Here is a 144,179-nt window from a genome sequence, read left to right on the forward strand (position 1 = left end):
AGATTTTTAGAGTTTGTTCCAGAAACCATGGGCTAAGAGTAAATTCATCATTATTTAAAATAATTATCTTGAACTTCTACATGTTCTACGAGCAATTGTTTTGTCATACGAAACTTGCTTTCTGCTTGTTTCACCCAAACAAAAATGGGTTCCACAAAAAAAAAATTCAAAACTTTTTATTAGCGCGTATCGACTACTATTATTGTTTACGTCATAGTCACGTGCGTGCTGTAGTAAAGCGCATGTGTGTGATACGGGTCACTACCAACGATACGAGTATCGATGAAGTACATTTAAAACTTTTTTTGTGCTATAAAGTAGCTATTTGCTAAGTATTATTTAGCGATTTGGGAATATATTTTCGAAATTTTTCGGATCGTCCGCAAATATGGGTTCGTCGAATTCCAATGTTGTGCCTGAGACATCCGACTATGAATTTGAGGAGCAAACTAGCAGCAGGTCTGTGACAGGCCGCTGGGGTGGAATCAAACAGCTTTTCCTGATGAAAACCGTTAAGGTAGATCTAAGCTAGATTGAACGATGAGCTAATGGTTTTTGAAGTTGAATAAAGTATGAAATTGAATATGAGACTCATGTAAACCATTTTACTTTTACAAGTAGACATATTCTATGTCTACTTGTAAAAGCATCGCGTGTAGATCTATAAATCTTCTTGGAAGAATTTTTGTTCATGATGAATGTCACTGTATCAACTATGATTCGTATTTTGTTTGGATAAAAACGTTGGAGAAAATGTAGAGAGTGGTGGAATGAGAACAAAGAAGAAAAATAAATTGAAGAGGGAGAACACGAGGAAGGAGGAGAGTTAGCAGAAGAACAAAAAGAAGATGGCGGAGATGATACTGTGATGGAAATGGGAAACATTGATTTACAATTATGATAATGATAAGCCTATCCCATTACAGTTAGTTATCAATACCGAGTAGTTAGCAAGGTGGTTTTCTCCTTGAACTGCAACCGGGTATTAATATGATTATATTTGGATGTAAATATATGATAATCTAAATTAGGTGGTTTCTTTGGCATCGGAAATTGAAGCAGACAATGACGACAATGAGCAGACTTCCAGCACTTCTCAAAAAGCTCCCGGAGCGAGCAGCCAAAGTCGTCGATTCCACGGAGACCCACCGTCGAGCTACCACCGTGGTGTGCAAAAACCCGATTGGTTAGAAGGATCGGCCAATCAGAAGACAGGAAGGAAACCACAGCCCTGTTATTGGCCAAAAGGATGCGCGACGAGTGAGGAGGGCCCGCCCATCAACCTCCTACTCACCAGACATCCGAGTTTCATCCGGTTACTTCTTTTACTATCGTAAGCATAACTATTGTCCCACTTGTCGATTTTAAGGGGAAAATACTTCACACCTTATGATTAAATGATTTCCTAATCTTAATCTTTTTTTATTTATTCATTTATACAGTTATTTATTCTATTCATTTTTTTATTGTATCTTATTACTTATTGTATGGCGAGGGTAACTTCATGTTGAGTTGTTGCCTGAATTAATAATTGTTTTTAAAGGGAGGCGGGGTTCATCCTGACGATAAGTTAGTTCTGACGAAAAGAAAAACATATAGAACAATGAAAATCCATCAAACAATAACAGAATTGTTAATTTATGACGTCACATACGAGGAACTCCTCCACAATTATAATATCATGCAATTCCAACACCAGCATTTGATTTATAATTTTTGCTGATTTTTATTTCGCATTATTATGAATGATCATTCATAGAAATCAGCCGTAAATTAATCGTTGAGCGATATGTTATCAGCAGTCATCAAATTAAATTCGATTATACTATCACTTTTTTAATAGGCATAAAAGCTTACGAGCAAATCTTTTTTTAAAGCATAAAGATAGACCTTCATAATAGAGTTCAATTTTCAATTTTATGCTTCTTTAATTAAATTTATCACCATTAATGACAGATCGTCTGGTCAACGATGATAGCGAGAACGAGTCCGCCGACAATGAATCATCTGGCGATGATGATTACGTGGAGGAAGCCGACATCGAATCCGATGTCGATGAGATCGACACCAGTATCAGAGTCCGTAGGTTTCCTCACAAAGCGACTCGCAAGTCTAAGGGTACGTCGTCGATGATCAAATGGGTTAATCCAGTCTGACAATAAATGATTTGAACAGATTAACTAAAACGCGAAAAACGAAGCACTGAAAAAATAATTATATCATAATCTGACAAGGAACTTATTGAAGTAAAGACAGTAATTTTTAAAGCTATGCATGATTCAGTGAAACAGTTCTTTGTGTGCCCTCGTGAATAGGCAATGAGCAATTCATTACATTACATGTAATATTGTATGATATGACAATCGAAGGGATAGATAGTACTGACAAAGACAAATAATATTTTATATATAAAGCATGTGAAATAGTAAGTTATGTAAAGTACAGGGGCCAGCTATTACAAACAGAAATCTGTTTTAAGCAGTTGCTTCAAGCAGTTTGTTAGCTAGTTGGGTTTCATTTTTGTTTTCTATGACATTAAAAGGTTGACATTTATTGATTTATCTCTAGTTTTAATTTTCATATAATATTGCCATCAATTCATTCATCAAAGTCCAATTGTTATTTTTTTCCAAATTACTTGCAACTAGTAAAACATTTGTCTACAGGTAAATGCAAGGGCAAGGGAGTCCTGTCCAAGCGCTCTAAAGCTAAGGACAAGGCTGATGAGGGCAATGAGACACGCCCTGTCATTGTACATTTGACGACGGACGAGGTTGACGATGACGTCATCGATCGGACAGGTGAGGTACTTTACTAGTTATTAGCCATGAGTAGCGACATTATGATATCAAATTGAATGTGATGCACAAGGCTTGCAAAGGGAGTGATATTCAGAAACAGGGAGGGACAGACTAAGAAAGTGAGCGTGGCGAGAGTGTGTGTAAAATACACAGGGATGCCAGTTTTCAGGCAAAAGCCTGAATTCAGGCTCTGGCAGTTTATTTTCAGGTTATAGTTTTAGCATTTTTGTGTACAAAATATTGTATTCTAGGTGATTTTCAGGCCCTGATCAATTCCAACTGGCATCCTTCCCTCTCTGTAGAGAGAGAGAGCTGGAGAGCAAAACAGACACGGAGAGGGAGACAGACAGTTAAATTTAGCCAGCGTATTGATGGTTAACGATGTTTTTTTCATCGTGATGAAAATAATGATTGCAAAAGCTATGAAGATAATAATTAATTATATCGATAATGATAAACGGTAGTCAGTGACAATGATTCATGTTGTAAAAAGGATGGAAAAGATAAAATTGAGGAATGTTTATCAAAATGGACCGTGTCATGTTATAATTGTGATTATAAACAGATTTATAAGATGGTTTGAAGTAGTCTACTTTTCTTCCAGGCCTGTTTTACAAAAAAAAAATGTTTATTGATTCATTGTTATCTGATTTGAAAATGTTAGATTTGGCAGATAATAAAAGGTACAACAGACTTTCCTGCACTGAACTGTTACAATGTTTTGTTGATTAATGTTTTCAATGGCTCTTTCCAAGCACTATTTCATAACCTGTTTATATCAAACGAAACTTAATAGCCTTTAAATGAATACCCCGTGTTATTTAAATACGACGGTTTAAACCAAGCCTGGCTGCACACGTAAATTGGACCTTCTCCACTTCCTGGGGAGTATCCAAGCAAGCCATCCTGTTAGACACCAGCAAACATGACCAGACATTTGTCTTGTTATAATTCATTTAACAAATGATAGTAGTAGCTGCTATCCCTCTAGCAAATCAATCGCCAGTGACGTCATGAGTGATCATGATGACACTGACGAAGCATCCTCCGAGGTCTACGACCTGTTCGTCGACGAGAACGAGGCCATTTTCATGGTCTCTATGTCCTGGTTCATGCACTGTATCATTGGCTTTCATCTCGTCAGCTTCTTCGTTGACTTCGCCAATGTGTTGGAAAATAAGCCTGATGATGATATCAATGATGACGATGTCAACGATGAGAAGGAAGCACTGGCGGTCGATGGAAAATTTAATCAAAATCGGATGTAAAATAAGGTTATAATGTTTTAAAGTTTCGCTTAATTTCACAAAACAGTTATTTGCACATCCTGTTCGGTATGCAAATGAGGGGACCGATGACATCACCCACTCACTATTTTTTGTATTTTATTATAATTATGAAATATGAATTATTTTGATTTTCTCGTCATTGTCATGTGAAACGGAGGCATTCCTTCCTGAACGCGTGGAATTCCATTATTTTTAACATTTTGTGGTTCAGGCAAGGAGGTCCTAATCGTCAAATTCGTAAAAATTGAAATATTGTATAACAATAAAAACAAGAGAAATAGTGAGTGAATAACATCATCAACTCTGTCATTTGCATTTCACAACATCGAACTATTTGTGAAAAATAAGCGAAACTTTAAGATGTCATAATTTCCTTATTTTACATCCGATTTTGATGAAGTTTTTAACGTTATTCATGTTTTTTAATTATTTTATATATATAAACCGTTTTCTGGAGTGGACTTGACCTTTAACATTCCATAATACATCTTCTTTTATTTGTTTTCAGTACTTATTATTACGGCAATTTATACTACATTATACATGTATATTGCCCATGTATATTTTGAAATACTGATACTGACGTGAATGCAGAAATAGAATCAAATTAAATCAAATAACGATAAATATATAAGTTTATTTTGTATAATTATTTTGTGTATAAAGAATGCAAATAGCTAATCAAGAGTAGATTCAATTAATTCGATGTAAGTATATGATTACTTTTTTTTAGGGACAAGCATAAGGTAAAACGTTATCGAAGATGATACTGAAACAGAAAAATAAATATGAAAAGAAAAAAGGGGAAATGCATACAAAAAAGCTTGTGGGGTGCTATGAAATGATTTAAAAAAAAGACAAGACAAACTATTGTCTTTGTCTTATTAGCCAATCATAATATAAACTCTTGTTTGTTTATTTGTTATGAACCGTTATTTGTTATTTGCAGAGCGCTTTATGGATATGTCAAGTGATGAGTACATATGGTAGAGCGGCACCCACGGCTGGCCGGGACAATAAGGAGCTTCCGAACCATAGGGAACGCTCTACAGGGTGGACAAAATTGGGCAAAAATATGGCGAGGGAAGGTGGCTTCGAACTAGAGGACACTCTACAGAGACAACTCATTGGTCGTAGAAAATCTAAAGATCTCCATTGATCTCAATCGATGGGTACCGTCAGGACTGGCCAACATGGAGAGGATAGGTGCCACCGAACTAGAGGACAATCTACAGAGACAACTCATTGGTCGTAGAAAATCTAAAGATCTCCATTGATCTCAATCGATGGGTGCCGTCAGGACTGGCCAACATGGAGAGGATAGGTGCCACCGAACTAGAGGACAATCTACAGAGACAACTCATTAGTCGTAGACCATCTAAAGATCTCCATTGATCTCAATCGATGGGTGCTATCAGGACTGGCCAACATGGAGAGGATAGGTGCCATCGAAATAGAGGACACTCTACAGAGACAACTCTTTGCAGGGGCATAGAACTTATAGGGATCTCCACTGATATCATTCGATGGGTGCTATCAGGACCGAACAACATGAAAAGCGGAGGTGCCTTAGAATAGAGGACAGTTTAGAAACGTCATATTGGCCATGGGCCATTTGATGATATCATCGATCCGATCTCAATCGATGGGATCTATCAGGGCAGATCAACATAGAGAGGTAAGGTGCCTTCGAACTAGAGGACTCTACAGATACAATTCATTGGTCATAGACGTACTAGGGATCTCCACTGATATCAAACGATGGGTGCTATCACTAAGTATCAGGACTGGTCAACATGAAAAATGGAGGTGGCTTCGAATTAGAGGACACTTCAGAAACTACTTATTGGTCATGGCCCATTTAAGGATATCCATCGATCTCAATCGATGGGTTCTGCCAGGACTGGCTAACATGGAGAGGGGAGGTGCCTTCGAACTAGAGGACACTTCATAAATCACGTATTGGTCATAGGCCATCTAAGGTCTCCATCGATGGCGAACTGACCAGTTTGGCGAGGAGGTGTTTTAGATTTAGAGGTCAGGGCTGACCAACATGGCAATGGAAGTTACCACTGCCTACGAACTAGAGAACACTCTACAGAGGCCTCTCATCTGCTAGAGAATGATCGTGAGACCTCCTCCGATGGATGTTATCAGGGCTGACCAACATGAAAAGGGGAGATGCCTTCAAACTAGAGGACACTCTACAGAGACCACTCATTGATCATGTAGCGATCTAAAGATCCCTTCGATCGATTGGTGTTATCAGAGCTGACCAACATGTCGAGTGGAGGTGGCTTCGAAGTGTGCCATATGACTCTCCACCGAGACCACTCACTGGTGAGCATTTTAGCATGGACATGGTGGGTAGGCCAGTTATAATTAATTGAGTAATCGTCTAGAAACATCGTTACAGTATAATAGCGTCTATATTAAACACTGTTAAAAGCGAAATGTAAATATTATTTCTATTGTTTTTTACCATCATTATTGATAAAATCATAGACAAAATCAGTATTAATATCATTGTATGGTCATTATCATTCCATTCGATGGAATCAACAGTCATTAACCAAGCATTTGTGATATATTGAATCATTTATTAGACTGTTGAATGAACATGTCAATAATTCATTTAACAAATCTATAATGAATGAATGAATGAACGAAGAAATAAAAAACTTTTGAATGGCGTGCATTCGGAATCAGTAACTGTGTTGAAAGAATCTATCGAAATATACTTATTTATATGTTTATTTATTCAATTGTTTGATTATCTTTTATTTTCATTATCTTGCATCTTGGTCCTGGTATTCATGTTGCAACTATGTAGTGATAATTTATGCTATGGTGGTATTTTTATCTAAATACCTGTTTGTATGATCATCTTGACTGTATAAATTCTCTGCATACATATTCGTGATATGTTTTATTGCTTATATCAAGATGTACAGAACCCATATTGTAATCATTGGAAATGGAAATAAACGAAATTAAAATAAATGCATTATTGGGTGAAGGTGATTGAAAATTCTTGAATCTTGAAAGGCTTTCATAAAACCAGGTATTAAAAAACACAGATATTGTAAAATCTTACGTGTGTACAAATGGATTTTTTAATGCATTTTTTTTGTTTTTCAGATTCGGATACAGATTAGATCTATCAGAAAGAAAGAGATGTTAGAAGAAAATGCATTGAAAGCCAGCACACCAGAAATGTATTCAGAATGATCCAATTGGAGAGGAATACGATGACAACCAAAATGCATTCATAGTTGGCCCATCGGTTAGAATTCATGACGTCAGAAACAATGTATTCAGATTCAGCCAATCAAAGAGGAACAAGCATACATGATCACCACTACGGAAATGCATTCAGAGACAGTTTATAGGAGATGAATAAGATAATACACGACGTCAGTAAAAGGCATTCAGAATTATCCAATGGGTACATGATTGATAACACTGAAAATGCACTCATAGTCAGCATACTCATCCTTGAGGGTTCATACATGAGTCATGTATTGTGAAAACGAATCGGCCTACATACACTTTGCCCTTCTTTCAACGGAATTTAATGAAACTATGATTAATGAAATATTTGATTACTTGAGATGAACAATGACGGAGCAAAATCTCATCAAATTAAAGTTGGAATTGATAACAATCTCACACAATCAGATCAAGAGAAAAGGGAAGAGGGACAGTGAGAGAGAGGGAGGGGGAGGGGGGGGGAGTATGTGTGAGTGGGTGTGTGTGAGAAAGGCGCAGGCGCACGTGAGGGTGTGTGTTAAGTCTCTCTTTTTCTCTATCTCTGGCTGTGTGAGGGTGTAAATGTGGGTGTGTGTATTATGATTCTCTATTTCTTATAATGTAAAGCTTCTATTGCAAATTGATTTTCGTTTCCTCTAGAAAGGGATTTAGGAACAAATATACTTTCTTTCAATTCACCTGAATGTATGGGCATTTTCATTACTATTCATTTTTCCTCCTTTTTTTTATTTTTTCAACTCTCACTTCTTGAAAAATATCTTTTCAACTTTATTCAATTTCATAAAAGGGAGAGAGAAAAAAGGAATCCACAAGTACACGGCCACAAGTCACCCGTGGTTTGTAACTCCCTATCATTTGGATTGCCATGTCTATAACCGACTGAGAAATCTGTATCTACAAGACCTCTTCCCCTACCCCATGCCAAACCCTACAACAATTGGTATTCAGCAGCTGCATTACAGTGAACTTTTGCGATGGTAAAATTGACACTATGAAGAGAAGAGCCTATGAAGGAGGAGTACAGTTTAATCTACAATCGTGACAGGGTCTTCTAACATTCCAAAATAGCAATTAGCCACGACTGTGATTTCAAGTAACCCGTGCAACTTATTACAAGAGCAGTGAATGTGTTGTCAGCCACAACTATCTTGCGAGTTGTGAATAAGAGTAGCGACCAAGCAAGGCAATTTGCAAATTCAAACAAATCTTAGCGTTGTGGCGCTTTTGCAATGCTTCTAAAGATTTAAGAGGAATGCATAGGCCGATGCATTATGAACTCATGACGTACTTTACAAAATATTTGACATACTATTACAATTCTGACAAATTTATCTATAGGGCTTGCGATTCTGAAAAAGATATGCCGTTCGATTCAATTATTCATTTAAAAACAAAATGAAACGAAAATTATCAGAATACATTGTTGTTAGTTTCTCACCCCATTTCTCTCTTTTAGTCGTTCTGACATTTTTCGAACCTAGAATTTGTTCTTTACGATTAGGTTTTTTTATTGGTTCGTCTCCGCATTGCGTCGAAGAACAAATTCAGGTTGGTTGCCCAAATGGCAACTTTGATCAATTTTGATAATTTGCATAAATCCAAAATGGCCGCCTGATGCCATATCGAACACTTAAATTTGAACCCTTTGCAGGGGCGGATCCAGCTTTCGCCAATGGGGGGGGGCCGAAAATAATTTCATCAAAAATATTCTCGATTAGCCGCTATAATCTGATTTTTTTTTGGTTTTTCAGGGGGTAGTCCTAAGTTTTAAATATATGTTAGTTTTTATTGTTATAAACAAGATAAGGTGTCTCATGTGGTCTTAATATATAATGCGAGCGCGAAGCGCGAGCTAAAATTCTTTGATATTTTATGTCCTTAGAACTGAAGAGCAGTTTTTATAATCATGAAAAACAGATAAGTATCCAACTCAATGCAAGCGCGAAGCGCGAGTCGAAATTTGATTATAGTAACGTGAAAAGGGACTCAATTAGGACTGTTTTTAGTGATTAATGAAGAGGATATCAGCAATAAATAATGAGAGTGCGAAGCTCGAGCTCAAAATTTTTGATATTCCGACCTGAAAACTGGACTGTCTAAGCGCGTTTTTATTTAAATAAAGAACAAGCTGTGTGTCTTAAGCAATTAAATGCGAGCGCGAAGCATCTGAGCTTAATGTTTTTATACACTGACATGATAAAAGAGCAGTTTGACAAATTTTGGAAAGAATTTTCAAAGAAGATAGGTATCTCACAAATTAAACAATGCGAGCGCGCAGCGCGAGCTGAGAATGTTGATATAACAATTTGTGTATATCAAACAAAATAATGAAAGCTTGATGTGCGAATATTGTGTGCAAATATTGATTTCAGAAGTGGATATAATAGGAAGTGTCATGTAATCCTCTTGAATGGGATTCATTACACAGGCATTGCGAGCGCGAAGCGCGAGCGAAATTTTTCATATAAAGCCTATTTTTACAATTGTTTCCCTAACCTTTTTCTTGTTTCCTTTCGGGGTCGGGCCGGCCGTTACGAGACTGTAAGTTACACATCATGGGTATAATACCTCTTTCTTACTTTTCTTTATGTTTTTCGTAGTTTCTATCAAGATAAAGTGTACACTTTTTCTGCAGGTTGTCAAAAAATAGGGGGGGGGGCCGGGGCCGGCTCGGCCCCGTCCTGGATCCGCGCCTGCTTTGCCCCAGAATGATGAAGAATGCCTTTTTAAAAGGGGTTTTGGGGTGTGTAGAATCCACTTCTATTATCCATTTTGAAATATTAGGTCATATTCAAAATCCGCCAGACGTACGCCATCTTGAAAAAATCCTTTACCCTAGAATTATGAATGATACCTGTTTTTATGAATTATTCAGTATGTTGATTCCATTTCTGTTATTAATTTTGTAATATGGGTTTGCTAGGGTTAAATGGCCGCCAAACGCCATCTTGAACAATTTAATTTCCGAGACCTATTATGTAGGAGCTCATAAGTAAGGGGATTTCAGTAAGAATGATTACGGTTGCCAGATTTTGTCATTAACCGCTTATATTCGAATGTAACCTCTAAAGGTCCTGGGTTATGGTCCATTCTGGTGTTATTATCAATGTTTAATGTTTTTATGTCCGTCTTCTTTACTGAAGAGACTTTAAATAATTAAAAAGTGTTTTCTCCACACTTTTCAGAAATCAAAGTGTCCAATGATAGATAGGCATCCGCTCGTCTCCAAAGGCTATGGTGTAGTGCTAGGTCTTACATTTTCGAGATGGCTTTAGAGCCCCACTCTAGCGCGGCAGTCTCTGGCAGATGAATGAGGATGGCTCTAAGACAGCTTAAGATAGAGATGCTGCTCTCGCCTTCCTCCTAGCTCTTCCGTTCAGTTTCTGCCGTCTTGACACCTATAGTAACAGCTACATCTTTTCAAGTTTTAATTTCTATGGCGGCTGGTTTCATGTCGCGTTTGCAGGCGAGACCAATCACACATCTCACCTTAACCATGTTAACAGGATGTCTTCCGGGATACGCCCAATGATCATGCGGCGAACATGCCCCAACCACTTGATCTTAACGGCCTTTGACTAAGGAGCGAGAATAAGCTGGGGATGCCAGCATGCTAAATAACCGCTGTATTCGTCACTCTGTCTTATCATCGTGCAGGATAAGTCTGCGGCAGCTGATATGGAAGGTGTTTAGCTGCTTTTCCTGACTGGCATATGTTGTCTAGGGGATCATTTCATCAGCATTTTCGTCCGACAAGTTGTCAGGTCTGACATCTTTCCTTGATTATGATTGGCTGAGATCCACTGTTACTATAACTGTCGGATAAAACGCCTCCGTGGACACTTCAATACAGGATGATCAATGCTGAGGACACGTACAGACCCGGTAAACGCATAGCTTGGTATTGTAGGTCAGCTGGATGGTGCTCCAAACGCGCTTATTAAGCTTGGCCAGGACTGTGGCAAATTTCCCTATTTTTTGTGCTTATCTCCTTGTCCAGTGAAAGAAAACTGGAGACAGATGGTTGATCCAAAGTAGGTGAAGGAGTCCATAAAAAAACTGCGGGAGAATCAGTGCATTGAGTCAGGATTTCTGTCTTCTTCAGGTTAATGGTTAATCCAAACACCTTACATGCATAAGACAGGCGCTTGACTAAGTCTTGCAGTCCCGCTTCTGTGTGAGAGGCAAGAGCGATGTCGTTGGCGTACATCTCACGAATGTGAACCTTGAAAGAGTTTCCAATCTACTATGGTAAGATATAGATCGATGCCTTCTTTTTAATCGCCAAATGCATAGAGGAGAAGCATAGAGAGGAAAAGAGTGTCAGGGCAAGGACGCAGCCTTGCTTCACGCCACTGCTCACAGGGTATTAAGGCATCGGATGTTCCAGCGTTGTAGCCAACAGAGCTGTGCATGTCCTCATTTAACGATACAGCCATTTGTAACAGTCTTGGGGCAGCCTATCTTCTGCAGGAGGCTGAATAGTCCACTCCTGCTGACCAAATCACAGACTTTTGTCAGGTCTAACTGTCCAATGATATAAAGGAAGGTAATTAAGACATTAAAACACACCCTATTCCTATCGTATTTTAGTTTTCGTATTTCTAGAAAGTTATTAATTTCAACATTTCTTTAAAATACAACCATGGATTCTATGTAACTGGTCGAAACGATCTCCAGTAGAAGCCACATCAGCCACTGAACTAAGACACGCTAGGAGCACAACAAAGTTCATTTAGTCAGATATATGAACCTCAACTAAGAAATGTTCACAATCCATCTCGAAGCACTCATTGGACACTTTAATTGCTGGAAAAAAAAGTATAGAGAACCCTTCATAATTCAAATAATACTTTGAAAAACTCTTCAGTATAAAAGGATGAATGGACATCGTGGATTTGACCTGAAGATTACCTCGTTTTGCTAAATGAATCACAGAAATCGATTCTACATCATTCTGGAGCAAGGGGTTCAAATTTAATTTCAATATGGCATCTGGCGGCCATTTTGAATGTATGCAAATTATCACTGAAAATCGCCCAAAGTTGCCGTTTGGGCAACCAAGCTGATTTTTTTCTAGTACTCCATAGGAACATGAAACAAGAAAAAAAATCATCGAAAAAAAACACTTCTTGGTTGGTGCATTAAGCCTTTGGGACTGTCACATTGAGTATTTCTTCCTCATTTTTATCTTTGTTATTCAGAATAAAATGCATTTTTTGCCCCCCCCCCCCCTCCCGAAAGCGAAGCCGGGGACTTCTTCGTCCTTCCTTATATTGCCATTGTACCTTACCACCCCTCCTATCTCTGACCGATTATCAGTTCAAGGGCTCCGGCGGGGTGTAATTTTGATGCGTACATTTTGATGATTAACATTTTAAAACGCCTTCTAAATTAACGAGCAATGCCGTATATGCCTAATTAATAATTTTCATGAAGATTTGATTTAACGTACGACCTAATTAGACAAATTGGTATAGCACAATAATAGCAGACCGATCAAAAATTGTTGCCTATTGTCTGCGAAATATTCTGACAACTATAACAACGAGCCAATATCCATTGTGCTGAGAACTTTTAATATTAAAAATTGCTTGCGGAAATCTATTCGATGAAGGCAGGATCATGTAGCATATGCTTCAAATGGGTGAATATAACCATCTATAGTGAAAAGTCAATACATGCTTCAGAAAAAGTCTATCGTCGGAGTGACACCCACCCTGTACACCGTAATTGTGTTCAAACATTTTCTTCATTAGCCAGGAAACTGGCAGACATACTGTGTTTTTCGAAATCACATTTCTCCGTTGTATTCCTGTCAACAAATAGTGACTACCAGTCGCGGTCTTGCCAGCAGTAGATTTCCATTTTTGTAATATTCATCTAATTATTGTCAAACTAGCTGTGTGTTCAACATGTTTATGTGGAATAATCACATTTATTAAAATCGTCAAACTATACGAATTTTTCGTAAACGGACTCGATTAATCATTTTTTCAACTTCATACATCAATATTTTGTTCAGGCAAATATTTCGTTGAAAAATAAAGAATCATCGGTTATATTATCAATACACGATGTGAAATAATTCTGAAGAAACTCTTGTGATTATAGAAAGACATTCGTATATATATCAATATCTTTCCTTCAAAATAATTGCACAATGATCGTGATTATATAAACCAGTGCACGATCCTTGAGAGTGTTCAATCAAAATTTGTCGTCTGAAAAATTGTCAAGTCTGACAAGTTCCCTCAATTTTGATCGACTGAGAACGCCATGTTTATAGAGGAAGTATCCGACAGGTCCTTTTGTGAAAAGGTCCCCTGGTTTTTAAACGGGTGCTTTTAGAACATACATGTTAATGATCGAATCTCTTTGTAGGTGTGTCAATGCATGAATTAAGGTATTGATGTACGTGCATTTGTGAACAACAAGAGAAATTGCTATTGACATCATTCTCTTTGATTGACATTAACAGGCTGTTTTAGCAGAGGTGCCATCCTCTGAATGTTCAAACAATATCGATCATCACGTACACCTCCTTTGTGGAGAATATGGCAAACCTCATTTCGGCTCGAGATTTGGAAAATATGCGAGTTTCTGAAGAAAGAACAAATAGGGAGCGATCCTTATGAACGGTCCTGAATAATAATATAAGGACGTTCGGGTTTGAAAAAAGTTATAAAAATTTGGATCTGCCGAGGTTAATCTTCAAAATTACGCATCGTCATTTCTTTTAGTCTTTTTACGACTTTCATGATAAGATCGAAAAGATCTAACGGGTGAAATGACATAGGCATCATTCTGATGAAGACACTAAATTCATGTTATTTGCCCTTATGGATGCTTCTGATTGAAGATAAATCTCCGTATTGATACGCAAAGTCTAAATCTTCTTCGGCTCGGCTGTATCAGCTTGTGGTGGGTCAGCGTCTAGCTTGCATTTCACTAGTTCACATCTCCAATACTTATCCATCAATTCTCGAAGCTGTGGACACTCATTTTTCGTATGTCAGCAGAGAACAATGGAATTAAACGCAAATTCCACCTTTTCGAATGATGATTCTCATGATGCTAATTACGGAAGACCAGCTCACCCAACAGCATGGCTCGCTACCATTCCACTGCTTACATCTGTAATAAGTGCTGTGACCACGGTTGGCAACTTCATGGTAATTGTGGCATACTGTCGAGACCACCGCATCCGGTCAAGTGCGGCTAACCTGCTCATTTTAAATCTTGCATTCACGGACTTGACAGTGGGTGCCCTCTTGTGGCCCATCAATATCGTGTGGCTAATCAAATACTACTGGCCATTCGGTGAGATCCTCTGTAAAGTGTGGTTGGTCACTGACTACACTATGACAGCGATGTCCGTTTTAACCATGGTCCTGATAAGTTGGGATCGGTACTGTCTGTTAGCGATGGGAGTGAAATATCGGACAGTCCAGACTAAGAAGCGAATTGGGATCATCATCTGCTTTACATGGGCCGTTGAACTGCTTTGGTACATTTCCATGGCATTCGTGTGGAGTCCAATCACAGGACATTACGGGGTGGATTATGCAGTCGAGTGCGACTTGGAAACGAAGACTAGTCTTGCCATGACACTGATCCATAACACGATTCAGATCTATTTACCATTTGTAATCCTGATAGCATTGAACCTTGCTGTTTATTCCAATATCAAACGGAGATCTAGAGGGATCGTTGGGCAGAGTCCTGGGAATGAACTATCCACACTTCAGGCAGCTGAAGGAGATGGGTATCAAACAGCAGCAACCGCTCTAGATGGACAACGTAGGTCTACTCGTTCTGATTCACCAAGCACATCGGCAAATGCTGCTGACGCAAAGGCCAGCAAGGAAAAACCGAACGGAAGCTTATCAAACCATGAACCACACGCCAAGGATAAGAAAGAGTCGATATCGAAGGAACATACATTTGCCCGACATCGCAAAGCCGCCGTGGTTCTTGGTATCCTCGTAAGTTGTTTCCTCATCTGTTGGGTGCCTGTCCAGGTTACGAGTATAATGTACGCCATATGTGGCAACAACTGCGTTTCCTCGCTCAGCATTGATATCACAGCCACACTCGTTTGGGGAAACTCAATGTTAAATCCATTTATCTACGCTGCCACCAATAAGCAGTTTTGGCGGAACTTTCGGCGTTTTCTGCTCCGTGATTGCCGGCCCTGTGGATGGAAGCTATGTGGAGCTTAAAGTTTGGATATTAAATCAATTTTTATGAAAAAAGAATGAAACTTTCCCTTCTTCGTGTGAAATTTGCTTTAATCAGAGCAATTTTGCTTCTGAGACATTATTCTATCACTGAAAACTCAATACATTGTTAGAAGTGAAAGATTGTCTTGAATAGCGACAACATGAAAAATGCCTACATGTATAATATCATGACTGCATTTGGCGTAAACATCGTATGCCTTGGGTGTAAAAATGGGGCTTGAGAAATCATCTAAAAAAATACACTTTTAATCTTGATGTATTCTGATCTAAGAAAATTAAAATCATTTATTTTCCTTTAAAAGATTTTTTTTTTCATTTCGCATTTTTTCCATTTTTTTGAAACAAGATGTTTAAAGATTTCAAAGAATTTCAACAGATGTTTAAAATTTTAAATATGTTGTTGTTGTGGTAACGGGCTTAAAAACGAGCACTTTGTGTGTGAGGGTGGGTATGTGTGCATGATTGTTTCTTTTCTTATGTTTACCTTTTACATGTTTTATTTAATCAGGCAATCCTACAAGAGTTGATTTTACTTTCTTTTGAAAAGAGAGCTGATCTGATAATTAATTTCATTAATGTAGGTTATTTTGACCCACTAGTCTTTTTTTTATATGCGCAGGCCTATATTTGCATGTACATGTAACTATCTCTTGGAAAGCTAAATGACGTCCAAAGATACAAATGTTTCATGCCCATAGTTTGATTTCATACCAAAATACAAAATCCTTTCTGAATGTCGATCACGCATTGTGTTGTCAATTAATAATCTTTTAACGATTTCTCTCACATATTCATTTTGTTTGATTAATGGCTTCTACATAATTTGATTCATGCTTATATTTCTGGTCTATTCAAGCATATACTTTCATTTCGTTTGCCAAACACGCATGTGAGCAAGTTTGTAACGTACCTATATATCACTGTAAAAAACCCTGAATTTACAGAAAAAAGGAAGATTTTGCAGAAAGCAATAACGAAATCATTCTGTAAATTCATAAAACAGGAATTTTTTCTGCAATTTAACAGAACGGGTTTGTTTAAAAAGGGGAAAAGGTGTTTTATTAAAGGAAATTTGTAAGGTTCCATACACAAAATAGAAATTTCCTGTAATGTTACATGATATCCCATGATATAACGTAAGATTACGCAATCTGGTAAGATTATAGGTGTTCTCGAGACTCTGCTGCAGGAACTTCTTTTATTTTAAGGATCAATTGTCTAAAAGTGTATTACATGAAAAATCATATTCAGGCAGGAACCTGGGAACGATTTTTGTTGAAAAGCAATAAAAGAAAGGGAGTTTAAAAAAAATGAAGGTATATGGGTTACTATAAAGTGTATATTTTGACTGTATTTCTCCATTTTGCCACAACTAACAGAATTCCTGGGTTGCTGTTAATGGAGAAACCCCGATTCCCAGGACCATTGTATTCAAGTTCAGTAGTAAACAGTACAATGGAAATACATACATGTCAAAAGAAATGAACAGAAGTGAATCACAAAATTGAAAGATTTATCTTTATTGTGTGCGTTAAGTGTATGCAGATGAAAGCAACGAGGTGGTAGTGGACTTTGAAACGATGTAAAATACGGATGGCTGGAATAAACGCAATTCAGCAGCAATCCATGACGAACCTGGCTGACCTCGTCACGCAAGCCGCTATTTTGAGGGAAATAAATGATAAATGAAGGGTCTTTTATCAAAATTTATGGACTCGAATGTGTACACGCATTTGTTGACCGTGCTGTTGTTGTGACCTTTGGAAATTTGGAAATGTGGTATCATTTAAAAATGGCATAATAAAACTTGGATGTGTACTTCACTGGAGGGGGCCCGCGGGGGGCCCGTAATTTAGCGATGGTGGGGGGGGGTTAGAGGGCCATGGTGTAAGTTATATAGGGCCATATGCTGGGGGCATTAACAATCCTCCCTTGTCATACTTGTTAATACCATGAATAACCTTGGTTGTAACTTGTAACTCGTTGTTTCAGCAGATGATAATTCAATTTGAACATGTTGAATAGGCGTAGTTAATAGGTGATCAGATTATGGTACCATTGCTGTTGAAATCATATATATCGTCACTCTCTGTGACGGTAAAGTTATTTTTATTAGTCAATACCCCCGCTGCCCGACTGACAATAGACCCGATGAACAACACCCGGTCGCCTCGTCATAAGGCCTTTAATTTCTCTTTATAACGAAAACGACCTTCACCGTTTAGCAATGGAGTCGTCTGAAGAGCTGGATACATGGCGCTACGTTATAATGTTAGCCAAGTTTATGATGCATTTCCTTCACATTGGACTAATAAGATCACTATCAGTTCTCATTCCCTATCTCGCCTTTCAACTGGACATGGAATACTCAACTTCTGGATTCCTGGTTACACTGCAGGCTGGCATATACTACATCGCGTGTAAGATTCTTCTCCTGATTATTATTTTTAATCGAGCCCCTCTATATCTTAGCTCCAAGTCGTGTATTCGGAATTACGAAAACGAAACTAGGGCGAGTCTCACCTGCAAAGAAGAAGTGAGACATAACTAGGCGCCGTTTTTCCGACGGCAGCGGCGGGGTTGTGACGGTGTCGTCCACATTGAAATCTTGACCAAGATTAGGTTTGTGAAATATCATCATAACTTTCCAAATATATGGATCTATTTTACGAAACTTGGAAAAAAAACAGCCATCAAACATCACTGATCAACATAAAACAGATCCATACACTTGCAAATTCATGATGGTATGTTCAAGATTTCAATCGGTTGACGACACTGTCGCTTTCCTGCCGCCGCCGTCGGAAAGCGGCGCTTATGTCTCACTTCTTCTATGCAGGTGAGACGAAAATCGCCCCAGTCTCATTTTTTAATCGTAATCTGGAATACACGACTTGGAGCTATATGCTCTTGAGGGGGAGATCCATCGATTTGCTCTGGATTACCACTGAGAGGCAGCACTATATCCTGTAGCCATTCGCTTGTTACAGCGGCCCATTTTGTTTATGTATATGTATGTTTATATATATATGTGTGTGTGTGTGAGCAAAAAATCTTGACACCTCAGAAATCCCCAATTAAAGAAAATAATGTCATGAACGCATCCTCCTTATATATGGATGGAAAGGGTATCTTCTCCCAAATAATTTTATACCATATCTATGTGGTATCTCTTCACACTTTGACAATCAGTGGGTAATTCTTTGTAATGATGTGAATTTTGATCTGCGCCAAAGTATTACTGCCTTAAAAATTAACGTTGACCCGAAAATGACCCTTGACCTTAACATGTGAGCCTCGACTGCAGAATAATATGCAGGTCCACTAATGAAAAAGTTTGGTTGAAAAGTGATTTATCATTGCGGAGTTATGTGTCATAAGAGAGTCTTGCAAATAAATGTTAACGATGACCTAAAGAATGACGTTTGACCTTCCCATGTGACCTCTAACTGCAGCATAATCTGCAGGTCCCCTAAGTACATCTACCATCCAAGTTTAGTTAAAAAGTTACTAACGGAGTGTCATATTATGGACGGACGACATTTGAATGCCTTCTTCTCGCCATCACCTCTGGTGGGCGAGACAAAAACGGAAAGTGTAAAGAGAAAACGAGCCAACCTTCCGAATAGGAACTCATTATATATGCTATAAATATTAATGTTGACCATTAAACTTTGGGTGCTGTTTTGTCGTGTTTTTTCCCTCGGGTGGGGATATTGACTGAAGAAATGACTATCAACTGACTTACCAAACGGACTGGGGATGGACAAGACTAGCTCACTGAATATTTATCTTTTTTATAGAATAGCTAGCCCCCTCACCTTTCATGTTATGTCGGACATATTATCAGTTACATTTTAAAATCTTGTGATCCACTTGAAACCATCTGTCTGTGACAGTGTGGGTTAGATTTTTCCGTCAGTTCTTATCAAATGCAAGCAATATGCCTATAACAATACAAATGCCCGAATACGGCCCCAGGATATTTTTATTGGCGATATTAGACCTTGAATATTGACAACAAACTTCTCAATGCTGCGTCAAGATTTTGCAAGTTCCAGGTCTATCACTTCTCTTTTGGTTAATCCCATTCTTGTAAGTACTCTTTATCTAGATTTCTGATGTATTTCGAAGGCCTGTTTTGAATTTAACGTTTTTTTTTCTTTATCTAGGTCCAGCAAGTTGTTATTTGGCTCATAAGTTTGGTTGTCGCCGTGTAACCGTCATCAGTTGTTTCCTATCTACAATATCCCTCTTAGCAGGATCATTCAGTCAATCAGCAACCTTTCTTGGTTGTTCATATTTCTTAACAGGTAAGTAATTCACGATTAACTAAACCTCGTGCACTCTAAAAGCAAGAGCTATCATGCTCCTCTCGAAGTGAAATGAGGGACTAGTCCTTTTCGAGTGAGTTGTATGCATCTTTAGAGAATTGATATTACCTTTATTTCGAGTGAAAGTGTCTGAAAGAGTCGACCGTTCACTCCAGGAGCTATAACGCACTGTGTACGGATGTACAATTAATCCGGACAGTTAATTTCAAAGGGATTGGTCCCTGGTGTCACTCCGTTATTGAGTGTGATTATAAAGTGGATTCTTTTTTGCGATCTGACCCCTTATTAGTTTTAATGAAACAAAAGTAGCAGGTATGTATTCGAGACTGACACTTCCGTGTCACAAGGCCGTTCGAGAAAGCCTTCTTCCGTAGACTTTACACAATAGTTGGGCCAAGCCCGAGGCAAAGGCTGACGAAATCTGGCCTCGAGGCCATCCTCGACTATATAGCTACATTCCTACAAAAAAGTTAACGAAATATTCAACGATTTTTTTTTCGATAATCCAAGAATGAATAACACACAAAAAAGATTTTTTTATTCTAAATGTAATATGAGAGCCTTAGTGGTTCTGAATCTCGCCTTGTACTCAGAGGGTCTCGTGTTCGATTCCCATCACGACATAGCGTCCTTTGGCAAGGCATTAATCCACATCTTCCCTTTCTTCACCAAGGTGCTAAATGGGTTTGTTCGATCGTCGTTACCAACAGATCACTTTGAGAATATGTCTTAGATTAAAATACACTGTTCTCAATGTATTCAAATCTTTATTTTTCATTTTTCATTCAACATATTCAGGTCTTTTCTCTTCTCCATTGAGGCAAATGTCGAATGAAATGCTTCCTCAACATTACGGAAAACATGGATATGGATTTGCGCAGACGGTCACACAGTTGGGCAGTCAGGTTGGCAGTTTCTTGATGCCATACATCATAGTTTTTACTCTTGATGCTTATGGGGTGAGAGGAAGCCTATTTTTCCTAAGTGCAATGGTGTTTCATGGCGTACCCATAGCGGCGACATTACGTCCCCCGCGACTTCCACAAGGCCCATCTGAAACGAACAGTTCTATCCGAGGAGATGGCGATGGACCAGAACTCGAGCCACTTCAAACTGGTGACGAATTAGAGAGCCCTACTAGTAAAGAAGAAAGTGTGGATTTAGAGAATGACAATGGCCTAAAGAAAAAAGAAGACCAAATTCCTCAGCACTTAAAGGTCGATATGTTTCGAAGTATGATTCATCAAACCTTTGATTTTTTCAAAGAGGAACTTGTTTTTACATTTCTCCTCCTTCCATGCCAGATTTTGTTCGACATAACTTTCGCTGGCTGGGAAGTGTTCCTCTTCTCCTATGGGATCACTGAAGGATTGTCCAAAGATAAAGCCGTTTATACGGTGATGATGGGTTCTATTGGCGGGTTAGTCGGACGCTTTTCATTAATAGCAATCCTCTACAAATTTCCTTTAGTGACTTTGTATCTGGTTGCATTGAACATGGGTATAGTGTCCGTCACGCTCTTAGTATACCCCATCAATTCCTCGCTCACCTATTTGGCCATTTGTTCTTTTTTTGCCGGGTTCGGTTTCTTCAATGCCTTTTCATCTTTTTACGGTGCTGTCTCTCTTCTGGTGGGGAAGGATAATTTCCCAAAGGCCATTGCTTGTTCCCTCATGCTATGTGGAATTTCATATTTATTATCCGGAATACTAACAGGTATGTGAATCTTGAATGCATTTGCAATATCATAAGGAAACTTCCACTTAGTATAATTTAGTGCTCGATAATCAGAATGACAAATAATGCGTTTCCTAGGGAAAGTGAAATAGGCCGACTCAAATCACAATGGAGTCTCTATTGAGGGTCCGTGATTCGTCCGTTAATCTGGACAAAATTAATGACATCTTCGCTATTTTTCCTAAGCTCGGAAATGTCGGACTAAACTGACGTTTCGATTCACCGACGCTTGAAAAAGACTTCATTGTGATTTGGCTTACATACTGAATGCATTTACTGCGTTATATTTTATTCATTTTGCGCCGCTGTGCGGAAACTCCCAATTTATTGATAAACATCATAAAACCCCGATGAAATTATACCGCAGTTCAAATGTACAAGGATCAGTGTTTAGTCCATTTTTTTTAAGTGATGTAAAAATAAAAAACTCATTACTTACAATTGCAATAAATTATGTCGAGAAATCACTTAACAAATATCATGAACATGTATGGGATCCTTTTACGAAAGTCTCGTGTCTATAGCAATTCATAGAAAACTCGTACTTGTTGAATATTGTTATTAAAAATAATATCTTCTAGATTGAGCTATTGTTTTCTTTGCTTTGACCCGTTCCCATTAATTGTCTTAATTCTCGGTTGATCATGTCAAATAAATATTGTGGGTCCTTATGGGGAAAGAATATATTTCAGTCGTCTGCAAAAAAACAAAACAAATGATATAGTACTTATAGATATACAGAAGTTTAAACGAGAAAATAAGCGGACCGTAAATTGAGCCCTGTGGGACATAATATTTCAATCTGTATTGATATTCAAATGTCATGGATCAATTTCTAATCTACAATATTTAGAAAGCAAGACTATATCGTTGTGACAATTATTTGATGTATGTTTCTAATTCAAATGCTCTCTCTTTTCTTTCTTTCAGGTTCTATGTACGATTTGTTTGGTTCATACCGGGCTGTCTTCCGTGTCTTAGGAATCATGTCAGGTGCCGCTAGTTCGGCAATCACTATTTATATCTGTGTTGACTATTCTAGAAACAAAAATAAGTCGCTTTGATGTTATACTTATGTCACTTTTGTTTACCCCTGTCAGTTTAACACTTGACATTTCCACCGAACGGGCCTTTCTGACATGGAAGATAATCGTACCCTTTCTTATGTATATTATAGATTTCTTTTAGACCTATAATGTTTGACGTCAACACTCGCATTTTTCGAATGTACAGGTATGCCTTGAAAATCATAACAATGAATGCATCACTTATGTACCTTATGCACATAAGATTCAAGATTCAACTTCCAGTGTGTCTCACGACACACATGTATAGTGTTTAGTAGAAAACAAACAAAGTCTGTGATTCGGGGGGGGGGGGCGCTTTGGGTCTAATGCCTCTCCCCTTCAAAAGATGAAGAGCTCTCTTTCAAAAGGGGTTAGGTCCATTTTTCATCAAATTTGATTTTTATGTCTCAATGAATAGATTTTTAGGAGCTGATACAAAAAAAGTTGAAATCCCCATTAAAAAAGTGAACTAAAATGGCAAAGAAAAATCACTTTTTTTTCAAAAGGGGTAAGGTCCATTTCAGTTTGGTTGCAAAAGGGATTAGGCCCACGCAGAATTGTTTGGGAAAATAATATCTTAAAAAATATGAAGACAGGTAGATTTCTTTTGTACCCAAATTTATGTTCTCATGGTAGGGTATCATGAAAATTCTGTTTCGCATAAGAATTTGCAATATGGAGAAATAAAAAATGACTTTCTTGGAGTGGACCTAACCCCTTTTGCAACCAAACTCTTCTAAAGAACTCATTTGTCAAAAGAGGTTCGGTCAGGTTTTCATAAATTTTATTGTTTTCTGTCTCTAAACCTCAAAATTGTTAGTCGCTCTGATGATACTAAAGAAAATGAAATGAAAACGTGAATGAAAATGGCAAAGTAAAATCACTTGTTTAACCAAGGGAGATTGAATTCATTTCAGTTAGCTTGCAAAAGGGTTTAGGTCCCACAATAATTTTCAAAAAAATATATAGAAAAAAATTAAGACAGGTAGATTTCTTTTATACCCAATTTCATGTTCACATGATAGGGTAATACATCATGACAATTTAGTTTCTCATAAGAATATTGCAATAAGTGAGAATAAAAACATGGCTTTTCTCGGAATGGTCCAAAGTGGACCTAACTCATTTTGCAACTAAACTCTTCAAATGTAAAGTGAAATGACACACTGAATATGTTCCATCAAAACACACACACCCTCACGCAACCCCACGCACAACCCAACATGACGCCACATTCCCTCACACGCTATAAACAGGTATACTATTCGTATCCCTACTATTCCGTACGAGGGTCGTAGGTTCGAATCCTAGCAATGGCGTGTTTTCCTTCAGCAAGAGATTTATCCACACTGTGGTACACTCGACCCAGGTGAGTTGAATGGCTACCCTGCAGGATTATTTCTTTGAATGCAGGAGCGCTGAAAGGCAGCTCGAGCTAAAGCCGGGGTAATAATAACAAAGTGCCTCGGAATAGATTGTTTCTCGATAGATGGCGCTATGTGGAGCGTTGTGGCCCAGTGGATTAGTCTCCGGACTTTGAAACAGAGGGTCGTGGGTTCAAATCCCAGCCATGGCGTAATTTCCTTCAGCAAGAAATTCATCCACTGTGTGCTGCACTCGACCCAGGTGATGTAAATGGGTACCGGCAGGAAGTAATTCCTCAAAAAGCTGTGTGCGCCTTAATCGGTTGCCTAGCTTAGCCGGGGTAATAATAAAAGCAGTGCCTTTTTAAAGCGCCATGAGCACCGAAAGGTGGACCTGTGCGCTATATAAGTAGCCACCATTATTATTATTATTATTATAAAAATGCCTATTATTATCATTTGTCATTATTACTTTCTCTATATTATTCAGTTTCTATGATATTCTCTTCGTGTTTTGTGTAAGTTACCGATATTAAACTGTAATATTGATCGTTATATGTTCATTCAGATACACGTATGTAATTGGTAGATTGTACACGACAGGTCTTTCCACTATATTCGTATGCATATACTACATGTTATGAACACGGGTCTGAAAAGTAGCCCTTTTATGACATGCTATGCTACAATTGACTATTTCGTATATTCCCTTTGCTCTGCTTTCTTATGTGTTCTTTTAATGTGTTTTCTTGTATGTTATTACTTACTTGTACCCATGTACCTATGTAATAGAAATCTAGCATGTACTGAAACAAACAAAGTCTTTTCATTCTCCTCATATTTTAGATCCTTGATCCTTTAATTATCCTTAATTTCTACAAAAGAGCTTTCAGATGTAAGCCCACTGGACCTCCATTTATCGGTATTTTTTCCTTCATATTCAGTTCAAACATAGGCTGCATAAAAATGGAAATGATACTTAATCTCTCTTGATTGCTCTGTCAGATTTCCTTGTTTCTTATAAATGTGCAATATGAGTAAGGTAGTAGAAATAACAATGATGATGATAATGTTAATAGTAATGATAATAGGAGAAGTGGTCTCAGAGTATCAGTAATATTAGTAGAAAGGATGATAATTTTGATAATGCATGATAAAAATAAAAACATAAAAATATGAATGGTACAAACAATGTTATTAACAATAATGTGATTATAAAAAACAACTTAAGGTTGATGACGATTAAATCATTTACCTTTATACGTGCATATAATTATAACTATAAGTTAATTCTAGACTATCACATTGTATTCTATATTTGGTGCTGAGATCACTGATGATCAAAAGCTTGACGAATAAAGGAGTATACGAAGCTCCGACCGCCCATAGTCGAGTACTCTTAGCGTGGTGTTTTGCACTATTAATATGTGGATTTTTGTGTGTATATATATGTGTGTGTGTATGTATATATATATATATATATATATATATATATATATATGGCGTGATTTTCTTCAGCAAGTAATTGATACACACTGTGACGCACTCAACCCAGGTTAGGTGATTTGTTACCAGCAGTCTTGCCGCCTTATATAAGAGTTACCCTCAGTTTAAAACATTATGTATCTAAATAAATAGGGTAAAATTCACATTAAAAAAATATTGAATTCTTATTCTAAATTCATAAATATTTTGTAAATATGGCTTTATGCACACCGTTATGAATATCCAATATGTAGACTACTGCATGTTCCTTATGTTATTACATAAAATCCCAATTCTTCATATTTTCATACATGTGTGTATGATAGGTCTCGCTTGCAACAAAATGGGTTGCAGAAATGATTTTCTTACCCATTTATTTTGGCGGCCAAAATTTGAATAAATACAATTTCATATGATAAAATATGAAATATAAAATATGGGGATACGACATAATCGGCCTGTAATTTACATTTTCATGAAGAAATGTATAAAGTGTTCTACCAACATAAAATACTTCAAAATGTCATAATTTTTTTTATTCCTTTTCTGATTTTGATGAAATTTTCAGTGCTTTATTTGTACGACTTTGATCTATCTGTTCAAAGCATTTTGTTTTTAGTCCCGCATAGCATGCACAATTGTTTCTTTATTGTAGGCAACCTATACTAGACGGGACGATTGCTTTGATATCTCAGGACTTGCCGTGAGCAGACCCGATTTGCTTGCCAGGCTCATTCCAAAATGATTAGTATTTTTTTCGTTGTTGCGTTTTTGGGATGTCCACCCAATGGTTGCTAGGGTTGAAATGAGAGATTGTAAGACTTTCGCTATGAACGTAAGAGGTTGAACTCTAGGATGGCACGCTGGTTATATTTGTATGTTGTATACTTATTTTTTTGTCATTTGCAATTTCAACAATGGCAGTTCTGGTTCAGGCAAATAACTCGTGGAATTTAGAACGAGGAAGTAGTCATACCAAGTTACCTCCATGGTCATACCAACACAGAGATGGGAGGTCTATTGTATTTGAACCACTCGGATTCACAAAGTGTAGAACAAGGAAAGATTATAGAAGAGTCTGGTGCTCCTTCGGCCTGGCATGTTTTGGTCATGAAACAAAGGGGAAGGGGAAAGGGAAGAGAGAGAGAGAGGGGGGGGGGCTATACATTAATCATATTTTTCAAAATGGAAATGATTACATTCCCCCCAACTAAATTATGTTGGCACTATCCTTGATATAATATATAAGTGAATATATAATATTTTGGGTGTATCCTGTATTTCAATCTTTAAATCACTAACCGATTTATCAAGATTGATATTGATACATAATTATGATCAAATCGTGCCCCTGAACATCTAAGCCGACCACACCGTGATTCGAGGTGGGGTGGGCAGGAAGATATAGTCAAAAACGTTATTGTAACAAAAGTGCAAATTCGCGGCCGGCACGCGTCTTCAAACTACCGAAGCGCGAAATAAACAAAAGATGGAGACGACAAAGATCCATCTGCCATCAGGTCATCGGAATCTCACAAAAAGCAAGAAGGGACAAACGGAACGATAGCCTATGAATTCGTTACATTGTCGAAACATCATAACAATTCTGTCTTGAAACGACGAAAGCAACTCCTGTCGATTTTTCCCAGTGGTGTCATGCTAATTCCGGGACATTATTTATTTCGTGTTTGGACTTTGGGTATAAAGAGTGTTGGGAGCAGTTTGTCTTCTTGATAGACACATTTTCCTGCTATAATGGCTGATGAGATAGGAATGGAGGCCGATCCTCGCATAAGTGTGGGTGGAATAGAGGTAAGACAGAAACAGCCCTTACATATTATCTATCACATCACTTTAAATAACCTTATATTAATATGTGTGATTTCTTTTTATTATGACTGTATTAGTGATTTGTGCTGATAAAATCCTTGAGCCCTTTGTAAAGGGTAGGATATATTTCTTTTCGTAACATTACAGTGCGCATCAAAAAAGGAAATGCAGATTTCCAGGGCTACTCTTTAAGAGATTATTGAATGTTATTACATTTCAGATGTACAGGATTTCGTGACTGATTTTTTTTAACCGTTCAATAATCTACGATCAATACGATTTTCACGACTAATATGATCCGATCTGATACGAGCACGATTTCTACACGATAAAGATCACCGTTTCAATCGTAGTGAGAATCGTGACAGTCCCAGTGGGAACTAGGTACGAGTGAGGCTGAGATGTATGATGGTTCGTTTATGCCACAACGTATTTTACCATCACTCACTCGGGAGAGTGATTGATTGAACAGTTTTATCCAATCAGAGAGCTAGAATCGTTATCGAGACCCCCTCACTGATTCGAGTGGTCATGTTCATTCGAGTAGATGTACAACCACTCAAATGGATGTGCAACCACTCGTAGGAATGTACAAGCACTTTGGTGAGGGGGGTCTCGATAACTATTCTAGCTCTCTGATTGAATAAAACTGTTCAATCACTCTCCCCAGTGACTGATGGTAAAATACGTACAAATCATTCACTCACACGAGTGAGTGAATGAATGAAGTCTTATGGCATGCACTGCCCGTCATAGTGATGAACTTTCGCTGATATTTCAGCTGAGTGGTTTCTTTGTCAATGGACATGATGAATTTAAATGGATCTTTTGTATGCTATTCTAGATGATTACAAGACTAAAAACGTTGCACCTCTGCAATGACTGATTAGTGTCCATAATGCACACATTCACCCTAAAATCGGGGAGGGATGGATTCTGCACATTTTGTCTTTCAAATCGATTCATTCAGTCATGAATGGTAACAGCCTGTGGTATAAGGTATAAAAAAAACAGAATACTTTTTTGTACTATGTTACTGTTGGACAATCATATCATCCATCCAGTACTATTAAAAACATTAAAAGCTTAAAAGGGCAAACACCATCTAATGGGACAGATATGAACCCTTCCCCCACTCGCGCAGAATAGTTACTGCCATATTTGTGTATGTGATATATCGAAGGTGAACAACTATTTTTCTTAAGAAATTCATCCGGTTTCTAACATGAGGTCTCCTGGCAATGATCATTCCTGAAATCTAATCAGTACATTATTTACTCATCAGGCTGAGACCGGTGAATCAGGAGATATTCAAGAGCCACTCCATCGTCCTCCACCAACCATTGACGATATTGAAATACCACCACCCCCTCCAGAAGAAGATGTTGTCCCACCACCACTAGAGGAACAATCACCCCCTCCACCAGTATCTGGGGAACAGGCACCCCCTCCACCACTCTCAGAAGACACACCAGCTATAAAGATGCCCCAAGAGGAGGACACACCCCTTCCACCACCCATCCATGAGGACACACCCTCTGGCAAACCCCCTCAGATGGAGTCTACTCCCGCTTTAACATGCGGTGACCATGGTGACTTGGAACCCATTGAAGGTATCTGTTTAAAAAAAACGACACTGAGACAAATAAGCAAAAAACACACATCTCTATCAAGTTCAAGAAAATGAAACCCTTGAAATCAGCTTAATTCATATAAGAGAAAAATAACAAGTCAGTGAAAGTTTGGGGAAGAATGAATAATAACAAAGTTATGGGCATATGGATATTGAAATCACTAATGTCATTTAGATCCTCATCTTGGCAATATGATCACGACACACGTATAACTTCCCATTAATTTCGTATAGTCTATTTCTAGATCAAGTGTTCTTTTATTATGATAGGACATGTAAGAAAGGTTTCACAACATTATATCATGGATATATTGTTAGTCATTTCATTAGAATGAGTAAAAAAAAATATTTTGAATAACATTTTTCATCACAGAGTCCAAGGGGAGAGCTGCGTCACATCTGGGATATCAAAAATCTTGGTCGCATTGCCAAAAGGAACTCCATAGCATTAGTAATCTCGGCATTCCAGTGCTCATAATTTTTTATTGCTTGTCCAATCTTACTCAATTCTTCGATTTTTTCTGATTTCACACTTGTAAGCTAACTTGCTCCAAGGGTATAATCATGGAGCTATATAGCTCTATGGTGTAATTGTCCCTTTTAAAACTAGTATTATAATGCATTTTCCGTGCAGACTTTATCTCTGTTAATGTTTTGAGTTGATATGTACCATTATTTTTCAGTGTAATGTTTACCTTGGTCCTAGTTAGGCTGACCTAATTAAACGGTCATCAAAAACGCAGCGCGAATTCCTATAAACTGATAAGGCAAAGACTTTGGTAAAAACAATGAGAAATGGTTGCCTTGGTCATTTTTATTCATTTATTTTTATTTATTAATTTTAATTTATTCCTTCGACAAATTCAGTAAAACTCTTCGTTTTGTATAGCTGAAAATGACTGATCTGAGACTGTTACTATGTTTACTTTCTGAGATGACAACTTGTAATTTGGGACGGCTTTCATGAAATATTGCCCTGAACGCTACATAAATCAGGAATACTTTTTAGGCTTCTTCATTCTCCAAAATACCTATATCCTATTTGAAACTAATTTTAGAATCGCCTTTGTTGACTCATAGTTGATGAAGTCCCTGTAGCACCTGAAGACCAACAGGTCAAGGATCCCCAAGATGTATCAGAGGTTCACGAGGTAGGGGTAGACCAGTACCTTCCTACCATTGACTGTGGATCACCTCTTCCTCCATACAATGACAGTGGCGTAGATGTTCCCTCTATGTCTACTGCTGATGCATCGGTGCTGGAAGGGAAGGAACTTCAAAGCGAAATTGATGAAATCCAAATAGAAGGTATGTGGTACCTGCTCGCAACTGCGGAGGAAACGGGTACATTAACACATTCTAAAATGCATTTTACTTCATTTTTTAGAAAGTGACATGACCCGCGATAACTATCCATGTATTTCAAGCTATGTAGGCCAAAGGCCTCAGAGAAGAGCGATGACCCATTTTATTAACCCTTAAGAGCTAGGGTAAGGACTCAAACATATCAATTTCATGAATTGCATTACTTGCGTTACAAGCACTTGAGATGGGAATGAAAAAAAAAACACACCCTTAGAGCCGAATTTCCTCTGGAGAGGAAAATCTTAATACATATTTGTTTTCTCATTTTCTCCAGCAGTTCCTGATGATGCATCCAATGGTATCCACAACGCCAGCACACTCCCGTCCAAACGATCAATGGGAACCACCACACCGACCGCCAACCAGCACTCAAAGGTTACCGGCTACATCGAGATGTCCCCAGAGGAAACCAAAGCAGAGATGACTCGGGTGTCAACGTATCGAAGGGAAGCCGTGATGTGGGTCACCATTTTCCTTATGCTAGCGGGAGCTATCGCCGTCATCTTCTACTTCACCTTCAACATCGTAAATCTCTCTGATGGTAAGATTGCTATATTGAAGTTTTGATTGATTGCTTCTCCAAGATATTCAGGATCTGTTAGGAAACATCAAGTGCATGGGTGCTATTTTTCCTGTCAACGGATGTGTGAGAACAAGCGACCAAATTGTATGCTACTTGTTGAAATGCGGAAACGCTTCTGCGCGCTACCTTAGTGGATTTCATTTCATGACTGGATCCGTATATATATATATATATATATATATATATATATATATACACACACATATATATATATATATATATATATATATATTTGGCAACTCTTTTATTCAAATATTGTAAAGAAATGGATGAAGAGAACAATGGTAGGCGTAGCTTAAATCAAGGTTCCCCAGAGCTATCTACCCTTTGGAAAAATTGGTGATGCCGAAAAAATGTCTCTGCCGGGAATCGAACCCGGGCCCCCAGCTTTGAACGCCGGTGCCTTAACCACTAGACCAAAGAGACGGGTTAGTGGCTAGGGCGACCCCGATCAGATTGACCGTCAGATAGACAGATTTTCGACACTATACCAATCATAATTTCCTTTGTCGGGTATATATATATATACATCATATACAAATTCTTCCACTAGTTAATTTATTTGACCCTCTATCTATGCTATCGGCGAAACAAGCTTCTCACGGTCACGGCGGTGGGCGAACGCGCTGAACGCGATAGAAAATAAAAAATCAAAAGATTTAAGATACGCCCTGATGATGCATCATGAAATATATCATAAATTAATAAAATAAAGCGTAGATACCAGGGTTTATGACGTAGATATCATTTCTGACAGATGAAGGTAGGCCTATATGAAGTATTTTGGTAATTTTATTACATTTTCCCCATGATTTGTCATGGAAAGGACCAGGCTGAAAAACAGTTAATCTGAGCCTGTTATCCTGTATAAAGATATTTTAATAAATAAATAAAATGTCCAAGACTTGATGGTGACCAAAAATAGCAATCAATTTTTAGCCGCTTGCTAACTTGACTAAACATTGCACGTTTTCGTTCATGAATTTGTGCGTCGAATAAGAATGTAACAACAATTAACCCATTTTGCTACATACCTCACTATCTTTCTTGACTTTAAAGTAGATTTTACACACTGGCGACAACTTCCTTTCCTCCCGTGAGGGGGCGGGGGCTACTCAAATTATAACATGATACCTATGTGCCACACCAAAGTCGAAAAAAATGCGATTCTGGAACTAATCTTGGTTTTCAAAATGGGGGTCAATGCTTTGGAACTGATCACATCAAAATGGGGGTACCCAGAACTTTTGACTCCGCGACGATCGAGCTCGCCCCGACTGACTGAGTATGATGTGCGCGCACTGGAACGAGATTTGAGGGTCTCTGGAACGGGGAAAATAAGAATTTCTATGGACTTCTAAACTGTGGAACGGAAATTTAGAATGAAAATAGGGGTCTCGACCGCGGCACATAATTATACATCTAAACAAAGTATACAAAGTAGCCACCCCCTGTCTTTCCATTCCTCAGCTCACGGTCAGCCAAGGGCTACGATGCGACTTCCCATGCGAAAAGGCTTCACATTAAGTAATAGCTTCCAATTTTAAGCTTCAATTGTTGTGGCAATTGAACGCAGCATAAATGCGACCTGCATATCTCCAGTGGAACGACCGAATGTACTCCATTGACATCAGTTCTACCAATTTGGAGTGTCCACTGCAGAGTAGTATATACCCAGAATGTGTAGTATGAGCCATCCAAAATATTTTTTTACCTCGTTGTTTAATTCGGTCACTCTAACAACTATTGTTGAAAGTTTTGAATAATTTGTTTTAAAAAGATCGATCCATTTCACAAAGTTAAAACTACCTGTAAGAGTGGCGGGCTAATACAACCTGCTTAAGATTTTAAACGCTTTTGCAGTGTAAGGATGATACACATAGGTAAGGATACGGAGATGCGGGTAAGATGATGAGATGATGAATGACAGTATGTGCAACGGCGTTACCATGGTTGCCAACAATATCGCAAGAAGAGTAACAGCCACAAAATAACGTGAATATTAATCTCAATCTTGAGATAACCGTTTGCAAACAAGTATGTTATCTTGATATCCTGAGGGAATCAAACAAATATCACCACTGAAAAAATACCCCGAAAACGTTTAGATTTTACGCAAAATGTAATAAGCTGACAATGTGTCTTGTGTGATATTCGTACTTTATTTTTGTGTAATTGTTAAAGGGGAAGTTCACCCTGACAAAACCTTTATTGTAAAAATAGCAGAAAAAATAATAAAAAATATTGCCGAAGGTTTGAGAAAAATTCATAAAATAATTTAAAAGTTATTAGAATTTCAATTATTTGATTTGTGACGTCATATGCGAGCAGTATTCCTACATAACGAATGGTAAAAAATCAATAAAATGTCATTTTCTCAGAAAATTGAAAATGGTTTTCACTGTACCTTTTGTATATCAATAGACAAATTATTTCACACCCGATCATGAATAGAAAACAAAATTAAGTCATCAGGAACCATGCAAAATTTGAAATTCATGCATTTTATATTACATAACACATGGGGCAGCTGCTCGTTTATGACGTCACAAATCCAAAACTTTGAACTCTAATAACTTTCTTACTCTTTAACGAATTTTCCTCAAACCTTCACCAATATTTTTTACTATTTTTTCTGCTATTTTTGCAACAAAGTTTTCTTCAGGGTGAACTTCCCCTTTAATGAATCAGTATAGTTCTTTTATCGAACAAAATAATTATAAATGTAAATACGTTGTTCTAATAGTATTTTACCATTTTCCATTTTATTTTCACAGCTTCACTTCCAGGTAAGTGATAATTCGTAAAAAAAAATTTAATTCACATGATTTTTGCCACTATTAATAAGCTTTCAGAACGCTTTTAGTCGTGCTTTAATGTTCATAAGCTTATATTATTCCAATTCTCAGTTTCATGTAACAGTAGCAAATAGAAAAATTGACTTAATCAAACTTTAACATGTAGTTTTCAAAGAAAGTCAATTGATAATTATTTTCACTACAATGTCCTTCACATAAACCTCGAACTGATAACATTCTCTCTCACACACACACACACACACGCGCGCGCGCGCCGTCACACTCATCTTAAAAAAACATCATTCGAACATAAACATCCATTTAACAATATTTCCCTCCTTTTTAATAACTTAGATAAAATAGATATACATAGAGTGGGGTACAGATGGAGGCTTTACCCCCCCCAAATAAAAATGATTCACAATCAAGAAAAAAAAGAGAAATGGAAAGAAAAAGGAATATATCATTTTCTGAATACTTTGTCAAAATCTATCATAAAATTGGATTCTTGTAATAAATGTTAAATTATGTGCTCGCTCGCTCGCAACTTTTTACCAATTTCGCCCGATACGCCATATCTTGCCCACTCATTTTTGTTTGGCAGGCTCACTACACCAGTGGATACACAGTATTCAAAATAGAATAACTTTTGCTCCCACAGAGATACGATCTTACGTATACGTAAGCTCCCGAAGGGAGCTAGAGAGGCAACTCTTTTCGTGCGTTTTTGATTTTCCATAGGTTTTGTACATAACAAACATGGCTGCCATTTGTCCAATTTGAAGGTTGATTTTGGAAGGTCAATGTTTAATTCATGAGTAATGACGTCAAAATACGCATAATGCACTTGTATGATTGGATAAAACGCTAATGTTTTATTCATGTCGTCATGCATTAAACATTTTTTCCGTCCCACAATTCCCTACGATATCTGTGCGAAGTGTCGTTCTTTTTGATTCTGCGAAATTCAACTTCTTGAAATACAATAGCAAGTCTAATTATCTGTTTTTAGAATTGGTGTTCGAAATCATGATTTCTGAGTGAACTTCAATGGAGCAGAAAATCTTGGAGGAAACATTGATATCAATCTAATGACATTCCATAGGAATAAAAGTAAGTTAAGTTCAATTCCTTACTTTGATCTTAGTTGAAATTGTAATGTGTTTGCTGGGGTTCGGCGTCGCATGCATGGCTTTATGTGCAGTTTACAACGCAAACCACAATTTCCATATTTCCATTTCTTTTTCCTGTCCTGATCCCAAATAAGTCTGAAATCTGACTGACATATTTTGTCAGAAAATAATATAGTTTTTCGTAGAACTAAGTTGGTTAATTGAGATGCTTCATGTCCGCCCTTATTAAATCTGTATTTCAGTTCTTATTGTCAAATATCAGGGTTAGATGTGGACTTGTTTAACGGCAAAGCTGCATCAAAATTAAGCCAAATATATAGCCAGAGCGGGATGCGGACTTTGATATCGCCGGTGCCAGCCGGCTGCGAAATTGCCGATGTAGGCTAGGTCATTAGGTTTTGGAAATTAAGTGTCAAACAAGCTCGAGTTGAAATTTGAAGTTATAGGCCATGGGCCGAGTACTGATTTTTCGACACCGCTATTTCAATATAATTATCTGCATTTAAAATGAAATGAAATTAAATCTAAATGAACTGAATGATGAATCTGTTGATATTGGTAGATTTTGCCATGCCCATGGTCACGCGTGGAATGATTTGAGACAGTACAGATGTTAACGTTTTTCTTTTTTTTAATAAAAGTAAGCCCCTAGGATAGGTCTATCGTAGATATAGATTTAAAAAAAAATCTAGATCTGTCTGGTTTGACTTTTTTCTACAAAGATTTTTTAAGTTAACTTTAATTTCATTTTAGTTCCTGGCTGGACCATTGGACTAAAATATGATTAGCCTAGCAAAGGAGTTTAATGATTCTTTTTTTTTCGGGGGGGGGGGCAACATTTCTATGTCAGGGTTCAAACTGCTCAATTGTTTTTTTGGAAGGGTTGAGAAAATTTATAGTGCCCTATTTTGAATTGTTTAAGTATAAGGCTAAGCAGAGAGAGCGGCTGATCCGATTGATTTATCTTTATTGTCCTCACTTGATGTTATTTGTGGTAAAAGGCACAGGGTCATTTAAACCTGCCAGCAAGTGAGCTAACCCTTTTTTAAAATAAAAATCAAACTTAAACTTAAAGAGGAACTCACTTAACGTAGAGATTCAAATCAGACATGTTTATTGACGAGTGCAAAAAATTTAATGATTGACTCGCACTGATGAATGAGCGAGAGCCATATTATCACACAAATGATAATTATCTTACATCTGTCAAAGCTGGCTTGGTGTGTATATATATTGAAGATTGACAAAAGACCTCACTAGAGTAGGCCACGTATGCTTGAACCATTTAGTTTTTGGTCAAGACCTGCTTTTTTCTAGTTGGGAATTGTGAAAGCTGGAAACTCTGAAAAATTGTTTTTAGAGAGGAATTTTGTTTATCACTTTTGAAATTTTTAACTGTAAAGTATTGTATGTATATTGAATTGCAGATCCAATGGGATCCAGTTCTTAGCAGTCCCAGCCTATTCAGAAGTACAAAGTCAAATACCATTTGCACATCACCAAGAGGTACAATCTGGTGAGTAACAGGATATCTGATCTAAAAGCTTGCCAGGTATGCTTGTTTTCATAAAAATATAAAAAACCTATTTTTCTGAATCATGTTATATCCCATAAAGTAAAGCTCCATGATGAGACAATATTCTTTGGATTCAGATTCACCAGTATTTCCATTATCATCAATGCATACTTATTGTCCATGTATCTTAGCTATATTAATCATACATAAAATCACTTTAAAACTCAGTTACTCTGAAGACAGAAATAAAAAAGGACAAAATATTGAGATTAATCTTTCGATATATATTTGAATGGGTTTTCACACTTAATAAAAAAAAAGTTATATGAATAATGATCTATAATAGTGATCTATGATTTTATCTGCCAACATAAGTTACTACATGTGCATTTTTAAAATAATATTGCATGGAAGAGTAAGGGCTCATAAAAAGTTTAAAACTTCTAAATAAACTGGACTAGATGAGTAAGAATAATTCATATCAGCAGCTCATTTTGTTCCCTTCTCTTTTTGTTTACTATGCAGGTTTCACAGGCTGTTTGAGTATCACCAGGGCAGATCAAGAAGAAATATGAAGGCCAGGTTCATAACAAGCAGTTGCTTCATTGCAATTACAGATTTAAAAATTTAATGAATTTAAATAAATGTGTCGATACATATTGAATGTTGCTTAAACTACACATCTGTTGAACAAAAAAAGATTATTTGGAGTATAGATATTTAGGTCCATAGGTTTCACACAAGATTAAAATATTTTTCGAAAGGGCACACTTATCCCCCCCCCCCCTCTTTATTAATGTTCTAATCATCTACATGTAGTACTTATAGTAGTGAAAGCACTTTGAATAATATTAGTAGTTTGAAAGGGATAGGTTGTATTCTGGTAATCTAAACAATGCAGAATGGGCCTTTACTGAGGTCTGGGCTATGTAACATACATGCCTACAGACATATAAAAGGTGATAAGAAATAATGGATTTTCATTGAAAAAATGTGCATAATAAAAACAATGTGACAGAACAAAGGGCGAAGAAATCACTCTCAGTCCTGGACCCCAATTCATTAAGACTAACCACTATTCTAGCTTTGAAATTCTGGTAATTACTATGGAAACATTAAAGCAACAGATCAACATTGGGGTTCCCATGCTAGTTGCTAGTTACATTTGGGGCCAATTTACCATAATTGAAGTCCTTATGAAACAAGAACCTGTATGTATTGCTGGACATTAAGCTGTTGAATTCATTTTCTGGGGGAAGTGAAAAGTTGCACTATTTTTTTTAAATCTCTTTGTTTTTGTAACACTGTATTGTCGATGTCCCGTATAATGAACTAGATTAGCTCTGCAAATAAAAGAATTTGTTGGAAATAGAACACAGCTCTAGCAGCACTTTACAACAATAGACAGTAAGCAACTTTGTTACTGATTTACCAAAGTGCAGATTTGGGAAGGCACTCTTTAGAGAAATGTGCTCCCCTTTTTTATGAAGTGTCACCGATTAGATTAGCATGCTATTTCTTGTCAGCAAATGCTGAAAAAATAATTTGATATTTTAGTAACTGACTTTGAGAGAGAGGTATATTGATAATCTTTTTATTAATGGCATCCTTGATGCCCCCCTTATATTGACTATGTAAGGCTTATCAATAACTATGTAAGTGAATATACATACTTATTTTTTTCATATTTTTTTCTCTAGATTTTACCAAAAAAATACATCCCCTCTCTTGTAATATCCTTGCAATTTCTGTTGCACTCATTATAGGCATTTTGCTGATGTAATTTGATGCTTTGGTGAGAAAAAAATATTTTTATCATGTATTCAAAAATTTATTAACTAATAAACATTTTAATTTGAAATATTACTTTCTAATCTTGATATTCGTGATTTACTTAATCCACCAATTTATATTGCGTGAAAGATATGTGATGATGATGTTATTGCTACCAAACTGTGTTGTGATGAAATGGCACTGAAGATCACTTCTATATGACTGGAATATGATGGTGCTACTGATTGATTGATTCTGTATGTCGGGTATCCATGGGTATAATACTAGTACAACAGGTATTTAGTATCAAAATAACATGCGTGGCAAGATAGCCCATAAAAGCCATTGCAACATGGCATACTGTGACATTCAGGTGCAGCCGAATTAAAGACATGAATGAGTTTGATTTAAAAGTGGGATAGAAATAAAAATGAAATGAGAATAATTGTTTGCTCGCATGATTATGTGGAATGTGTGTGTGTGGAAGAGAGAGAGGGGGGGGGGGTGGAATTGATAGAGAAATATAGGGGGTGGGCAGGTACAAAATTTTTATTTTATTTGGAAGTGACCTTTAAGATAGCGTTGATGAGAGCAAATACATGGGGGGGGGGGGTACTGGGCTCTCTTTGGCTCCCATTCCAAACTCAGACTTTAAAAAAAAATCTTCACAAGATTTGCACCAGATTGTTCATTTCAATATCAAAATAAAGACAAAATGACCTGATTGCTCTCTTGCTCAGATCATTTTAAGTATGTACCCCACCCCCCAAAAATAATAAACAAATATTTGTGGCTATTCATGATGTGTAATGAAAATAATGGGCAGTGATGAACACCTGATGAATAGAGCAAGCAGACCCCTAAGTTCAATCCTACTAATGGATCTCTTGTAAGCTTCCAAAATGTCTTCCAGGGAAATATCTTAATTGATGTAGTAATAATCGCGAAAGAATTAAAAATATGTAAACAAGAAAAGATGAATAAACAACTGAATACCTTGAGGGGGAATGATCAATGAGATGAATTTACCAAAGACGCAGCTCTATACATTTCATATTCAATCACGTCGCGTATTATGCTAATTTGTGACAATTTGCTTATTTGCATATTTTTACGCTGTGCGCGCAGGCCAATTTATGACCACGCCTCTGTTTCGCTGGTGTGCCATGAAGTTGCGGTGTCCATAGCCTTGTACGCAAAAAATGGGAGCAGTGTGCACTTTTGACCTTCCAAAATTTCCCCATGTCTGACCGGATGCAGAAGCGGAGTTTCACCCCCCTGGAATTGCTGTGAATCCATGTTCGGGGCGGCCGCCATCTTAAAGAGGGCAAGAGCGCGGATTTATAACACACGGCTCTATGGGAGAATATCACATATTTCACTTTTTTACATTATATTTTCAATTTAATGCTGTATGCAACGTTAAAATCACAAGGCAAAACATTTTTATGTTAAAATATATGATAACCATGCATATTTTATAAAGGAGATGGACTGAACATCCAGAAAACGGGGGGGGGGGGGGAATAGGTTGCTGTACGTGCATTATATGATGTAGATCAGGGCTTGGTCTGAAGTTTCCCCTCCTTTCAGTTAATTTTGAGGAAATCAAAGTAGAAATCATATGGTGAATCACTGATAATCCCATTAAATATAATATTGGAGACTATGCGACGTAGTAGCTACATTTAACACCACGGGTGTTAAATCTAGCAGCCCAATCAATAAAGGACCACACCATCTGGTGTTGGAGTTACACTGCCACTGGTGTTAAGATTACCAACATTTAGGATGTTAAAATATATCAACACCAGTCTTGGTGTTCGATTTGAACACGAGTCGGAGAACGTTATGAAGTTGACACCATTTGGTGTTCATTTGAACACCTGCAGAAACGAACATTTAAACGAAAGTTTAAATCACCCATCATGGGTGTAAAAAAAATACCAACACCAGCTTTGGTGTTTCACGGTTCGGATTCACACCATTATGGTGTCCGATTTCAAGTTCTTCAACACCTGCAGCCTGACGGTGTAACTTAACACTAGGGTATTTTTTTAAAATACCCCAACAACAGACAGTGTTGAGTTACTCCAGTGAAGTGTAACTTCAACAATAATTTTTGTTAAAATATTTCTATCCAACACCTGTCACGGTGTTGTTTCAACACTTCTGAGTATTTGGTGTTTATTTTACACTCTATAGGTGTTGTTTCAAGTTTCAACACAGTATATTGCTTGAACACTGCCGGAGTGTCAAATGAGCACCAAGTTGTTTCAACACTTCTGAGTATTTGGTGTTTATTTTACACTCTAAGTGTTATTTCAATACAGTATATTGCTTGAACACTGAGTGTCAAATGAGCACCAAATCAAGAGAACATATGAACACTAAAGTGTTAAGTTGACCTTATCTGACACCATTGTCACGGTATATGCTATATGATGGCTTGACTCAGTCGACCTCCCCCGTCGCCTTTTTCCCCCGTTTTCTGGATGTTCAGTCCATCTCCTTTATAAAATATGCATGGTTATCATATATTTTAACATAAAAATGTTTTGCCTTGTGATTTTAACGTTGCATACAGCATTAAATTGAAAATATAATGTAAAAAAGTGAAATATGTGATATTCTCCCATAGAGCCGTGTGTTATAAATCCGCGCTCTTGCCCTCTTTAAGATGGCGGCTGCGCAATACATGGAATCACAGCCGCATTACGCGCGCGTCAATGCGAGCGATTACTCTAGTGTCAATATACATCTCTATGGACCATATCAGATTCCCGCTCCACTGTACTGCCGGTACTGGTTAACTCATGTCAGTTGACTTGCTACCCCGCTTGCTACGATACGGGAGACTACACAACTTCAGTGGAAAATTGCTTAGTCATGGTGTGCATATTCCACACTAATTGGTAAGATACTATTTCTGGTATACCACACTCATTTGCTGAAAAGCTAGCTGAAGCTCGGAGAAGACGACTGAAGTGAAGAAACATCGCCTGGCCTGCGCCTGCATGATACGGTATCGAAGCCCGATCGCGTTGACAGCGTTCGCTCGATGGTTAAGTTGGAGGACAAAACTTTTACTCCCCTTCATTAGCTTATAACTTTACTTGGTACTGGCTTAATTGCCGAGAAAAAAGACACAGCCGGTCATGGCAACACAAAGCGGATTGAAAGTAGTTCTGTTCCTGGGAACATGCAGAGAAGGACGAGTCGGGATTCGAGTGGCAAACTTCATGATCAATCAACTGAAAGCAAGAGGACATGACGTGCATTTTATGGGTAAAACAAATAGTCGAGGCCTAATTCCTAACTCATGCCCTAGCTTAGCTCAAGTTATATAGGCTAGCCTATAGCTTAGTGATATGTTTACCCCATTTTGTGAACAATGAAGTTGTTGTTCTTTATGCCTCTTAGTCTTAAAGGTCAAGTCCGCCCCAGCAAAATGCTGATTTGAACTAGCAATATAACGCTGAAAATTTTATCAAAATCGGATGTAAAATAAGAAAGTTATGCCATGGCATTTTTAAGTTTCACTTATATTTTCACAAGACAGTGATATGCACAACTCAGTGACAAGCAAATTAGTCAGTCGATGATGTCCATCAGGCATCACTCACTATTTTGTTTTTTTATTTGATCTTTTTTATACAATAGGCCTATTACATTTTTTACAGATTTGACAATAGGGACCAACTTGACTGAATATTATTATTAAACAATGGTAATTCCACATGTTCAGCTGGAAGAATTAGTCACTGTATCACTTGACAATGAGGAGAAAATTATAATATTTCATATAATAAAATACAAAAGAAATAGCGAGTGGATGGCATCATCAGTCTCCTCGTTTGCATACTGACCAGGGTGTGCATATAGGCCTAACTGTTTTGTGAAATGAAGCGAAACATTAAAATGTCATAACTTTCATATTTTACTTCTGATTTTGATGAAACTTTCAGTGTTATGCTTGTGGCATTTTTCTCTTTTTATTCAAATCAATTTTTTGTTGGGGTGGACTTTTAATACCATAAGGTGTACTTGCAAAGTTGCACTTGATTGTAACAAATTTATAGCCCCAAATCAATGAAAACTTTGAAAGCTACTCAAAAAGTAGTAGGTATTTCATATTGCAAATAAAATTTGCAATTGATTGATGGTCTGCTATACATTACTTGCATCAACAATAATAGATTTATTTGTTTTTACTTTTAGTTAAAATTAATCTGTATTGTAAATTTGCATCTGAAATGTGCAATTGATTGCAAATATTTTCTTGCAAACACCTGCAGGGGCCAACACAAAATCTGCCCAAATTGTATTACAGTGTGTTGTAATTGTTTGATTGTCCAAAAAAAAAGCACTCTCATCATAGAAGCTGGTTTGTTTGCAGAAAGTGAACATTGTGAGTAATCCCAGCTGCATAGGGGTGTCTGTACAATATTATGGTATTGAAACCTTTCTTGATTTTTTCCTTTCCAACCAACTTTTTCCTCTTAATCTTCTGAATTCCACAGATGCACAGGAACTGGACCTTCCAATCCTTAAAAAGCCATTGCACTTCTACAGGGACCAGACACAAGCTCCTGCTGTCCTTCAGGAAGCTAAGACAAAGATCGTTGCTGCCGATTGCTATGTTGTGGTCTCCGGAGAGTACAACCACTCCATCCCACCAGGTCTTAGCAATCTATTTGATTACTTCCCTGCATCTATCTTCAGCTACAAGCCTTCGGGGATCGTATGTTACTCCCCAGGTAAACTAGTGTTCCCTGTTTTCTACCAAATTATCAATTTTTGTCTCACCTGCATAGCAGAGTGAGACTATATTCGCCGCTTTTCCGACGACGGCGGTGGCGGCGTCAACATCAAATCTGAACCTAAGGTTAAGTTTTTGAAATAACATCATAACTTAGAAAGTATATGGACCTAGTTCATGAAACTTGGCCATAAGGTTAATGAAGTATTACTGAACATCCTTTTAGAGTTTCATGTCACATGGTTAAGGTCATTTAGGGTCAATGAACTTAGACCATGTTGGGGGAATCAAAATCAAAATCTTAGTTCCTGAGGTTAAGTTTTTGAAATGTCATAACTTGGACCTAGTTCATTAAACTTGGACATAAAGTTAATCAAGTATCACCAAACATCCTGCATGAGTTTCACGTCACATGACCAAGGTCAAAGGTCATTTAGGGTCAATGAACTTTGGCCGATTTGGGGGGTATCTGTTGAATTACAATCAGAACTTTAAAATTTTTTGAATCTGATTCATGAAACTTGGACATAATAGTAATCAAGTATCACTGAACATCCTGTGTAACTTTTAGGTCACATGATCAAGGTCAAAGGTCATTTAGTGTTGAATGAACTTTGGCCGAATTGGGGGTATTTGTTGAATTACCATCATAACTTTAAAAGTATGTTGGCCTAGTTCATTAAACTTGGACATAAGAGTAATCAAGTATCATTGAACGTCCTGTGCGCATTTTAGGTCACATGACCAAGGTGAAAGGTCAATGAACTGGCAATAATGGGGGTATCTGTTGAATTACCATCATAACTTTGCAAGTTTATTGATCTGACTTTTCAAACTTGGACATAAGAGTAATCAAGTATCACTGAATATCCTGTGCAAGTTTCAGGTCACATGATCAAGGTCAAAGGTCATTTAGGGTCAATGAACTTTGGCCGAATTGGGGGTATTTGTTGAATTACCATCATAACTTTAAAAGTATGTTGGTCTAGTTCATAAAACTTGGACATAAGAGTAATTAAGTACCACTGAACATCCTGTGCACATTTTAGGTCACATGACCAAGGTGAAAGGTCAATGAACTTTGGCAATAATGGGGGTAGCTGTTGAATTACCATCATAACTTTGCAAGTTTATTGATCTGACTTTTGAAACTTGGACATGAGAGTAATCAAGTATCTTTGAATATCCTGTGCAAGTTTCAGGTCACATGATCAAGGTCAAAGGTCATGTGAGGTCAATGAACTTTGGCCACATTGGGTGTATTTGTTGAATTACCATCCTATCTCTATAAAGTGTATTGGTCTAGTTCATAAAACGTGGAAATAAGAGTAACCAAGTATCACTGAACATCTTGTGCGAGTTATAGTAGTTTTTAAAGTCAGCATTGCTGCTGTGTTGAATCGCGTGATGCAGGTGAGACGGCAAGAGGCATTCCACTTGTTCATTTTACCAGGGGACTGTTCCAGAAAAGATGCAATCAATAAATTGTACAACGTGTGTAACTGTTGTTACACAAAGTTTGGCAAACCATGTGCAAAAAGATACAATTGATTTAAATAATATGGCTATATCTTTTTGTTACAGCCCAAGATCTAGATGCCATATGCAAAGTCTTGTCTAGATGTTGTGAATTTAAAGAACATTTCTCATAAATGTCTGTGAAAAATGGATTCTTAGCAAGTGGTACGTACGTAAGAGAAAATGTTAATTTGATCTAACAAAAATAAAGTGCTATACCACTTCACCCGCTTACATCTAAGGTAGGAAATTTGAGGATACAGCCTTATATATCTTTCAGAGATTAATAAGTGAACTAAATCAAGAACAATTGTTCAAAGGGCCTTTCTTAGAGACTTAGAGAGTAAGTATAGTAAAGCATTACAGAATGTGTGTGTCAAATCTGACTTAAATGTGAAATTAAAATTTTCTCTAAGAATAAATATTAAAAAAAGATGTAAAATGTGTTATACACCATTTGTATTAAGTTTCTTTAGTAAATCGGTTATCTTTGCTCTCATCCATCCCATTTTGTTCCTTCTACCTTTTTGTGGTTGAAGAAAGTTGCCTTCTCTGTAGATCTCCCCATGGACCTACAGAGTACTGTAGTATGTCCATGCTGTACCTGACATGTGTCTGGTATGGTCACATGACAAAGCAAATCATCACCTGACTTTTTTCTCTCATTCCTGTAGGTCCTTATGGTGGGATGCGGGCCGCCATTCAGCTGAGGGCATTCCTGGGCGAGATGGGCTGCATCAGCGTGTCCAATATCTTTGGCATACCCAAAGTCGGTGAGGCTATCAGTGAAGAGGGGAAACCCCTCAACCAGTACATGGAGAAAGGGGCCGGGAAGCTCTTGGATCAGCTGGACTGGATGGCCAAAGCTATGAAGGCTCAGCGTGAGAAAGCGGGTACTCCATGAGGCATACAGTCTATTCACATCCTATATGGATTTGAAGCCTAGGGGAGGCTGGTTTTGGGCTCTAGATAAGAAAAATTGTGCGGTTGAGCAGCATTTGCTCTGTTAACAACATTTTCCTTCTTCAAGACTATTGAAGTCTTTACTTTTAGACCCTGGTCTGGACCAAATTATCTTAAATGTAATCGAACCCAGTTTAACACTTGAATGGAATAAATTATCTTTTGAGCTGAGAGGAAGTGATGCAGTTGTTACCAGGGCAAATGTGGCATTGAGTTTTATGTGTTTTAGCAGGGTTTAAGCTAGGTTCATGCTCTGCCTATAGGATATATAAGCTGTGTCTTTCATATACAGTAGATAGATGGCATACACTTTATTCATGTACAGAGTAGTCTTTTGTGACAAAGAATTTGTTTGAATATGAAATATGAATATGATCTGCAAATGATTTTATTTTTAGCAAGGAAGGATGGGAAAATCTATGGATGTACCATTTAGTTCTTCACTACCCATCTTAATTTACTAAATTCATTTAAGTTCAGTACGTGTAGTTAGAGTCTAGGGCCCATTTCATTAAAACTATTGTAATTTTTTACTATTACTGTATTGTAGCTACCATGGAAAACTTTATTTTAATTGGCTGGTTTACCCAGTTACCATGGTAGATACAATAACGGCAAAGTAGCATTAGTTGTAAACTCTTGATGGAACAACTCTGATAGGTGCTATCAGGGGAGCATTTCATGAAAGGACTTGTCGGACGTTTTATCCGACAAGTCCTGTTTTATCCGACAGTTACTATAGTAACAGTGCTTCTCAACCAATCAGAATCCAGGAAAGTTGTCAGATCTGACAACTTGTCGGACGAAAATATTGATGAAACGGCCCCCTGGTGGGTGTTTCATGAAAGATGTCAGCACTGACTAAATTGTCAGTGCTGACAATTTCAGTGAAATCCTTGGTTTTGATTGGCTGAAAGGCACTGGCCTCTGACTGTTACTATGGTAACTGTCGGAGAAAGACAACTTGTCAGTGCTGACAACTTTCATGAAACGGTCCCCTGGTGATCAAGCCTACCTTAGCAAAAAAAAGTAATTTGAATTCTAGTATCGTAGAGGGTTATTTCAACAGTTTCATTCCCTGATTATAAATAAATGAATTTTTGAAGTTCAGAGGATGAGAATGAAACAATTTTCTATTCGAAATTTGCACAACTTCAGGAATGCAGACAAGATTTTGTGTAAACACTTCCAGTTGACAATTTATCCATCCAATTTTGCAATATTATATAATTGAATTTTATCAGGCAATCATGCATAGTCAAATAAGTTTGTTTTCAATTGTGCAATGGACAGAATACTTCATTTGGCCACATACACCTCATTGTATGGATCTTCATCTTTCACCTCATGAAATATTTTTTCCATTGAACTCCTGAGCATTAGTTATTGTGTAATATATTCCACTAGGTGTAAGTTAAGTTACATGATAAAATCAATCAATTTTCACCTTGATAGCGTAAGTTTTCTTAATGAGCTTGTTACAAGTGAGCTGGACAATTGGGTAAAGTTAATTACCTAAAGTTGAATCTCTTGGGACCCCAGAAACCTATTTGACCTGGAGAAAATGTGTTACAAGTTCCACCATCATTGCTAAACCCAGTTGGTCTACTGTAAATTTGGTCCATTTGCCACTTGGTTCAACCATCATTTTGTCATTAGTCACTTTGACTTTGGTCACGTCACAAGTCAATTGGTTTGCTGGCTGGATGACCCTAATTTCCACTTTTTCTGCCAAGTTTTCACACTCGGTGTCAAGTAGAAAGTTGTTTAAACTTCATTAAAAAAATTCATCTTTTCTTGTAGATTAGTGGTGTTAGACCAATTGCATTTTTACAAATTTGTAATGGCCTAATTGGAAATTTGACAATATGATAAAGGCTTAGTGGCAGTTGGACCAAATGCGACAAAATTTTGTAGATGAAGTAGGATCAGATCATGTGGGATGAGAGCAAATGGAATGTTGGCAAAATGACAAGTGACAATTTTCCATCTTGTTCCAGGGCCTAAGAAATGGAATATTACCACTTCCCTGTATTCAGATTTACCCAAATTTTATTACATTCAGATTGTATGTATGATGCAAGTATTTGGAAGGCGAGATGTTGAATGTCCTTTGATAAGTGGTAATTTAGTTCTCCATTTGAGAACTCTATCCCCCAGTTTCCCTCAATCAATTCTCTTCTCCAAGTACGACAAACCCTGACTGCCCCAAGCAAGCAATTTAAGTATCAAAACACACGTTTCTTGACCTCTGTCCGAAGATAACACAACCGCCCAAGCGCGGTCCCTGCAAAGCATGCCATAATTTTTATTCACTTTCCTTATTTCGAGGTCGATTTTCTTTGTTCGAAATTGAAAATGGACTAACATTGGATTTCTGAATACAATATGCCTTGGAAAATGTGATTAAATATCGAATACAATAATTTCATACTGAAGTTCCTACTACAGGCAGAGAAGTCTTACGTAATAGCACAGCTGTTGTTTATCATTTCGTCCTTGGCTCAACGCTCATAATCTGGCCTGTGGAGGTGAAATTGAGACAGCGGGGATTATCTGGCCAAGCGGGGTTGATCAGGCGGGTGTTTCATAAAGCTGTTCGTAAGTTGAGAGCGACAGGTGATCCTGTCTTGCGGTAAATGATACACACCATTGCCGATGATTTAGCGCGCGAGAAAGGATCACCAGTCGTTCTTAAAGTCGCTCTTAACTTACGAACAGCTTTATGAAACAGCCCCCTGGGCTTGGAAATGATTTTTGGGATTTACAAACGCAAAATGGGGTATAGAACCACAGTTTGCAATCTGAACTGCGGTCTTTCTCAAAACAAGGGTTTGATGTAATGATGCTTTCAGCTACAGTACTTTATAGAACTTGGTAATTTGGATTAATTAAGCTTTATTTTGTGTAATACAGGTATTTAGCAGTCTTTCAAGTAGGTCGAGGAGCTTACATGAACATCGTCTAGAAAGTCCTCATGGGGCGCTTATAGCATTATATTAATGGTCATGCACAGGGCACAGTAGAAAAAGGTTGATATATCTGATTGTCAACCTCTTTATTTTAAAGAAAAAATATAGATGAAATGTCTTATGCATATTCAAGTAAAAATTGTTGGTGTCTTATTTTATAGATTGTTGGAATCCTTGTGTTGTAATGGTATAAAATGTATGATCTGCATTGGTGATATAAATATCTGGATAATTCTTGTTTAAGGCTTGGTCCAACAGACATAAAAATATTCATAACGGATACATCGGACATGCAAAATTTCAGGGTGGCTCCATCAATTTTCGTCTGCCCCAGACAATGGACCAAAATGGGCGAATAGTAAAATCACAGTAGATGGATGCTCGATGGATAGAGAGCTTATGAAACACGTATGCAAAGAGTTCACAATGGATACATAACGTTTTCCAACGGATGGCAATATTCTTTTCCATTTTACATCCTCTCTGCATCTGTAAGTGCATTGGGACCGGGAATTTAAAGAACAAATCATCAGACTTTATAATGAAGAGAGATGTCAGTAAAGTATGAATGCAATATCACCATTAAGTCTGTTTACAGGAATTGTTTTCTAGAGGTCAATAATCTATCAAATGTGCATTGATGTATGCAAGCAAGGAGATGATTCTTATGACCTGACCTCAAGGACATCCATGTTTTATTTTGAAATTGAAAGTATAGTGCTCGGCTAACAGATTGGTTTTTGTTTTTGTGGCAGTTTGAACAGGTTTTGAGAATTCCCCACTGTGTATGTGAAATGAAAATAGATATAACTCATTAAAAAATGAAAGTGAATGCAAATGTGTATAGTTTTTTACCAATTTTCTATTATGAATTATAGTTTTAGAATGTTTGTTGATTTCTAATAAATTTGAAACAACTCTCCTTTCCTTTTAATATCTTTGTTCATGTTTATGTGACTCTTACATAATTGATTAAAAAAATATTTTATTTAAACTAGATCTTGCAGTATGATACAACACTATAAATAGCATTTGCAAAGTCCTGGATTGTTCTGAAATTTTGGTTTCGAGATTAGGAGTTCCAGAAATAGTAGACTCTATATTGAATTCTGTACTCACAGACTGTGCAACGAATCACTAGTAAATGTGTGACCCTGAAAACTTGTAACCAAGAATGCGTCCTGCAGGTTTTCGGGGTTGCTTCGATCAGTTGTCTTTGCATACAGTGGGTGAATAAAGAATTCAAATTCAGAAAAAATAGCATTTTTCTACTAGGCAGTAATGTTGGAATTTGATGTCATACTTATTCCTGTCAAGGATCAGATTACCTGCAGATTTACTACCACCCCCACAGCCCACCGTACTATCCCCCCCCCCCCCCTCTGCCATCTCTCTTTGTTTCCTCTATGTTTGTGTCTAATGGATAAGATGGTCAAAACAACATTTCGTCCAGAAGATATACTTGATTTTTTATTTATTTTTTTGGGGGGAGGGGGGTTACTGCATGGACTATTTGCAAAAAATCAAACACTCATATATGCCCAGGGGGGGGGCACATACGTGGATAACACGCGCAACCAAAAAACACGTAAAAAGGATGTCTTTTTCACGATAGGGCACATTATGTACGTAACGTGACAAGGGTGTCAAAAACACAAAAATAATGAAAAAAGGGTACGGTATCTATTTCGCTAGGGAAGTTACATGTTTAGGGTCAAATTTGCAGGGATGATAAAATTAAAATGTTTTACAAAGGATGCCCTTTTTACCCCAACACAGGGCCCAACATTATGTGTTTAGAGTCCGATTTGCGCGAAGTGTGGAAGGTGGGGTCGTACTATAAACTATATGAAAACCGACGACCGAATGACATGTGACATAACAATAGAATATTCATGTTGTTTAGGGGCTCATTTCAGGGAATATTTGCCAAGAGGGTTCCACAAGCCAATACTTGTTGAAGGGTGCATTTTCAGAATGTGGTAATTACGTGTTTAGGGTGCTTTTCGAGACCCCATGGTCGCATGGTATCCACTCGTCAATGGAAGTGGCCCCCAGGCATATATGGCACACTAAGGTTCATAGACCTATAATATATGCAGATATCTTCTTCACAAAACTCTGAGTCGTTTCCCTGGGGATTTATTCTGTGAAACAGATGTGCATGGGGTAAAGGCAGCAATATTGCAAAACCAAAATATACATATAAGATATCAATATAAAGAGATTTTGTTGAATTATTTACACATTTAAAAATGCATCGACCAATAATTACCAACAAAATCAGGGCTTATTTTTTATACAGAGAAAAACAAATTGAAATGAATTAAGTCAATTCATTCGTCCAATATGGCTAGCATCCCTAGCTACTGTATAGGAAAATTTGCTTTGGAGGGCAATTAACCCAGTAATTCTTTCTTGAAAGAATTAAGAAAAAAGTCTCCCCGCCCCCCCCCCCCCCCCCCCCCCCCCTCCTCATCCGATCCTTCTCCCTAGTTATTTTATCTGTGTTTGATGGATGGATATGGATGTATGGCCTATGGCGCATGCGTGTTTCGCATTTGTCAGATTTCGAGAACAACAGAGTGAACAGCTGACTTACCTCGAAGTCGAAGACTTTTTTCTGTTCATTTTACCGTTTTGCATATTGTAGTGGTATGTTCATTCTTCATTGCATATATCTGAACTTTGGTGATAAATGTGCACTGTGGTAGTTGGGTGATTTCGTTTTGCTGTCGGCTAAGTCGAGAGAGAGATGAATAAAATAAGTTTGCATCGAACTGAGTTTGAACAGTCCGAGTGGGGACGTACCGGTACCGTAGCTTCTTCTTCTTCTGTATCCTTCCTCCGCTGTATCGGAGATCCGCAGTTTGATACTGCATTAATGGTAGCGTTACATATTTTGACGTGAGAGTAAGGTAGATCGAGAGAGGTGAATCTTATGCATGAAATTTAAGACAAGTAGGTTAAGGTCGTTTCTGGAGGAATCTGCTAATTCGACGTCAGGTAGAAACAGGACGGAAGCGGTAAATTGTTGAGGTTCTTGATCATTGAAATACACAGAAAAATACTGCAGTTCCTCGTCTTCTTTTATTAAGTGTAGAAGTGTTTTCCTGTGTGTGCTAAACGCTGGGCAATTGGATAGTTATTCTCACAGGATTGTGATGAGCGTATTTGATATGTGTTAATTGCATGCGCTGGTAATAGGGTTAGTCTGTGTGAAATATTATTATTAGACCGTTACCGTTAGGTCTTCATGTGGTAAGGGGTCCTAAACTAAGGCTATGCACCACTCATCGCACCTTGTTCATTGAATTAGTGAATGCAGAAAAATGGCAAATGTCCACTCTGTGTGTGGAACTGACTGCAGAGTGATGAAAGATTCCTATTCAATTTTTTCTACAGACAGCATGGACAGAGCCAAGACAAAGAGGTAAGACTATTAAGAGGCTGCAGTTAATCTCTAAAATGCAGCGAAGCCCCCACAACAGTACGACAATACACCAGACGGTGGACTGTAGTGTTTCCAGAAGAAGATTTTTGAGTTGTATTCACTTTAATTTCCTTTTATTCTAATAATGTGAGCATATTAGAAATTGAGGCACAGGAAATGCTTTTTTTTTGCATGATAAATCGAGTGTGTAGCTTTTAGGACCCCTTCGACATGGTGTGGCGAAATTAAGAGGTGTTCAGGGAAACGGCGGGATTTTCGTATTACGTGAGTTTTGCAACATTTTCTTGGTTAATGATCTTTAGAATGTTTGCTACAAATTAGTGAAAGATAATTTGTTCAAATATTAAAATTGGCATAGCTTTTATAGTTTGAAAACAAAATGCATAGCCTTAGGTCCCCCTAGCCAGGAGGCTTCTAGAGAGTAAAAATCATTTACTAATGTAAGGTTACTCTCATACGAAGCCAGGGCTGCGCTTCTTTTCTACACGTGTGTGTACCACCAAAACACCTGAAACTTTCGCCCCCGAGATTTCTACTTTCTCTCTAAATGATCTAGCCCTAAATCATGTACATGGGATACAACTTCATTTCCGACATTTCTATGCTATGGATTTTATTTTTAGACAAGAATTCATTAAGAAAATGACAAAAATATGAAAAGAAGGAAGAGACTTGCCCGATGTTTACGCCGCCATCTTGTTTTCTATTGTTCTTCACCCATGATACGTGGGTGAATTTTTTACAGCTTAAAAAATAGGGTCTGTGGAATGAAAACATGTATTGTCTCCCACCTCTCACTTTAGCACTGGAGGGGGGGGAACAAAAGCTGAAAGAATCTACGCACATTCAGGACCATTCAAACTTTCAAAGCTTCAGTCTTGGTTAATTGCATTGGTTGTTGGTCTATACATCTTTCTTCACTTGGATATTGTATGGTAAGGTGTCTCAGCAGGGCTAAAGCTGCACACAATTGACACAACAAATGCAAATATATCAATTTCAATGGCAAAATGCTTTATTTGCACAGTATTTATGAGTTATGAATATGATAATGTTCTTTGTCCTCAGTTATAACATACACTGTACCTCTGTCAGATTAACTAAGAATAACACACTTAACCAGTACTTCTTTGCACAGTCAATTCATGTACATTTTTTATTTTTATTCATCACTTGCCTAAGTTGCCTAATCCTGAATTCATAGAAGATAAAAAAAAATTGTGGGTTGCCTATTCCAGTAGAGGGCCCCACAAAAATATGCTAAATATTAACAGATTTTGAGAACTGGCTGTGGTGAACAAAAAATACAAGGTGTGATTTTTATACCAAAATTATGTTTATTAACACTTTCCGGATTGTTTGGTGTGCATTGCGTAAACTCAACACAGATGAGGTGGTTGCAGACAACAATATCTAATTTATAGCATGTACATGGATATGCGATGGGACTGCCCTGCTTTGTGACAAAGAATGAAAATATAGGAATTCAGCTTTTAAACAGAGGCTGCAAAAAAAATGACAAAAATGCAGAGAAAGCTTGCAACTCATTAGTAGTACTCTCTTGAATTAATAACTTTATGCTTGTATTGCTTGATAGGCTACTGTTTAATTTAGACCTTTGGGCACCGAAATGCAATTTCTTTGCATGGGAAATTTAGTGCATGCATTGTATCATTATTTAGGACCACTTCACAATCCTTCCAGCTTTATTAAGAGATCGATGCACAGAAAAACATGTCATTACTTTATACATTTGCACATGTGCATCCAACTTTTGATGAAGTTTTAATTGTTCTGATTGTTTTAAAGTTTTATGTTTATAATTTGAATCTACATGCTGCTTGTGTGGAATTGAATGAAAGAATAGGCCTGCTCTCTTTTGTTTATTTTTGTGTTTTATTTTGAAATGGTGCTACAAAGTATTGTTTCCAAGCTCACTGCCCTGGCAACATACCATATTGGACCACTGCAACATTTATCAAACATATACCACACTGAATTGATGTGAATTATTTATTTTTACAAGAGTGATACAGTGTCTGCAATCACTGCATGTAATGTGCAGCTGCCTCTTTGTTTACTTGAAAATGTTATATGCAAATAGGTCAGCTTACTCCAGTTTTGTAACTCTCCTTGTATCTGTAGACACTGGTTGCCAGTAATCCTGTGCATTGAAAGGTTATACATCTTTTGTTCCTTAATCTCAATTCACACATAGTACAAGCCTGCAAAAGATAAAGCATTGTGAAGGTTTAGTAAATCAATAGAAAGAACCTAGAACTGTGTATGGTGAATATGGCAGCTTTTAATAAGTGATCACTTTGTGCATTCTTGTTGACTGTGTGACTGAATGGTGAGTGAGTAGAGCTATGAACGTATGTATTATTATTCTGTTCACTGTCTTTGAATATACAATTCACATACTGTTCCATTCCCGGGGGGGCCACTTCCATTCACGAGTGGATACCATGCGCGACCATGGGGTCTCGAAAAGCACCCTAAACACGTAATTTCCATATTCTGAAAATGCACCCCTTAACAAGTATTGGCGTGTCAAACCCTACCCTTAACAAGTATTGGAAACAAATCGATACTCTTGGCAAATATTCCCTGAAATGAACCCCTAAACAAGTACAGGAATGTTTTATTGTTACGGGTCCTTTGGTTGTCGGCTTTACCTTATTTGGTTTAGTACGACCCCACCTTCTACACCTAGCGCAAATAGGACTCTAAACACGTAGTGTTGGGGCAAAAAGGACATCCTTTATAAAACATTTTAATTTTGTTTTATCATCCCCGCAAATTCGATCCTAAACACGTAATTTTCCTAGCGAAATAGATACCCTTTTTTCATTATTTTTGTGTTTTTGACACCCTTTTCACGTTACGTACGTAACGTGCCCTATCGTGAAAAGGACATCCTTTTTACGTGTTTTTTTGGTCGCGCATGGTATCCACTCGTCAATGTAAGTGGCCCCCCCGGGGTTCCATTACTAAATTCCATTTATGCATGTAGGTGTGTAGGTGTGTTTGTTTGGTTTTTTTTTTAAGAGAAAAAATATACAAGGGAAAATGAACAGTGATTGAGTGCTACTGTACATAATTTTTTGTGATTAGTTTTCTATTGTCTGTGTACTGCAGTATAAACTCATCAGTTGATGCTTGCGCACTGGTTTTACCGGGTCAGTAGCCATACTGTGAAAATAACAAGAAGAGCAACAAATTTGTTATGTTCTGCAGAGTGATGCTCCAGTGGAGCTATTCAGAGTACATGTACCAGATCTAGAATTTATATCAATTCAATTCATATCGCAGTAAAATGCAGTATTGCCCATTCAATTAATTCTTGCTTTTATAAACAGCATTTTGCTTTAGAATTTGAATTCGCACTGAAATGACGATTCATATCTGATCCTTTTATTTTTTGTAAATTGACCTTTATTGTATACTGTATCATCATTGTATTCTTGACATACATAGTGCAGCCTCTTAAGTTGTGTACAATACATGCCTTCATACCCCCTTACACTTAGAAATTAAATGACATTTAATTTATCAGAGTGCCCTTGTTATACATTGTATCTCTGCTCAAAACCCATAACTCCAATTGCAAGCTTCTCTGTGAAAAAATAATGAGTCACACTAAACAATCTGGATGCAATTAAAACAAAACAAAAATAAAATTACTGAAATGAAAACCTACATGCCTAGCTGGTGTCAAAATAGGAAGTCATGAAATGAAACCAAAACAAAATACATGAAAATAGACATCAAACTAATAGTGGTAAAATGTGAGTTTTGAGAGGGGTTTGCGTATGTACAAGGCTCTTGTAAACAGTACTCACAATAAAGAAGATTAAAACAGGAAATGACATGAGCTGTAGTTCAGCTCTGTTTTGAAACTAGTTTCCTTTGTTTACTTTAAACTGCAAGGGTATTGTGATCTCTCTTTTGTTCTCTCCAATCCAGGAAATGAAATATTTTGCTGCTGGCTACCAGCATCTAGATCCAGTCTTGCTACACTTGCTGTTAGCAGTTAAACAAGGTATAAGTACGTCAAGTTAGAAGTCGCATCACACCATAAACATCACACCATCGACTGTCAAGAGGGATGAGAGCTTGGAGGTCATTTTTGACCAAGATAAAAAGCAATACATATCATGTGATCTTTGGTACATCCAGATAGAGCTACCAGGAATAATTTAATGTCTCCAAGGACATTTGTTGTGTTGATAGAAGATACATGTACATAATTTATGAAATTAGAATATGAGGGAGCAGTCAACTAAATGTGATGTATTTGTTTATTTGCATAATATGAAAGCAACTAGTCGATCTTCAGATACATATCATCATAATGATGTCTGATTTTACTTGGATGCATAGAGATATCATCATGAAGCAAGCATACATGGAGACTGCAGCTGTATAAGTCATTTGATGAGGCCAAACAATTATTGGCTACAGTGTACATGTATATACTGTGCATTATTGCAAGATACCTGTACAATCTGTAGACTTTGCGGATTATGTTCGTCTGACTGAATTTTGAAAAGTGAGGAACAGACTATTTTTAGGGTGTACTGGTTACTATGGCAACCAGTGGCAACCAGAAAACACCCATTCATGATAACCTCAATGATGCCATCTCTCATTTTCAACAACAGGTAAGCTAAAGTAGATGTATTTCTTTCTTCATCAATAAATAGAACTTGTGTTCAAGAGTTGCCAAATAACATAAATTAAAAACCTGAAAAATGACCATGATACATGTATCATCAAATAAGAATTTCCATACTCAACATAATATGGTACCATTATACTTGATAACTCTTGGTGCACAACACATTCAACACAAAGCCTTTATAGCTCTTTGTAATTTATAGATGTAGAATTCAAAGCAAATTGAACCACGTTATACATGTAGACTGTTGTGAAAAATAAGATTGAAAAGCAAGACGACTGATGATCATCATCATCAGTGATGATTTTCTCTCAGTTTGCTTTTGAATGATAGGCCTAATGCTTAAGATGTGTTAAATATGAGTACATATAAATGCAATTGTGAATCCAACCTTTGGGAATATGCTTACATGTAGACTGATTTGAAAAAAAGGCTATCAGTACAACTGATAATGATATCAAAGAGGATGTTCTTTAGTGTATATATGTACATTAAACTTATTAATATGATGTACAGTATAGTCACTTTATTTCATTATTATTGTACGTACACTGTACTTATTCATACTATGAGAAATGATTTGTTACAGATTGGTGCTTATGACAAGGAATTGTGGGAGGAACACGTGGAACAAAAAGAATCACAGGTAAGATGTGTGCACTTCAAGTGAGTACAGTATTGGATCCATCAAATCGCTATGAGTCACGGACAATATATTATTAAATTTGTTTCTGCTTGTAGTATCCTATGTGCTTTAATGGTACAAAAAATTTCTTTCTGGACTTTTCAATCTTATCCTTGTACAAGGAGAGGTGTTGTGGCTCAGTGGATAAGTCTCCAGACTTTGAACCAGCAAAGTTTAGGGTTTGAATCCTAAATGTACTACAACACTTGACTAGGCGTTCTGCTACTCTCAACCCTGGTAGGTGTTTCATAAAGCTGTTCGTAAGTTAAGAGCGACTTTAAGAACGACTGGTGATCCTTTCTTGTGGTAAATGGTATATACATGTACATTGGCGATGGTTAAGCGCGTAAGAAAGGTTCACCAGTCGTTCGTAAAGTCGCTCTTATCTTACGAACAGCTTTATGAAACGGCCCCCAGGTGAAGTATTAAAATGGTACCCAGTTAGAAGCAATTTCTTGAATGATCGAGTGCCTGATCAGGGTAGCTGTGTGAAAGCAGGGGTAGTAGTATGCATTGCTGAGAATCATTGAAATGTAGTATGCTTCTGGATGTAGTGCATGGTCTAAGGCCATTCAAAGGATCCATCCATTTCTGGAAGGTACATGTACAATGAGGAGCTACATTGTCATCTTCTTTGCTTGCCTTGTTCATAGTGAATATTTGGTGAATGTATGTTTTCAAATATTTTTTTTTTTTATAAATTTTTAATTAGTAATGTTCTCTTGGCAGTCTGAGAGCTTGTGATAGGCTTGCCAGACAGAGCAACAAGGTACTGTATGCAAGCTACATGTAGATTCCAAAAATTTTAGTTCATTCATTTAAAGAATACTACTAGTACATGTAGGTCAAAAGACTACCTGGCTACTCTGTTCCCTGAATGATACATCAATGAAAGTATTTCGTAAAAGAGTAAATTTTTAGCCCCTAAAATTACTGTTGTCATGAAATGAACTTTAATAATATATACTTACACTGATGCATTTGAAAGATTGATTGTGAGCAATTATGATGCATATTGTGCCTTTATCAAAGTGGCTAAATATTTTTGTGACGCATCTGAAATACATGTATTACAGCTTGTATTTTGCCATGTTGAAACTGAAACCACTCTTTTGTTTACAATGTTGTGAAGTGAAAACCAACATTGTATGTCAATTAAGAATTGAAAATGAAACAGTAGTCTGTACAAGAATGGATACTTCATTGATTTCCTTTTCTTGTATTTGAATAGTTCATCACACATTCAAAAAGTTAGTGATCACTCATGCATCTCTGAAACTTGGTTGATTGTTATTGAGCACATCGCTTGTTATCCAGGGGTGAGATAGCACAATTTTATTATCATCAAATGACAATTTCTCTTTGCAGGGTCTAGGAGTGGATACGAGTAGTGCTCAACTAAAGACTGGAAGAGTAAAAACAGAACTGATTGATGTTGATTTAGTGAGAGGTAATTATAATTTCAATAAGTTTCATATACTTATGCTAATTGTCAAGATCAGGCCTTAACTTCTAATAATTTTGGATGCAAGGGCATTGGTAATAATAATTGCAGGGCCCGTTGGGAGGACAGTTTTCGGAACTGAAGTGGCTACCCTGGGTAAATACATGTATACTGTTATTATCATTATTGTTATTTCTATATTACAGCACAAACATGGAAGATAAAAGGGCACATATATCTTGAAGGCCAATGAGAGGGACATCAAGGTCAATCAAGGAGGCATCCACAACCGTGACCTTCAATGGCCTTGATTGATTTAAAGCCCTGTGTCAAAATTAAGATAAAACAGCTGAAGAAATTATGAATTGATATTTGATTTTATGCACAATTCTGTAATTTTGGGATAGGATGCATACATTGTCGTAGGGCAGTAGAATGAGACCACACAGACTTTCATGATACTTCTGCTTTAAACTGAGCCTAAAGTGCTTTATAATGATCATACCCAATATCTCAGTAATTACACCTTCACTGACAGTAACACTGTTTCCCTCATACTTGTGAATGGTGCTTTGACAAGCTTGTGTCCTGTGCACCAATTGTTGCAGATAATAGCTACCTGTACTTTGGATTGTTGTGATAATTGAAATTTTAAAAAATATATAAAATAAAAGAAGAAGAAGAAACCACGATATTTCACTGATTTCTGTCCAGCTTTTATTGGAATATGAATAAAAAACACATAGTTTCATAAGGCTGTTAGTATTAGTCACACACATTCTTATGAACCACTGGAAGTTATAAAGCCAGATACATGTATGTGTCTTACAATGAAATATGACAATATCGATTTGCATTTTTAATGCCGGTATGCAGACTTATTTCATGATAAAATGTATTTTTGCTTATGAATTGAGACAAAAGATTTGAAATATAGGACTTTTTTGTTTGTACATGTATGTCAGGAAAGTATTTTTGGCTCTCATTTTTAGCACTCCATATTCCTGTAATTCAAAAAAGTCATGCTTAAACGAAAAGTTGACACTGAAAACAAAGGTGTTTTTAATAAAAGGAAAAAATAGAGAAAGCTTTTGAAAAGAATCAATCCTAGAACAGAAGTTTTTAATTTGAGAATTTGCTGTCTGCATGTGATGTCACAATCCAAAACTCTGATAATCCATAATCATTGATAGATTTTCACAAAATCTTCACCAATATATTTCTTTATCCACTTCAATGTTGGTGTGTATGATGGAGTACAGTATTGCTAACAATTTGTAATATTTCCTCAATAGGTTCAACCTTTACCAAAGCCAAACCAGAACATGCCTGGCTTGCCACAACGTGGAAGGGCCTTCTCCGTGTGTTCTTCTTTCCATTTTACTTCACATGGTAAGATTGATAGTGACATGTTTTTTTTATTTTCTGGGGATCCATGCATAGTAGGCAAAAAAGTTTTAAATATTTTTCTAGGGCTCTTAGGGGCATTTTGGTGGGTGAATTAGCCCCAAGCCTCCAAATATTTTCTTCTCATGTTGCATACATAAAATAGAACTTGGACAGTCTCTTTTATCATAATTAGCCTGAGACTCATCTAAGAATGTTAATACATGTATGTAATATAGGAATATACGTAATACTTGCTCAATGAAGTTTCAGACTCTTGAGAATAAATTGTCCCTAGTATTAATTCTCTTTTTTTTAACTGAATTTTTGTCTCACCTGCATAGCAGAGTGAGACTATAGGCGCTGCTTTTCCGACGGAGGTGGCGTCAACACCAAATCTTAACCGAAGGTTAAGTTTTTGAAATGACAGCATAACTTAGAAAATATATGGACCTAGTTCATGAAACTTTGCCATAAGGTTAATCAAGTATTACTGAACATCCTACCCGAGTTTCATGTCACATGACCAAGGTCAAAGGTCACTTAGGGTCAATGGACTTGGACCATGTTGGGGGAATCAACATCAAAATCTTAACCTAAGGTCAAGTTTTTGAAATGTCATCATAACTTTAAAAAAATATGGACCTCGTTCATGAAACTTGGATATAAGGTTAATCAAGTATCACTGAACATCCTGCATGAGTGTCACGTCACATGACCAAGGTCAAAGGTCATTTAGGGCCAATGAACTTTGGCCGAATTGGGGGTATGTTGAATTACCATCATAACTTTGAATTTTTATTGACCTGATTCATGAAACTTGAACGAAATAGTAATCAAGTATCACTGAACATCCTGTGCGCATTTTAGGTCACATGGCCAAGGTCAAAGGTCAATGAACTTTGGCCATGATGGGGGTATCTGTTGAATTACCATCATAACTTTGAAAATTTGTGGATCTGACTCATAAAACTTGGACATAAGAGTAATCAAGTATCATTGAACATCCTGTGCGAGTTTCAGGTTACATGATCAAGGTCAAAGGTCATGTAAGGTCAATGAACTTTTAAGTTGGGATATTTGTTGAATTACCATCATATCTCTTTAGTGTATTGGTCTAGTTCATAAAATGTAGAAATAAGAGTAACCAAGTATCACTGAACATCTTGTGCGAGTTACAGTAGTTTTCAAAGTCAGCACTGCTGCTATATTGTATCACGTGATGCAGGTGAGACCGCCAAATGCACTCCACTTGTCATTTTAAGGATACCATTTTGCAGACATAGAATTGTAGGTAGTCCTGCTTGATTTACACATTTTTAGTGTCAGTATTAGTCAACACATTTTTATGGATTAAAGTAGCATTCTAGATTTGTTATTGTTCCCTTTTTCATAGATTTTAACTGACCCTCCTGTTTGCAGTGAATAGTCTTAAAAGCCAGACTACTATTTTCACCCCAAATTCTACAGGAATTGCTTGATGTATTACTAATTAGGTACATGTTCGTTTGTCTTTCATATCACACAGGTGGAGGCAGCAGCTATCAGCAAGCACATTTTATTCAACGCTAGTCCTGTACTTTCTACAACTTGTGTGTGTCGCTATCTTCTATGTTTTTCAACCAAGCACAGAGCAGCAGGTATAGTGCATGATGTTTATTTAAAGCTTAATGAAAGATAGTAGTTGTAATTAATAATGACAATGGCTTCTACGCAATAAATTGGAATATATTAGAGAGATTAAAGGGCAATGCTCACTAATCACATCACGCATAGTTTTTAAAGCATGTTAGGAAATTTGGATGTCTGGTAATCCATGTATTTCTATTTTTCTGTTATTCAGGCCATCTATGTGTTTGAAGTCATTGGTCCTATTCTACTGATGCTGGTTCTGGGAACAACATATACTCAGGTTGTCTCTACAAATGCCAAAACAAAGTCATTGTTAAGAAGATCATCTCGAAGAAAGTAAGCGAATACACCAATGAATATAATTATCTATCTTTCTTGCTGTATAGTGATCAAAATTTTGTTAGTTGTGATTAAGTTTCATCTGTAAATGTGTAAATTCATTCCATGAATTTTGTGTTAGAAAAAAAAACGTTATTGGTATATTATAGCCTTTCATTAGATAGCTTAGTTGTTAGCATCCGCCTCACAATTGGAAGGTCTGGAGTTCAAGCCCCGACCGCATCAGACCAAAGATCTTAAAAGATGGTCTCACGATCATTTAGGAAAAATGAAATTTTGGGAGATATCAATTTCTGATTTCTATATTATATTTTAAGTAATAAAATATGGTTATAACTATATGTACACAATTCAAATACTTCTGTCAGGAATATTATATTTTTTTTTAAAGTAATGACATACCGGTACTCTTTATTTTCTTATCATGAACTAATAGCTTGCATCGTTCACAGAGTGCAAAGGGTAGCAGTAGCAAAACAGCAATCAACCGAACATCACCCAAAAAGACAAGGGAAAGCCGTGACAGAGTAAAGCCAACTTCACCTAAAAGAAAACCAACAATAAAAACTGTGCACGGGTCTACAGACAACAGTCCTTCACCCAACTCAGACAGTGGAGAAAGCCTCCCGGCAAACGGTAAGGCTATTGTCGTTGGGAAGGGGAAGAAATTGAGTGGCGAAGTTTTGCAGAATGAGGAAAACGCAGAGAAGGAGGACAAGGATGGTCATACCAAGTATGTACCATTGGAGGGTGGGGAGGAGATATCTGGGCGCGCTGATGAGGATTTCACCCTGCTCAACACCCCTGTGAGTGAAATGGAGGTGGCTGGGAATCTATTGTCTGTGGAAAGCCTGGCCAGTGAATCGGGGGAATCCCCAACGTCCATGTTGGATCGAGAACTGGAGAGTATCATCAAGGCATCTCATAGGTAAGTAGTGCTGATTGATGACTGTAGTGAATGAAAAGTATTTGAATGTAAGTTGCTGATATTAATATCATTCAGCATATAGCGTTATCTTTTACTTAAGAAGTCTGTTCGCTGACCATTCTAGTATTGTTACCAATGACTTCTAATGCCCATTTGTTCGCCCTTCAGTTTTCTTCCGACTTTATTTTGAGTACAGTTTCTCGAAGTCCTAGTTGCGTCTTTCCTGCATGCATCCAGCAAGCAACTTTTTATTACATATCCTCACATTTTGTCCTAGACAAAGTACAGGGGAATGTGGGAAAGCTACAATGAAAGAAGCTTAGTGCTCTTTTAGTAGGATTCCTTTTGGTTTGGGTTGCCTCCTGTGCTATGGAAAGCATGATCATATTGAATGGGACGTGGGGGGGGGCTTGACTGGAATAAAATGAGTGCTGTAAAAATCCAGGCATACATATATAGGAATAGTGTTCTCACTTTATAAAAAAATGCATCCAAATATTCAACTGTGTGTTTCAATGTCACTTTCTTATTTCAGACAAACTCACACGACAGAAGCATACAGCAGGAGGAAACAGAAAGAATCCACCTCTCCCAAGAGCCTGATGCAGAAGCCTAGCACCAGTCCATTAAGCAAGGCTCCCAGGTCATGCCTCTCTTCTAGAGATCTGAGAGAATCTAGGAAGAATAGATTGACAAGAGTTTCAATACTAGGTAAGCTGTTAAAGGTTCTAGGACAAACTCCTTTGCAAGTGTTGTCAATTGAAGGAGTTGTCAATTAATGGTGAGAAGTTCTCTGAGGAGATTTGCTCTTTGGGGGAGCTGCCCTATGGGCAGTGATGGGTATATGGAGACATGTCTGGAGACACTGATTTTGTGTCTCATGTCTGTTCTCAGTCTGGGCTGACTCTGGACAGAAGTGTCTGTCTTGTCTTGGTGTTAGTGTTGAGAGTTTGTAAAAGGCCGCTGAATCAAACTCAGACACTGAGTTGTGCTCAGAAGAATGATATTGATTGCGTTATTGGAAGCTTATAATGTCATACATGTACCTCTGCACTGCGCAGCCTGTCATTTCAACTTAATGCGATAAGTAAACGCGATGATGAAATTAAAATTTTGGAGAAAATGCAGTAAAATATTGTACAGAATGCAAAGGCTGTATAATCACTTTAAGAATCTTAAAGAGTAAATCTTATTGCTTATGAAAAAACTCGCATAAGTCAACCTTTCTGTAATATGATGCATGTACATGTATATGTGTAGCATTTATCTGGTCTAAAAGTTGGCATAGTTAAAGCAATTTTTTAGACTTGAATATACAAAACACAGGTTATATTTTTTATGTATTTATTGCAAGTAGAATTTCTCAGAAGTCAAATAGAGTTTTGTGGTCCCAATAGTCTATTAGATTTTACTTTAGTCAAAGTTACTGGCATTTACCTGTACTACCTGCTTCCCTGATTATACACAATTATCCGTACCACCATGCACACCTTCAAACATCATCTTGCTTGTATTTGTTTTGGTACGGTATTTGTTTCTAGAAAATGCAAGAAAGTTCTCGCCAGTTGAAGAGGAGAGCCCTCAGGAGATCCTACAGCACATGTCAGACAGTGAGGGTACACCTTCAGACAGTAACCCAATCAGTCTGACCGTTGAGGAAGATCCCCTGCCCCATGCCAGGGGGAGAGCTGGTGCTAGGAAGGGTCGAAGGTCAAGGGTTAGAAAGCCTGATGGGTCACAGGATTCGGAAGGGGATACGTCGCCAGATCTGAGGATGGAAAGCGAGGTAAGAAAAAACTATTTGATTAAGATGACCTTTCCTTTAAAATTTGAGATGATTGTTATGTTTATGATGGTGGTTGTGGTGATGATGATGATGGTGGTGATGGTGGTGGTGATGATGATGATGATGATGATGATGATGGTGGTGATGGTGGTGATGATGATGATGATGATGATGATGATGATGGTGGTGGTGGTGACAGTGATGATGATGACGATGATGATGGTGATGATGACAAGCCTCTCTTAATGAAATTTAAATCTTGTTTTTTTAACAGCAATACTTTCAGCCGATATCCCGTCCCACGGATTCTGACTTTGATGAGGGTAGTTGGGAGGAGACAGGAGCTGAAGGCTCCAGCTTCAGCAGCGACTCTGCTAACTCATCCGATACTGGCTCCTCCACCTCAGACGAAGGAGAGGAGGAGGAGAAGGAGGCAGAGGGAAAAGGGTCTGGAGCATCACTTCACTTTGAGGATCCCTTCAAGCTGATCCATAGTGCAGTCAGTTCTAGTAGTATCTCAAGCAGTGGAATCAATAAAGGTATGGAGTAGTGCCTGTAAAGATAGCTACAGTCACCCTTTAAATGTTGCATGCATTCTCTTTTGAAAGGTTTATTTCCTTAAATATAGCCAAACTTGACCCCAAATACAAATTAGCTCAGTGATGATGTACCTGCAACTATATTATGGCAGTAAACATCAAATCAAATTTAGGTTAGAAGGTTAATTTCCCCTTATATTTATGATATATTTTTCCTGATCATCTCCTATGCAGTACTACTACTTGTCATGACAGTCAATATCAAATTTCAATTTGCATTAAGTTGTGAGGTGAATTTCTGCCCATTTACATTTTTTATGTTAATCTATAGTTGCGTGAAGAAATTTCAATGTCTTGAAACTGAGATGCATAGAAGATCACTGAAGACAGAAAATTGGCAAGGTCTTAAACTTGTAGCTGTCACTCAGATCACTGAAATTTGTGATCTCTGTTGAATGGCTTTGAAAACACCCTGAAATAAAACTAAAATATTTATTGATACTTTAATATCTTGTTGAATTTAGACTAGTCCCACTTTTTATTTTTCAGTGGTCATTCAATAGTACTCCATGGTTTTAAAAAGATCATTTATGCAACAAATTTCAGTTTTCTTTCCAGGGACTTTCACAAATCTGTCACTACTCTTTCAAGGATCTCTCCTGAAAATTTCAATGATCTCTGCAAATGTTTTGAGAGATTGCTCAAAGATCATGGAAAGTTTAGACAAGACCTTTTAAAGTTCATTGAGAGACCTCAATTTCATTGATATTGCATTTTGACACCCCTCTCTTTCTCTCTATCTTTTTCTCCCACACTTTTTTTCTCTTATTCTCTGCAGTTCGTGTGCGTATCTTTGAAGACAATGTGTGTAAGAAGACAGACATGACTGTTCTTCAGATCAGCTGTGCAATCAATACCAAGGTCCATTCCATACAAGCAAGCACTGAATATATCAAGCTTGGATTCCTGTGTTCATTCATTCTTGCCGTTATACCATTTACATACAGGTAAGATCACTCACTGCATTCTCGTACTTTCATTGGGGTTGATACATGGATTGCTATAACCTCATATTTACCCAGAGTAACCTCTTATATAAACTGTTAACCTGGCTTTAACCCTAAATAGACTGGGCTATTTCGATGCCTAAGAAGACGGGGGGGGGGGCTGATTCAGCCCCCCCCTTATGATCCCAACCGTCGATGGCGCGATCGCGACGAAAATTGGCACACGCGTTACCCGTGGCATTATCTACAATACTATAACATCAAATTCTGCAAAAAATCTCATGTCTCATTAATTATGCTAATTTATGCGTAAAATCATAGTTTGCTCTAATTAATAAAATAATGCCCCTGAAATGCTAATTTTTGTTTCACATACTCTAGAAAGGAATCTGATCAAATTTATTTTTAAAAAATTCAACATCACATTTATTTTCTTATGTATTCTATTGTTTTCTAAATAGCTTATGTAATTCTTTGTTTTCTGACTTTTTGTTTTTTCAGTGGAAATTGTCAGGGACTTTATTTTGACCATAAAAAAGATAAAATTAATTGATTTTAAGCAGTAATAGGAAAAATAATGATACATTTATGAATTTTGGCTAAAAACACTATTTGCATTGGATTTGTACACAAATTCACGTTTTTGAGTAATTTTGGGTCTGCATGCACGTACAAAAAGTATTTCGGAACCGCATCCCCGGAGGTCACAATTTTGGTCTCAAAAGTTGCGCGAGACTTGAAAGTAAAAAGTCAGCGAGCGACGCGGTCAAAAAATTTCGCGCGGCGGACTTCTTGCAAAAAATGTCGAGGGGGGGGGCTGAATCAGTCCCCCCAGTCTTTTTAGGGTTTAGCATGGCTACCTTGATTCAGTTGATTGGTTACTCAAGCCTTTGAAAAATTTCTTCCTACCAATTGCGCTTTTACTAAACCTGGATGGAGAGTGGCAAATTCCCCAAATATGCGATTGCTGCGGTGGGATTTGAACCATTGACTTCATGGTTCATAGTCCAGAGAGTTACCCATTCATCTACAACACAGTAACCTTCCCTAGATAATGGGTTGATAAATGAAGATTTTATTATAGAGTACTGAAGTGATGATGTCACTAAAACTTTTTTTTGCATTTCAGCGTTTTTGATACCATATTTTGGGAGAGCATGATGAAAAACTCCCGCTACAAAAATTTAGTGGGAATTGGTCCATTGGGGCCTTATATATGACCTCATGAAAACATAGTTGAAATAAATGTATTATTGGAGTGGTTCCTAACATTTAGAACCAGGCCAATGATACATTGACTTCAATGGGACTAAACATGTATTCATGAGGTCATATCTTGGGGCCCCGTGGAATGATTCCTACCAAATTTGGGTTGTGGGGGTTTTTCATCATGCTCTACCAAAATATGGTATCAAAAATGCTTACATGCAGAAAGGGAAACTTGATGACGTCACACTTTGGTACTCTATTTGTAATAAAAGGGGAGGGCAGAGAAATTACCTGATATATTCTTGACTTCCTTCATGACTTCTTGTTTTTTTTAATCCTAGGATTCACATAACCCACCACCAAGATGAGAGTCAGCTTGCATGGATCTCGCCTCAACTTCCCATGATGGCAGTAGATACGTTGAACCACATGCACTGGGCTAGTATCGTCGTCATGGTGCTGACATCGTTTGAAAGGTTCTATCTGAGCTCACTCTTCTTCTTCCTCCTAGCCGTAGCAGAAAGAACATACAAGCAGGTAACAATGATGTTCTCATTATGATTGACCTTTAAAGCAAATACTGACCAGCAGACTTATCTGGCACCACCTCAAGGTCCTCAACTACTAAAAGCTGGCCAGGTGGGTGTTTCATGAAAGTTGTCGGCATTGAATTTTAGTGAAATCCTTGCTTTTGATTGGCTGAGAAGCACTGGCCTCTTACTGTTACTACGCTAACTGTTGGAGAAAGACAACTTGTTAGTGCTGACAACTTTCATGAAACAGTCCCCAGTTTCCTATCTTACAATGCACCCCCCCCCCATACACACAGGACCAAACCACTTTTGCTAATTTTTGCATATTTCTGATAGACCGAGAACACCCCACCCCATTGAAAGAGTTGGTTTGAGGTAGGTGGTGGGGGGGGGGGCAAAATCATTCAATTCTGTTTTTCATAAACTGTTTGTAAATTATGCATGACTTGTGACCCTTTCTTGTGATACATGATATTTCTCTATAAAGTTCTCCCTAAGAACATGTTCCAGTCATGCTTAAAGTTGTTCATAAACAACATTATGGAACACCCACTATCTTGAGTTATTTTAGTTCTTTGACATAGAGTAAAGTAAAAAAAAATTACTATCCTTGGCACAGATTCCAATTTGTGCTTATGGTCTCAGTATCTCAGTTTCTGATTGTCCTTCCTTTTTTCCTCTCAGCGCTGTCTCTTTGCCAAGTATTTCTCCCACCTGACGTCTGCTCGTAGATCAAGAAAATCATCCCTTCCTCACTTTAGGTTAGATAGGGTTAGTAACATCAAGGCATGGCTCTCTCTTAGATCCTTCCTCAAGGTAAGTTATTCTTTGTGCTAACATTGTTTATTTGGTGTACAATAATATGTAACATGAATATAAATGCAAATATAAATGTAAATGGGAGTTAAACAACCTGGAAAAACCCAGTACAAAAAAGCATGATGCCAAATGTTCTGATATTATATAAAGAATCCTATCAAGGGAGGAACAGAAGTAATTTGTTACAATGACCAAGAGACTCACTTTCATTTTGTATTATATATATATAATTCTTATCTTTCTCACTCTGTCTTAGAAACGGGGACCTCAGCGATCAGTGAATGTCATAGTATCTTCTGCGTGTCTCCTGACTCTCATGTTGGTGTCTATATTGTGTACAGAGGTAAGCATATGCTCTCAGAGTTATAACCCAATATCATGAATAAGCACTCGATTGTAGCTGTATCACCATCCTGCGAAAGGCTAGAATTTAAGCTTGTGAACTTGTTACATTTTCAGCTACTACAACACAATTTATTTTCAAACAAAGTGCTTAGTGCTTAAATCTTTTGAAAGGAAGTAGAAGAAAATAGGTTCAGGGGAAAGGAAACAAAGAGGGAATGAATAAGTTGAAGACATATTCACCTTGCGAAAAGACAATTTATTTAAAAAAAAATCTAATTTATGATGAGAAATGTAGGTTAATAGCTTCATATCAACTAAAAAAAAATTGAAACCAATACAAAGTTAGTATGAACTGCTTTAGAAAAGTTGGAAAAAAAATTTCTGGAATATGATCTCCCCAAGAGCAAAATTCAAACAGACAAGTTTCCTCACATTCATAAAATGTTACTGTTAGTGAATCTGAATATGCAGACACATTGCATATCCTAGTACAGTATCGCTGACTTCTATACAACCCACACATAAACTTACTTGCAGATGTAGTTGCAATGCGATGGATGTTTTCTTAGTGCAACCTGGACATTGTACTTACAGTTTTTAGGTTTTTGAAACTTTAAGTCAAGTACAGTCCATTTCTAAACTACAACTCTTTATCTCTTCCATTCTATGATGTTTTAAGGACTCAAAAGTTTAGTATTGCCTTTAACTGGTTGTAACTGGTTTTGAGAAAGCAAGAGTTAGAAAGAGAGAGGGGAGGGGGGGTCATACATGTATGTTCTACAGCTGCTTGCACATTACACAGGAAATACAATCAATTTGAAATACTCACTCAAAATATGTGTGACATCACAAACTGGGTGAAATGAACATGTATTATAATCAAGAAATGTACATCATGTAAAATGGCTCATATCTGTAAACAAGGAGGAATGCAATATACAATATGTCAGTAAGCTCAATAGTATTGTGTGTCTAGACAGTATTGCCTGGGTCTCAATGGAGACTACTGGGAATTCTCTCCAGGGAGTGGAGAATGTGCATAAATTATGTGTGCCAATGACTGATTGAATCCGATGATCGGGGTAATAATAATGATAAATTTGCAGGTTTTTAGATATGTACTTTTGTGTCTCAAGTCCCTAATAAGTAACCAGATTATGAAGTATTAAAACCAAGCCCATTCCAATAATTTGCATTAGTAAGATGCTGCTAGGTCAGTTGTGTTTGTCAGGTTCTTATGGGGGGAATAATGGGCTTGCTGCGTGTGATGCCTGCACAGGAGCAGAGATATATATCGTCGGTTATGCCCAGTCATTTTGGGGTTAAATATCTTATACAATAGTATGTATTGATAATTTTTTTTTACAGCTCCTTCAGCGGAGTGTGAGCTTCTTGGGCGAGCTGTACAACTGGGAGGTGGTTGCCTGGACGTTCTGTCTCAGCCCATTCCTCCTGCGTTTCATCACACTCGGTTCAGACATCAACAAGAAATTCAGGAATACTTCTGTCTTACTGACAGAGCAGGTGAGAAAGTAACTTCTATACTGGAGAACCAATAGTCAAGACATTCTCCATTACCATAAACTTATTCAAGCACCAACTTATTATTGTGCAATTCCGGGGAACCGTCTATACTATCGCCAAATATGATACTTTAAATTTGAAAACCTTGGCAGCATCTTTTGCTATTTGTTGGCTGTAAATTCATTGGGCATGTTGGTTTAGAGATTCATCTTGCTAATGCTTGCCTTTCCTGCAATTTCACAAAAGATGAAAATGTTGCACTATTAAGTTGTATTTCTTGCACCAATAGGGTGAGTTACCTACACAAATACCTATTCATGAAGGGCAACAGAAAGTGTAAATTCTCCTACTCGCAGTTTGCTTTGAAAATGCCATGGCTTATAAGCCTAACAGGAAATGGGATTGAAAATAATTGTGGGGGATGTTGGGTAATTTAGCCTGCTGGCAGTATCACAGATTGCATGGCTTGTTTATAAAAAAGGTATTTATTTGAAAGTTGTTCGTTTACAGCTTTCTCCTTTGAACTCTATATTTTTAGATCTGAGGAAATACAAAAAAAGGAAACTTGTTATAGTGAATTATTGATTTTTGTTCAAGTTGTCTGTTTATTTGTTTTATATTGTTATCTCTGTATGTTTATAATTTAGATCAACCTGTACTTAAATATGGAGAGGAAACCTCAGAAGAAAGATAACTTGATGCTTGCCAACAATGTACTTAGTCTTGCTTCAAAGCTATTAAAGGTAAGCAATGATAATCCTAGAACCATTTCTTGGGAGATAGGCCAGACCGCAAAACTCCTGAGAAATGTTGTTATCTGCTCATATAAGATAAGCAGATATCGATAAAGTTATCCTAATCCTTTCAATATGATTGCTACCAACCATGAATTTTTGCCATTATTACATTTTTGCAACCAAATTATGGCTTTCCATTTTCGGCATAATTTTTATGTTCTGGCTATCAAATCATGGCATTATATTTTTTTCTTTTTGAGTTAAAATTTTCATTTGTAGAAAAATATTATAACCGTTTTTGTTCACACAAGTATAGGTAATTGGAGCAATGTTATTTCAGGTAACTAGACCAGAGGTCGAAGGTCATTTGGGTTGTCAATATTTCAAAATACAGTTTGGGGTATCGCAGGATACAGTTTCTCCTTCCTAGAGGTTCGAAGGTCTGGGCCCTGTTGTATAAAAGTAACCATTATGGTAACTTTGCCATCCAATGGTAACTTTTCTGGAATCCTTGATTTTGATTGGTTGATGATCAACATTACCATGGTAGTTACGACTGGATGGCAAAGTTTCCATAACAGTAACTTTTATGCAATGGGGCCAGATAGTGAAAAATTCCTTTTCTTTCTTTGGAAATTTCTCTTTTTTACCTTTATGATTCCCTTTTTTGTCTCACCTGCGAAGCAGAGTGAGACTATAGGCGCCGCTTTTCCGACGGCCGGCGGCGGCGTCAACATCAAATCTTAACCTGAGGTTAAGTTTTTGAAATGACATCATAACTTAGAAAGTATATGGACCTAGTTCATGAAACTTGGCCATAAGGTTAATCAAGTATTACTGAACATCCTATTAAAGTTTCATGTCACATGACCAAGGTCAAAGGTCATTTAGGGTCAATGAACTTAGACCATGTTGGAGGAATCAACATCGAAATCTTAACATGAGGTTAAGTTTTTGAAATGTCATCATAACTTAGAAAATATATGGACCTAGTTCATGAAACTTACACATAAGGTTAATCAAGTATCACTGAACATCCTGCATGAGTTTCACGTCACATGACCAAGGTCAAAGGTCATTTAGGGTCAATGAACTTTGGCCGAATCGGGGGTATCTGTTGAATTACCATCATAACTTTGAAAGTTTATTAGTCTAGTTCATTAAACTTGGACATATGAGTAATCAATTATCACTGAACATCCTGTGCGCGTTTCAGGTCACATGACCAAGGTCAAAGGTCAAGTTTATGGATCTGATTCATGAAACTTGGACATAATAGTAATCAAGCATCACTGAATATTTTGTGCAAGTTTCAGGTCTCATGATTAAGGTCAAAGGTCATTTAGGGTCAATGAACTTTGGCCGAATCGGGGGTATCTGTTGAATTACCATCATAACTTTGAAAGTTTATTAGTCTAGTTCACTAAACTTGGACATATGAGTAATCAAATATCACTGAACATCCTGTGCGCGTTTCAGGTCACATGACCAAGGTCAAAGGTCAATGAACTTTGGCCGAATTGGGTGTATCTGTTGAATTACCATCAAAACTTTGAAAGTTTATGGATCTGATTCATGAAACTTGTACATAAGAGTAATCAAGTATCACTGAACATCCTGTGCAAGTTTCAGGTCACATGATCAAGGTCAAAGGTCATGTAAGGTCAATGAACTTTGGCCATGTTGAGGTTTTTTGTTGAATAACCATCATATCTCTGTAAGTTTATTGGTCTCGTTCATAAAAAGTGGACATAAGAGTAACCATGTATCACTGAACATCTTGTGCGAGTTAGAGTAGTATTCAAAGTCAGCACTGCTGCTATATTGAACCGCGTGATGCAGGTGAGACGGCCAGAGGCATTCCACTTGTTTTTATTGCACAAGGTTGGCAGCTCTGAATGTCTGCTTAACTTATGAACTTATTTATAGATACATGTAAATTATTAATTTTCCAGTCATTGCACTAAAAGAAAAAAAAAGGAATACACATTTGTAAAATGTAGCTCTAAGTATGATAATGTTAAATGACCAATTGATTTGGGTAATTTTTCACTGAAGTATGTATAAAAAATGCATTTATAATGTTTCTTAAACAGTAAATTAAATATAAGCTTCTTTTTTTTACTTATATTGCATGAAAATATATTTGTCCTAGCTTCCATTGCTGTACATATACAGAAATACAAAGTGCTATGTGAATGTAGTATTTTTTTTGTTTTCAGTGATCCATGTATAATAGTTATATACTGTATTAGAGGGTTACAACTTCATCAGCCAATCCAAGAAATTTGATCTTAATATTACATTTTCAGGATCTGGATTCGTCAAAGGTATACGTTTAAAGTAAAAATTATCAACTTCACAAATAGTTTATATATATGTTTATTTGTAGTCACTCATTACAATGGGTGTGCTCACATTGCATAATCCAATGTTACACTGCCCTTTTTTAACAAATGGAAGAAAGGGTAAACATATGGTCAATTCCAGCGTAACGGACATGACGTTCAGACAAATTTTTGTAATTCAAAGGTTTATACAGTAGAATTAGCAGTATTTTGATAATTGTTACTAAGCTTATCAGACACATTTAAGCATCAGTTACATACATATAAAATTTCAACTCGTTACATTGAACAGTTGCGGAGAAATTGCACTCTTTGTGAGCGTAACGGACATGACACGAAATGGACGAAGCATTTTTACCTCCTATTGCTTATCAAAATTCCTGTGAATTCTTAGATTGCATGCACCTGATGTTGGTGTTAATTTAACCTTAAGATCATGCTTTATCCATAAAATGGTGTTTAACAACAGTTTTGCAGTGCATTCTGTATTCCTAGCTCAAAATGTAGCGTAACGGACATGACACACGAAGCGTAACGGACATGACAGTTTCGTCCACTTTTTGTAAGCGAATATAATTATTTTATTACAAGATATGGTACAAGTCTAATTGTTTACATGTTAAGGCTAGAGGTTAGAGACACATATCATAACTGGTAATCTGTAATATCTCCTATAATTTTGCAATTTGAGAGGGGGTCTTTTTGTACAATATTTATAAAACAAAAAAAAATATTTAGAAAAATTTATTTTACACCGAATAACAACAGTTAATGAGTATTTTCCAGTTACTACCATCCACCACACCTAATTAAAGGAGAAAAAGTTGATAGAAAAGATTATTTTTTATTTATGCCCTAATATTTGATAATATACTAGCGTAACGGACATGACACCCTTACGAAGTGAACTTCATCAGCACTTCTGAGTTTGAAAATGAAAGAAATATGAATAATGAATGTAATTATGTAACAGTAAAGTACCTTTACTAACACTCTAAAGAAAGATATGTAGATATTATTAGCAGGTATCATTAAATTAATAGCTATAGCCTAAGCGATAATTTTATATTGAATACAATGTTTATCATACCACTACGACACTGAGAAGACCAAAATCTCATTTTTTGTGAGAAGAAAACAAAATTTACCAGACCTGTATAAATCCAAGAAGAACATATTTTGGAATGTATTGTATGATAAAGAACATGTACTAGTATTAATGTCAGTTTTAAGTTTACAAAAATGGCATTAAAATTTAATAGCAGTACCTGGAAACCGGTCTTTCATTATCAATTATGTATGAGTTGAAAGGTAATCGGAATGTTTGTAAATAGCTTCTGAGATTTTTTATCATTCAAAATAACTATCATCCTGAGAATAATCATCCTTTCATCAAATCTTGGATACTTGTTCTAAATCTTACAATCTTGCTTGCTGACAAATGTGGCTGTAATGTTGTTGTATTGTCCACGCAGCTTGTGTACAATTGAAGATACATCATTCAAATCGTCATTATGGCTGACCAAAATACTATGATATGACATAATTTATTGATCACGCCACATTCTTTCCAAAGCCCCTTTGCTTTGTGATACTGCAAAGAAGTGCCACTGTAGATTCATGGATTCATAGAGCTACATCATGAAACACAGATATCCGAATACAAACTTGCTTTTAAATGTGATCCCATGCCATCACTGAAGAAGTACATGTAGAGGTTGGTGAAAGTCAGATACTTTGAAGTAATATCATCAATGATCACAAATTGGAGTTTTATCATGCTCCAAACTGTCAGTGCAAGAACCTAAGATAATCAAATGTTTGTTCAAACACGAATGATGCAGATTGTGATCTGAGTATGTTGCCAGATCTAGCTGCATCTTATCCTAGTATTATGTGGCATACCGTTAATTCTCAGAAAAATCTACCAGAACAAGAGCTGAACTTTCATCATTCACCAACTTCTAAAAATAGCTTGAATGACATGCAGATTCTAGGAAATATTACATTCAGCTATCCTCAAACAATTGAGACTAACCTCAGTCTGTGACACTGAGCCTAATATTTTGTTTTTGTAAATGCTGCCATTTGCCATATATAAGGCGTCATGTCCGTTACGCGAATTGTCATGTCCGTTACGCCATTTTTATGAAAATGAGAAGTGGTAAGGGAAAAATGATTGCTACACATGGTAGGGAGTTTAATTCTAACATAGAATCTGAATCTGCAGTACCTTTAGATAAATTTCCTGCAAGCTGTGAAAAGTTTAAGTGAAAAACGTAACGGACATGACACTGATAATGGTAAAGAAATCACACAAATCTGAAGACAGATTTCTGTCAAATTGATGAATGGCATAAAATTTAACGATTATTTTCTGTTGATTTAAACATTAATAAACTATTCAAAAGTTAAAAGAGACCTCTAGGACCTTGTTTGCTTTTAGTAGAGACAGGAAAGATGAATTGTTTATAATAAAAAATAGCCACATTTTTTACATTTTGCAATATACTATTCTATTTTTTGATGATGGAAAAAACTACAAAATTTTATCAATATTGCGATTTTTCTATTGGAAATTGAGACTTTATAGATTACTTTTTAAGAAAATTTGACTGCTTGAGTGAAATCTGAAACTTCATTTTTTCTCTAAAGTGAACATTTTCCATGGAATTGCCCATATATAGGAACTAATTTTGATTTATTGATAGTTACATCTTTTCAATACGTATATATAGTCCTCTCATGTAATTTTTTATGCATGCACACTCATGCTATTAAAGGGGAAGTTCACTCTGGCGTGAAGTTGGGTTTAATAAAGGCAGAAAAACAAGATAAACACATTGGTGAAGATTTGGCAAAAATCCATGAAAGATTTTTTTTTAAAGGAGAATGAAACCATTGGAACAAGATAGCTTGTGTGAAAACAGAAAAATAAAAGAAACAGATCAACAAAAGTTTGAGAAAAATCGGACAAATAATGAGAAAGTTATGAGAATTTGAATATTGCGATCACTATTGCTATGGAGATAGCAAACTGGCAATGTGACAAAGATGTGTGATGTCACTGATGAACAACTCTCCCCATTACTTTAGTATATATTTCACTTGAATTGCCTCTTTTATCACATCTATCCATAGATCATGTGTTCTTTCTACATGAGGGCATGTAATACATATTTTTTAAGAATACATAATGGATAAAGAGTTTGTATCATTGTAAGAAAAAGCAAAAAGAGACATTTTGAGGGTATTTTATAGTCCACCAAAGGGAAAGTTGTTCATCAGTGACATCACACATCCTTGTCGCATTGCCAATGGGAGGATCTCCATAGCATTAGTGATTGCAATATACAAATGCTCATAACTTTCTCATTATTTGTCCGTTTTTTCTCAAACTTTCTTTGTTCTCATTCTTTGATTTTTCTGTTTCTACACAAGCCTATTTGTTCCAAAGGTTTCATTCCCCTTTAAGTTTGATTTTGCGACATAATGTGCAAGCATCTCACCCATTTATCATGTGAAGGAGATTCCATAAAATCCCTTGATTTTCTCAGAAAATAGAGAACAAATCAAGTTATGCATTTATTATATCATCAGATGCCTCATTTCAAATTTTCCTCTATAAAAAAGTCAATTTTTTTCAGTCATTTTGAAACATTAAAAGTTGGAAATTTATGGAATTTATTTTACATGAAATATGGGGCAGCTGCTTGCGTACGTGACAACTCAAATCTTTATAAACAATCATAACTCTCTTATTCTTAAATGGATTTTTATCAAACCTTCACCAATATTTTTCTTTATTTTTTTCTGCTGTCATTCAAACACCTGTTTATTTTTTTTTTTTTTTTTTTAGTTGAGGCCTTTTGTTGATAAACCCTCAAAATGAGAGAAGCAAAACTTCATGGCATTGCATTGATATAATTCAATTTTGCTTTTATGCTGGAAATGTAATTCTTGTCACTTGCTTCCTTTTGGCAAATTAGGGCAGCATAAGCACATGGATTGTTTCACTGTAGCATTAGTTTCATTTGCATTTGTTATTGTACATGAATTTTTGATTAGCTTTAAAAGACATTTCATATTGATAATTTTGCTTATCTTTTGACCATTGACAGCACCATGTTGAATGTCATTTACATTTCTTCATAACCAGCATAAGTTTTAAAAAATGACTTTACTCAGAATTGGCAGAATTTAATGAGAAAATAGTTATTGCTAAAGTGATCATTATATTCTCATCCGTTGAAAGTACATGTTATAAGCATACAGTAATGATAATAATATTAGTAAAACATATATAGCGCTTATCACACTGTGTCTCTAAGCACTTTATTACCCCGGTCACCGGATCCTGCCATGCCCGCACACATTTTATGTACATAGGCTTTCGCATCCTACCAGATACCCATTTACATGTAGCACCTGGGTGGAGAGTGGCAAAGTGTGGATTGATGTCTTGCTAAAGGACGCTAGGCCGCGGTTGGATTGGAACACACAACCCTCTGATTACAAGGCGAGAGTCAGAACCGCTACACCACGATGCTTTCATAGGTTTCTCTTCCATACAAGAGAAACCTACATGTATAAAGATTTTCAGGAGCATGCATCAATGCACTCATTTGTTCTAAAAATATATACATGCATTTTTAGCCATTATGAATTCTTGGGCTGTATGTGTTAAGCATAAATGCTAAAAAGCCTGTTATTCTTTTAATTTAGATAGTAACATGGTGCATAGACATCAATACCTCAATTTCACATCAGCATGGATTAGTCAGTGTTTTATTATAAAAGAATTTAGATATCAACAATCAACATCATAAAGTACTAAATTTGATAAGAGGAGAGGAAAAGTAAAATAAAAGGAAGGATTGTGTGAAATATCCAGGGAAGTTAATTCACAGATTCCAAAATCACCGACTCCATGTATGTAATCGTTTATCTATGTTCAATGGCTATCATTTCAGGGTTCCCAGCCCATCAGGGAAAATTGTTTTACTTTTTTCCAGTCAGGGAAATATCATGGAATTTCATTAGAAATACCTCAAATCAGGGAATTTTGATCAGCCCAAAGATCGAAAGCATGGTAGTCAGACTTTTTTTATATTTTGATGCTTGTCAAAACAACATCCATCGAATGACTGATTATGGTGATACTAATTAGTATAACATTATTATTTTTATACTGAAAATAAATGTAATTCACTGCAACAACTTAGAAAGCATACGAAACTGGGAATGGGTTTAGATAATTAGGGTATTTTTAAACTTCAGGGAAAAATCAGAGAATTTTGTTATAGTATTAGCAGGGAAGTCTTCTCTAACAATATTTGATTTTGATAAGATAATATATATTAGAGAATACTATGGGAGAAAGTTTTATAAATCAAACACGGTTCATATAAGAAAATGAGTCTTATTCATCATGTTCCATTCAAACATTATTGATTTCATTGTATTTTATTGAACTTTTCTAATTTTATATTTCTGTGCATGATAAGGGAGCTGCTCGCATATGACATCACGAATTGAAAATTATATTTTTTCTGTGATGGATATCACTTCTTCAATATTTTTGCCTAATTTTTCTGCTTTTATTACAACAAACTTTAATCCTGAATAGACTGGGCTATTTCGACGCCTAAGAAGACGGGGGGGGGACTGCAATAGCCACCCCTTATGATCTCAGCCGTGGATCGCGTGATGGCGACGAAAATTGGCATGCGCGTTACCCATGGCATTATCTACAAAACTATAATATCAAATTCTGCGAAAAATCTCATTGCTCATTAATTGTGCTAATTTATGCGTAAAATCATAAGTTTGCTCTAATTAATAAAGTAATGCCCCTAAAATGCTAATTTTTGTTTCACATACTCTAGATAGGCATCTGATCAAATTTATTTTTTCAAAAAATATTAGTTTTCTTTTGTATTCTATTATTTTCTAAATTTCGTATGTATTTCTTTGTTTTTTTACTGTTTTTTCAATGGAAATTGTCGGGGACTTTATTTTGACCATAAACAAGATAAAATTAATTGATGAATACCCGGTAATTTTGGTTTTGCATGCACTTACAAAATGTTGCGTAATTTAGGTATCGCGTACCCCGGGGGTCACAATTTTGGTCTCAAAAGTTGCGCGAGACTTGGTAAAAGGTAAAAAGTCAGCGAGCGACGTCAAAAAATATCGAGCGGCTGATTTATCGCAAAAAATGTCGAGGGGGGGCTGAATCAGTGTTAATTAAAGTCAATGAGAAAATGCATGGAAATGTAGCTGGCAATGAGACCGAGTTAACATCCGGGTATTCTGCGTCCTAGTGAACCGCGTAGCAAATACATGATAATGTTAATCAAGAGGCCACGCTGGGTACTGCTTCCTAAGGCCAGGGATGCCACAATTCAATTGCGTCACGATGTTTTTAAATTCAGAGGCCCTCTCTGCTCAACATAACAAAATATGACAATATCTAAATTTTCATGATTTTTGCTGTACATGTCTGATTTGGATAGTAATGAAAACATTGACTTTTCTAGCGGGGAACATAAAATATATTGCCCTTAAAAGATCCATGTTTCCCTCGTCAAAGACTTCGGCCAATATGATTTTGTTGTGGGCAATATAATATATGTTCCCCTCAAGGCTAGCCAATATTATGTAATCATTTACCCTCTTTACACTATTAGTTTTCCAATATAAGTCATTTAGCTGTACGACATTGTTAGTTTTCAATAAACATGGTGTGGTATATTTTTGAGGTCATATTATCATCGTAATCATGTTCACTTTTATCCAAAATTGTAGCAAGTTTAAGTAGAATGCACAGCCACTATGCACCTTTCGCTTCAAACATTCCTCATGAAGGCATTGATATAGTGTGTTCATCTAGCACCTGTTCACTTCCTGTTTGTTTTCTGTTTTCATTCCATTCCACTACCTTACCTCACCTGTCATCTGACATGGTATAAATTGCCTGACATTGCATCCATCAGGAGGTAGAGACACCGTTCAAGCTGTCTGGTCTATCTATGAATCCAGTCCTCTACAATATCACCAGGGTTCTGGTCCTATCTGCCTTCTCTGGGGTTCTTACAGAACTTCTTGGATTCAAGCTAAAGGTAAGTTTGATAATGTTTTTTATCCGAATGATAAGATTTTTTCTCTGACTTTATTACATGAAATTCCAATTTTAATTTTGCTTTTATATTTCTTCCTAAAATGGAATATCATGGTTTCAATTTTTATTTTGCTTTCGTTATTTCTGTCTTTGCGTGGAATATCATGGTATAAAATCGTTGTTTTGACTTTATGGGCAAGGGGACTGTCTTTATCATATAATCCTTTAAATATTTTTGTATTTCAAATAATAATTAAAATTTGAGGAACAAGAAGTGCGTGACATCGTCTCACTCATCTGCATACACTTAGGTTATGTAATCACTTTTTTTACTAATGAATCAAATTTTCAATATGAAAGGCTGATTATGATTCCGATCTTATTTTGATGATTTTTTTTTTACAATAGATAATGCTTGTGTTATGATACTCTGTTAAATTAAAGGTATTGTTTAACTTTGTGACCAGCCGATTTAAAAAATTCTCAAACCAAGATGAAACATGTGTACAAGTGCATGTATTGGAACTAATAAACCCTGAAAACAACCATTATTGTGAATGAAAAGCTAAAACTACAAGGCAAACCCCGATTTTGTAAATAGGCGTCTTATAGACGGCTAAATAGTAGACATAAGTGTATGGGATGAAATTAAGATGGTGTTTCCGGTCACTTTATATTTCAATTTTTGAAGCACTAAATAATCATTTTTGAACGCAATTTTTTCTGGGCTTCATTTTTGTAACATATCACAGACACAGGTGACAAGTGTGACCTTCTAGCTCAGATTTTTTAAAAGTCAAACCAATGTTAACCAGTCACTTTAAATCAAATTTATGTTAAGAAGATCTGGGCACTCTAGACCTTATATTTCTGATGATACTGTGAGACAATTATTTGTGTGATTATTGTAAGATTTAATAACTTCTGAACAATTTGATAGTTGATGTGAAAGAGGTTCATTGTGGTGATGGATTGAGTAAAAGAAATAATGAGTTATCTTACAACGGATCAAATGTTGCCAGTGGGCTCTCCAACGTTTGTTCCATCTTGAGACAACTGATTTATTTCTTTTACTCAATTTTATAGTCATTTGAAGTTTTAAAAGGTATTGATTTGTAAATTGTGATGTTTTGTCATTTTATCCAATCATAATTTTCTTTTCTTTTGCTTGTAGTTGTGGAAAATCAAGGCCTGAATGTCAAGCAGATGTCATATTTTACTGTGACTAGGCAGTTTGATGGAAAGAGAGCTGTATGAGCAATGGTTCTCTTTCGTTCGATCTCTGAAGACTCTCTCCCGTCTGACGTCAGTTGTATTCTACATGTAAATGGCATGCAATAGGGCAGCCATCTTGAAACAGCGTACCCAGAGTTTTGAGAATTATGACCGTGGTACTGGAGCTATGGCAAAACCAAAGTTAAATTGCCAGAGTTTTTGTCTTATATTAAGATTTGCCGGAAGGAACTCTGGCATTTTATGCAGTTTTGTGATTTTTTTTGCTGTAGAAAAAAACTAGCAAAATTTTTATGCCATTGGGCCCTAATGTTTGCCATGGTTGTTTTCACCTAAGTTGTGAGAGTCTATGCTTTAGTTTCAAATTGTGTGCTTGTGCTGCCCATTTTCTTCTGCTTAAAAGGTGATTTGAAAATATAATCACTTACCCAACAATGAATTAGTGTGAGAATCTGGATATGCAAGCAATTAGTCCTGCTAAATCGACTGGAAACTTGTCTAGGTTTTGAACCAACAATACCTGGACTATAACCAAGAGGGCGAGGTCATGTAGTCTAGACTAAATCCTGCACTGTGATCACTGAAATGTTTTATTTATAAAAGTACTGTTGAGAGTAATCTTTGTGAAAGCTTTGCAATTCTTTGAAAAACGCCAGAAATATTTTGTTTACCATTAATGATTGCTCTGAGCTACATGATGCTTTGTAGTAGTTTTAATCAATTTCATGACTGAAATCTTTATTACCTCATTCCTTAAAAATCATAAGCCAAATATTTAGTGCTTAATAATTAAGATGGTATTATTCTATATCTCCTAAACTTATTTAATGTAAATGCATGATGTCATTGACATACTTAACCAGGAAAGTGGAATTCAATATCTGATTTCAAGTCCCATCTTAAATTCTTTGTACAGTCAAACAAGGGAGTTATTAGTATTAAATACTGTACTAATTGTGTACCTGGGGTAACCACTTCAGCTATTGCTTATTTTCTAGTTGGCCCTGTATAACATAACGTTATTACCTGTTTCCTTTCTTAAAAGTCAAGTGCCTGACAAGAAGGCAGAAGGTCCCATTCTTTAAGTTGGTATAACTCTGACTGAGATCGAGCCCACCCACTCCTGTTCATGAGGGGGTTGCTCTACCAATGAGCTCATAGCATTCCCAAGTTATTTTTATATATACTTGTACATTTTATGATTTATGCATTCCAGATTAACATGACAGAGGGCATCACAAGAGCGTGTGAATTGTAGAGGGTGCAATGAGGACCGAGATATTGACAATATTCACTTCGTGTTTTGTAGAGTATAAACTCAAGATTTAAGTTTGACTGCATTCCACATTGAAAAGCACTTGATATTCCCCATTAGGGATGTAGTTGAGGCCGGCAGTTCCGCATCATGAGGCCACTAGAGAACACCTTGACTCGGGCCGAGGCCAACAAAATGTGGCCTGGAGGCTGGCGTTGACCACATCCCTGGTTCCCATATTCAAAATTCTTGACTTATACCAGTTTTTCCATTCTTAATGTTTTGTAGATCTATGATATATTATTTGCCGTGGTGCTTTTGTGACTTGTGAGAAGAAATATTCCAGCCATTAATATTGTTATCTTGACCAAAATAGAGTATATTTATTCACAGCATTGTAGATTTTAATTTGGTTTGTATGCGATAGTTTCTGTTTGCTGTTTTAATTATGCTCCATAGCATACTGGTATGCTTTAATATTTGTTATTCATTCTAAATGTTTTAATTCAACACCACCAAATGTTTTTAAGTGAGGCACAATCTTTAAAAAAAAGTTTTTTAGTATATCTACTTTCTAGTCTAGAAATAGAACAGAAAAAATAATTTGATCAAGATTAAGTTTATAATGAATTATGTTGAAATTGACAGATACATGTGTAAGAATTGTGAAATCATGTTCTTAGTACTAGTATTCTATAATTGCGATATCCATGTTTCTAAGCTATCAAGAGATGTCATCTATGCATCATTTTATTCACTCGCCACCAGTTCTGAATAACTTCGTTTTATATTTTCATGCCGTAGATTGTTATGTTATATTTCAAGTTAGTTGATGACGTTGGCTCAACTGATAGTAGGGAATGTTTCTAGTCAAGACTTCAGTATTAATTACAAAGTACTATAATTTTGATATTTCAAAGAAAAGTATGTTAGTACATTTCCTCCCGTCACCCCATCCATTTTTTTAATATAAATCTTTCAATAGCAGTTTTCATACAGTGAATAGCTATAATGTGTATTTCATTTTTTAAGGCATAGTACTTTATCACATTTTCCTGTGGATTGCTGAATGTACTCGCTATCTTGTCGATGCGAACTACATACAGCTTGCCTCAAAAGTGATAGTTTGCCCATCACCTTCACCAACGGTGACTAGTTGCTTAATTATCCTTTTGAAATTGGGGAAACACTGTTCTCCTGATTGCATTTATTCTTAATTTTCTTTATTTAAACTTATTTGATTATTTGTAAAATAAACTGAATAACATAGTTACCCCCAAGGAAAGGGTTATGCATAGGTGTTCTTTTGAAAATGTTCTGAATATTGCACGCAACATTTAAGCTTGTGCAGGCATATCTGACATACATGTACCAATAGCAATAGATATTGTTTCCATGGCATTTTGACAGGAGAGGGATGACCCAAATATGAGTTTTATATGTTTTAATAATTGGGGCATAGCTTATTCTTAAATCCGAGCCATCTTTCCTTCCTTCCCCCCCCCCCCCTTTTCATCTCTTCCCAAATCATGGTATGAGTGGGGTTGTCATATCTGTTTCCTGTTCTTTGGAGTTCATTGATTGATAACAAGGCGATGAGAACTTGGTTAATGTGTTATTTTGAAAAAAACAATTTTGTAATTTCTTATAATAATGATAAGTAAACCAGTATATTACAGTTCATAATTTAATATTTCTTGCCACTGCCCAAAGACTAGTCTAGACCAAAGTCATTCTTAAAGGAAGCCTGTCTGTCTATGTAGTGTTGTCAAGGGGAAAAATCAGAGCGATAGACACTGTGCCTTCAAAAGGTGTGATTTTTTATTAATAAATGATAATACATGAATTACATGTAATAATCCGCATTTTATATAGTGCTTAATACATTGGAACGACATGTCAAATCGCTTTTCAGATATATTATTACCCCAGTCGTTGGATTCAATCAGTCATTCCATATTATTACATCATTGGTTAAATCATTGTCTACACATACTTTAAACAAAATGACACCTTAATGATTGAGTTTCATGCATTAGAAATATAAAATCTGGTCATTTTCAAAAATTGCATGTTTTTGCAATCAAATTTTCATGTTAAGTGTTCTTCATAAGACCTATATACTGATTGGGAGAAGCCCCTTCTCACTTTTCTTCATTTTTTTTTTCATTTTGAAAATGAAAAATAGCTTCCCCCTTTTATATGTACTTGTACATCCTCATGGAGTCTCAATATAATTCTTTCCCCATCTGTCACACAGGTTTGCAAAATTTAAAGGTGATTTGAAATTAAGAAAGAGCTGTAGAATCTATATTGAATTACTTCACAAAATACTGTGATCTTGGCATCATTCTCTTTAGTACAAGAAGCTTCAACTAACGTAAAATCTTCATTTAGTATCCATTTCTGTCCTCGAAATACATGCAACTTATCACAATATTCTTTCATGGTAGCATATAAATAGTTGCAAGGTTTTTTTTTGCTTTGCACAGTGAATTTCATTCCAAAGCTATTTTACAGTGTGTCCCAGAATAAACTCAACCGATAATTAAAAATGATTTATCATAATTTAACCTCAATATATTCTACTTGCTCATGTGTGAATGAGTAATCGTCTGACTTATCAGATGAAAGAGGAGACTAACATTTTCACATTTTCAATGATAGGTCATTTGTCTATTATATTTATGATCAAGTTATGATAAACCATTAATAATTCTGTCTTTTTTTTCTAGGATGCACTGTATGATATCTGTGTAAGCAATGCGAATATGTAGACAATTTTGAATATATGTATATATATAAGGAATAGAAGTGCAATATCATCCTACTTGTTGCAAACTGGATGTAGAGCATTTGTTTGTACTGATTTTTTATAATTGATTGTTGATGCTGCTAAATCTAAAATGTGTACTTGTTTGATGATTATTATTTAATTAGTTAATGACCGTGAATGTATGTATAATAATAGCATTTTATTCCACAAGAGCAAATTTTAACCAAATAATTTATATTCCATTTAATTTATTGATTAAAACATTCAGTAACAATGACCAATATTTCCCATTTTCCCATAATTTCCTTTCTTTCAGCAATTGTAATTATTTGCTAGACTTAGAGTTGCAAAACGTTTGTTGAGCTCTTGTCAAAGAAGCACTGATCGTCCTATAACACAGTTCATTAAAAATATTTTAAAAACTAGATATGAATATATATAATCATGATAGTGGTATCGTTTCCAAGGTATGGGTTGCACTTTGCTTTTATGTACCATATGTGATGGTAGCTATTAAAATGAGGCATATTGTACATGCCATGAATTGCCGTTTGTCAGTGTGTAATGACACAATCCCTTAAGAGTATTTGTTGATAGATCCATAGTATACTTACCTGCTATACAGATGGAGTTTTAGCGAAGATGTGTGTTACTCATGGTTTATATTCTTAATTGTTATTTCTGCAACCATTCCATCAATTAAAGTATTCCAGAGACAGCTTGAAAGGATCAAAATAGGATGTAAAATAAAGTCATTCCATTAAAAGTTTCGCTTAAAGGCATATGCTAACGTTGTACATGTAATTAAAAAAAAATATCAAAGGAGAGGTGAAATATGTACATGAATGCCTTTCTGTCAACCTAAAAACTCTAAAACAACAAAAAATCGAAAGAAATCCTTTCGATATGTTATAATTGATGGTTGTGTGTTATTTCTATCGTGCCAATAATAATATAACACATAAGTGTATGGATGACATTAAGATGGTATTTCCAGTCACTTGATATTTCACTTTTTTTCGGAAGCACTTAATAATGATTTTCGGTTGCGATTTTTTTCTGGGCTTCATTTTTGTAACATATCAAAGGTGCACGTGACAAATGGGACCTCGCAGCTCAAATTCTTTTAAAGTCAAATCAATGTTAGCAAATACCTTTAATTTCACAAAATAGTTATATGTACATCCTGGTCTGTATGCAAATGAGCATACTAATGATGTCACCCACTAACTATTTCTTTTGTATTTCATTATATGAAATCTGAAAAATTCTAATCTTCTCCTCATTGTCATATGAAACAAAATTATATTCCTCCCTGAACACATGGAATTAACTGAGTTGCACCTTGTTGTCAAATCTGTAAAAGTTGAAATATTGTATAATTAAACCAATAAAAAAAAAAAAATAGTGAGGGACATGGACTCCCATTGCATGTCACCGAGTTGTGCATATAATTATGTTGTGAAAAAAATGGTCATATTTTTCTTATTTTACTTCCTATTGTGATGACATTTTCAACGTTATGCATGTTTGATTTTTCTCTATCGATACTAATCAACAATCTGAGGTGGACTTGACCTTAAGGGAAATTGATGTAATTGTAATGTCACAGATGGAGTGCAGAATTTATATTTATGAACAAGCTACATTTAAAGAAGGTGATTATGTATTTTGTAAGCTATTTGATAAGTGTATTTCCCATTGTTTAACTATCAAATTAATCCATCTAAGGTAAACAATATTTTCAATATTGACAAAAGCGGGTTTACAATGTGCATGTATGTCACCTTTATGCATTCATATTGAGAGAAAATACACTTTTTCTTCACATGTAATATAATAGTAAAATTCATATCAATAATCCATTTTTCTATAGCTATATAATATAGCTTTTTCCCTGTATGTGGAGAAGAGAGGGTGCCCACAAAAAATATTACAAATTGTCATTCATAATTTATGTTTTACCGTAATCCTTCACGCATATCAAGTAGTGTCAATGCCAAAGCCGCTATTCACTTGAACATAATTCAATAAATTGTCAGAACATAAATTGTGATGTTTGTGAGCTATGAATAAAATGCTTTATTGCACACAACAAAAAAGTCATAAGAATCAATGTGTTGTTTTTCAATATTTCATTTATTTGCTCCTGCTTTCTGTTTAATTCTGCATTCTTTACAACTGGTCTGAATTACAATTAACAAAATGTCACTAGTTATAGGGTAAATACTGTATAACACATAAATCAAAAAGAATATTAGATTTATTGTACAGTAGTGGGATCGTCTTCATTTTGGTCGTGGTCAGCTAGAATGAAAAGTGACTACTGCATATTTGTTTAGATCATACTGTCGTATGTTTGAAACGTGGATGTCATGTTTGAACGAAATTGGTTCAGAAATGGCTGAAATATGTAATATGCAAATATGAATAATAAAAATAACATTTCTATAGTGCCTTTTTTAAATACTAAACGATACATACAGAGGAAAAGGTAGTTATATTCTAGAGTGAGGGTATTGTATAGAACCAATGAAAATTTAGACCCTGCAGGTAAAATATTTGTGCAAATCTATTACTATTATAAGAGTTGGACCATGGCCTAAGTTATACTGGACAGACCAATATTTCTGGAAAATAACGACCTTGTAGTCCTCACAGAGAAAAAATATATGTACAGTGTTTGGATGACCATGTGACAGCCAAAGAAAAACCACATGAACATAAATCGAGTTGGGAGAAAGTTCCCCCACCAGAGTCCATTGTCACGTTGAAAATGCCTTTTATTTTATATTTTCCCTTTTTTAGCCTAACTTAAATTTTGATCAATTCTGTATTCTAACCTGGTTGCCAAGAGACAGGAACTTTAATTCATGCAGCAATGAATAAAGTCCCTTTGATTGATCTACCATCGATGACAAGCTCATTTACATACTTATATTGTTAGTTCTCATCATTGCAATGATTGTGCATGTCTTTAAATAAGTCCCTTATTGTCCCGGGCAGCGATCCATTGCTTTTGACCAGCTGCTTGGAATGTTTTAGGGCAAGGGTGTGTGTGACCCTGTAGTAGTTCTCAGTTATCCAGTAGATTTTAAACAAACCTCTTTCAGACTTACTTTTGCACACAAGTCATGTGCAGATTTCAGACAAGAAAATAATTTTTAAGCATCTGGAAGTGAAATATCTAAAGTTATTTTCATTGAGAAGCAGCTATATTTGCTGATTTTGAGCTGCAGTTTCTTCCCTGCATGAGAGTAGATTTTACATGCAACTGTTAGGTTTTACAAGCCAGTTTGCTGAAAGTCATTGGTAAGTGAAAAATTACCATTTAACTCAATAATATATGCAGGAACAATACAGGCTTTCATACAGTTAAAAGGACTACTTCTTGTTGTGTTGTGGGAATATCTGATGGGTATCGGTATCTTCTTGTCATTTCTTTTTTAAACACAAAACATTTTCAGTGCTTTATGATGCAGGATATCGATGATCGATTCATATTTGTGGATCACTTCGGGGTCCTCTCTGGTGATGTCAGACAGTTTCGTTTAAGAAGTGGGGTTGTGGTTTAGTGAATTTTAGATTTTCTTGGTGAAATGGAGTCTTGATTGAATGGATAAAAATAATGGAGCCTGTATGTTGTGTTGTGTGTGCATTATGTACATGGGGGTGCATTCAAAATTTTGTTTTTGCAGTGATGTACAATATGTTTTGTACTAAAGGTAGCAATGAACCTTTAAGTGAACAGTGAGACACATTAATTTTGGCACCTACATGTAGACAGTAAAAGTAATTTAACAATACAAACTTACTCTCTACATAGCTTGTACCAGTACTCAAACCCAGAGCAAGGGGAGTGTTTTTTTTTTTTTTTAATAGGGGAGAAAAATGAGAAGGGAAGAAACGCTAATGCACAATCCTCTACCCCAGAGCTATGGTACCTCCAGAATTTAAGTGTTTCAGTTACCACAAAAATAAGCATAGTCTACTGCATTGTACATGCTTGTGTTCCATAATTGTCTCTCAATGTCAGCAACATATGGTTTACTTTACTATAGGTGTGGTGTATAGGTCTATACACAAACAGTGTTCATAAAGTACAAATTGCATTGTATAGTTTGTAAAATTTTTATTTCCTTTTTCTGTCAAATTGGTACTCCACAATGGGTTCCTTTTTCTATCAAATTGGTACTCCAGAATGGCTTCCTATACCCCTTTTAAATGCTAAAACCCAGAAGCTTCAGGGGGCGCTGCCCACTGAACCCCCGCCGGGGGGCTGCCCCTGGACCCCGTCAGGGACGCTGCCCCTGGAACAACGTCCGAAGGTTTAATTTCCTTTCAGATATTTTTCAAGAAAGTCATTCTCATGCCTGAAGAAGGGAGAACAAAGAAGTTTTCATGATCAGTAGACAAAATGCCTTAATTCACATGGACTTTCAAGCAGACTAGTATCAAGAGTGTGGAAATAGCTGATACATACTTTTATAGGTTATAAAGACTGGAAGGAACACTTTGAATGTCAAAAGCATTATTTTACATATTTGTGTAGGATGTTCCACCCTTTCACTGAAAGGTATGACACATGGTATTTGGCAAAGTGGATGCAAGATAGCGGATTTACTGCAAGCGCCATGAAATGTGGGGTGTGCAAAGAGGACTGAAAAAGGTAGCAAGGGTAGATAGACATTTCGGATGGCGATGTAGAGGAATGTCCAAAAAGATGACAGAATTCTCGGTGTTGGTTGACCAGCTTATGCCAATATGAATAACACAGGATATAAATATTTCACGGTGTGCCATTTCAAAGAATCAGAAAACTAGAAGGCGACATAATACCATCGATCAGTAAGGACATGAAAAATTTTAGGATTCGAGGGAATCGGTCCACTTTGGCCTTGGGAGCTTCATAACAGGAAACACAATTCACTAATTCATGGAGTTGCATAATAAGGAGAAAATGTGGTGCAGAAGGTAAAGGAAATTATCAAAAGTTTGGGAATAATAGAAAAGCAGGTGGTAAATGGAATGGGTCTTATCAACATCCACATTCCCTAGAGACGTACAACGTTGGGATCAAGGTCAGGATCAATGAAATCCCGACCCATCAAATATTAATGCTCCATCCTATCTTAATGACCTTATTTCCCATACCAGAGTAAAAGGCGTGGACTATGATTGGGTAATGATACCACTCTGTTGACAAGACCAAGAATTGCTACCTCCTCAGGGGACCGATCCTTGGCTGCTGCTGCCGCGCCATACCTCTGGAACCAGCTCCCGCTGCATCCGTGAATCATCATCTCTTGGAGCATTTCAGCGGTCATTAAAGACATTTCTGTTTGATAGTAAATTTTATTGGTATTTTATGTATGCATTTTTTTTTTTCACAATTTTGATTTTGCTCATTATGTAAAGCGCTGTGATACAGCCATTGTGAAGAGCGCTACATAAATCGGCCCTAATGTGGCAAAAGGGTCTATCTGCAAAATTTTGGATTTTTTTTACATATCTAGGGTTTATGAGGCCAAAATTTTCATCTGGCCAACTCTCAGTGGTGCTCGAGCTTTTTCGATTTCGAGATACCAGAGGACACCAATATCAAATTCCATCATTTTACTGGTATCTAATCTAGCAGAGGGTTTTATCTGCACATAGACCCATTTGCCAGATTACATGGTGGAGAAGACGTATTGATTTAATCAGGCAAAAGGGTCTATCTGAACATAGACCCTTTTGCAAGATTAAATTATGGAGATGTATTCATTTAATTAGGCAAAAGGGTCTATGCGCGCATAGACCCTTTTGCCAGATCGAAAGGTGGGGGATCAATGTGTAATTTAATTAGGCAGACAGGTCTATCAAAGTCCCGTGCCCAACCTAGCCTGCAGCTTGCCAGGCAGGCGCGTGGCTGGGCCTGCCGCGCACCGGCGCGGCCTGGCAAGCATGCAGGCTAGGCCAGGTTGGGTGTAACGCCCGCCGGTCACTTGCCCTATGATTGTAGACGGATTGGCCTGCCAGCAATGTCACAAAAGAAACAAAACAAAGATGTGCAAATGTACATAAGAAATCTTGTAGATCATACACAGTGATATGGAAGTTTGGGGCTATCCAAGTTTGCCAAAAGTATTTTTCTGAGTTTTTGGTTACTGTTCTCCAAAAGTAGTATAATTTGCTCTAAACAAAAAAATCTCTGTGACCTCCAGGCAATGTAGCAGTGGGAACTACTGGAGATCAAAGGGGGAAGCATGTACCTTCAAACAAATGTACAGGTGAATTCAAGGCAGAAATTATCGAGCACATCAATACTTTTAGGCCAAAAGTAACTCACTGTAAGAGGGAGGATGCCCCTTTAAGACAGTATCTCCCGGGTGGACTTTCTGTCAAATATATGCATCAGCATTTTTCATCTCAACCAGGAAAGGAATGTTCCTATTCCACGTACTTTAGAATATTCAAAGAGCAGAACATATCCTTCAACCAGCCTGAAATAGACCTATGTCAAGTATGTCTACTACACACAAACAAACATGTAAATGATGAAGAACACAAAATTGCAAAGACTGTGACTGTGAAGAATGCAGAAATTATGCCCCCCGCAATATTATAATAGTTTACCAACCGTGCAGATATACCTTTCTGCCTGGTTAAATCAACACAATTTCCCTCTGTAATTATCTAACAGGGTGTATCTGCAGATAGATCCTGTTTGCCTGATGAAATAAACATATTATCTGCTATCATTTAATCTGGCAAAAAGGTTCATGTGCAGATAGACCCTTTTGCCAGATTACAGCCAATTTCTATAGGGTCTATGTGCAGATAGACCCTCTTGCCAGATAAATATCACGGTCTTTGCTCCCGAGATTAATCTGGCAAAAGGGTCTATCTGCATTAAATTGGATCTTACTTCATTGAAAAAACAATGAAAAACAAGAGATAAAAAAACATTGAAATACATAAGAAATTGCAAAAAACAAAAAAATACATAAGAAATTGATCTGATATTGCATTTTTTTCATATACATCTGCTAGGAACACCAAAACGAGTTTCCATACCAAGAATTAGTACATTTAGAGCTTTATTTAGGGAGTTAGAGGAAAAGTATGATTTCGCATACTAATTACGCATAAATTAGGATAATTACTTAATAGCGATTCGCATGAAATAAATTACTATCCAGTCTTGTAGATTATGTCCCAGGCAACCCGCATGCCAATTTTCAGCGCTGTCAACGGCCGAGATCTTGGGGGGGGCCTGGGAGCCACCCCCCCCCCCCCCCCCCGGCCATATGAACTCCCAAAACAACCCCGGCCTAGATAGGGTTAAAAGTTGACCATCTTGTCTCTGATCGCACAGGGCACCATATCTTTGGAGCAACCAGGTCATGAAACTGTTTTAAATTTCTGTTGTCAAGACTCTCATTTGATGACTCAGACACTCTGCAAGAATGATGTATACATGATCATTATGCTGCTTTCCATAAAAGCACCGTATGCCGGACAGAAATTGTGCTACTTAAGTCACCATAGACAATTTCATCACCATTGATAAAATTCTAAACACTATTACAGGACTCTGGGACACTCGGCAAGAAAGATGGAAACATGATCGCTATGCTGCTTTCCCTGAAAGGCATAACATGCTGAACAGGAATTGTGCAACTTCTAGCATCCCAAATGACTTAATCACCATTGATGAAACACTTTACCCAATGACGACCAACATGTCGGTAAAACAGTACAATCGAAACAATTGCGGTCAGTCAATGCAGCTGGGTACCCATACACAATTATTACAGCATCCTACAGGTATACTGGAAAGCCATGAGGGTTTATTGCCATTTCGTCCACTGCCATTTTGTCCACTACCCACATGGTCTGATATCATTTCGTCTACCATCAGTTGGTCCACTATCCACATGGTCCAATTACCATTTCGTCCAATCACCATTTCGTCTAATAGCCATTTCGTCTATTATCATTTGGTCTAATAGCCATTTGGTCTAATGGTATTTTTTTGTCAATTGGTCTAATAGCCACTTTGTCCACTATCATTACGTCTATTCCCATTTGGTCTAATAGCCAAATGGTCTAAAGGCAAATGGTCTAATAACCACTTGGTCTACTTTCATTTCGTCCATGTTCCATTTGGTCTAACTGCATTTGGTCTACTATCACTTGGTCTAAACTCATTTCGGCTAACAATCATTTGGTCTAATTGCCATTTGGTCTAATAACCAATATGTCCAATTGCCATTTTGGCTAATCACCATTTCGTCTAATATTCATTTCGTCTAATACGCATACTGGTCTACTATGCTGCACTAGCGCCCTCTACGACCCGAGTCGACTCTATTCGCGATTGTGGGCCTAATTAATTACCAATTCTCTTCAACTTCTTGATTTATTTTATCACTGTTGACTAGTGTTGTTCGTCATTGATTACTTTGCATTATGGAAGTGTTTTCCACCCAAAGGGGGAAGCAATGTGTGTCTTATCGAGGTTATACATACACGATACGGGCGAGGAAAAACGGAATGGTATACTGGCGATGTCGCCAGCGGACAACGTGCTCTGGCACGTTGGTAACCCAAGATGCAGGCGGAGGAGCAGCTGAGGGGTACCCAGACCCAACCGAGAACATGGAGCATTCTCATCCTCCGAACGTGGATGGGACCGCAGTGGAACAAGCACGGTCCGAAATTAACAAGAGGGCTGCGGAAGAATTGACAGCTGTTCCAAGAATTTGCTGTACCCACTGAATCGACCCTTGCGATAGTAGTTATCATCATAGTTTTTAGGGTTTTTTTAAACTAATATCATCAATAATTTCAAGGTATTAAAGTCATTTCGCTCCCCTCCTCGGATAACGCAAATTATTTGTATTAGACGAAATGGCTATTGGACCGAATGGCTATTAGACTAAATGGCTATTGGACGATTTGGGAATTGGACGAAATGGTTAGTAGACGATTTGGTTGGTAGACGAACTGATTATTGGACCTAATGGTTGATGGACGAAATGACTATTAGACGAAAAGGCAATTGGACGAGTTGATAAGTAGACGATGTGGATATTGGACCAACTGAAATTAGCCGACATGGCTATTGGACCAAATGAACGGTGGACGAACTGGTTAATGGACGATTTGGCATTAGACCAAATGGATTTAAACGTAATGGTTGGTAGACGAAATGGTTGTAGACGAATTGGCTATAGACTAACTGGCTATTAGACTAAATGGCTATTAGACGAAATGGTGATTGGACGAAATGGGTGGTAGACGAAATGTTGATGGACGAAATGGCTGTAGAAATGAATGTAGACCATGTGGTGAGTGGACGGGATGGCAGTAGACGAACTGGCAATTTACCGCCATGAGTACATGTAAAACCTACAGAACATTATTCATCTGTACAGACAACCTTGTACAATACCTGGTCAAGAACGTAAAGCCATACATGCCACTGCAGGGCAGAAATCTTGGAACGAATCAGTTCTACACGTCACTACCGATTGCCAATCAGCTACTGAAGGAAAATATGGAAGACAATTGTCGGTACCTTTCAGGCAAAAAGAAAGAGCACTCCTACTGAACTTAAGATGACACAAGGTAGAGATGAACTTAAGGAACTTCTGGAAAATTGAGAATCGCAATGTGACCATGACCTTATCAGTCAAATGCACAGAGAGCACTGGTCCGAGGAATGTGCTCCTCCTCAGGAGGATAAAACTAGTCCACCTTACCACCACAGACGATGGCAGGGAGAAGCTGGCAATTTACAAAGTTGTATGATTCCAGCAAAGGCTGCACAGACATAATACATGTAGATCAGCGATCCCAAGCCTCTTCTTGGAAAGCAAAATCAAATCAATGGATGATGGTTCCGTCTACTACTATGCTGTTTCTTCTTGACACATGTAGGGTGAATGCTGGGACCATCCAAGCTCTCAACCCTGGCAATGACTCAAGATAGCTTAATCGATGCATTTAGCTTTGGAAGGCAACTGGTCGAGTCTAACTCGTCCATTTATACAGCAGCGACCACTGCAAGGACTTGTCAATAGTGTTACCCCGTGTTACACTCAAAATCCTTGCTTTACTTCGACAGTCTGCAGTTAGACACAATAACGATGAAGACGAGTACAAGGTTGGACAGATCAGAGATGCTACTGACGCATATGCATAGATGAACCTCATGGACAAGGCTACAAACTTGCAATAATTCTTGGAAAGATGACTACTCAATGTCAGATGTGAGGAAGTGCGATCTGCAAGGCCCAAGAAGTTCTTGTTTAAGTTAGGGTAAATGACTGGAAGATTGCTGAAGAATTTAGTTTCATAAAAGATTGGAAGAAACCAAATAAACTGAATTGGTCATTCAATTATCTTTGATAATGAACATTACACATTCATATTCAAAAATACAAGAATTCAGTAGTCAGTTCAAGGAAACCAAAACCCAAGATGAGAAGCAATCTTATTGTAAAGAGTAAAATAAGAAAAACAATTTAAAACAAGTTTCATCAAAATCGGTTGTAAAATAAACAAGTTATGGACATTTAAAAAGTCTTGTTGTACTCGGCTACGGTTCTATGGGGATCCTCAAATTGGCAAACATGCCTTAAAATGGCTGATTTTGTGGACAACTCTCCATTTGTTTTGTACACAATTTTTCAGATTTTCCCTATTATCTTTAAAATTGCATATTGCCTCATTCTGAGCATAACATATGTTATGGGAAAATATAATTCACACCACATATGTCAAGGTCAGGAGGAGATGACGTGAAATATGTAAAATAAAGGGCAAAATCTGAAAATATGTGTACAAAACAAATGGAGGGTTGTCCCATTTTGAAGCATGTTTGCCAATTTGAGGATCCCCATAGAAAGTACAACAAGACTTTTCAAACCTCCATAACTCGCTTATTCTTTAACCGATTTTGATGGAACTTGTTTTAAATTGTTCCTCTCATTTTACTCTTTCGAATAAGATTGCTTCTCTTTGGTTTTGGTTTCCTTTCAATAGTTTTTGAAGGGTTTATTTGCAAAATCAGACAAATAGAGATGTTACTAAACAAAAGTGTTTAATGTTACTAAACAAAAGTGCACTGAAAACATGCACTATTGAAAATTGTCTCCAATTCACCTTATTATTATTTTCATCATCTGTTATAGTCTGTTTGTTTCTTTGTTGATGTGTACTTATGTGTGTATGACTGTCATAATGATACATATTTGATTCTTAAAGGGGAATCCAGCCTTGGCCATAAAATTTTGTGTTGGGAAGAAGAAAAATAAATTAAACAGAATGGCGAAAGTTTGAAAGAAATCGGACAAGCGATAAGAAAGTTATAGCTGATTTAAAATTGAGATCATTAATAGTATGTAGATTTCAAATTGGCAACTGGGTAAGTAAATTATGACAAGGGGCAATGTACTTTATTATCAGGGATTTGTGGTTTTCTCCTAAGTACCTATTCCCCTGGGGCAGTAATCTAAATATAATCCTGGTAGTATATTGTTTTATGTCCTCATGAAAGAAAAATATAATTTGAAATAAAACTTTTGGGAAAAATGACATTTTAGCCATATGTATTGGAGTACATGGAAGAGTAGTCCTTGCCTTACATCAGGTCCTGTTCACGGATAGGGTCCACTTTTTGTCAACCTAGGGGTCAAATTTTCAAACCCAATTAAACATTATAATTGTTGTATTTCTTAAAACTTTGGATTATAAATTTTTATGAAAAATGAATTCTGGACCTTAATTCCATCTGCTATACCTCATACTAAACCCAATCTCCTGAACTTACAGTAATATTTTTCCAAAAAGTGGTACTAATTCTATTACATTTTTCAACGGAGGGAATGGACTCACTCCAATTCTTCTCTGAGTGATTAAAGCACATTATTTTTGCTGCCCAAGATTCAAATATGAATGTTCTTCCTTAAGATTTACTAATTTTGTAATGCTTTTTGGCAGGATTTCAGTAAAAAATGTGAATGTGAGTTGCAAAAGTTTTGTTTATACATTCAAGACCAGAAGAAAAGACTATAATATGTCATTGGTGAATTACCCTTCCCATAGTGATAACCCACAACGAAAATCGGCTTGATTCTTGTACTGTTTGTAAAACCATAGATTTGATGTTTTTATTGGCAGGACGTGACAGACTATTGTGAACAGAAATCTGAGCTAGTAAGAAATTTTTAAACAAACTTGACAGGGTTATTTAGCTGATTTTATGATTGGACAAGCAAAAAACGAACCATCTCCACAAATAACATTACCAAACATGACATTCTTTTTTTTTAATGAGGGACTATACATGTACATGTATGTACTGGAGTATGCAGAACAAATGAAAAATGTTGCACAAGAATCACATATTACATGTAGATTGATAGATGTTTTATATAGTCTTTATTTGTATAATTTTCAATGTTTGTGTTGCCCTAATAAGGGTCTGGCTTTGCATTTGGTATTTGGCAGGACGTTACATGTGAACAGATATACATGCAGGACATTACATGTGAACGTAAACTTCACATAATTTTCCTATTTCCAGTTTCTTTTCCATACATCTTTATGTACATCCATGATTAGATAGTCAGTGTATGCACCTTTTAGTAGTTTTGTTTATTCAAAACTTGCCTATTAAACTGAATACAAACACTTAAAATTTTTGCATATGCATGTATGTGTACCTTCATCAATCACAATATTGACAGTGAGAAACACTATATTCACATTTTTCTTCCCCTCTAGCTGTCAGATGCAGCCAGAAGCTGAGTACTTTTTGGAATCATTTTCAAAAACCTATCTTTAACTTTTATGGACAGTTTACATTAAATGCACTTTATTCACTATTTCTTTTATAAGGATTATGTTACTTCTAGGTATTTTCTCATCATGACCCCACCTTTTCTGACAATCTTGACCCTGATTCTCTGACAACCTAATTTTTTGTTCACTTTTTGTACAGGCAGCATGCTTACCTACTCTCTAGAAGGACCTGTCTTCTTACTGTCAGAACCTTGGCCATGCAAAGCTCAACATTTTGTCTGTGCCATTTTGGCCCCAACACTCTTGGTGAAAAATATTTTGGTTCAGTCCCACACTCCCGTGCACTCCCATTATCATATTGGATTGGGAGATGTTAGTGACTGTACAGTATGTAAAAGGGGGAGATGAGAATAAAGAACCCCCATATTCTTTTTACTCCTTCGTCTTTTCATTTGTCAGTGATGGGAGTCATTGATTTATCTGAAGCTTGCTAATGTAGCGTTCTTGCTCCCAGTTATTTCCCTGTCACAAACCTCCAGTTGCTTCCAGCCCATCCTGACCCAGGGTAATGACACTGCACTAGGTCTCTGCCCATCATCTCTTCTCTTTTGTAGCCAATCTGATCTTGTTCCTAGTCCTTGTTCTTTTTGATTGATGAAGGCAAGAGCATACATGTAGCCTCTCCAATTTTTGGACAGGAAGCCTAAACCTCTTCTCTGGGGTTGCACATTATACCTCTGCTTCTTTTAGGGACCCTTCATCTCCGACGAGACTTCTCTTGATTGCTTGGATGCAGAGGAGCAAATTAACCCTTCAGATTTTTCAGCATGCACTTATAAGTTAATTGCTCAGGACCAAATGGTGTCTACTAGGTCTCCTAACAGCTCCAGATTTGAGGTCTTTGCAATCTGATGCAGTGAACAGGATGTCTCTCACTTTCCCCGTCACACTTTTCAACTCAATTCTGCGCTATCGCTCAGCTGTTGCTACATATACCCAAAGATGTCACTGACTTTTCGGGGCGATCCAACTTCCAACTGCTTTCTGATCTACTGGGATGATCTTCTTGATATGACTAGCCTATCTTAAGCTAGCTTCTCTTGGAGTCCTTCTGGAGTGATAGGGGAAAAAGGGTCTTCGAAACTACATCTAACCTTTACCACTTTAACACAGAGTGTTCGTCTGGTAGCAACTGCTTCTGGTCATGGTTTTCTCTATTAAAGCCCTGTCATTCACCCATGGACTGACTTGATGAGGGAAATATTGGTGTTCACCTCTTTCCAGGGCTTCTTCTTAGCCAGGAAACAGAGTCAGACTGCCACCACTGGTAAAGTTAAGCTTTTCTTCTCAGCCCCTTCTCTTCCTTCCCATCTGTTAGAGAAGAGAGGTCTCTTGCCTGGTGTGGGAGCTTGTGTGGTACCTGGTGAAGGTGAAAGTACACTTTCAGGGTGATCAGTTTTTCGCCTTGCATGAGTCTTTCTCCTGATTCTTGCCTTTCATCTCATGATTTAGTGTTTATAGCCATCCAGGCTATGTCACCTGATGCCCTTCTATCTGGTGATATGCCTGTAGGTCCATGGTACATGTGGTTTCTTCTGGGTTCTTTTTCAAGTCAGAGAGTTTATTTGGTGAATGTATGTAAGCTTTCGGCATTTGACCTCTTCCTACTTGTCGTTTGCTTGAGAAATATGCCTACTGGCTAATAGATATTAGCTCCTTCTTCTGCCATCAAGGTAATATCTTCTACTGCCAGCACCTATCAACTCCATTCTCCAGGGATATACCACCCTGGATTAATCTGTGCCGATCTGTAACTATTGGATAATCTATAAATCAGAAAAATTATACCAGATTTTATTATTTACAAGACGATATCAAGTATCTGTCCGCATCACTTCCATCATCCCCTCTCCTTGAATATATGTCATACATTATGTTGACACAATCATTAATTAGCTTTATGACAAATGATTTGGCACAATAAACTTGTTACTTTACAACTTTTGTACTTTGTAAGTGCATGTCAAAAGAATTGGATAATGATGCAGTGGTTAGTATATGTGTGTGTGGGTGTGTGGGTGGTTGCACCTGTGAGTATGTGTGTGTTTGGGTGTACATGTATGTGTATCGTAAATAAGCATGCTGATATTTTGTCTTGTGGCATTTATTTTACACTGCTGACTGGGGACATTACGAAATTCAAGATTTTACGTTCACATCTATTATGTCACGTCCTGGCTGAAAAAATTTATATTACAATCTATCAGGGCCACTTTTTTATTATTCATTTGGCAGTGTAATGTTCTGTCTATAGTTCCTTGTTCATTATTTAATAAAAACAACAAAATAAAAAATATATTTACACAACAAGTAGTGTTCAAATTAATTTTTGTTCACAAGCCCCATAGGCACTGTATAAGCACAATAAGTTATGTTAAAGGTAATAAAATAGAGCAATTGCATTTATTGAAAATGTATCTAAAACAGAAGACCAACATTAAAACAAAGAATGTTTGCAAATAATCAGGAAAAAATAAAAATAATAAAGAGAAGCATATCAAAACGTGGATAAATTTCTGTTCACATTTGTTTTGTCACGTCCTGCCACTTCAAATACATTTTTTTCCATATTTTACAGAAGTAATGAACACAAAGTTAAAAGTACATATTCCATCATTTTACCAATGCAGTAACTGCAAACATACTAAAATTGCAATGATAGACTGATATTTTTCTAGTAGATACAGGCATAAGATGGGAAGGACATGACAGATGTGGCAGGACGTGACACGTGTGAACAGAAAAATTAGATCTAGTACTGTGAATGCATTCAAGCATATTTCCTATAAAGTTACACCTAACTGTGTAGACTTAGGAATTGTGCTTATCATGAATAATAACAGATGGATCCATTGTCGAGCATTATCACGAACAGGCTCCGGGCCAAAATGGCAGGACGTGACAAAATTGTAAACAGGAAACTGTGAACAAAGATCAAGTCCTGCACAGCTTTGTCAATGTTAATCATTGGACAATGATTTTCGGGACATTAAATCTCTATGTTCTATGTAACATTTTTGCATGGTTAATGAAACAATTTAATTTCAATTTTTTTTTATAGGTCAGGGACTTGATAACACTCAAATGTGAACGGAAAATGTCACGTCCTGCCACTAAATTTCATTGGCCTAAAATTCATATTTCAGAGGTTCCTGTTTATATGAAATATATATGATATTCAAGGACAACTAATACTCTCAACAAAAAGAACCAACTGATACTGATGCACTAATCAGTATTAATTTGGCAGCTTTAAACATTAAATTCCATTTTTTGAGGTTGACACCATAAGTGATCACTTTGGTCACGTTTGAATATTTTTCCACCCAAAGGAAACAGAGAATGAATCCGGTTAAGCTAGTGGAGGTAGGACCAATTGGTATGTAACTAATAACAATAATAGTTATTCTCCAACTCATTTATTTTTTTGGCATGGGGCCTCTAAATAGAAAAAAGTCTAAAGTGGACCCTATCTGTGAACAGGACCATCTCTATAACATCCCATATGCGGCCAATTTGAAGTCTCCATGGGTATAGTGATTACCAATATTTACAACTTTTAAAAATTCATAACTTTCTTGTTGTTTGTCCAATATTGTTCAAACTTTCACCTATTAACTTGTCTGATTTTTCTTTTTCTTATAAAAACGAGTCTTTATTTGGGTAGGATTCCCCTTTAAGCTTGTAATGTAATCTGACTATTTAAATAATGTTGTCTCTGCAATGTCATAGACAGAGCTACCAACGATTACAAAATTCAGTATTTGTTCCAAAGAACAAACAAAAGAGATTTGTAAATCCATACACATGTTATACAACCATATGTAACAAATGTAACAAAACTGCCTTTTTAGAGTCTGGTAGTAAACTACCTCTGTTATCTTCTCTCTCTCTCTCCTACTATCCCCATCTTCCCCGGGCACAGTAGTGCAGTCTCTATGTGTACATTACATGTGTGAATCTTGTGTTAAGAGTGCCTTGTGCACTCATGTGTTTAGGGATTCCCCTACATTCTTGCACTTGTAGGAGGGGGTTAGGTAGTTGAAGTTTGGCCCTCGATGGGTGCAGTTGTTGTTTAGCTCATGTACTGTGAGGAGCAGCTGTAGTTTGGCTCCTGAATTGTTTCGCACCTAAGTCAGAAGATAATTGTTTGGGAGCAGATATTTGAGTAACCATTGCTCCAGTTTTGTGTTAATAAAGGCCGAGATCAAGATTTGAAGGTAATTTCAAATTAAGTTGACTTTTATTTTATTTCTAATTAAGTTTGTCTGATGATCGAGGGCAGAGATTGTGAAAACGTGAGTAGACTGAGGATTTAGTGCACGTGAGAATGTGTTGAAAACGCAATATATTTTTGTGAAAGAACCTGGTGAGCAAAGTTCAAAGGTGATTTCGGTTACACACATACGCAAGGGTTGAATTGATTGTGACAATGGATTTTGGATTTAAGTAGGAAGTCATGCAATGACCATTGATGAAGAAAATGTCATCTAAATTAGCCAAGACAAAACCTGCATAGCATCGTAAGCCGAAATTTAAGGAAGAGTTTTCACAGAAATCGAGCTGCATTGCATCGTCTATGAAAGGAGAAGTGTATGCAGAATGCACTCTCTGTTCATGCACATGGTGGAGCAAACGACATAAACTTGCAAATAAAATTGCTTAAGTGCAGCTTAGCAGCATAAGTTCTAGCAGGGAGCAACAGTCCTGGGTACTTATTTAGTATATAGATACATGTCTAAGACCATCCCTAATCCCTCTCTTAGCCAGATATGTGTTGTACTTAAGGATTATCTTGAGTGATTTGCACCCGGAAGTGCCAAATATGAATGAAAAGCTGATCAAATTGTTGTCGAACAAACACTGTAATCAATTTTTTTTATTTCATTTTAATGTACTTGAAACGATTTGTCATGGACTTGCGTTGTTCTTTAATTCATACATGTCCATTCAATATAATTTTGAAAGAACTAAAATTGCTAGCAAATCACACTGCTTCACGGCAAAATTTGATTCTGAAATATTGAAGAGGGTCAATCAGAGTAATAGAGTACTGATTTGTGTTTTCAAAGGTTGGCAGCTCTTCAACGAATCTTAGAAAGAAAAAGTGTCCATTCTATGGAATATTACAGACAACAACTCTAAGATTTCCCAGATATAGCAGTACACAAAACTTTGCATACATGCCACATTGAGATATAAAACTGATTTTACACATGGATAACTTTCGGAGTATAACTCTTAAGAGTATACTTGCATAATACTCTATGCTTATTTCTACCACATTTCAGACATTTCTGAACAATTCTTTTAAAAAATGTAACCTTTAAATAAAATCTTAAATCTTAAATCAGTATATGTAGTCATTTTCATTCTAGTTGACGATGCAGTTACCTTTCAAAAGCACCATCCACTATAAATAAACATTGTCTTTACACTTGATTTAACAAAGATTTTTGCAAGAGAAAAGTAGATTTGATGATTAAAAGGAACTTGATATTCTCAGTGTCCTCTCTAGGCATATCAAATAGAGCATTAAAAGAAACTTACATTTATTACGAAATCAAGCATCTATTAGTCTTAAGACTGAACATAAATTCCTACTTATTTTCACGTTCAATAGCAAATAGCAAACTTGATTGCAATGCTTTATTACACTTGATTTGGGGACTTCCGCTTGATTTGGAATTGAACTTAAGTCTCTTGCAACATCCCGTAAGGAAGACAAGTAAGCTATGAAATATCGTCTATCGTCACCTCCTGCCTTTGCCACGGCCTCCCCTACCACCGCCACGCCCAAATCCACCCCTACCACCTCCGCCCCTACCTCCACCCCTCCCCCTACCCTTACCACCACCACGCCCCCCTTGTCGCTGTGCCCTGGGTCTACTCTGCTCCTGTTTGCGCCCCTTGATCTTCCTCTGCTTCAGGATCTCTTCTTTCCTCCGGAGTTCACCCCCAAGACGACCCTTTGACCCCTGACCTTGCTCTGTGCCGGTGTCTTCATGACGACCTCTCCTCCTTGTACCCGAGTGCTTGCCCCCTCGCTTGGAACCATAGCGGATTCTGTTCCCTGTGATGCCTCCTAAAAGTAAAAAAGATACAAATTTGTTTTATACAGCACTCAATTTACCCACACGAATATTTGCTTTCAAATTGATCAGAGTCAGTCGGTGAATACTACGGACAAAACACTTTATAACATGATTCCAAGTCTTATATTTTAAAACTTCTAAAATAAAGTTGATATCAGGAAATTCATTTCTTCTAATGGTACTGGTAATATCCCAGATGATTTTCAAAATTGAATGTACACACCTTTAATCACTACCTAGAATATCACCACACATCATCGCAAACAGTTTTTTTTTATTCCGAACACCTTTTCGCATCCCCAGAGGGAATTTAGAATGAGATTTCAACATCTCCAGACTCCAAAGTTCAACTACTGTAAATTCATAAAATGATGAAATGTCCTTACCTTTGTTGAAACCCGACCTGCCACTCTCACCGTCCTCACCCTCACTGTCAGAGTGATGGTGATCCCGTGAGTCTGCCTTACTCTTCTGTAACCATTCTTTGTATCTGATAGTATCACAATAGAGTCAAGGGTCAATGAACAGATTTCCATTTCATAGAAGGGCAATTCTATAAAATAATCAACATGCAATGATAATATAATCCAGTCAATTTGATTTAATTCACATTCATAATTTCTTCAGCTGTTTGAACTCAGGCCAACAGCAAGAATAATTCAGCTTGCCTGTTGATGCTAATGATCTGTACATATTTGTGCATATCAAACAATCAATATGTGTACTGTATGAATGTAGCAGAAAATGACAAGTGCGAATCATTTCCAGTGTAGCTGTGGAGAAGCACAGGATGTAGTTGTGGATCCCCAAAGATATGGGACAGTTGCTGCCAACCAACAACATAGCAATCAACTGATAAAGACCAAGGAGTCTCAAAAAGAGCACCTCCTGGACAGGCCACCACTGGGAGTTGACCGAAAAGTCGAAGCCAATCTCACTTTATCCTACAACTAAGGGGCTTTGGAGCAGCGCAACAAAGCGCTCCCACTGTTTCTCTGTATACTGACTAGTGTGTTGAGGGTGAATTCCTATCGCAAGCCTCCAGCACCCATCCCCCTTTGTGTATGGGGGGCTGTGGGCCAGCACCCTGGAAAGAAAGCTGGGATCCATATACAGCTCGGGGTCACAAAAGTTCAGGACCCCACCAACAATCTCTACAGGGTGCCTTGTAACCATGCTTCATACCAGTCACACCTATTGGGGTGGAAGTGGCTGTCATGCCCTTCAAGTAGAGACAGGGGATGGGAGCTAGGAGCGGGAGCAGGGGTATCCCTTGGAGAAACATTGAGATGATTATTTTGTCTGTTAAGATAATTGAGGAGACTCCTCATACCTTACTGACACTATGGAAGTCCAAGCACTCGACAGAGCTTCATCAGAAGGCAACATGCAGCACACCCCATCACCCATTTGTGCAATTCACCTGCTGGTTCCGTAGCATGGCAAGACAGACTGATAGACTTGGTGTAAAGACAGATCTTCCAAACGTTCGGGAATATTCATCTCAAATACAACTGCTATTCTTTCAAGCATGTTACTTATGATAGCTGGCTCCTGCATTTCATTTAAAACTCCAGAGACTAATCCACTGGGCCATGACGCTCCATAATCTTGCTAATTGAACATATTGTTCGAGAACTGTGTCACAATTGGCTCTCCATACAGTAGTTTAACCACAACTTCAACCCAGAGTGTAAATCAAACCTGAGTTGTAAAGGATACATGTTTTTCTTGTAAGATGCCGAGATGTATTTTCCACTCTCCGTCATAATCTTCTTCTGCTTGCCGTCCTTCCCTCCATCTCCAACAAACTTCTTCTTTTTCCTCTCCCTTGGTTGAAAAAGAAAAGAGTTATATAACATTCATACATCTCTACAGTAAATGAAATAGGAAAGGAGGAGAAGGGGAAGAGTGGGAGAGGGGGAGAGAACAAGAGCCAAAATGACAATAGGAATAGAGAATAAACCTCCAAAATATTGAATGTAAATATACTTTCAGAAGTAAGAAGAGGAGTTTTCCATCTTTATAGAGCAAGTCTCTCATCCTTATTATTTTTTTTCTCTATTAATTTAAAAATTGAACATAAGTCCTATATCAAGAGACTTGATAGCCATGTCGGCAAAGCGGGGATCACGGATTCTAGTGCCCCAGGGTTAATTTCCACTTGGTGACCTCTTTACATGTGTCCCTCAGCGAGGACCTTAAGCCTTTGGTCCGCTGACTGTTTCATTACAAGCATTCATGCTTTGTTAGCAATCAGGTAAACATTACCACCAATTTTCAGTTTTAGAATACAATAACTATCCTCACCATTTTTTTCTTTGTTGTTGTTTTCTCATTTCTTTGGATTCATCTTGTGTAAAATCTAAGACTGCTCCCGCTGCTTGCTGCTCAAAGTTACTTTCTATGCTCAACCTGTATCATTTTACCACAAAAATGGAAAAGGGAGACAAATACTGTTTTACATAAAAACTAAAATTGACAAAATATGAACAGGTATCAAATTGATACAAATTGATACATTATTCATCATCTCATATTTAATACTTTAATTTTTATTCCCTAAGCATTCTTTTCTTGTATGAGAGCTTTGAAATAAGTTTTTAGTGAAAATCATGAAGAGCAAGTTATTGTTGTTACCATTATAACAAAAGAGTTTTCACAATAGATTGCTAAGCATTGTGAGCACCTTACTTAGCGACTGGCTGGAAAAGTCCCCAACGCTTAGATACATCAATGAATGTCTTATGTGACCAATATCACTAGTTAGTATACTTTTTTAAATTGATGTTTAATTTGATACGTTACTCAGGCACATATCTAGCATCAGATACTTCAAAGCATTTTATGGGCCCTATGCTTGTGCATTGGCGGAGGAAGCCACAAATTTTAGGAGGGGACAACCCAAAAAATTTTGACAAGCAAAAAAAAAAAAAAAAAGGTTTTCAACCCAAAAATTTTAAGGGGGGACATAGGAAAATAAATTGACAAGCGAAAAAAAAAAAAAAAAAAAGTCATCAACAACAAATTTAGGGGGGGACACGTCCCCCCTGTCCCCCCCCCCCCCCCCCGCTTCCGCCGCCTATGTGCTTGTGCATGGGCCCATACATTTATTTTTCATAGTTCGTACTGGATACGCTTTTGTTACTAGTGACACAATTTCACTAATAGGTATATATATATATACTTCTTTGTATTATACCTACCCTTGTTCTATCTGTTTGTCTGGTGCTGTGTATGAAATGAATACATTCTCATCTCTGACAGCACTCTGTGTAAAGGGCAATGACCTCTGAGATGCTCCATCCTTCTTGTTCTTCTTCTTGCCAGCTGAGCTGATTACAACTGAGAATGCATTCTAAGATAAAACAGAAAGGCAACTCGGTTTTTGCGTTTGAAGGTGTTTTGGGCCTGAGGGTTAACACCAGTTTCCATAGTTGTCACATGCTCACTAGTCCTACCAATGCACAAACAAAACTGTGTATCATTTGTTTTATAGATTGGTGGAAAATAAATACATACATAAGATATTAATGATGCATGGCTAGCCTTGAGTAATAGAGACAGAGACTATTTTTTAGAAATTCTGACCATGGATAGATCATATTTATGTGCCTACAAAATATACATATTTAATGAGTATATGTCTTGCTATGGGCAAAATGCCACAGACACTCACTTTAATTGGCTTGCAAAATTGTACACCTTATCCAACAAAATAATTATTAATGGTATGGACCGTAATGTACATACATCAGCATCTCCATCTTCTTCCGTTTCCATGGCGACTCTTTTCATAGCTTGCTCATCTTTCTTTCTCTCCTCCAGTCTCAGTATATTCCTGTTGATCACTTTGTTATGTAGTTTCCTCTTGGATTGCATGATGCCATGAGCTATGTTCTTAGCAGTGGAGTTGATCTCAAAGATTGTCTATTAAAATTGATTCACACAAGAGGCAATGACACTGAATCATTACAACATATCAATTCATACTACATGTATATGTCGATGTTCTGGAGTAGAATATAACGCAATAGAGGAATTCATAGATTTAAAATTCCTCAATAGGATTATATGTTACCAACAAGGCAGGCCACAGTGAGTTCTGATTCATGAATGTATCAGTGCACATTTTTAACTACATTTGGTGACATAAGAAAGCACTATGAGTTACACAAGATAGTTGAAAATTATCAGAACTTAAACTAGCATTTAGATTTGAACCTCCATCTCAGCCATGGAGCAAAATTAGTGTTAGAGTACAAAGGCCAGTCCAAAATGTGCAATGCAGGTGGCACATACATGCATGGCAATAGTTAGTTACTTGTGCACAAAACGACACTATGTTGAGAAAGCTTAAGAAATTTCTTCATTTGTAAGTGTTAATGCTCATTCTCATGAAAAATGGGAAAGTTCATTAAAAAAAAGAGCAGATCATGAGTTTAACTGCGAATTGACTTATTGCTATGTTATAAATTGTATGGATCCCTCTGCTGAAGGGAATACCATGTACACTTAGGTACTTACAGAGTGTGGCTTGTAGCTCTTGATCTCATCAACAAGCTGCACTCTTGTGTTTTCTTGATCACTGTCTTGAATTCCTGTTGAAGTCAAAACACACCTCATTATTTCATCGATATATTTATATAATATTGACTGGCCTTGAGGGGAACATCAAATATATTGCCAGCAAAAGAATCATATTGGCCCGAGTCTTTACACGAGGGCAATATGGGTCTTTTAAGGGCAATATATTTGATGTTCCCCGAAAGAAGAGCCAGTCAATATTTTTATTATCATCCAAATCAGATATCTAGAGCAAAAATCGTGATAATGGTGATATTTCTTTTTAAAATAGTTATATTGTGTCTTGTTAATATAAGGGTCTAGGCTCTGCACTTCACCATTATGACGTACTTGCAAGCGCTTGGATCCAGTGATGTCTTTATTATGACATATATTGTTGGCGCGCAGATCCTTATGAAGCGTATCTCTTTATACGCATCCTCAAATGCCCGGATGTGAGACCAGGGAAAATACAAAGATATATTTTGCGTCGTCTCTGCATGCAAAGTAAATATGCGCATTGAGACCGAGGAAAATACAAATAATATACCTATCCCTTCCCGATATTTATGAATCTAGGGCAATACGGTTTTGTAAATGACCAGCTCAGATGTCTGATACGGGTGATAATTAATTTAATATCGACTGAACATTCCACGTAATCATTCTTCCTGCTGATGACCTCTTCACACTAAATGCAGAGGGATGAGATCTTTAATTGAGATAATACCCCAAAGCACTTTGGACACCTCTGTCCTCCCTCACATATATTGTTATCCCTTTCTTTCCCTCCTACCTCCTCCCCTCCTAATTCTGCTGCTCCTCCTCCCTCCTTTTGCTCCTCCCCCCCCCCTCTCTCTCCTCCTTCTCTGCCTCCTCCTTCCTCCTTCTACCCCCTATAAGTAAATCCTACTCGTTTTTTTTCATACATGGATTCATTGTTCTTATTTCACTAGTTAGTCAGCCCACCTGCGCGCTTTGAAATATCCTACAAATGGTATTATTATTGTAATCATTATTTTCCTTACCATACATGGGGTGATATGCTATATCTATGGGGTCAATCTCTTTTGACCTCTTGACACTAGCGGGAGAGGGCAAAGGTCGCGACCTTAGAAAATTCTTCATGGCATTGGATGCGGGCCTCTTCAGACCTGCCAGGTCGGTGCTCATCTTGTGATAGTTCCTCAAAAGGCTTTCCTCGTCGTCGACCACCGACTGAGGAACTCGACCAAGCTTCCCAGTGTCTGAGGAATGGAAACATTGCCATTACAAGGTTGAAAAATCATTTGAAATATAACTCAGATAAGAACATGGAATATACAGGGAATGGGATGTCAACTTAGTAAAAAGAACTGCAGTATTTTGGGGGATGAATTCAAAGATTTAGGGATGAAAAACAGTATTTTCAATTGTTCTGTGATAGACATGTGTATATTACAATTTGGGGGATATAAGAAATAGTAATTTTACATGAAACCTGCAGTATTGTAATTAAACAGTATAAAATCTGTCAAAAAAGAACAAGCGGCATCACTGCTTATAGGTTAATATGACTCGGTTAGGGCACATTTGCATTTTTGAACTGAAACACAATCTCTTGGATGTTCAGAGTAGTCTCTGAAGCAAGAATTCAACACTTGTCTATTAATAAATTTTAATTAAATGAAATGACAACTAAAAGACAAATTTTTGGATATTTTCAGCATGACATTCAGAAATATTTTCATTCCTAGAAAGAATAATTAATCAGTTCTTTTGGGGGGTGAATAATCAACCTAAGTATGCAATGTTTATTGTCAATGTGTTAGCAGAGACAACTTTTAACCTATTTACAGGAACATAATATTTGACTTCATAACTTGAAAATACCTTCTCCAGAAATCTTATCATCCTTCTTGAAGAGTGCAATATCCTTGCCCAGGAACAGATGAAGGTCTATGAGGTATGGTACTTCATCAGGAGCTACAAGGGAGTAGGCTGTACCAGTCCTTCCTGCTCTGGCAACACGACCTAAGAAGGATAAAAATATCAAAAAATTTGGATAAAGGTCTACAGAAATACCTTTGATAATTGACTATGAGATATAGGGAGTTCATCAGGAACTACCAGGGAATAAGCTATTCTGGTCCTTCCTGCTCTAGCACATGACCTAGGGAGTATAAGAATGTCAACAGGATTGCCATAGACATATGACTATAGGATTTGAGAATAAATCAGGAGTTACCAGGGAGATGGCTGTATTGGTCCTTCATGCTCTGGCAACGCTACCTAAGGAGGATAACAATGTCAATAGGTTTAGACAAAGGTCTACAGGAGTGTCTTTGACATTTTTATGGGGCCGATGGAAGATAAGAATGTCCACAGGTTTGTTATGAGTAGAGTATGACAACTTGATAAACATGGTTATCAAATTACAAATTGTCATCGTTTTGAAAAAAAAATTATAGCTGCAGTTGTCACCTTTGTTTGCACTTCAAATTATGTTTAACATACTTACCGACTCTATGAACAAATAGCTTTGGTTTGCCTGGGAAGTGGAAATTGATGACAACATCAAGCATAGGGATGTCAATACCTCGGGCAGCAATGTCTGTTACAAGGAGGATATGAGTCTTCTTGTGGGTGAACTTGGCAACGTTGATCTTCCTTGCAGCCTGGTCCAGGGCACTGTATATGTAGGTGCAGCTGATGCCTGCCTGATCTAGCAACTATGAGAGAGAATACATGTTTGAGAAAGGAATAACAAAATTATGGAAAGAAAGCAGGAAGAAGACATCACAATTAAAACACTGAATGGCTTTGGTAAATGACACAAGTATATTCACTAGTTTTGGAAATTGGAATTAGAATAGTGACATAGTTTACACTTTTGGGGGATTAACCAATAATAAAGCTAGGCTTTAAGGAACTTACCTCCCTGACATATTCTACATGATGCCTTGTAGCCAAGAAGACAACTGTCAACTGATTGGGCTGGATGACAGAACGTAAAAGGTGCAACAACACTGCTGTCTTGTCATTATCCCGCGTGTATAGAAACATATTCTGTTGAGAGAATCATTTTCCTTAAATGATAATACATATGATTTACATACTGCACTAGATTCTCTTTGCAGAATGCTAAAGGCGCAATGAACGAAGGAAGAGAGACAGAGAAAGGAATAAAGAAACCAATGATGATGCTAAAGAATAGGGAGCATTAAATAGGTGAGTCTTCAGGCAACGTTTAATAAGTCAACAGAAGTATATTCTCAGAAAACCAGGGGAAGATTATTCCAAAGAACTGAAATAATAGCGTTCATTAGGTCTGAATGCAATTATTCAATCCACTATCATATGACTGCCTTGAAATAAAACTTAAGCATGAAAGATGCAATATGCTATTAATTTGATTTTGTAATCATATGTAATTTCCAAAATTTGTTTGGATTAGAGTAATACGAAAAGGAACAGCAAAAAGTACCAAATCACAAGTATGAAGTTGGATCTATACCTGTATCAATAGAAAGAGGAGAAAGGAATTCCTTTTAAAACATAAAAATAGCATCTTACTATATCTATTAACCTCCTCCACCCCTTTAAAAAAAATCCTCAGAAACACATACCCTTAACTGATTGCTGATCTTTGATTCTACATCTAATCTAATCTAAACACTGGTTCACTCAAACCTGCACTGGCAAATTCTACCATACTCTTAGGCAGGGTGGCTAAAATGAAGTGTCATCTCACCCCCCCCCCCCTTCCAAAAAATACTCAGAGACACATACCTTTAGCTGATCACTAATCTTTGATTCTACATCTAATCTGACCAACACTGGTTCACTCAGACCAGCACTGGCAAATTCCACCAGACTCTTCGGAAGGGTGGCAGAGAAGAGCAAGGTCTGACGATTGTCTGGTAGCCTGGATAGTATCTCGTTCAACTGCTCAGCAAATCCCATTTCAAACAACCTGGTCAAAATAGGATATAAACTTTGTCTGTACATAGCTTTCTAATATCCAATTGCTAAATTTATGAAGTAAGTGCTCAAGGGGCCTTTTTTTAAGTCAGTGGGGTTCAGCTTTTAAGGGAAATATATGGATATAAATCATACATGGTCAAACCATGAGTAGCAGATGCAATGTAATGCCACTGTAAATAGCTTTATATGGTTAAGTCTTACGGTAAATCTTACTTTCCCTGCCCTGACAACGTTGCCCTGAAGCTAATGAGCTTGGTCAAAGATTTCTCACTGGTACACCAAGTTTGCTTTCCAAAATGATGTCTCTGTTACAGGTATTTCTAATGCTTTTTACAAAGTCTGGAATCAGCAAATAACAATCAATTCCTCATGCCAGCTGACTAAACACTAACTTTAATAGAATAAAAGAACACTAGATGTTTACTAGAACTCTATTAGGAAAAATCCTATTCTGTATTTATTTTTATCCAATTTTCAAGCCTAAAATCCTAATTTTCTTTAAAATTAAAAAAAAAACTAACAAAAATCATCATTCTTACAAGTTTCAAAAATCATATGGCTAGAGGAAAATTCATATTCAGTGTCACTTTCCCCATAAAATCTAACTTAATAGGGTAAAAAGCCTACTAATTGGCAGCTCTGGAACCTTACCTGTCTGCCTCATCAAAGACCACATACTCCACTTGCATGAGCTTGAGGTCCATCTCAACCAGGACGTGAAGAAGACGACCAGGGGTAGCAATCAGGATGTCAGGGTTCTCATGAAGGGCTGCAAACTGGTCATCCATCCGGTCACCTCCAAGGATGACCTCTGACCTCAGATCCATGTAACGAGATAGCTGTTTGAATGAATGAATTACCACACCTGATTAGATTTCAACATTTGAATAACATATTATGATAAAAATTTTAACAAAATCAATGTGATGTTGAATTTATAGATGAAAAATTAAAAAAAATATTTAATGTCAATATACTGGTATTAATCATTCATACACATCTACAACCATAATGACAAACAGAAAAGGAACACATATTCTTTTGTTACATTTGCTCTGGAACTTCTTGAGAGAAAGGTATTACAATTAGATATATATGACATAGCTTTCAGATTTTAGGCAAAATTCAAGCAATTAAAAAAGGTTTTTCAATGACCTATTAAGTTCTTTATATTTAAAATAATCATAATTTGGTCTTTCCTTTTCTTCGCCATAGGACCTGTCTCTGTTAATAGGAGATAATGGATGGGTGGCTATATTTAGTCCTGGTTCAAAATAATCCATTTTGTAAAGCAACAGACATTGATCTCAAAGAAAATTTGATAAAATAGAAAAAACAGGGAAAAGAAAGCAACTTGATTGATGGCCCACAAATTCAAGAAATCAAACTTCACTAAATGCAGGTTTTCATGAAATGCTTACCTCCTTGGTGAATTTCAGTGTTTGCAGAGCCAGCTCCCTGGTGGGTGACAGGATCAGAGCTCTAGCACCAGACTGGGCCGATCGTCTCTGGAGTCGCTCCAGCATGGGAAGGAGAAAGGCTGCCGTCTTACCACTCCCTGTTCGTGCCATTCCCACAACATCTTGTCCTTCCATGATAATCGGTATGCACTGGAACACAAGAGTCAAATTATACATTCACTAGCATTACAAAACTTTATGTATGTATATCCAGTTGTTGCACATCCAGACAGAGTTGCTTGTGTGGACAAGGCAGAAATTTCAAGAACTTTGCATAGATATTTTATGCGAGACAATATTAAAATGCATAAGCTTTCAGAATTATTTGTACTATTTGATGCATGTGCATTGAGATAACTCAGCTGACAAATTAATAATTATCTATATAGTGTCTGGATATCAGAGTCCCTTCCTGCTTTTATAACTGACAAGATGTTCACATAATTTATATTGCTTGGGAAAGCAGTGTTTTGAAGACTTGTTTAAAGGCAATGACAGTACACTTAAAAGCAATGGTTAACATCGATTTGCCTCTACAACATTTGATCTGTAAGATCACATTTGTTACCTGTTTCTGGAATGTGTTGTAAAAGTGAAACCCTAACAAAATTGCACCTGAAAATCATTTTTTAGTGTTTAGAAATAAAGTAAAGTGACAAGTAACATCATCCCAATTTTATTTCATATACTACATTTCTTAAAATTTGACTCTCCAGTATCATAAGTTCAGTTATTACAGATCTACATTGTATATCTTGAAAGGGTCTGCATGAATTTGATTTTTTTTTCTTCCTGGGTATTTTCTTTTTTTTCAATATGAATAATATGAAATAAAACAGATATCAAACTTAAGGATGTTTCTAAACAACACATTTTTAATGTTAACCAATGTCTTAACCTTCCTTGATAACTGAGATGCCACACACCATTTTAAGCAGCTGAAAATACATTTGCAAATGACAATCTGTCTAAGACGATCCATTAAAGACTAGGAATTTATACATAAATTCAAGGAATGTCAGTAAGATATTTTTGAGCTTGCTGATAAGAGTGTTGTAAAGACTCAGTGACATACTCACTTTTCGTTGTATAGGTGTAGGGATTTTATATCCTTTCTTCATGATACCTTTAAAAACCGCATGGCTAAGACCTATTGGAGAGAACAATAGAGAGGTGAATGAAAGAGTAATTAAATAGGATTTTAAAGGACAGTTAACATTCTGTCACAAAATAATACAACTTATCGAGTGTTTATGTCCACTCTGTAGAGCTCGAAAATACAATAGATACCTGATACATAGGGCTATTTATTACAAGTTTTCAAGCAGGATTTGAGACAACATACACAGATAAAAATAGGTCTTTTTCTGATGAAAGAAATACACAATTGGTACAATCATTATGCACATGGAATAACTATCCTGGTATAGCATGATTTCCAAGATGAATTTCTTTATGATTGCTAGATACAAAATGTCTTTTACTTTGAACTCTACAGGACTTTGATAAGATCTTTTCCCAGATGACCCAACATGCTAATCAAATTGAAGAATCCAAATTCTTTACTGTACATATACTTTTATCAAAGTATACTACTGTACAACATTGGCATCAACATCATCTGGCATAGTGCATGAAGCATGCAAGCCAGCCCATCTGTCATCAGCTGTGCTGCTAAAACAAGCTCACCAATTTAGCACATCCAAAAACCTAACAATTGATGGTATATATATATATATATACATAAAGTCATGCATGATGTAAGGCCTGAAGGTTGGTTGGCCTAGTTCTTAAAATCAATAATTTCTCCTCCATTATGGACTAGTTGTTCTTCTCAGAGGTCAAGTCCACCCCCCAAAAAATAGATTGAATTCAAAAATAAAAATCAAACAAGCATAGTGCTGAAAATTTTATTTCAGAAAGTTGTGTGATATTTTTAGGTTTTGCTTATTTTCACACATCAGTTGAGAGAGCCACTGATGTCACACACTCACTATACGTTTTTAATTTCATTATACGAAATACAAAATATTTGAATTTTTTTGCAAATTCGACAATAAGGAAGCTCTACACTGAATCGCAGTAACATGCAACAATGGTAATGCCAAAAATATTACAACTTTCTTACTTTACACTCAATGTTGATATTTTACCAGTTGGTGCTTGTTGATTTTTTTTTCTCTCTTTTTTAGTGTATGGGGTAGACTTGACATTGAAAAATCTGCTTCTGAAAAACTGATTTGGATCTGTCAGTGTTATGTGCTACAGCCTTACCCATAGATTGGAAACCTCCAGACTTTTTCTTTTTCCTGTTCTGTTGTTTAACCAATGCCCTGGTGTCTATGTCTGCATCCGAAGAATACCCATCAATGGTAGGAAATCCTGCTGAAACTTTCATCTGTAAATGGAAGCAAGAAGGTATTTTCTTGACTTTTTTTAAACTGGAATTGGCAAACAGATCAGTGTTTACTATCTTGATACAGCAATACATCTGACTGCCCCCCCCCCCCCGGAACAAAACCCATTTCAATTTTTCAATTCACAATACATGGGAAGCTGCTAGCATATGACGCCACAAATTTAAAAAAAATTCTAATGGATTTCAAACCTTCACCATTGTGGAAAAAACAGCGACTTACTTTGGCTGTCACGCAACTCCCACTTCCCTGGTTTATCCAAAATAAATACATAAACATATGGCCATTGAGTCCCTGTACAGACCGAGTTAGAACTTCGGTCTCTGTAATTGGTGAGTGGAGCCAACGGAATTCAGCAGAACAAACAATAAAACAGAGTTTCAGAGTAAAAAGCTTTGCCTTTGGTCTAGCGTGCATAAGGCCTACTACATAAAAAGTATAAAAATAAAGTAAATGAAAATTAGTTGGCATTTTTTCCTCCACATGACGGATTTCACTTAGTCTTATGCCTATTAATTTCTTTCTGTTATTTTTACAATTTAGTGTCACTCAGGTCAGGGGGTGAGTTCTTGGGATTGGGAAAAGAAAAGGAAATATCAACTGATCAAAAACTGAATATTTAATGCCAAATTTACAACGAAAGAAGCAAAATCAAACGGTGAAACTTGTTCAAAAATCAAAATAGATCTAGATCTAAATTAATATTTAAAAAAAAATCCAAATCAAACCTAGACAGCTGGCAGCTGTCTGTTTCGATAACTTTTTTAACATTTTTTTATCATTTTAATTTCTCTTCGTACACAGACGGTTCGCTATTGTGCAGCCACCATAAGGGGACTTACAATGCAAAATCCCCCAGTCTGGGCTCTTCAATTTTTGTCTTAAATGAATCAAATTTTGAAAATTAATGCAACCGAAATGCGAAATATTATTACCTGTTGGCATTAATTGCCAAAAACGGGGGAAAATCAAGTTAAACGAACAACAAGTGAACTGCCTCTGGCCGTCTCACCTGTATCACGCGATTCAACATAGCAGCAGTGCTGACTTTGAATACTACTATAACTCGCACAAGATGTTCAGTGATACTTGGTTACTCTTATTTCCACGCTTTATGAACTAGACCAATACACTTTCAGAGATAGGATGGTAATTCAACAAATACCCCCAATGTGGCAAAAATTCATTGACCTCACATGACCTTTGACCTTGATCATGTGACCTGAAACTTGGAAAGGATATTCAGTGATACTTGATTATTACTCTTATGTCCAAGTTTCAAAAGTCAGATCAATAAACTTGCAAAGTTATGATGGTAATTCAACAGATACCCCCATTATAGCCAAAGTTCTTTGACCTTTGCCATGTGACCTAAAATGAACAAAGGATACTCAGTGATACTTGATTACTCTTATGTCCAAGTTTTATGAACTAGACCAACATACTTTCAAAGTTATGATTGTAATTCAACAAATACCCTTATTCGGCCAAAGTTTATTGACCCTAAATGACCTTTGACCTTGATCATGTGACCTGAAACTTGCACAGGATGTGCAGTGATACTTGATTACTATTATGTCCAATTTTCATGAATCAGATCCAAAAACTTTTAAAGTTTTGATTGTAATTAAATAGATACCCCAAAATCAGCCAAAGTTCATTGACCCCAAATGACCTTTGACCTTGGTCATGTGACGTAAAACTCAAGCAGGATGTTTGGTGATACTTGATTGCCCTCATGTCTAAGTTTAATGACCTAGGTCCATATACTTTCTAAGTTATGATGAAATTTCAAAAACTTAACCTCAGGTTAAGATTTTGATGTTGATTCCCCCAACATGGTCTAAGTTCATTGACCCTAAATGACCTTTGACCTTAGTCATGTGACATGGAACTCTAATAGGATGTTCAGTAATACTTGATTAACCTTATAACCAAGTTTCATAAACTAGGTCCATATACATTCTAAGTTATGATGTCATTTCAAAAACTTAACCTCAGGTTAAGATTTGATGTTGACGCCGCCGCCGCCACCGCCGTCGGAAAAGCGGCGCCTATAGTCTCACTCTGCTATGCAGGTGAGACAAAAACAGTGACTTTAATACCTCGGCTGTCGCCAGTAGAGGCGCATGGCCAATATGGGAGACTCTCTCCAATAGGGGAGACAATCTCCCACATTGGAGACTTGCTTTGCAAAAGGACAAAAGAAACAACACCAACAAAAGCATAATTTTTTCACCCAAAATTTTGTCTCGCTGAGGTCAGAAGCCCATTCGTTTTGTGTGTGGATGACAATAAAAATCCTTATCAAAACATAAGACTGAGAATTTTTTAAGTAGAAGGTGAAAAGGTGTAAATTTTCATGAGGAATCTGCTTATCACATTTTTATTTGCTGCCAAGGTAATCATTTTGCCGCAAATGTAAACAAAGGAAATTAGTCTCCAAAACTGGAAACTGTCTCTGAAATTGGATACCCAAATTCTTTACAAAAGTCTCTGATATTGGAGATAATCTCCCACATTGGAGACAGTCTCCAATATTGGCCGTGCGCCTCAATTGGTCGCGCAGCTTCACCTACGACTACGTTTTATCCGAACTTAGTACATAAACATATGGCCATTGAGTCCGCTGTACAGATCGTGCTAGAACTTCGGTCTCTGTATTTGGTGAGTGAAGCCAACGGAGTTCAGCTGAAGCCTGAACAACCAACATACAGGGACCGAACGAAGCTTTCTTGGGGGGGTCTAACAAGTTAGGCCCCCTAATTATCAAACCATGCCATGCAAAGTCTTAGTCAAACTTGTTTTACACAAGAATAGCCGTCTCTACTTTGATCGATGAACAAGCTTAGTCCTAACTTACAGCATCATTTGTGTAAAGTAAAGACTAAAGTAAAGTAGGTTAAAAAAAAAGAGTCAGACAAACCCTACATCAATCACTGTACGTGGGACACAGCAAGGAAAATTTTAACTTCACGATAACTCTACCATGCATGTCTACAGTAAATGTCTAATTTATAATGACATATTACCCGTTTGGGTGATGCAGAATTAATATTTCCATCACTTCCTATCCCATCATTTTGCGTTCCGTCAGTTTTTTCACTTCTTTTACGCTTTAAATGTCCCTTCTTTGCCATTCTTGTCTATACAACACGTGTGACTGTGATATCGGCTGCTAATACATATAATGCCTATGCTAGTTTTTGCTACTTGTCTTGTGATGATGTGATATGTTTAGCGCCACCTCTAGCAGCATCAGAGGATATGACAGAGACCGACAACTGGGGCCGATTGCACGAAAGGATCTTTGCAAGGTCCGTCTTTCGTGTCGCCCATCTTTTATGATGCGCCATGTGAAACGCATTTTAAATAAATCATCTGCAAACATATTTCATTTTTCCGTTCAAATAAACAAAATATTTGTTTATAAAATGATGTAATATATCATGAAATTGTATAAAATTTTATTTAAAAGCAAGCTAACGAATCTCATTCTTTATCATAAATTTCAGAAACACCCCGCTTATAGCGTATCATAAAAGATGAGCGACACGAAAGACGGTCCTTGGAAAGACCCTTTCGTGCAATCGGCCCCTGGGCGTTGTGGCGTGCGCCTGTAATCCAAGCTGGTTACAAATTGATGCAGAGGTTCGAGCCCTGGTCACGTCATTCGGATGGTGACGTTAAAGGTCGGTCCCTGACGTAATTTATCATATCTGATTGATACACGTCTGACAAAACTCAAATACACACACACACACAGTGGCGTACGTATATCACGCCATTGGGGGTGCACTAGCAAAAAAATTGACCTATACAGCAACTTAGCGCGCTTCGCGCGCTAAGTTGCTAGGTTCATTGACCTAAGACATTTTAAGAACAGTGCCATTAAACAGATATGTATGTCACTGGTCAAATAATGCGAGTGCGAAGCGCGAGCTGGAATTTGTTTATATTCAGACCTAATTATAAAAGGGACATTATAAGCAAATTTTTGTAATCATGATACGTACCTGTCTCGCTTAACAAACAACGCGAGCTGAAATTTTTGTATATATTGAACCAAAAGAGGGATATTTTAAGGACTATTTTTTAAAGAGTATACATATCTCACCATAGTCATCTAATGCGAGTGCCAAGCTTAGCAGGGCGTGCTGATTTTGTTAGAATTATATCTAAACACACGAAGCACTCTTTGTAGTCATTATAATCATGATTGTCATACGCATCTCATAAATCAAATATTGCGAGCGCGAAGCGCGAACTGAACATTTAGGAAATTCAGACCTGAAGAGGGTCATTCTAAGGCTTGTTTGCAGTAATTTACTAAGATCATACGTATTTCACTAATGATGCGAGCGCGAAGAACGAGCAAATTTTTGATATTCAGATTAGAAAAAGGGACACTTTGAAAACGATGTATATGTCACTACTCGAGGTGCGAGGAAATATATTTGATGTATATTGACTTGAAAATGGGAGGTTTTAGTACGTACAGGATCATATATCTCGTTAAACAGACAATGCGAGCACCCAGAACAATGAAGACATAGGCCCTGTCGTGGGGAAATAATGTTTCATAAAGTTATGAAAAAAGATTCTTATGTAATATAGCATAACGTACTTATTATCTTAATTATAATGAACAATAACTTCTTCTTTCCCGCTACGTTTTTCTTCCTTTCTCCCTTTTTCTTCTTTCCCTCTTTTTTGGGGGGCCAGCTGATTGGGGGGGGGCACGTGCCTCCCCCCGTAATTACACTACTGCACACACACTCACACACACACACACACCGACCAGACGCGACGCGACCACTGCATTTGAATAGTTCAGTGGACGCCACATCCAGAGTGCCGGGAACTTTTAATCACCATTACCTGCTTGTGGTGCCCCCAAACTGAGAAAAAAATCTTATATATAAAAAAGGGGGAAAAACATCAATAGGGTATTTGTATTGCAGATATGATCAGAAAAATCCATCTTGTTAGGTGCTGAAGGCGGTCCTACATTACCCTGCTATACGTAAATTTTTGAGGATTTATTTCCTGCCGAGACCAATTTACCTCATCTGTGTTAAGTGCAGCCCATAGTAGATCAATTTCTAAATGTAATCTAACATTAATCTCTATTAAAGCCGAAATTCGAATCCAAGACGAAAATTCAACTGTATATCCGGGCTGTATATATGACCGGAAACCTATAAAACACCAGAAGGAACATACAGAATTAATGGAAAGGTATATGCAATTCTAACATTGATCTTATAAAAATCAATCATGTGTATCCCCCCTTGATTTTTTTTTTGTCTGTAAATTTTGATTCGAGAGAAAAGGAGACAGATATCGGAAAGGTGTAGTTGTCAATTTTCTTTTCCTTGACATTTTTTTTATTTTTTATTTATTTTTTTATTTCTTATTTCTTATTATTATTTATTCTATTTTTTTTTTTTTTTGGGGGGGGACGAATTTTGGAATAATGTTTATGATGGGTGTATCTTTTGGGGGAGAGTTTACCTATTTTTAACGCTAGGCCTACATGTCTCTGTGCACTCCCTTTGGGCTTTGTTTATGGGGTTAGTGTCTTCGCCGGGGGTGGGGGGTATGTTCCCGATGGTAATTGTCCTTAGGGGTAATTATCCGGGGGCAGTTGTCCGGTTGGTAATTGTCCAGGGGGTAGTTGTCCTGATAGGCAATCATATTGAAAGAGCAGAATGGACGACAAAGAAAACTTCAAAACTTGAAAAAAATAGAAGGAATAAAGTTGATGTGATGATGAGGAGGAAAAGGAGAAAAGTGGGATGCTGGTTGGCGGTGTATATGGTAGCCTATAACGATTGATGTGTATGGTGAAATACAAACTGATATGCCGCAATGTCTGTTAAATTGAAATTAAATTTGCTCTTTACAATTCAGTTTTGGAAAACCTGAGATAATTTTCCTGCTTCCAGAACTTGCAAGAAAAATAAAAATTGTTACTCGTGAAAGGCGCTCGCGACTTTTATTGCACAACAAGTGGAAGACTATCATAACCAGGGTAGAAATGCAGGGGGCCGTTTCATTAAGAGCAACTTCAAGAACGATTTTAATTTTTTTTGGTTAACTATTTGCAGCTATATACAAAAGGAAAGGATAGGAGGCTGAATAAGCAAATCTAAAAAAAAAATAATCATATACCAATAAAAACTTATCCTCCTTCAGTACCACTGACTCATAAACTCTACAGAAATAACAAATTTACATCATGCATTTGTTACTACAAAACGTAATAAGAATATTCCGACAAACTTGCCATCCTCATTGTTCCATTCTACTTCTGAAACATGCAGCGATGTTTTCTCCATCTGAGTCTGAAACATAGAGAGCAACAAACTTCAGTTTCCAATATTAAATCCTAATTCTAATTGAAATTTGGTAATGCCAACCACAAACATTTAAAGGCTTTAGCCAAAATATAATGTGACCCTTACCATTGGGGGATTAGTGCCCAACTGCTAGGGTCAAGTGAGTATCAGTTTCTGGACAAGTGAGCAAAGCAAGCAAGTACAAAATCTGCATTCGCTCTATAAAACACGGTTAGGCCATATTATGAAATAAAAGTAGAGGGAAGATGCAAATAAAGTTATACGTAACATTCTGTATGCGTCACCTTAAGTATGAAAAACTTCTGTCTTAATTAGATGTGAACTTCTCTACAATGGCATGCAGTATCAGTGTTTCATAAAACTGTTTTTAAGTTAAGAGCGACTTTAAGAACGACTGGTGAACCTTTATTGCGCTCTAAAAATAAACTGAACATTTAATTGTCAGTCAACATAATTTACCACAAGAAAGGGCCACCGGTCGTTCTTGATACATACAATAAAAATATTTTTTATTTTTTGATATATAAGATATATGGGAGCTACTCGCGTATGACGTCTAAATGATAATAAAAAAACTAACTTAAACAAAATCTTAGATGGATTTTCCTCAAACCCGTGTCCCCAATATAATTATTTTTTGCTATTTACAACAAATTTTTCGTAAGAACGGGAGAACTTTCCTTTTTTGAACCCAGTCATGCAGTAGGCAGGTCCAAAAAGTGTTTTCTGAACTTTCATCCAAGTAAGTTATCTGCATGAACAGAAAGGTTCGTCGGATGAAGGGATGTAAAAGAATGTGTAATTTAAGCATATAATTATTAAGATAAGAGAGAGAGAAACTTTAATCTCTCATCCTTTGTATGGTAGGGGAGAAACGGTGTACTGTTCGGAGTTTGGCTATAGCATTAGTCCAGGCTAATTATCATATAAAATAAGAGTTTTAGAAGGGGCCCTAAATAATGTTTGCTCCGGTTTGCTCCCCATTGCCCTCAATACCCCGGGCCCCAAGACAAGACCTTTCCAACCAGCCAAGAAAGTGCACCAAATTTGTTAACACCTATCGTATATCATTATGGTGCGAAGTCCATCCAGCGAAGCTTCGAGTCATGCCATGAGCATACCGGTGGTGTAATGTTCTTTCACACTTCAGTAAATAAATCAACACATGACAAGACTGGTGTCGGCTGGTTAGTGTGTTTTTGGACTGTATGATCGAACTTTGCTCATTTAAATGGTTGATTGAGCATGACCTAAGCGGGATTTATTGAACCTTTTAATGCATACAATCGGTTGTTTCATGCAATTACATATTTTTATTGTTTGCTTAACAATAAAAATACAATAAACTTGATCACGGGATGTCGGGGTATGATGACTGTAGCTCACACTACGGCAGCGGGGGCAGCGAGCGAGAGAAGGAGAAGGCCCCTGAGAGTCGGGGGACTGCGAGGCTTTTACAGCAGCGCGGAGGAGCGCCTCCGCCCAGCTCGGCCTCCGCGTCAGCTGTTCCATCACGATTGAAGCCGAAATTGCATCTCAACATCAGTCTCGCACAGCAACACAACGAGAAAAGTCACAGCGCAGACGACATACACAATAACGAAGCTGGGGATAAACTTGGGGCCATCGTTCCTACTCTCCGTTTGCTGAATAAATGGAGACAGAGTGCAAAGGATTTCACGTCGTCGTCCCCCACTTCAAGCGGTACCCGACCAAAGTTGACAAGCAGTGTGAGTTTAGCCCCAAACAGCGGCATGTCTAGCCTACAGCCTCCGGTGATTCCTGCCTCTCTACTGAGTCCAGCAAACCCAGTGGCTACTCCCAAACTTCCAAATGCTCTCATCGAGATGTGTGTTGTTGTGGGGATGGATGATGACACTGGATTGAAAGTTGCCAAGAAGTCAATGGCTGCTTCTCAGGTATTAACTTAAGTCTTAAGCATAAAATAATTTTGAGCTTTGATAAAAATCAAGGAAGCAAAACTTTATTCTAAATCTAACGTGATTTTTTTTTTGCAAAGCTAAAAAGTACAGACATGTTTATATTAATGTTGATTAACATGATTAAAGAAGAGTTTGCCTCCTTCATTAAATTAGCTTTTTTTATACTAGCCAGTAAAATGAGATGGACTTATTGTACATGACAGCTGTTGATTTCTACATTTAAATATGAATTATACTTTGTAAATTGGGTCAAATAGTAATATTGTTTTTATTGGAAAGGGAAATTGTTAAGAAACTTTTAATGATTCAAAACCAGAGATAATCAACATTTTTTGTAAACACCTGTTGGGGGTGTTTATTTTAAGAAGGATTTGAGAAAAATGAAAATCTAATGCATTTTTGATACTGAAACAGAAATCTTTCAACAAAATATTACAGTATGGTACAAAGTGTAATTTTGATAAATGTCCTTGTCTTTTTTTTTCTTAATAGTTCAATTTCCGAGGCGGTGGAGACGGAATGCCAATATTTTCCAGCATCTTTGAACCACACGTGCTGGCAGTGCTGACGCGTCAGATGGCCGTCTTCCCCCAGAACAAATCTCTCCTCAATGATGGGTACAGCGAGTACCCCCGGACCCCTGTGGTCACGCCCCCTGGAAGGGACTTCAGCCCTGGTGGATTCCCCTACGTACGTCAGAGACGCATGGCGAGGAGGCTGTCCATCAAGCCCCGTGCGCTTCCTCTCTCTTACAATCAGGAGATGATCAATTCACTTCCTCCACTGTGCTTCCCTGGTAAGAATCATCTATTATTGTCTGCCCATCTCCACCTATCTCCTGTTAAGATTATTTTATGAATATTTTGATTCAGCATCTTAAGATGATCTACATGTATGTAGAGATGAAAACTTTGAGACACAGCCTTGTCCTTGGCAGCTTGCCATAAAGTGTATGAAAATTATTAGTATTATTTAATCGTTTGTATATATACTTAGTAAATTCTTTGTCCACATCAACAGTGATCTCAACATTCAAATTCTCCTATTTTATGAGTTGTTCAAGTTTTCTCACATTTTTATTGCAATACATTGTTTCTTTGATTGTTCTGTTTTCACAGTTCCCTGTTTGATCCATCTGATGGAAGAATCAAGAGGGTTCTCACTAATGATTCCCCCAAAAGCTGTGAATGCAAATTAAAACATATTTGAACTAGTTTCAGAGCATTTTCTTGTTCATTATTCATTTAAGTGTAATACAACAAGTCTCCTATCTAAAATGTTTTCAACTCTTCATTACTATCAGTATTAGCTGCTGCGAATTCCCCCTCTCTTGAAACACTGCAAATCCTCATTTTCTGTTTAATATTCCTTCCTTATTCTTGCTATTTCCATTGCTGCCATAGTCTTTAAATCTTTGATCTCATATTGTTCCATGGTTGCTCTCTGTATTTTGTTGAAATTATTTGTCTCACTAAATATTCCTCTGTCATATGTGCTAAATTGCTTGTGAAGTCTTAATACATTATGATGTACCAAATAGTATCACCTAGATTTTTCATTTCTTTACTGGTATTCAATTTTTTTTTTCAGGGAGCCTTGGTGGTTGCCAGATATCCTAAATCATATTGAGAAGTGTGTTAGCTTTTTTGCTTTATCACAATATTTTTATGTTCACTACTTGAAGGAAAAAACACATAGTGTATTTCTTGCAAATTAAGATTCAATGTTTGTAATTTGTATGTTGTAATGTGTCAAGGGTTGTCAAAGTGGTAAGAACAAAAAGACAAGATGTCCACACACTTTTCAAGTCTTCATATTTTTTTTATTTATTTGATATTAATAATTATAATAATTATAGGTATATTTACCCAGGGAAGCCACTTCAGTTATGAAAACTGTTCTCCCAGCAGGCCCTTGTATTATTATTACCCCGGCTTTAGCTGGGCTGCCTAGGCACTCAAAGCATTTAAAGGAATTTCTTCCTGCCAGGTACCCATTCACCTCACCTGGGTTGAGTGCAGCACAGTGTAGATAAATTTCTTGCTGAAGGAAATTACACCATGGCAGGGATTCAAACCCACGACCCTCTCTTTTAAAGTCAGAAGACTAATCCACTGGGCCTTAATGCTCCACATATATATTGATATATTAATAATAATATTATTTATATAAATTTTTTTATTCATTTAAAATCATTTTCTTCTTCTTTTTTTTTTTTTGGGGGGGGGGAGGGGTGTAACTAAAGAGGAATAAAGGCATAGCAGTAGAAGCCCATTATGTACTATGTATCAGGAAAAACTCATTACGGTACTAGTACAGACATCCATGATTGAATCATGAGATTTTCATTAGTGGGGCAACCATGCATATGTATGGTTGACCTTCACAGATGAAAGGATTATCCATTAATACCTGATTATCTTCAGATCAGTGGTGTATATCATCTCCAAATTTTAATCATCTCCAATTACTCATATATGGGGTTATCTTGTAGCTACAGACAGTACAAATCTCTCTACACATGCATGGTGTGATATTTTAAAAATTGAATTCGATCCAAAGCAATGCATGTAGTAAAGTACTGTATGATTAGGCTAATAATTATCATCCTCTATTTTTATGTAAAAAGATCTTTACAACTTACAAGTGTTTGTGTCTTTGCGTCACATTCAATTTTCATTTTTGGTTGTCAGTTTCGAAAATATATTCCAGTGTAGGAAATAGGTTAATGGTGATTATGCCCTTAAAATAGCCAAGCTGCCCCCCATGAAGCCCAAATCACCTTTAAGTTTTGCAAATTTGGAATGCTTTGGGGTAGCCATCTTTTCTTAAGTTACAACAAGATCTGCCACAACAGTACATGTATGTACATGTAAGGAAAATAAAAAAATCACAAAGCATTCAGTAGAATTATAGGATATTTCATCGTAGTATAGCATAGTTGCTCGATGAGGGAAAAAAAAGCCCTTGAGATAATAGAAAAAAGCCCCCAAATTTCAGCAATCGTTCCAATGTGACAAGAAAAAAAAATACTACATGTAATCCCTAAAAAATAAAGATGATTTCTTTCACTGATTTCCTACCATGCATTTTGTCATAGGAAGTGGATATGGAATATTAAATACTTTACTGTATATGTATGCCGTGATGTCCCCGGGTGTTGTCCCCTCAGGATGCTACTCATTTCACCTCTCTCTTCCTCCCCAGGTGAATTGTTTTTTTTTAAAGACAGTTTCTCAAATATTTCCTGTAAAAGAAAATTATCAAATACTTCCTGTTCAAGAGATTGTTTTGAATAGCTGTTTGGAAAGTAAAACCTCTCTTTCTTTAGGATTTTATGGGGAGGAAGTCAAATAGTTGTGTTTCTGCTTCAATTTTTTGTGTTATATACACTAAACTTTTCCGGCACTGACAGATATGTCGAAGAAGAAAACAAAACAGTAATATGGCACAAATAACTGCTAATTAATGATGATCATAATTACAATAATGATAATTGAAATAAAAATGTTGACATTAAACTAATTAATGATAATCATCTTGTTAATTTCATAATAATCAATCCCTTTACATCAAATGTTTATGTGATTTTTTTCTTTTGTCTTTTCCAATTTTCCTAATTCCCTTTTATTAGATTTAATTCCCCTACACATCCATCACCTTCCTTGATACCCCTTTCATAAACCCAATTATGCAGCTAATAGCAGCATAATTTGGTCATAAAATCGGAGGAGGACCAGAGTTATCCGCATTATTTTGATGCTGCAATTGTCCGCATAATAGCAGCATCGGGACCAGATTTTGACTTTATGAACGCATTTTGAAAGTAATGCGGATAATTGCCATGGAGCGGTCACAAGGTCACCCTTTTCCAATGCAACCTCATTGGAGGGGGTGTGTGCGGTTGCCATGATGATTATCCTCCTCTTTCAGGACGGGCGCTCGTAAAAATAGCGCAGATTATTTTCGAAGTTTATGAACGCAATTTTTATTGAATTATCGGCATTACTCTTATGCGGCTAATTGGAGGATAGGTTTATGAAAGGGGTATAATGGAGTAAACCTGTTGTTTTCCACCAGGATCCTCTCTAACATCGTTTCTTCTATATAATAGCGTTAAAGAACATAGTCCTACTGATGAGGTTGATGGTGATGAAGAAGGTTAAGTTTTTGAAATGTCGTCATAACTTAGAAAGTATGTGGACCTAGTTCATGAAACTTGGCCATAAGGGTTATAAAATATTACTGAATATCCTGCCTGAGTTTCAAGTTCCATGACAAAGGTTAAAGGTCACGTAGGGTCAATAAACTTTGGCCAATTTGGGGGTATTTGTTGAATTGCCATCATAAGTTTGAAAGTTTACTCTAGAGGGATCTAATATCCTTTTCATAAACCCATCCTCCAATTAGCCGCCTAAGAGTAATGCCGATAATTCAATAAAAATTGCGTTCACAAACTCCGAAATAAAGCTGCATTATTTTGACGAGCGCCCTTCCTGAAAAAGGCGGATAATCATCATGACAACTGGACACGCCCCCTTCGATGCGGTTGTGTTGGAAAAGGGTGACCTTGTGACCGCACCATGGCAATTATCCGCATTATTTGGAAATGCGTTCATAAACTCAAAATCTTGTCCTGATGCTGCTATTATGCGGATAATAGCAGCATCAAAATAATGTGGATAACTCTGGTCCTCCAATTTTACAACCAAATTATGCTGAGCACTATTAGCCGCATAATTGGGTGTATGAAAGGGGTATAATTCATAAAACTTGGACATATGAGTAATCAAGTATCACTGAACAATTTTCAGGTCACATGAACAAGGTCAAAAGTCATTTAAGGTCAATGAACTTTGACCATTTTGGGGGTAGGCCTATTTGTTGGATTACCATCATTCATAACTCTGAAAAATGTATGTTCTAGTTCACAAAACTTGGACATATGAGTAATCAAGAATCACTGAACATCTTGTGCGAGTTTCAGGTCACATGACCAAGGTCAAAGGTCATTAAGGTCATTTTGGAGGTAATTATTGAATTGCTTTCATAACTTTCAAAGTTTATGGATATGTAGTTAATGCATTGTGGACATATGGATAATCATCTAAGTATCACTGACAAGTCTTAGGTCACATAATCAAGGTCAAATGTCATTTAGGGTCAATAATCGTATTTTATCATTATATGAATGGTGTTTTCTGTGAATAATTATTTTATAGTAGTTTTCAAGTGCAGGTGAGACTGCCAGACTAGCTCCACTTGTTTAAAGTAATTATCATGCTATTCATCTTTTTTTTCAAAATCGACTGGAGAATTTTAATAATTACTGTATGGTCATGATGTTCCTTTTCCATGCAAGTTTGTAAATGTGTACATGTATTTAGTCTCAACTTAGGTAAACATTCCATGAGTAATGAAATCACTTCTTAAAGTCCAATCATTTTCAGACTAGAATATGCCAATATGCGTGATTTCTATTTGGTGGTCTAATGATGTTGTTGATTTCATTTTTACAATACCAGATAACTCTCAGTGCATTATTCATATGTTTCTTGGTTTAAGAAATGGATTTATGATATATGTTGGATTGATGATCATGAGGTTGTTGATTGCATTTTTGCTTCCAGAAGATAACTTTCTCTCTATTATTTAATGTATGTTTCTTTAGTTTCTGAAGAAGGATGTTTGATATTAAGTGTTGGTTTGATGAGGTTTGCTGATTGCATTTTTACTAATACAGAAGATAACTTCTTGTCTAATATTTTTATATCTTTCTTCAGAACTGAAAAATGTTGGTTTGATGAGATTGTTGATTGCATTTTTGCTTCCAGAAGATAACTTTCTCTCTTTTATTTATGTTTCTTTAGTTTCTGAAATAGGATGTTCGATAAGTGTTGGTTTAATGAGGTGGTTGATTGCAATTTTACTTACAGAAGATAACTTTCTCTCTTCTATTTATGTTTCTTTAGTTTCTGAAATAGGATGTTCGATAAGTGTTGGTTTAATGAGGTGGTTGATTGCAATTTTACTTACAGAAGATAACTTTCTCTCTTTTATTTATGTTTCTTTAGTTTCTGAAATAGGATGTTCGATAAGTGTTGGTTTAATGAGGTGGTTGATTGCAATTTTACTTACAGAAGATAACTTTCTCTCTTCTATTTATGTTCCTTTAGTTTCTGAAGAAGTATTGGTTTAATGAGGTCGTTCGTTGATTGCCTCTTTAACAGATTAATTTCTACCTGATGTTTGTATGTTTCATTGGTTTAGGTGATGCAAGTGTCAGCAAAGGTCAACGAGAGGAATCATTCCATTATCTAGTTCTGACCAGTCTCAGTGGAACCAGATCATATGCAACATGTCTCACTTTCTATAGACAATTTATTGTGCACAAGGTAAGTTCCATATGAAAACAAAACAATCTGCAATCTACGGGCAGTGATTTTCTGTCTCAGGATATCAAAAAAAAAAGGAAAATGCTGCCGAAGATGCAACAGCTTGGGCTACATGTACATTACAGTTAGGGTAATAGTAATTATGCTTTGTATCCTCTGGAAAAAGTGCTAAAAAATTCCAGCTATGATATTTTTCATTATTTTGGTAATCATTTGTAATATTTGTTTAAAAAATATGGACAGAAACTGCAACTACATGTACAATGATTTTTTTTCTGAAATGATGTTATTCGTAAGTACCAATAATCAACTGAGAAATATGTTTTTGGAAGGCAATTTGAAGAATGTTCTGATTAGAAATCCTTATTTCTTTTCAGTATCCTGATGAAGATTTTTACAGTTTGGAACCGAAGACGTCAACCACCGTGCAGAACAATCAGAAAGAAGGCCATGAGCAGGTCATGTGTTACGTCCCAGCATGCATTGTTCTCATCTCACCGAATCCTTATTTTACAGTCATGAGGGAATGTTTGTCGAGGTAAGGTCATCTTAACTTGGCCAAATCCAAGTACATGTAGTATTGAAAGATTAAATCAACCCCAGTTAAATATTGATTAAATATGATTGAAATAGAAATCAAACAGGCATAACACTAAAATCTCATGGTAATTGGATGTTATATCAGAAAGATACGATTGTAAGGTCCACTTGTTTTCATAAAACTTTGCACTTCCTGGCCTGTATACCAAGTAGGGAGCCTATGGCATCACACATGATTATTTGCTTTGTATTTTATCTTTATAGGTAATATCAAATATTTGATTTGTATAGTTTGAGGTGAGGTTTTCTCTGATTCACATAAAATGAATAATGATGACTTTACACATGTTTCAAGAGATATCAAATCAAGTTTTTTTTTTTATAAAAACCAGAGGAAAAATTGAAATATGTTGTTATTTCATATATTAAATTATGAAGAATAAAGTGATTATGTGACATTATACACAAAGACTCCTTCATTTGCATGTCCCTAAGGATGTGCATATCATATCACATTTTGTTTTACATCTGATCATGACCAAATTTTCGATGTCATGCTTTTTTCAAATTTTCCTTTATTCAATTCAAATTTATTTTAGGGTGGACTTGATCTTAAAACCTTTTAGAATCAATTTGGTTTGTCACAATATCATATGTAGATCCAGTGATGTGATATCAAGAAATACAGGGTACGCTAAATATTCCTGATGTACTGTACAGTGTAATTATTTCTGCACTCTTTGCCATTTGCTTAATTTAACAATTAATTGTATCTTTTCTATGACAGGGCACATATCAAATAGAGAAATTCTAACATGATTAACTTTAAGCAAGGAAAACATAATGAAATTCATTTGATATCCAAGTACACTGAAATCCCCAATGTAGAAAAAGCGCATATGGGATTATTGCTTTATAGGAAGCGACAGAGTGACAGACTCAGCTCCCGTTTTTTATTTCATATTTCAATTTTTCTTCCATTTTACAGATTAATTAATTTCATTCACTACTGAACCAGTTTTCACCTGAATCATGAAACACAATTTATTTAATTCTTAGGTAAAATATTCGGTGGGTTGTACTTTAACTCATTTGTAATTATTTATAAACACAAGTTGAATATCTATGATGCATACCAGTTCTATTTAGACCTTTGACCTTATATTTACATTTGCTTATCATCTTGAATTTCACACAATCTCTTCTTCCCGTTTACATTAAGATCATTATATCACAAAATGTTTATTTTGGATTCCTGAGAAAAATTGTGTTTTATACTACATGTATGTATTAAAGGTCAAAGACAATTTCATCCTTTTCAGGAATGGTCAAAGTTTATAGTGATTCTTTTGATTATATCAACTGATTTCAGTTAGATTTAACAGTTACAATACTATAATAATGAAGGATATTTTATCATATTAGAGAATTTATGCTTTCCTGATGTTATGTGAATACATGTACTTCCTCAGCAAGCTTTAGTGTACAATTAAGATTTGAATGAAGGTATTTTAAATCATATTCAATTCAATTATCAATATGTTCTGATCGCCATTAGACCTACAGTATACTTGGTCTAATAGCCCTTTTAATAGTCTAACTCTCAGTTTAGTGACTGTTATGCTCAGATATTCTAATTTCTATTTTTTATTTCTATTTTGCACTTTGTCAAATATGAATTTAATTCAACAGTTCGTCTAATAGACCAAGTGAATATTCATTGAGCAATTGGGTATTGTCTAACTCTCATTTTATTCTAATGCTTAGATGGTCTAATTTCTACTTTGTTTACTGATTATTTTTCACCTTGTCAAATAAGAATTCAATTTGTAAGCAGTTCATCTAATAGATCAAGTGGATATTTATAGAATAAATGGGTAGGCCTGTAGCCAAAATAGTATAGTTCTAGAAATAAGAAAAAAATGATGAATTGGCTAAATGGTAATTAGACAGTGTGTAGTTACTTGAGTAGACAAACTAGAATAAAACCATGTGAGATGAGACCAAATGGAAAGTAGATGAAGTGGAGACCTTAGGTGGTGAGAATTTACCAAACAGCCATTAGACCAAACAGTAGACAAACTAGAATTAGGCCATGTGGGATGAAACCAAATGATAAGTAGATGAAGTGGACGTAGACCAGGTGGGAATTTACCAAATGGCCATTAGACCAAATAGTTGGTAGACATAGAATTAGGCCATGTAGGATGAGACCAAACAGAAAGAAGATGCAGCGGATGTAGACCAGGTGGGAATTTACCAAATGGCCATTAGACCAAATAGTTGGTAGACAAAATAGAATTAGACCATGTAGGATGAGACCAAATAGAAAGAAGATGCAGCGGATGTAGACCAGGTGGGAATTTACCAAATGGCCATTAGACCAAATAGTAGACAAACTAGAATTAGGCCATGTGGGATGAAACCAAATGGAAAGAAGATGCAGTGGATGTAGACCAGGTGGGAATTTACCAAATGGCCATTAGACCAAATAGTTATTAGACATAGAATTAGGCCATGTTGGATGAGACCAAATGGAAAGATGCAGCGGATGCAGACCAGTTGGGAATTTACCAAATGGCCATTAGACCAAATAGTTAAGACATAGAATTAGGCCATGTGGGATGAAACCAAATGGAAAGAAGATGCAGTGGATGTAGACCAGGTGGGAATTTACCAAATGGCCATTAGACCAAATAGTTATTAGACATAGAATTAGACCATGTAGGATGAGACCAGAGGAATGAAGACAAAGTGGTTGTAGACCAGGTGGGAATTTACCAAATGGCCATTAGACCAAATAGTTATTAGACATAGAATTAGGCCATGTTGGATGAAACCAAACAGAAAGAAGATGCAGCGGATGTAGACCAGGTGGGAATTTACCAAATGGCCATTAGACCAAATAGTTATTAGACATAGAATTAGGCCATGTTGGATGAAACCAAATGGAAAGAAGATGCAGTGGATGTAGACCAGGTGGGAATTTACCAAATGGCCATTAGACCAAATAGTTGGTAGACAAAATAGAATTAGACCATGTAGGATGAGACCAAATAGAAAGAAGATGCAGCGGATGTAGACCAGGTGGGAATTTACCAAATGGCCATTAGACCAAATAGTTGGTAGACAAAATAGAATTAGACCATGTAGGATGAGACCAGAGGAATGAAGACAAAGTGGATGTAGACCAGGTGGGAATTTACCAAATGGCCATTAGACCAAATAGTTATTAGACATAGAATTAGACCATGTAGGATGAGACCAGAGGAATGAAGACAAAGTGGTTGTAGACCAGGTGGGAATTTACCAAATGGCCATTAGACCAAATAGTTATTAGACATAGAATTAGACCATGTAGGATGAGACCAGAGGAATGAAGACAAAGTGGATGTAGACCAGGTGGGAATTTACCAAATGGCCATTAGACCAAATAGTTATTAGACATATAATTAGGTCATGTTGGATGAAACCAAACAGAAAGAAGATGCAGCGGATGTAGACCAGGTGGGAATTTACCAAATGGCCATTAGACCAAATATTTGGTAAACAAAATAGAATTAGACCATTTGGGATTAGACCAAATGGAAAGTAGACAAAGCGGATGTAGACTAAGTGGCAATTTACTCTCGTTGTTGCAGTCTTGTTCCAGACCTGTATGCCAAGCCTCAGAAGATGAATGAATTACTCAAAGAGTTCACCTTGCAGCTGCTTATCATACCCACTCCACCAGCTGGAAACCTGTATATTGTGAGTGATATTCAAGTTTAATATACTATTACTGAACATTGTAGGAGAAATAATCAAATAAATGAATAATGTTTAATTTATCTCCCTCGTGCAGGTTTTAATTAATTCTCATGAATTTATAATGTAAGATTCTCAATTGATTAAAGAAAGTAAATTAACTTTCACCTGCAGATATTCAAACATGCTGCAAGCTATGTACATGTGTAGCTGGTGGCTAACTTTAACGCGATTAAAAACTAGTAAACACTACATGCTTGCTATAAGATCACAATGATTTTTTTGTGCATGCCTAGTAGTAGCTTATTTGAAAGCTGTGGAGTCACTAGCTAGTCACTAGTTACTTGCTCACTGCTTGATATTTAATAGCTAGCCACTAGCTTGAAATTTTTGTGAGAGATATTTAATTTTAAGTCATTCTCCTCTTGCAGGTTATATTATTTTTTTACCATATCTTGGCATAGCATGATGAAAAATAGCCACAACTGAAGTTTGGTGAGAATCAGAAAAGATGTGGCCATATGAATACTTCTTACCTGTGTGAAGTCAGTGTAAACTGGTCTTTGTTTTTGAACAGATATTATCAACCAGGCCAATTCACACATATTTCAATAGGGCCTATTAGGTATTCATTTGACTATACCTTGGGCCACCATGAACTTATTCATGTTAAATTTGGGGTGTGGAGATTTTTAATCAGTGTACATGTACTACCCGGATAATGCTCTATAAAATGCTGTAACGCACAAAGAGAAAAGTGATTAATGACAAGTACTCTGAACCCTTTCTGCAGTAATAAGATGCAGCACCTTTATCGTATAACACATGACAAAATGACAGCATTACATGTACATTACATGTACATTTACAGTTTCACTTTCCACGGACTTCTTGTTTTAATAACTTGAGTACATGATTGATTTTTCTTACAGTACATCAAGAATACACTCCTAAAACACATTTCAGTCTCTCAAAACAAACACTTCTCTTTGCTTATTAATGAATTAAGAGCCTGTGTAATTGTATAAATTAAAATGACAATCTTGTTAAGATGGAACCATGCCAAATTCCATGGGCTTCACGAGTTACCAAATATTCAAAATAACAATCCAATTGTATTTTCTTTCTCTTCTATTTCCTGATATGAAGGATTTGTATTGCTTTTGTTATTTTCAAAATGTATGATGATTATTTTTCCTTATCATTGGAGTTTTTTTTCTCAGTTGCAAAGTCATGTTTTGACAGTAGCTTTTATAATAATAGGCAGAAAAAAATACAGGAAAATGTATATTACATGTATGGTCACAATAAAATCTTTATCTAGGATGACAAGTAGGAGGGGGACAGGTGCAAATTTTTTTTACCAAGGTCAAAGTTCACCATCATAAAACCAATTTCCCCTTCCTTGAATAGGTCAGTTTGGGTGGGGGCCATTAGCATATCTGGCGGCAGAGGGGGCGACTTCCCCCCCTCCCTGACGAGTCACAACTGATCCCTGACGAGCCACACTGGTGGGGGCAAGGCCCCTTGTTCCCCCCTCAGGATGAGATCTGTCCCTGATATATATTTACAATGTATGTATAAATTTAAATGTAGGCCTACATGTAAGTTCTTTTGAAGCAGGGTAGCCTAGGTTTCATGTGTAAAACTGATTTGGTAAAGGCTATCCCTCAAAAAAGACAATTTACAAAGAATTTACATCTGTTTGATATCATTTTCATTGTATGTTATACAAACATACAATGAAAATGATATTAAACAGATGAGTAAAGTAAACTACAGGAACCCCCTTCCCCCCCAAAAAAAAAAAAAACAACAACCTGAACCTGAACCACAGCTTCAGTGGAAATAATTTTACATTTAGTTCTAAGTAATTAAAGGTATACTCTACATGTAGCTTTCCTTTGAATTCTAGCAATTAATTCCTGAGGAAGAAATCATAATATTAAAAGGACAGCCTATTTCCTTTAGTAGGGGATTTCAAAATGGTAGTGGATTTAAAAGGCAATTGATATTTCATTGATTTTGGCATTTCTACTGTGACTACTCTCTCTAAACATTGGAACCTGTATGTAAATATAGTTCTGCAGATTCTTATTCAATATTTAATGATAAGTGCATTGTATGTTCATTCTATCTGTTTGAAGCTCCTTGGTATAGGCTATAGTATACGGTACCTTGTATGTGGCTTGGTTTATATCTGCGTATGTAAGGCTTAATATTGTACAGTCCAGAAATATTGTTTTATCATGAATACTATCCTATGTACATGTAGATCATTAATGAGGTTTTTATCATGCTTGGCTGTGAACAGATGCTTTTATCAAGGTCTGGTAAATCAGAGAGTACACTTTGGACTTGAACAACAGGCTTTTTCATGTATGCATGATCTATTGATTTCAGTGTGTAGAAATGTTCTCAGGAGTAAGACTTTGCATACAGTCTCCAAGATTTTCTTTTCAAATATAACGAAAAAAAATTAACTTTTCTCATTTATACAGTTTATAAGAATTATTTTATTGATATCCACATGTATAATAAATGATATAACTCTTTTTTTTAAGTGCAAATTGCGATGCAGTCTCGGTAGCATATACAGTACTGTATTGAGAAAAAAAGGAGGAGGAGACTTTTTATATGCAGAGGTGGGAGGGCAGTAGTGTAAAGGTTCTGACTCAAATCCCACTACGGCCTAGTCCACACTTTGCCTCTCTCCACCCAGGTGCTAAATGGGTACCCGATGTGTCTCGATTGTGACTGGCTGCAATATTCCCCAGAGAGTGGAAGATGTGTATCCATGTTCGGGAATGACTGATCGAATCCGATGACTGGGGTAGAATTAAATCTATGAGCCCATATAGAAGTACAAAGTTTGTCTTATGCACCATATGAATATGCATGTAAACCAGATAATTTAGGCCAATTTTATGGTATTATTTGAAAGAATATTATAGCTCGTTAATGTTAGTATCCCAACTGGAAACATTCATTAATACATAGATGTGAAGTCCATCTGTATTAATATCTTAAATACAGAATTCATGAATATGGTTCTAGTTCATTTATGTATTTGATCAATTAAAATTCTCCATGTATATTCATGTAGGAATTTATATGTGATCTTACCAATTTGTTTAGTTTTGTCAGATTTTATGCATGTTTATGTAGGTGTGATTATAAACCACAAGATCTGTAATCAGTTGAGCTTTTAATATGTGAACTAAAGGGATTAGTATATAGCCTACTCTATGGCTTTAAATAAATGCCCTGTTTCATTTGAAGCATTACCGTAATCAGTGATTCCAAATTAAAGTGACATTATTTCTCGAGCTTATTATTAGGCCTACCATAATTTAAATATAGAATTGATAAAAGATTGTATAAGAGAGGGCCCATATTTTTGTACTGTTAATTTCAAAGTGAGATTGAGTCCAAGATTCGATTTGAGTATTTTATTGTCTGTGCGATGGTGAAATTGCCAGTGGTTATGAATGTATTTCCTATGCTGATTATGTACACAGTATTGTACATTGAGATTCATGGTTATAGACTCTATCAGCTTTTAACTTTCATCTCCTTTTTTTAAATCGCTGTTGTGTTTCCAATTGAAACTATAAAACATACTATTCCGACTGAGGACGTAGTTCACCTGATCGTACACTGTAGATATAAACCTTAACATGTTAAAACGTGCATTATAAAAACCTGTCCATGAAGACCACACCTCCTTTTTGGTGGTCTTTACAGGTTTCAAATTTTACTTATTTTTTAATTGCCTTTCCAGTCCTTCATGTTGAAACTTGTATTAAAGGACAAGTCCACTCCAACAAAAACTTGATTTGAATAAAAAGAGAAAAATTCAACAAGCATAACACTGAAAATTTCATCAAAATCGGATGTAAAATAAGAAAGTTATGGCATTTTAAAGTTTCAACAAAATATTTATATGAACAAGCCAGTTACATCCAAATGAGAGAGTTGATGACATCACTCACTCACTATTTCTTTTGTAATTTATTATATGAAATATGAAATATTTTGATTTTCTCGTCATTGTCATGTGAAATGAAGTTTCATTCCTCCCTGAACACATGGAATTCCATTATTTTAACATTTTGTGCTTCAGGCAAGGAGGTCCTAATCGTCAAATTCGTAAAAATTGAAATATTGTATAATTCAAACAATAAAAAACAAAAGAAATAGTGAGTGAGTGACATCATCGACTCTCTCATTTGGATGTAACTGGCTCGTTCATATAACTATTTTGTTGAAAATAAGCGAAACTTTGAAATGTCATAACTTTCTTATTTTACATCTGATTTTGATGAAATTTTCAGCATTGTGCTTGTCTGATTTTTCTCTATTGATTCAAATCAACATTTTTCTGGGGTGGACTTGACCTTTAAAGAAGCCCGTTCATAAAGGCAAAATTTCTTGTCTCTCTCAGGTGATCATTATACAGTGCATCCCACAAAATACGAAACCAAAATTTAGTGATGATTTATCATAACTTAATCATTAATACAATAGACAAATGACCTACCATTTTAAAGCTTACGATCTCCTCTTTCATCTGAAATTGCTTAGATTATTTCTTATTCACGCATGAGTGAGCAAAACCAATATGAAGAGGGGATACCAAAAAGTCACTTAGCGGGCTGTATCTGGGTTTCAAAAAGAAATCACATTTTTAAAAGTTCAATATCTGCTTTTTAATTTGATACCTCAATTGCAGAAAATGGTCAAGAAATAACAAAGTTCTGGTTGTTTGAAATAAGACTTGAATTTTAATAATTTTATAAAATGAAGAGGTTTTACAGGCTAGCATCCAGACTCACTCGACATTGTTTCAAGGGAACAGAACTTTTTTACTTCTTGACCATTTTCTGTGATTAAGGTATCAAATAAAAGAGCAGATATCAAAGTTTTTAGGCATGTGATTTTCTTTATGAAATTCAGATGAGTTCAAATTAGTTTTTTTATATCCTTTCTTTAAACTGTTTTTGCTCACTCATGCGTGAATAAGGAATAATTCAAGTAATTTCAGATGAAAGAGGTGATTCTATGCTTTACAATGGTAGGTCATTTTTCTATTGTATTTGTGATTTAGTTGTGATAAATCATTTATAAATCTTGGTTTAGTTTTTTATATCAGCTTTCATATTTATCTTGTAATTTTTCTTGAAATGCCTTTCAAGTGCTAGATGTTGAAATATGTATCATAAAAACCTGCCCATAAAGACCACATCTAGTGCCTTTCTTGGGTGGTCTTTCTTTTAATACAGGTTTACTTTATCATATTTGAATTTTGTACCCTTTTTCCTGAATTGTTCTTCCAGTCCTTCATGTTGAAGTATGTATTATAAAAACCTCTCCTAAAAGACCACATTTCTTGGTTGGTGGTTTTATACAGGTTCACTCTATCTACTTGCACATCTAAACTTATATACCCTTTTCCTGAATTGTTCTTCCAGTCCTTCATGTTGAAGTATGTATTATAAAAACCTCTCCTAAAAGACCACATTTCTTGGGTGGTGGTTTTATACAGGTCCATTCACTCTATCTCCTTGCACATCTAACTTATCTATCATTTTTCTTGAATTTCCTTTCCAGTCCTTCATGTTGAATGAGTTCACCATCAGCATCCCTCCCCCAGATGACCCTGAGAAGCCGGTAGTCAACATCTCTCTCCATCTCCCATTCCTCATCTTCACCCTGGATGATATCCTCAAGATCATCTCAGCCATCCTGACTCAACAGAGGATCATCTTCCTCTCTCACGATTACTCTCTCTTGGTCCCAATCATGGAGGTTTGTGTATTGTTTGCTTTTAGTTTCTCTAAAAATGGAAAGTTTACCCTGACCGTGGACCTACTAGCAATTTTAGTTTCTCTAAAAATGGGAAGTTTACCCTGACCATGGATAAAATTAGCAGATTTTTTTTTAAAGGTTTGAGGAAAATCTATCAAAGATTAAGAAAGTTATTCAAAAGTTTAAGATTTGTGACATCATATGCAAGCAGCTTCCCCACATATTGTGCAGTAAAAAATCAATGAAATGTAATTTTATATAGATAAAAATGAAAATGGTTTTTATTGTACCTTCAGTATATCCACACACTAATTATTTTACACTTGCTCCATAAAGACAAGAGATTGGTCATCATGAACCATTAAAAAATGTAACTTATTGCTGTACACATGCGTGACCAAATTATTTCCAAACGCCCCCTAAACGAGTGTTTCTCTGTGTGCAAAATATTCCCTGAACAATTTCTTTGCGGGCTTCAAGCCCCCCTTTTTTGTTATGAAAATATTACTGTGCTTTCAAAATGTAACCTTGTATATGTCTTTCTTCCTCTACATCCTTTCTTTCAAGTGGCCATTCTATCTTCCTGTAGTTATTACACAGCTTCTTGATCTCCTGATGGTCATCTCAAATAAAAGCATTTTATTTCTCTCAATTTGTTTTTTCTGTAGTGTTTCTTCTCCTACATTCTGCCCTTCAAATGGCCATTTGTCTATGTTCCAGTGGTCAGTACACAGCTTCTTGATCTCCTGGAGGCCCCAGGATGCTTCATCATGGGCTGTAATACCATACATCGAAGCAGGATACAACAGGTATGATAGACAGACATTTACTCACATAGTGGCAGATCCAGATGGGTGTGCAGTTCGTGCACCTTCCCTCAATATTTTTTAAGAAAAGCCCACTTTATATGTTACTATAGCTAATTTGAAGAAAATTGTCATCTGTGCTCCTTCTATTTACAAATTTGCTGTTGTCACCCCCTCTTTGATTTTTTTTTTTTTGGGGGATTGATCTAGGATACAGCTGACTGATTTTCAAACATTATTCTGTCTGTCATTTCATTTTTATACGCTCGTCTAGACGGGACGCATTCTGGTATCGTGCTTGGTGCCCTTCCATCTGTCTGTCCATCTGTTGGTCCGTTAACTTTTCCTTGTAAACGTAATAACTTCAGTTTTTTAAGAAAAGCCCACTTTATATGTTACTATAATTTATTTTAAGAAAATTGTCATCTGTGCCCCATCTATTTCCAGATTTGCTATTGTCACCCCTTTTTTCCTCGATCTGCCACTTGCTCACACATAAGTGGAATAGAACTAAATTCTTATTCCATTTACACCTAAATTTTGCTATACAGGTTGGTGTTAAACAAAATCATGTGGTGAATCTCACAAGATTATGTTTATTCTTCAGAGTCACAATGCATGCTATCAAATTGCATGCATGAAATTAAATATATTGCTCTATGTGCTATCTTGGCAAACAGTTGTTGCACTGTATACTTGCTTTAATAAGCTTCTATCATCTTTTCTTTTTTTTCTCTCTCTTTCTTACTCCTTCTCTTGCTATTAGATTGAAGGACTTGTCATAGCTGACATAGAGAAAGGAACTCTCCATGAATGCCCTACATTGTCTGTTCCTAGTCTTCCTAAAGGACCCACAGAAGGCTTCAAAAAGCAGTAAGTTATAGTATCTCTAGTCATCTAGTTGGAAAGGTTGCTCAAGAATTGATCCTGAAAATATATGTGTTTATGGTCATGTCCGATTCAGCATGTTTGACAGTCAAAG

At 36.6% G+C, this 144,179-nt stretch overlaps 7 protein-coding genes and 1 long non-coding RNA gene across 14 annotated transcripts in view; 7 read left to right on the plus strand and 1 right to left on the minus strand.

Annotated features, from left to right (window-relative positions):
• The first annotated feature begins 14,071 nt into the window (after positions 1 to 14,071).
• LOC121406519 (histamine H2 receptor-like) lies at positions 14,072 to 15,850 on the plus strand. Its single transcript, XM_041597530.1, has one exon. It carries the CDS (start codon positions 14,392 to 14,394, stop codon positions 15,586 to 15,588), a length of 1,197 nt encoding a protein of 398 aa, XP_041453464.1. The 5' UTR covers positions 14,072 to 14,391; the 3' UTR covers positions 15,589 to 15,850.
• A 1,978-nt stretch (positions 15,851 to 17,828) lies between these two features.
• LOC121406520 (monocarboxylate transporter 7-like) lies at positions 17,829 to 23,166 on the plus strand. Its single transcript, XM_041597531.1, has 4 exons — positions 17,829 to 18,029; positions 19,782 to 19,922; positions 20,742 to 21,659; positions 22,611 to 23,166. Exons 1-4 carry the CDS (start codon positions 17,837 to 17,839, stop codon positions 22,742 to 22,744), a joined length of 1,386 nt encoding a protein of 461 aa, XP_041453465.1. The 5' UTR covers positions 17,829 to 17,836; the 3' UTR covers positions 22,745 to 23,166.
• Positions 23,167 to 27,102: 3,936 nt separating this feature from the next.
• LOC121406521 (fibrous sheath CABYR-binding protein-like) lies at positions 27,103 to 33,856 on the plus strand. 2 transcript variants are annotated; one of them, XM_041597532.1, is made up of 5 exons: positions 27,103 to 27,408; positions 28,712 to 29,039; positions 30,140 to 30,367; positions 30,699 to 30,965; positions 33,785 to 33,856. In XM_041597532.1, the coding sequence occupies exons 1-5, from the start codon at positions 27,352 to 27,354 to the stop codon at positions 33,802 to 33,804; spliced, it is 900 nt and encodes a 299-aa protein (XP_041453466.1). In that variant the 5' UTR covers positions 27,103 to 27,351; the 3' UTR covers positions 33,805 to 33,856. The 2 variants fall into 2 exon arrangements, with proteins under 2 accessions (XP_041453466.1, XP_041453468.1); XM_041597534.1 differs by having other exon boundaries at positions 27,107 to 27,408; positions 30,702 to 30,965.
• A 1,022-nt stretch (positions 33,857 to 34,878) lies between these two features.
• Positions 34,879 to 37,148, plus strand: LOC121406522. The gene is made up of 3 exons (XR_005968820.1): positions 34,879 to 34,918; positions 36,366 to 36,490; positions 36,980 to 37,148. It is a non-coding gene; the product is annotated as an uncharacterized LOC121406522 (long non-coding RNA).
• Positions 37,149 to 41,028: 3,880 nt separating this feature from the next.
• LOC121421083 (quinone reductase-like) lies at positions 41,029 to 46,101 on the plus strand. Its single transcript, XM_041615699.1, has 3 exons — positions 41,029 to 41,515; positions 42,751 to 42,987; positions 45,182 to 46,101. The coding sequence occupies exons 1-3, from the start codon at positions 41,386 to 41,388 to the stop codon at positions 45,409 to 45,411; spliced, it is 597 nt and encodes a 198-aa protein (XP_041471633.1). The 5' UTR covers positions 41,029 to 41,385; the 3' UTR covers positions 45,412 to 46,101.
• Positions 46,102 to 51,018: 4,917 nt separating this feature from the next.
• LOC121421093 (protein PHTF1-like) lies at positions 51,019 to 86,502 on the plus strand. 4 transcript variants are annotated; one of them, XM_041615721.1, is made up of 20 exons: positions 51,019 to 51,097; positions 55,866 to 56,563; positions 57,170 to 57,226; positions 58,634 to 58,715; positions 60,005 to 60,101; positions 61,624 to 61,735; positions 61,939 to 62,063; positions 62,503 to 62,994; positions 63,530 to 63,705; positions 64,536 to 64,780; positions 65,055 to 65,319; positions 66,158 to 66,326; positions 67,877 to 68,072; positions 68,753 to 68,884; positions 69,144 to 69,230; positions 70,601 to 70,756; positions 71,404 to 71,499; positions 73,806 to 73,823; positions 80,840 to 80,965; positions 82,139 to 86,502. In XM_041615721.1, the coding sequence occupies exons 2-20, from the start codon at positions 56,489 to 56,491 to the stop codon at positions 82,157 to 82,159; spliced, it is 2,727 nt and encodes a 908-aa protein (XP_041471655.1). In that variant the 5' UTR covers positions 51,019 to 51,097; positions 55,866 to 56,488; the 3' UTR covers positions 82,160 to 86,502. The 4 variants fall into 4 exon arrangements, with proteins under 4 accessions (XP_041471655.1, XP_041471664.1, XP_041471645.1 ...); XM_041615730.1 differs by lacking the exon at positions 51,019 to 51,097 and adding an exon at positions 51,739 to 51,875; XM_041615711.1 differs by lacking the exon at positions 51,019 to 51,097 and adding an exon at positions 53,917 to 54,249.
• An 18,063-nt stretch (positions 86,503 to 104,565) lies between these two features.
• LOC121421109 (ATP-dependent RNA helicase DDX54-like) lies at positions 104,566 to 120,783 on the minus strand. The gene is made up of 17 exons (XM_041615747.1): positions 120,623 to 120,783; positions 117,448 to 117,571; positions 116,253 to 116,323; positions 115,135 to 115,323; positions 114,365 to 114,552; positions 113,519 to 113,702; positions 112,664 to 112,795; positions 112,248 to 112,458; positions 111,620 to 111,760; positions 110,776 to 110,994; positions 109,709 to 109,782; positions 108,935 to 109,111; positions 108,388 to 108,539; positions 107,492 to 107,596; positions 106,904 to 107,011; positions 105,568 to 105,671; positions 104,566 to 105,171 (listed from the first exon to the last, which is right to left on the minus strand). Exons 1-17 carry the CDS (start codon positions 120,728 to 120,730, stop codon positions 104,840 to 104,842), a joined length of 2,619 nt encoding a protein of 872 aa, XP_041471681.1. The 5' UTR covers positions 120,731 to 120,783; the 3' UTR covers positions 104,566 to 104,839.
• A 4,314-nt stretch (positions 120,784 to 125,097) lies between these two features.
• The window catches only part of LOC121421119 (DENN domain-containing protein 3-like), a 42,614-nt gene continuing 23,532 nt past the window's right edge, over positions 125,098 to 144,179 (plus strand). For all 3 annotated transcript variants that reach the window (XM_041615758.1, XM_041615767.1, XM_041615777.1), the window contains exons 1-8: positions 125,098 to 125,874; positions 126,391 to 126,694; positions 132,169 to 132,293; positions 132,671 to 132,831; positions 136,475 to 136,583; positions 142,194 to 142,391; positions 143,060 to 143,200; positions 143,964 to 144,070. In XM_041615758.1, coding sequence (XP_041471692.1) covers positions 125,314 to 125,874; positions 126,391 to 126,694; positions 132,169 to 132,293; positions 132,671 to 132,831; positions 136,475 to 136,583; positions 142,194 to 142,391; positions 143,060 to 143,200; positions 143,964 to 144,070 — 1,706 coding nt within the window. In that variant the 5' untranslated portion in view covers positions 125,098 to 125,313. The remainder of the gene's footprint in view (positions 125,875 to 126,390; positions 126,695 to 132,168; positions 132,294 to 132,670; positions 132,832 to 136,474; positions 136,584 to 142,193; positions 142,392 to 143,059; positions 143,201 to 143,963; positions 144,071 to 144,179) is intronic.

The sequence above is a fragment of the Lytechinus variegatus genome, chromosome 1 (genome assembly GCF_018143015.1).
Source record: "Lytechinus variegatus isolate NC3 chromosome 1, Lvar_3.0, whole genome shotgun sequence".
Lineage (NCBI taxonomy): Eukaryota > Metazoa > Echinodermata > Echinoidea > Temnopleuroida > Toxopneustidae > Lytechinus > Lytechinus variegatus.

Bases quoted from the DNA above. Each gene is read 5' to 3' on its own strand.
- LOC121406519 (XM_041597530.1), top strand. From the start codon at position 14,392: ATGGAATTAAACGCAAATTCCACCTTTTCGAATGATGATTCTCATGAT.
- LOC121406520 (XM_041597531.1), top strand. From the start codon at position 17,837: ATGGAGTCGTCTGAAGAGCTGGATACATGGCGCTACGTTATAATGTTA. The intron at 18,030-19,781 runs GTAAGATTCTTC...TTCTTTATCTAG, and splicing joins TGGCATATACTACATCGCGT to GTCCAGCAAGTTGTTATTTG. The intron at 19,923-20,741 runs GTAAGTAATTCA...CAACATATTCAG, and splicing joins TTGTTCATATTTCTTAACAG to GTCTTTTCTCTTCTCCATTG.
- LOC121406521 (XM_041597532.1), top strand. From the start codon at position 27,352: ATGGCTGATGAGATAGGAATGGAGGCCGATCCTCGCATAAGTGTGGGT. The intron at 27,409-28,711 runs GTAAGACAGAAA...TTTACTCATCAG, and splicing joins TAAGTGTGGGTGGAATAGAG to GCTGAGACCGGTGAATCAGG. The intron at 29,040-30,139 runs GTATCTGTTTAA...GTTGACTCATAG, and splicing joins TGACTTGGAACCCATTGAAG to TTGATGAAGTCCCTGTAGCA.
- LOC121421083 (XM_041615699.1), top strand. From the start codon at position 41,386: ATGGCAACACAAAGCGGATTGAAAGTAGTTCTGTTCCTGGGAACATGC. The intron at 41,516-42,750 runs GTAAAACAAATA...TGAATTCCACAG, and splicing joins ACATGACGTGCATTTTATGG to ATGCACAGGAACTGGACCTT. The intron at 42,988-45,181 runs GTAAACTAGTGT...TCATTCCTGTAG, and splicing joins GATCGTATGTTACTCCCCAG to GTCCTTATGGTGGGATGCGG.
- LOC121421093 (XM_041615721.1), top strand. From the start codon at position 56,489: ATGGCAACCAGTGGCAACCAGAAAACACCCATTCATGATAACCTCAAT. The intron at 65,320-66,157 runs GTATGGAGTAGT...TATTCTCTGCAG, and splicing joins AAGCAGTGGAATCAATAAAG to TTCGTGTGCGTATCTTTGAA. The intron at 70,757-71,403 runs GTGAGAAAGTAA...TTTATAATTTAG, and splicing joins CTGTCTTACTGACAGAGCAG to ATCAACCTGTACTTAAATAT.
- LOC121421109 (XM_041615747.1), bottom strand. From the start codon at position 120,730: ATGGCAAAGAAGGGACATTTAAAGCGTAAAAGAAGTGAAAAAACTGAC. The intron at 112,459-112,663 runs GTAAGTTCCTTA...TCTCTCTCATAG, and splicing joins ATGTAGAATATGTCAGGGAG to TTGCTAGATCAGGCAGGCAT. The intron at 110,995-111,619 runs GTATTTTCAAGT...TCCATTCCTCAG, and splicing joins TGATAAGATTTCTGGAGAAG to ACACTGGGAAGCTTGGTCGA.